Source organism: Hypomesus transpacificus, chromosome 24 (genome assembly GCF_021917145.1).
Source record: "Hypomesus transpacificus isolate Combined female chromosome 24, fHypTra1, whole genome shotgun sequence".
In the NCBI taxonomy this organism is placed as follows: Eukaryota; Metazoa; Chordata; class Actinopteri; order Osmeriformes; family Osmeridae; genus Hypomesus; species Hypomesus transpacificus.
This window is the reverse complement of record NC_061083.1, coordinates 1537856-1682034: the sequence shown is the minus strand read 5'-3', so window position 1 is coordinate 1682034 and position 144179 is coordinate 1537856. Positions and strand designations below refer to the sequence as shown.

At 44.0% G+C, this 144179-nt stretch overlaps 2 protein-coding genes across 6 annotated transcripts; both read right to left on the bottom strand.

Annotated features, from left to right (window-relative positions):
• Positions 1-25839: 25839 nt before the first annotated feature.
• On the bottom strand, positions 25840-31334 carry hdr (hematopoietic death receptor). Of its 5 annotated transcripts, none has more exons than XM_047048604.1 (10): positions 30780-31334; positions 29514-29679; positions 29134-29262; positions 28922-29033; positions 28643-28746; positions 28446-28538; positions 28325-28362; positions 27855-28121; positions 27534-27573; positions 25840-27422 (listed from the first exon to the last, which is right to left on the bottom strand). In XM_047048604.1, exons 1-10 carry the CDS (start codon positions 30798-30800, stop codon positions 27106-27108), a joined length of 1287 nt encoding a protein of 428 aa, XP_046904560.1. In that variant the 5' UTR covers positions 30801-31334; the 3' UTR covers positions 25840-27105. The 5 variants fall into 5 exon arrangements, with proteins under 5 accessions (XP_046904560.1, XP_046904562.1, XP_046904561.1 ...); XM_047048606.1 differs by having other exon boundaries at positions 28023-28121; XM_047048605.1 differs by having other exon boundaries at positions 28655-28746.
• Positions 31335-34136: 2802 nt separating this feature from the next.
• unc5db (unc-5 netrin receptor Db) lies at positions 34137-111953 on the bottom strand. Its single transcript, XM_047048594.1, is given in 18 exon segments — positions 34137-34410; positions 35008-35186; positions 35423-35587; positions 36709-36858; positions 38373-38600; positions 41088-41259; positions 46652-46736; positions 47980-48345; positions 50820-51005; positions 52089-52121; positions 52729-52893; positions 53720-53780; positions 53782-53888; positions 55031-55211; positions 59712-59815; positions 60353-60496; positions 68572-68787; positions 111817-111953. Coding segments are annotated over 18 exon segments (2898 nt in total). The 5' UTR covers positions 111899-111953.
• Between the last annotated feature and the right edge of the window lie 32226 nt (positions 111954-144179).

Sequence of the window (144179 nt, the reverse complement as noted above, 5' to 3'; positions counted from 1 at the left end):
TGAGTCATGTGGGGTCCTGAGGGAATGGCTGGGTTCGGGGAGTGACATTTAGACGGGTCTCTAACAGGTCTACTGCCCCGGAGAGGCTGTGCCTCGTGGGGGAGCTGTGAAGCGTACATGCCGCGTCCACGGAGAGGTGGGGAGATCGAATCGGCCAAATGAGAGTGAGGAGAGGGAGCGATGGAGAGAAGATTGTGCTCTGAGCCTTAACCGACCTGACACCCTCTCATTTACTCAGGTCAGGCACGCGCGCACACACACACACACACACTCACAGGCACACACACGAATACGCACACCTCACTCTCTGGGGTTCTCGATCTAAATCTTTCTCTCTCTCTCTCGCTCTGTCTTGCCATATCTCCTTCTCCACCGAAAGCCCACACCCACACCAGTATCATTATGCACCCAACAGACCACATAGCACATATTCATCACCAGTCTCACACGCACACACACACACACTGTCCCATTGAAAAAACAAGACGTAAGGAATAGCAGTGTGCGTAGCATGCCATAAACCTGAAAACTAATTAGAAAGACATTTGTTGAATTCATTGTGTTTCTTTTGACGATTAAAAAATAACCTCTGCCTGTCTTTTTAGTTTTCTTGAATATAGGCACGAAACATCCCTGATTCAAAGGATGTAATTTGTACAATGAAGTCAAGCCCATGACCTGGTGCATGCAAATGAATGACTCTCAATGCGTCTCTTCCAGAGAAAGACATGAGAGTCCAGACGTTTGCTTTTGAAAACGTGTTCCCCCGTCTCTCCATTCCTCTTTCTCAGTTTCTCCATCCCTCCTCCCCTCTCTTGTTCCCTTGACTCAGTCTTTGCCTCAGTATTGGTGGTACGACAACTCAGGTACGCTCCTTTCTAAATACTCCATTTGACTCGAAACACTGCACTGCGCTGCACCTGTTCAGTCACTAGATGGCAACCTACTCACCACATCCACAGATCCCCTCTCAGAGTCAGCAGAGTCTCACGTTCTCGCCTTCAACGCGGCCTTCGTGTTCTGCAATCCTCCTGAACGACCAGCTCGTCAGCATCACTGACGACCTCAAGTTCCCACAGAGGAAGCTGCCTGAATACGGTACTGCAGCGAAGCCGCTCGAACAGCGAGGACAAGTTCATCGTTCGACAGGAACTGAGTTCGTTCACGCTATGGCCACCAGGGGGCCTCAGTTCAACACTGCTGCAGCCATGGGATTGAGTCGGTTGTCTGTCTGGTAGTTTTCAACAGTCGAAGGAGACAGCAGATGTCCATCTGCAGTTTAATTACCAACGCACACAGAGGACATTAACAAGATGGAGGCAACAAGACCGGGCAGGAGTTTACTATCTTAGTCCAATTTAGTTTGTGAGTGGGAGAGTCTGTGAGGTGGATATTCTGGCAATCATAGTCATTGTTCTTGTGTTGGGATGAGGTGAGAGATGGGGAAGTCACAATAAATGCACCACAAATGTCACACTTTTACTGATATTATTGTCAGGAAAAATCGGCTAAGTGGAAAGTGACATTTTTTTTCTCCAGAAGACGTCGTGGTACAGAATAAAAAACATCAATACACTTGATATCAACAAACATTCATAACGTGATCGAATAAGTCCACCTCTGCAATATCCTTACCATAGTTTGGCGTTTACCTTGTCGTCTGAGACTCTAGATGGGATAGGACTAGTTTCTCTGTGTGTGTGTGTGTGTGTGTGTGAGTGTATGTGTACAGTATCTGTGACGGTGTGCAATGTGATTGGCTGGTTCCTCTATCAGCCAGTTATATCTCTGGCCAGATATTCGCCTCTTTGACATGTCCTATTTGCACGCTGACAGGTGTGAATGCAAACCCCATTTTCATCTGTCACTCACACACAATGACTCTTCTCCTCTCCACTCGAGTCTAATGACTGTTATGGAAATGCGAGGTGTCTCTGTGCGTGTGTGCGCGCGCGCACGTACAAGTCATCACATCTTCTGTACGCTCTGTTTTCAACCGTATGTAAATCTGCAGAGCTGCAGTCTGGCTCGAAAAGATTTTCTGCGACAGGAACTCGGGGAGCACCAGGAAATAAACAGCAGAATCAAACGCAAGCGTCCGCCTGTGAATGAAACCAGATTGAACTAAATTACGAGACCAAGGTTCTCAATTGTGTCGAAGTGTTCTGTTTGAAGACGAGGCGCGAGGGTGTGTACGTCTGTGTGTGTGTCTCTGTGCGTGTGTATGTGTATGTGTGTTTACCTCCATCGTCTCCATTCCTGTGACTGGAATCTGACTGAAGTCATGTAATGACATCCCAATGAATACCCCCCACCACCCTCACCCATGCCCCCCCTCTCCTCTCCCTGAGGCAGGAAGTCCTCTGCTGGGCTGAGCTCTCTCCTGGAGGAGGGAGGGAGGGAGGGAGGAATTAACCCCCAGGACAGTTCCCAGCGGCCACACACACACAAAGAGCATTGGGCCTACCCAACACACCCTGTAGTGTAGTCAAGTCCAACACTGACACAAGTGTTTTCAACCAAAGCAGGGAATTGGCCGGTGGACCGCACGAAAAATGCAAAGCAGGTTGCCACGGCAACACACTCATGTCTTTGCCTTCTATCATTTCATGTTTTTTCCTCCACAAACTTTGCAGACGCAGGGAACTTTGCGCTTGCGTCTGAGCCTGCGTCCAGATCGTTCAGGTGGAATGAAAGGTCTGAGACCCCAGTAGTCATGACACATGTCCAGCTTTACTCTCTGCCCCCTCCTGTCAAGCCTTGATTCTCTCTCTCTCTCTCTCTCTCTCTCTCTCTCTCTCTCTCTCTCTCTCTCTCTCTCTCTCTCTCTCTCTCTCTCTCTCTGTCTCTCTCTCTCTCTCTCTCTCTCTCTCTCTCTCTCTCTCTGTCTCTCTCTCTTTTTCCCACCCCCCTCACCCTCCCTCACCTGTCCTGTCTCCCCTTCCGAGTCCTCCTCCCCCCCCCCTCCGCTCCCCTCCCGTAAGGTACCGGCAGGAATTAAAGCCAAACAAATGCGGTAATACGATCTTCGAGATATCATTTTTCCAAGTAGCCACTTCTAACACACGCTGGCGCCTGTTGTTGTAGCTGAACGTCATCAAAGGGCACCTGGCAAGACTCGGAGGTCATGCCACAAGTACTCGCGTCAGAGAGAACATCAGCGAGATGGGACGCAAACACACATACCCGCAGAGATGCTAGCAAACACACGCGCGCAGAGATGCTAAAGAAACACAAAGGTCAGCTTGGCTGATGTTACGGGAGTTCGAATTCTGTCAAGTCGTAAACAAAAACGTTTTAAGGCCGTCGTCGCGCTCCCTGACTGAGAGGGTTTCAACATCTGACGCACGATAGCTGTTTCTTCCCACCAAATAACTGCTGCCGGGAAAAACTGCATAGGAGCCCAGTAAACATGTCGACATCACCTGGACACAGATGATCATGTAGAGCCATGGGGAAACTTACAGTAAGGTGTTACTGAGGGGGCAATGGCTCCCTACCTGCCAGTGGAGGTTAGCAAAGAGTTCAGGCCGAAGGAACCAATTAAATCTGGGAGTCAGATGGCTGAGCGGTGAGGGAGTCGGACTAGTAATCAGAAGGTTGCCGGATCGATTCCGCGCCAAGCCAAATGACATTGTGTCCTTGGGCAAGGCACTTTACCCTACTTGCCTCGGGGGGAATGTCCCTGTACTTACTGTAAGTCGCTCTGGATAAGAGCGTCTGCTAAATGACTAAATGTAAATGTCTAAATGTAAATCACAGACTGTGTGTGTGAGTGCATGTGTGGGTGGTGTGGGTGTGTGTGTGTCAGTGGACATACAGTAGGCAAGGGGAGGACATAAATGCTGAACAGCATGATGGAATTAGAGAAGCAACGTCCACATAATTGGCTTTGAATAATGCATTAGGCTAGCAATAATGGCCCTCCAAAAAGGAACAATATATTTTACTACAAAGCCCACGTATCCATTTAAACTCACAAAGCGCCTATCAATCTTTCATCGTCCTACGTAAAGTACGTGAACAAACCACAAATGTCGTTGTCTTACGGTAATCGAAATTACTAATTGAAAGTCTGAATAATACAATAATAACCATGGGAGCAACGTTTTGGTTTCGATTGAACTTCTAGAGATTTCCTACAGTCAACTTCTATAGGCATTTAAACACCTCGGTTTCTGGCCTTCAATTCCTGTGAGAGGATTTACACTCCTAATGGAGCAGGGGAAGAAGACAATGGAACACCAACAAACCCTCATCCCTCTCCTCCTACTGAGGCGGTAACAGCAGCCAGGGAGAGAGAGGGAGGGAGAGAGAGAGAGAGAGAGAGAGAGGGAGAGAGAGACAGAGAGAGAGAGACAGAGACAGACAGAGAGAGAGAGAGAGAGGAGAGAGAGAGAGAGAGAGAGGAGAGAGAGACAGAGAGAGAGAGAGAGAGAGAGAGAAAGAGAGAGAGACAGAGAGAGAGACAGAGAGAGAGAAAGAGAGAGAGAAAGAGAGTGAGAGAGAGGAGAAAGAGAGAGAGAGGGACAGCGAAGCAGAAAGAAAGAGTGAGCGAGAAGGAGAGAGAGAGAAGGAGAGAGGGAGTGAGAAGGGGAGAAAGAGATAGAGAGAGAGAGAGAGAGAGAGAGAGACAGTCAGAGCAAGACAGAGGGAGAGTAGAGGTAGAAAAAAAGGGGGAGGGAGGGAAAGGAAAGAGGTAGATGAACAGAAAATCGAAAGCCTCTCCTGTGACAATAAAGACAGTTCAGGCCACCCATCACCGATCCTCCATCTCGCACACGCGAGACTCGCGTGTGACTGGGCGTGCTGCGCTTGGCGCTGAGGTAAGAAACCCAGGCAGGGGCTTCACGCCTCTGTCTGTCCCCCCTTCCTCGCCCCTCACTCTCCCTGGGGGAAGGATCCGGAAAGAACCCATCTGTTCGTGGCAGCTCCACGACTCACCTAATGTAGCCCATAGAAACCAAGACTGGGGATCCATAAATGCCAGATTAGCACGACCGCCATTCGCCTGATCTAATCCCCCCTGAGTCAACAGACCATGGTTGAATATACATCACGGTCACTCGTAATGAAAGTCACTCAGCGCGCATCTCAGAATTCCCATTGCCCAGAGTGCTTCTTTTACGACGAAGAGCTCTGAATTTTAATCTTTTAACTCTCGGTCAGTGCCCAAGCTGGGCGGCTGGCGTGTCTGTGCTTTGTTGCGTACATAACTCGAAGCTCGGCCGTCTCACACACTTAGCCCGCGTACCCTTTTAATACCATGTAATTAAACCGCAATTCCAGCATACCTCCAATTTTGTGACCCTGGGTGACTACACACGCTTTAAAGTACCACTCACTTTTCGTAAAGTGAGTTGGTTCTTTGACACTGTCAATCAGCTTGATGCGTTCATGAAACCCAACTCGCGACAACTTCCTATGAACTCACATGAGGAAGCCCATGTCTAGAGGCCAGGAATTGGCCAGTCGGATAGCAGTCTGGTGAGCCTCTGGCTCGATGGCTACTGCCCTGGATGCAGTCAGACAGTCAGACAGGGGGAGTAGATGATTACCGAGACCAAAAGAGCCCAGGCAGAATTAATGGATCCATCTTCATTTCATCACTCCCACTCAGCCATGAACCTGTTCATCCGTAGTATCGACCCCCAAGCCACACACACAAATGGCCCCGCCGCACAACTCTGGATGAAAAACAAACGGCACATTCGCTTCACATAAATTCCGCGTTCGCTCCCGAGGCCCCCCCCCCCCCAGGGGTTGCCGCGGCAACGGGGCAATTAGCGTCTCCGAGGGCCGACGCCATAAAAGGCGGAGCCGGTGGGGCCGCGGGGCCGAGGTAATGGCCTTTATGATGGCGTTTACTTCCCCCCCGCCACGCTGGGGAACACTCCCGGCTCGCTGGTGACAGACACACGGATACCTGGGGCTGGGGCCCGAGGATGTCAATGAGGACCCCAGTCAGACAGAGAGGGGATTTACTGACCAAGAGGAGGATTTATAAAGGGATAAAGGGATTTATCCCTATATCAATAAAGAGATAAATGGCATAAAGGGATTTAGGTTTTGTATCTTTTGGGGGTTTTTGGCAAGGGGCCCCTTCCGTGACTGGGCTTGGTCGTGATGGTCGATCTGAGCGCTATCATGAAAGGAGACAGCGCCTCGGCTTTAGTTTGGTGAGCTAACTCGTCGTCCGTGTGTCCAGGGTTCAAAACCCAGCCACACAGTGTTCCACACACAGGCAGAGGCATACTACCCACCGATCTCTCACATGACGGCATGAATAAGCGCCAGTCAATCCAAAGTTTCAGAAACAAGTCCCCCCCCCCCCCCGAACTGACAGATCTCAAGTCAAGTGACGGATTCTGCGCGCTAAACTTCCGAATGTGACGCTGAGGTTCTAATGAGAGCAGCTCGGAAGCAGGCATGTCTGAGGACGTGCGCTCGTCTCCTCTCTGTCTCTCCGCAGCTCCAGCTTAATTGACAGAAGGAATTCAGAGAGAGGCTAAGACGAGTTGAAAAAAAACGGCTTTCATCGCGGTCCATGCCGGTCCTGCAGTTATTAATCCAGACACAAGGACGACAACTCCAGTGGGGGAGTTGTTGCCGTTTCCGTTGACTTGGGCGAGCGCGCGTGCGCCGTCTGGCGCGTGCGTTTGAGTGTGTGTGTATGTGTAGCCCCTCACCAATGCTTGTTACCCTGCTCTGTGTTCCCGAGCGCAGTGGCTAGAGGATCCCTGAGGGACGAGGGGCTGTAATCCCAGTCTCCTGCCAAGGTAGGCTTGCAGGTGGAGGGGGATTAGACCCGATCCCCCGCCACTCACACTTAACGACACCCGCGCCGGGAGAGCCGAGAGCCAGAGAACCAACGAGGCCAGTCCGGCTTGAGGGAATAACCGCCGCGGAAAGTCTCGTTTCCCCTTCTACCGAGCAGCCCACACCGGGATCTGACGGAATGGCGTCAATTCTCTGTATGGAATCGCCACTTTCCCAGATCACCTCGGGAAGGGCCTCGTCCGAACGCCCCCGTTTGAGAAGAGATCCGCAGTTTCCGATGATGGCGCTGAGGTAGGGGGGGAAGTGTGTACACCTCCACTTTCTCTCAGAGGGCAGGTTCAGGGCTGGTGTTGACCGTGTGGAAAAGGACTGCGTTTTGCCGATGACCCCCCCCCCAACCCCCCCCCCCCCCCCCTGCCCCCTGGGCCGGCTGTAACGAGGACGTGGCCCCCCCCGTGGTCAAACACCCCACTGGTGTTGGACAGCTTGTTAGGGATAAAGAACCCCCCCCCCCGCCCCCCCCCCCCAGCCCCTGTGGATGTCTGCTGGGTCACGTGCGGTCACCGCCGCCTCGCGGTGCCACTGGAGGGTTGTGCGGTGGTTGCTATGACAACAACGAACGAGGCATGGCCCTGTCAGGAAAATGTCCCCTCTCCTTTCTAGAAAGTTCACAATACTTTACAACCACGGGAACTAAATGCGTCTCAATGGCTGTACCGTCTTACATACAATTTCTCGAGTCTTCCTACGGTGTATCTATGATGCATCTTTGTGTCATGTGGGGATTTTATCGAAAAGTTCCCCATTGGTGAAGAAGAAAGAATCTCTTTGGGAGTCTTTTTGTTTTGATGATAGTGTTTATGTGCCTGAAGGCCCATGAGAGCTGGGATCGGGTATTTACTAAGTCACACTCCATGCGCAGAACAATCTTCTTTTTTTTTACATCAATGCACTCTCCTCAAAAAGCTTATAATCGACGTCCATGTACGCCTCACAGAACACACACACACAGGCACACACACACACACACAGGCACACACACACACAGGCACACACACACACAGGCACACACACACACTGAGTGTTAGAACTAACTCAGCCATGCCTCCTCCCCTAAGACGAGCCGCCTCCTCGGCACGATCTCCCACCATATGACACCTCCCACCGCGCCGCAGAAACAAACGCTCACGGATACATAACTTATTCTGTTTCCAAGTTACTGTTGCCAAGGGTGTACGTGGCCGCCCCCCCCCCCACCTCCACACACAAACACTTCCCTCCCTCTCCCTTCCTCCCTCCCCCCTCCCTCCCTCCCCCCCCTCCCTCCTCTCCTATCTCCACCCCCCCCCCCCCCCCCCCCCCCCCCCGCCAACATCACCACAGCCCGCCTGTTTTACCCGCCGCCCTTCTCTGGGAGTATGAGGGGGGGCCGGGTTGTGGGGGCGTGAGAGAGCAGCGTGGTGTGTCACGCCCTCATGTTTTGGTGTGCCGCGCCGCGCCGCACCACCCCGACCTCCAACTCCACCGTCTCCCTCCGCCGGGAGGTCTCCGTCTCCGAAGAGCGGCGTGTTCACAGACGACGGTGAATGCTCACACTGTCATCCAACCCTAAGCCTTTCGAACACGATCAAGAAAATTGTAGTGTTTACAGTATTATGCGGAATGAAGTGTTTTGATTGTATGTTTTTAGTCTGTTAAGTGATTTCATACTTCTCAAAAGCAAACTTTAAGTGAAAAATGCCCAAATGTCAAGATATTGTTTAGTATCGTATCATAATTTATTGGTTTCCTACAAATTCCATCCCTGTGTAACATATTCTTCTAAAAGAGGATTGAGGATTGCATGTCGATATTTTAGAGCTTGGCAAAAATAAACTGACCAAGCTTCAAATAAGCAAAGAAATGTTCTAATCCAGAGAGATGCTTTTCCCAGTAAACACAGTAAAATAGTCAATGGACCAAACTGCTAAAGATGAACCTGATAGTCTGGAACTGGAAAGAAAAGTCAAACAAATTAAAGTTTAGAAACCTTCTCTGGAAACATTAATACAACCATCGGCCAAAAGCACTACATGAGATCTACAGTTATGGAATAAGATAACTGTTACCATAGAAACAGCAAGAACTCCCTACAACCTTCAAGACACCTTACAAAATCATATCACACTTGGATTCATCATCATGCGATTCAACATATTCCCACACAATCCCCCCACTACGCTCTTTAGAAAACAACAAACATCTGTTAACTCCCCAAATAATCGAAAGCATTTCATTCAAAGGTGTTTCTCAAATCTATTTAATCTTTGGATGACACTTCTATCTCGACACAACCCTCCCACTCCACCCTCAACAACACCCACACTCACTTACACACACCCACGTTTGCCCATGAGGTCCATTGTTTGCATGTGTGTGTGTGTGCGTGTGTGTGTGTGTTGGGGAGGAGGTTAAAATATATGTTTTTCTCCCGGTGTTTGGACTGAGAGGATTCGAGAACTATAAGTGGGCGGTGGGGGTTTGCGATGAAGAGTCGCTTTTGGCACAACAGCAGTGTTTGGCATGGAGGGTTAATGGGGAAACAGGGGTCAGAACGGCAGTGTTGATGGTGAGCTGAAATAGCTTTCATCCACAGCATTATCGCTCCACTGTGACACCTAATGGAGCTCACTACAGTCCAACTCCATCACAGCAGATGTGCCAAAAGGGATGACTGACATGACCATTGATACTGCATGGTTATGTTCATCAGGGGAGATTGCTGACCATGACCAAGACCCTCAACACATACACACACACGCCTGTGTGTGTGTGTGTGGGGGGGGGGGTTATTGAGCACAAATCTTAATGTGTTGATGAATGAGCCGAAGGCAACTTCTATCCCACAGATGGCTTTGTCAACTGCAGGGCATTGTCAATGAGTGAGCTCAAGCACACACCCTCACACACACACACATGCATACACACACACACACACACACAATAACACACATGCACATACACACACACTGAGAAACACACTTACACACACTTGTACACACACACACACACACACACACACACACACACACACTGAGAAACAAACACACACAACTAAAGACACTCATTGTCAAAATGGATGGATTACCCTAATGATGTAAAGACTCCCAGCTGATGCAAAGGCGCTTGGAGAGCAATATTGTCGTTCATATCCAGGCAACAAGACCCGACAGTAAAAACACATTGTTTTCGGAGTTATACTGGTCATATGAGTCTCCAATGCTTAGAGCCTTCATAACAGTTTCACCTCCATACTGCCATCTGTGGTTACTATATATTACTGTGTCGTAGCGTAAATGTAAATAGCAGACGCTCTATCCAGAGCGACTTACAGTAAGTACAGGGACATTCTCCCGAGGCAAGTAGGGGGAAGTGCCTTTCCCAGGCACACAACATCATGTGGCACCGCCGGGAACCGAACCGGCAACCCTCTGATTGGTAGCCCGATTCCCTAACCGCTCAGCCACCTGACCCCACATCCACGACACATACCCCAAACGTCCTCGGAGTCCTGTTAAAAGAACCTCGTCTTAACTCTGAATACTCCAGTTTTCCCTCCGCTCTGTCTCTGGTCATGTTTCTGGGCTTGACAGATGTGTGTGTCGAGCATCCAGCAGTCTGCTCCGGAATCCTGACCTCAATCCAAAACCTCAATGAAGTTCCACATGTCCAAAATAGGAGCCCATTCCAAAGTGTCTAGAGAAGAGCCTAGCTTCTTCAAGACCGACTGTGGAGAATATATACATCAAAAAAATACATTTGTATTTGTATTGCGCTTTTCAAGGTACTAAAAGTCTTCACATGATTACCTTACAGAGTCCAGCATTCATTCAGACACAGTCAAACCAGTGGTACAGAAGCGTGGCTGCCAATCAGCACCTATGGTCCCTTCGACCACCACCAACATTTGTTACTAACATTCATGCGATGCATGTCTTTATGATGCATGTCTTTATGATGCATGTCTTTATGATGGTGGGGGAAACCGGCGTTCCCCATGCAGGCACGGGAAGAACATGTAAACTCCACACAGAAAGGACCTGAATGTGACCGGGGTTTGAACCAGGGACCTTCTTGCTGTGGGGCGACAGTGCTAACCATTGAGCCACCGTGCTGCCCAAGAGAACATCCCCCTAGCGATGGGCACCGGTCCAAACACGGATATGACTTTTAGCATCGCCTCAGAGCAGATACCCCAGCGGTATGTTGAGAAATGACCACTCAAACCACCATTCTCCAACCAACTAACCCTCTTCAGTAGCACTTTGCCTGTACTTCAAGCTATTGTTTCATCGAAATATTTTTGGTGGCTTAACATGTTGGACACCAACCAAATCCAATTTTGCTTCACAAAGTCTTAATTTTGCAACGACCAAATGAATTGGGCAACACTTTCCAAAATCAGGTCGCCAGGATTTTAATCAATTGATGTAAGCAACTTCACAACCTCCTAACTCACCTTCAGCACCAACCAATCAAACAATCAACCAACCAAATCAAACCAATGACCACCAGTCATTTTCCTAATGTCACAACCTCCAAATCTTCTCCTCTGCCTCCCTGCCCACCCCTTCCAGCAGCACTGCCATTGATTGGGCCAGGGAAGGGGGGGGGGGGCTCAGTGTGTCTCCTGGAGGTCTTACCGGTGGCTGCTGGGAGTTGAGGGCCCCCCTCTTGGTGGAACCCCCCCGGGAGCTGATCCTCTTCCACGACTCCGAGAAGCGCCCCCTAGTGGTGGGACGTCCCGGGCCGGCCGACGTCGTGCCCTCCTCCCGGCCCGAGCACGACCGCTCCCTGCGACCCTCTCTCCGGTCGCCCCACTTCTTCTTGGAAGACATTTCCGTCCCCGGGAAAAGGGGGCCAGCGGTCGGGGTGGGATCTGGGGAGACGTTGGGAGACGGCCCGGACTGGGACGGTCGCTCGGCGCAGGCGTCTGGTTCAAACCTGCCGCAGGTGTTTTTCCGTCAGGTCATTTCCTCCCGCCGTCTCGTCCGCTCTCCTTTTTCTTCCTGGCTCTTTTCGACCTCTTCTTTTTTCTCCCTCTCTTTTGGACTGCACAGGGAAGTAATTGTCTTTTTCTCTCTCTCTCTCGCTCTCTTTCAATTGCTGAAGAAGAAGAAGCCCGTGAAAGTCTTCAGTTCTTCTTCTCCTTTCTTCCTGTCCCTTTTTCCAGTCTTTTCTCCTCAGGAACAGGAGGATGAGGAAGAGAGGGAAAGGGCGAAGGGGTTTTCGGTCGGCACCCTGTTGCATGTGCTTCTCTCTCTGATGTTGTTTTTTTAATTGGGAAGTAATAAGGAAATTTTCTGTCACTCCGCCGAGGGAGGCATGCACCCCAGACAGAGACGGAGGGAGGAGGAGAGAGAGAGACACAGAGACACAGAGAGAGAGAGAGAGAGAGAGAGAGAGAGAGAGAGAGAGAGAGAGAGAGAGAGAGAGAGAGAGAGAGAGAGAGTAGCCTGTAACTGAAGCTCCTGTCAGTGAGTACGAGGCTGCTCCTGTTGAATGTAGCTCCGCTCTGGCCATTCACAGCCGAGAGAGACGCCACGTTCAGTAAGTCACTCGCTCGCTCTGAACACGCTCGCAGCCCCCTCCCTCCCCCTTCGCTCCCCGCTCTCCCATTCACACACTCCCCCTCTTCCCTCCATCCCTCCCCCCGCACGCTCCGTGCTCGCTCTCTCTCTCTCTCCTCATTGCTTTGCTTCACAGGTTGTGTTTTTGCAGGGACTGGCGCGTGCTCTCTCTCCTGTGCTCGCTCGAGAAGATTAAAGTGGGATCGAAAAAACAAAACAAAGCCGGCTGCTTTGTGGCATTCTTTTTTCCCTTGTTCCTCCCCCTCTCGTCTCTCCGTTCATCAAAGCATAATCAAAAGGGGAGATGTGGAACCCTGTCCTCTGTAGCAGCTAAGCAGGGTACATCCACATAGGCAGATGGAACCGAGTCCAAACCATGGTAAACCTCCTTTCATGTGCAACTTACCGAGAACTGTGAATGTCCTTGGTGTCCTGTCATTGCATGCTAAACAACATCATTTACGACAGTCTCAATAAATGAGATACCGAGAGAGGGGGGGGGGGGGGGGTGGGGGGGTGAATAACAGATGTCTGTCTGTCCTCCTCCAGGCCTGTCTGTCAGCCCCCGGCACAGCAACAGGTCTTCCAGCGCGCACAGGGAGACAGGGAGAGCCGGGGGCACAAGTCGCTAATGACAACCGCTAACCACACCTGTACCTGGGACTACAGCCAGTCACTAGAGACCCGCAGAGAGGGGAGAGAGAGGATGAGGGAGAAGAAGAAAAAGAAGAAGAAAAGAGAGAGAGAGAGAGACAGAGACAGAGAGAGAGAGAGAGAGAGAGAGAGAGAGAGAGAGAGAGAGAGAGAGAGAGAGAGAGAGAGAGAGAGAGAGAGAGAGAGAGAGAGAGAGAGCAAAATGTCACGGCCTTTCTCTCAAAGTGTGAGGGTAAATGGTGAATACTTGTGTGAAATTACTCAGGTACATTTTGGGACTCTGAGGTTGTCCACTCCCTCTCTCCTCACCTCTCTGGCCTCTGCCCTCTGACTGCGAGGCCCCCTTCTATACCTTATAGATGACCCCCCCCATCCCAGTACACAACAACCCCCCCACACACACACCCACCCCCACCCGACCTCCCGTGAAAACCGCCCACACAGGGCCAAGCAGTTGCCATGGTTCCTGCCAAGAAAACTTTGATCTTGCATCAGTAATGCTTCGTTAAAAATCCTGCGATGCATTATCACACAGTGTGTTGCCTACACTACAGAAAGACACTCACATTATACACACAGACTCACAAACAAACAAATCATGTTACAATTCATAGATACCACTTGTTGTTCCATTAACTAGCACGCTTTCTATCAGAGTTTTTAATTGGCTCTCAGATTAATTTTCTCTCCAAGCTCATGATAGGTTTCCAGAAATTCTAATGAGGGTTCCATCTATTAGTGAGAGAGCCAATTGCTGGGTTGATAACAAAACCCTTCAGAAAATTACTTTTATGCTCTGTGATAAATAAATCAAATACATAAATAAACCCAAACTGAGTTTCCTTTCACTTTTCGCAAACTGAGATCTGTGCATTCATAAGGCTAAATAATACTTCTAACATTAAATAACACAACTACTGAATAATTCATTACAACATCATCTTTTAATTCCAACACCTATTACGTGCTTTTGAGACTCGCACTGAATGATTCTGTATTCATTAAAAACGAATTACAATACTGTGAGTGTGTAATGAAACAGTTGATTATCCATTCGTTGATTTTCCCGACACTAAAATAAACCTGCATATAAAACTTCAACACACGTTCAAAAAATATCTAAATATCATTAAAATATTCAAAGCATCCTCTCCCTGGACTTAACTATGTATGAACCGGTACGGGCCAGTGGGTACTTGACACTCCTCCCATAGGAATCTGCCTTGCAAATGTCGCTAGCAATTTTCTCATTCGTTGGATTGAGGTGCACGGTAGCACAGGTGTTGTTTTTTTGGGAAGACAGGAAGTAGATTGTGAGAAACAAAGCGTGTCTTCCTACCTTCAACTCTGCACACAGTGGAGTCAGAGCTCTCCTGCTGTGGCCTTTTCTCGTCATGGTCTTCTGAGAGGGAGAGAGAAGAGGAGAGGGAGGGAGGGAGGGAGGGAGGGAGGGAGGGAGGGAGGGAGGGAGAGAGGAGAGGGAGAGAGGGAGGGAGGGAGGGAGAAGAGGAGAGGGAGGGAGGGAGGGAGGGAGGGAGAGAGAAGAGGAGAGGGAGGGAGGGAGGGACGGAGGGAGGGAGGGAGGGGGAGAGAGAGAGAGAGAGAGAGAGAGAGAGAGAGAGAGAGAGAGAGAGAGAGAGAGAGAGAGAGGGAGAGAGGGAGAGAGAGGGGGGAGGGAGGAAAAAAAAAAAGAGGAAAAAATCAGTCTGATGTATAGCAGACTCATTTCATTTACAGATAAATCAAGTTGACCCCAATTACAGTAATAGAGGACACAGACATGAACATTTCCAAGTAAACATTTTCAAGCAAGATGATCGGAGCCCTAAAGGAAAGCATCAGGATATAGGAGAAGACTTTTCAGAGATTCTGTCTCTACACCAAAAACGCATTATTTAAGTATTCTTAATTACCGGATGTGACCTTACCGGCGCTGGTGGGAAGAGTACTGAAAATCGTTACTTAAGTATAAGTGGCCAACTGTTATATTGCTTAGATGCGGCCATAGGCACTCATTGGCAGGTATTTTTTTGTCTTTTACAATGAGTTCATGGTGGCTGTCATTAATTTATCATGTGGTTGGTTTGCTTTTCCAAACCTTCAGTTCTGTCCACAAATAAACTGTGCGATTGTTAAGATGAACTCTCTGAAACCGGCTGTAGCAGGGACCTTTTTTGGTCCAGATATCAGGGTTTTAATTAGTTTATTTACGATCGGATATCTTTATTGGCTACTGAAATACTGGTCAAACGTTTGAATATGAATTCAAATTGTAGGCTACTCACTAACGAATTGTGATTTTAAAAGTAGCAAAGTTGATGACTTAGCTTTATTTGTATTTACGTACAACGACAGTACAGACTTAAAAATTTACTCTTAAAGTACAAGTGCCCCAAAAAACTACTTAATTACAGGAACGTGAGTAGTTTTAATTTGTTACTTCCACCCCTGCTTACCGGTACATGACCCCTAACCCATGTGAAAGAAAACACAATTAAACCGCTGTGGAATTTTACACATTTGGCAAGCCAGTACCACACTGATAATCCCTTGACATCCGTGATAAGACCTGGGTAGGTGGAACTGGGGATAAGGTGGAATTCCTATCATGTAAAGCTTAAACCTGTGAGCTACTTCAAAATTGCTCTAAGTTGTGAACAATCTTAAAATGTGCTACATTGTATAAAAGTAGATCAAGTTTCTATAAATGTGGAATCCCATGTTGTTGATAATGCTCGGCTCTGTACGGTGGTGTTTTGATTAACGCCGGTTAACTCTCACCTTAAACAAGATTTCTTCTCATACAAGTGATTCTACATAAAGGCGTACCAGTTTAAATGTATCAACCTGCTGCTTTGATGCGCAAAGAGCGTGCACAACAGCTAGTGGAGCAGGAGGGATCTTAGATATTCTGGATTCTCAAGTGGGGGATTCTCTGGAGTGGTGTCCTTTGGAACAGGCAGGCCATGACACGACCACCGCCCACAACGTTGGCTCCATATCCCTCTGATCCTTTGACCGACGTATTCACTTCCAACACCCACTCGCACGCATGTTCACGCTCCAAAGTGGAAGGAGAGACAGAGCACGGGAACAAGACGAGGGAGAGAAAACCGTGGAGTGTCAGGGAAGTGGAAAAACAAGTAGCGTTTTCACCTGACTTAATGCCGAAGCTGTGTGTTATGAAAATTTCAAAACCAAGCCAAGCATAAGGGGCCAATGCAATTCTCAGCTAAGCAACGCCAATTAGTGGAGAAATGTACTTCAGCAAAGGTTTCTTTCAAATGCTGTTCAAGTGTTTCCAAAACTCTGGATAATAACACGAGAACATTTTCAGCAGTGAGATGTCAGTAGAAGACAGAATTACACATTCTATTCAATGCATTCAGAGTCATGCTCTCTGTAAGAAGCTAAACCCAGACATTAAATGGCCACTCCTATCTTATTCGATTGCCCATCTGCTAGTGCGCCCTTCACTCACTCTCCACCCATTCCCTATTCTCTGCAGTCGTCTTCCGCACGCCTTTTCCCGGACCCTGTCGCCTCCATTGACCTCCTTGTTCCCTCTCTATTCTTCCTCTCTCTCATCCCTCCATCCTGCCACACACGATAAGAGGGAATCCAGATGATCCGTATTGTGATGCTCTCAATCATTTTCTGTCAGAGAAAATAAAGGACAAGAAGGATGAGGGACGGTGTATCATTGCTTTTGGCACTGTGTTTGTGTAGGGAACAGAGAGAAGAGAGAAAGAGAGAGAAAGACAAAATAAGAAACTACAGAGACAGAACCAAATCAATGGAGAAAAAGAGTCTGAGACGCATGTATGCATGTATTAGCAGTATTTATTGGAGGATAATTGCCCTCTGTCTACCTTCATATTCCAGTCGCTAATTGTCACTTCCTCCCTGCACGACAAAAAGGTTGTCGATGCATTTTTAAGCAGGCTGCAACCATCAATAATTCACTCAGAGCATTAACAGGCAGTGTGTGTGTGTGTGTCTGTGTGTGTGTGTGTGTGTGTGCGTCTCTGTGTGTTTGTGGCTAGCGGGGGGGGATGAGGTTGGAGGCTTCATCTCCAACTGGAACGACCCTAATTCCCCCTGTATCATCCTAATTCCAACCCCAAGGTAGTGGCGAGCGGATGAGTGACTAACTGTCACGTGGCTCTGCTGGATCAGCGAGCGCGGGCCCTCGTCTTGAGGTGTCGCCGTCGCCCGAGTTTTTGCATCCAACAAATGACACAGCATCCACTCCCACTCGCCTTCCCATGCGAGAGACACAGTCACCGAAAGCTGTTGAAGGGATCCCAAATGACAGCAAACTGATGGCTCAGTCAATATGCCCTGAGATCTTTGTGTGTATGTGTGCGTGTGGTGTTTGTGTGTGCTTGTGTACACTTGTGGGTATGACTCACTGATGCTGGAACTCCGCCAGGCAGGAGAGTCAGTTAGGGCTGATGGCTTGTGTTTCTGAACGAGGCAGTCGTAGACTGCCTCGGTTACTAATCAGTGAGTCATAAAAAGGACTGAGAAGCCTAATAAAAGTATTACTACCATCCACTGTACTAATAAGCCTTATCTGACACATGAGGATGTAACCGATCAGGAATGGCCTGGAACCTTCCGACAAGCTGGAAAGCTCTCAGGATGCGGCAGAAGCCAGCGATGAACAGCGAGGATGTGACAGCCAGACGGAGAGGCGGGGCGACCTTGAAGGCCGCTTCTCATCAGCGACGAACACAAGCTGAGACGAATCCGCGGCAGAGTCAACGCTTCTGACCGAGGTCACCGACGAGGAGACAACAAAAGATCCAACTGTTGCGACGATGAAACGCGACATTGAAAAAGCCTGTGTGGGCCTGTTGAAAAATATGTGTCAAGTAGCCGGGGTAGAGAGTGAGCAGTGTGAATGATTAATACCGCTGGAGCATATGGCGTTGGTGGCGTCGCTGTCCAACAGACAACAGATGGAGAGAGAGAACGAGAGATGCGGCTATCATTTATTCACCACTAAATGTGGTCCAACCATGGTTCTATTAGTACAGCTATCATTGCCATAACACCATGTGGCGGCAAACCATGTTACCCTACTGTAGTTGTTCAAAACTGCAGAATTGTTTTTCAAACTAGTCCTTCACAGCATATGGTGATGACAGGAAAATAATAGCTAAGCAGTACTGCCAATCAACTTTACTGGTCGGACAGTCTTTTTCTTTGCACCTCACCAAACATCCCACAGGAATGTGCATGTGGCGGTCAGCCAGCCAGCTGGAGGGACGCCAATCGTGGGACTTAACCAAGTCACCTATCTCCTTTGGAGTGCATTGGTTCCACACCTCCTTACACTAACCCTGCAACATTCACAATCCTTTCCACAAATAGGATCAAATACCCAGAATTTTCATGGACAATTGCTAAGAAAACATGTGAATCCCACTTAAGGCCCACAAGGTTCACACCGTATAATTTCATAGATGGCCATTTTGAAAGTCAAGTAGTAGAGTCTTCTTCCAGAGAAAAGCCACTTTTCTGTATCAAAATTTAATTGTGTTAGGTACTGGGTTATTAGTAGTGCTAATACAGATTAAACATTATAAAAGCATGTTGCATCAATCATTTTGCATTCAGCTTGACACACAACTGACACACAAAATGGTGGATCTCTTACCGTTTGGAAGGTCTTCTTGGAGTGACTTTCCGATGTTTCTCTTCTATTCTTCACTTATTCATGTAAAAAGGCACCTTTTGGTCCTGTAGGGAAAAGGATCTGAGCCACTACCACGGTCCACTTTCCAGGTGGTGAAGAGCGTGAATTCAGGGGTGGATGTTGTGACAGAAGATAGCTCCACAAGTGGGTGAGGCTCCCTCGATTTCCTCTCCACTACAGGAGGCAGCCGAAGCACGGGGAATCACACGTGTCTGATTTTGTGTGTGTGGGTGTGTCTGTGTGTGTGAGTGCATGTATCCAATAATGGGACTGTCTCCCTAGATTTGTGCCCACCTCCACGGTTCTAGCATGCCACTAGAACCCAAACTTCATCACCCAATGGTTCTTGCTATCCAGTAGAAGACGGAGCTCCTATAGTTCACCGCACCATGGGGAACCCTGGATGTGAGAAGAGCATGGACGACGGACGACGGACGATGGCTGACTGCGATGAAGACGAGCACCATGTCTTCCCCAGGTCACACCATGAACCTCCTCTCCTCGCCCTCATTGGCTATTCAGTTACCCTGCTTCCTGGAGAGGAAGAAATCCGGGCCTCAATAGGGATAAAAGGCAGAGAAGGAGAGAGAGAGCACCTTTCGTGACAGACTCTCGTCTGTCTGTCCGTTGGACCGGGCTAGCTAGCACACGACAAACGTCATCAGGGGGGATGCACCAGTCACCAACGCTCCTGGGGGGGTGGGGGGGTGAACGCAGGTGGGGAGCTTGGAAAGCAGTGATAGGGGGCCGTCTAAAAGGGGGGGGGGGGCAGCAGGCCCCAGATCTTTTGAGCATCTCCCTGGTGCAGGTTGCTAGGTGAGGGAGTCGTAAAGCTTCCCCCCTGATTTGAGTGCGGGGGGGGGGATGGGGAGGTTATGACAGCAAATAAACTAAAGTCAACAGCGGGAGGCTAACGAGCGCTAATTTAGCCTGCGTTCCGTTATGAATTAATGACGAGAGCCCACCACCACGGCAACGTCGGGGGGGTGCGGGGGTGGGGCTGCTGTGTTGAGATACTGAGGGCTCTCAGGTGATCTCTCTGGGTTAAGCAGTAGAGCTCTGTCGTTTGGCTACAGTGGTATGAGACCACCCACCCATCCCCCCCCGCTCCACCCCCCCCCCCCCCCCCTCCCCGTTCGGCTAACATCCCTCCATCATCTCCCCTCCACATGACCACCTTCGCGTTTTGTTTCTGGTTTCCCCAATTCATAGCAGCGATTTTCTGTCCCCCTCTCTCTGTCCCCCTCAGTCTCTCCCCCTCACAGTTTTCCACCTCTCTCTCTCTCTCTGTCTCTCTCACTCTCTGTCTCTCTCTCTCTCGCTCTCGGATTTTCTCTCTTCCTGCCGTTTGTCCCTTCCTCCGTCACGGGCTGTCCGTTCAGTCACAGAGCCACGGCGCTCTGATTTGGCTCGCCGGCGATCGAGCTGTCACTTTTGGGACAGTCCGGAAGCATGAGGCCCACACGCGGCTCCACGCTACTCGATCACATGCCCACCGCAGCAAAGACCAAACGAACCGGAATATTCCTTAACCTCAAACGAAACCTCTGTCTCGATGATATAAATCAGTGTGCTACACGGTGTCTCTGTGCACACGTGGAGGCGTATTGTCTGCGTTGCGTGTGGGGGTTGGAGGAGTGGCTGCGTGCGCACTATGAAGTAGAGGCGGAAAACACACTATACGAATACACTGTCTGTTTCATTAAGATGTGAACACACTTGAGGTTCATTATCCAGCCCAGCAGCGCCACATACACCAGGAAAGCGAGAGAGCCTCCGACGCACCGGACACAGCAACAATTCCAAATCAATTATCCCCATACGTTGTCGGCGAGGGGGCGTTTTACCAACAGCTCGATTTCAGCTCCCTGAACAACCGCCCCAGAGGACGGAGGCAGGTGTCGACGATGACGACGTCGTCATCTTGCTCGCGGTTACGAGGCTGCTGATTGCTGTCGGCGAGCTGAGCAGAGGTGGAGTGGGCGTGTGTGTGTGTGAAGGAGTTAAATATTCCTGGTGAAGGTTACATATTCCTAGCTTCACAACACCCCACACACGTTAACAATATGGAACATGTGGAGTACAGGCTACGGTACGGTACTCACACGTCAGCATCCGTATGCCCACACACAGTATGTTTTAGAGACAGGAAAGCAAGTATGTACAATTTTTTCAAAAGCCACCAGCCTTTCACAATCAACAGCCACTGTTTCTCACAGTCAACAGCCACTATCCCCCTTCATCAACAACCACTATCTCCCTTAATCAACAGCCGCTATCTGTCACTCTCACCGCTTTCTTTAGGAAGTCTTCTTTCCTGTCACATATTTTAGTCACGTTGAGCTGAGAAGGGAGGACAAAGGTGGAATCTGTTGACAGTCTTTGTGATTGGTGGCGGTTTACCTGCGTGTCGCCAAGCCTGATGATGACGAAAACAATGAGGAAGGTGCAGATGATGAAGAAGATGATGAAATAACGTTGATGAAGTTGCAGATGCTGATGATTGTGGTGGTATGGAGGTAATAGGGAGTTCCACAAGTTTCCATATACCAATGCTGCCCTTGTGCTGGCTCTGTGTCGCTGGGTCCAACCCTGTGTCGTCCTGTTAAAAGGTTTCTGTGTGAGAGAGTGGCCAGACGCTAGTTTGGTCAAAGAATGCTGCTATAATGTTAATGATGATAGCCATAATTGGCTTCCATCAACCACTGTTCTGTACACAGACACTAATGGACTGTGCAGATTTTGATATAGTTTGAACACTGGATATCACATGGGAGATGTTTGCTTGTGGTTTTCATCCATCTAACTTACACTTATTACACGTACAATATTCCCAGTTTGTCAGCCCGATTTGTTTGGGATTGATCGAATGTGTGCCAAAACCAAATCAGCATCTTTGTGCGGGTGTTCCTCTCCCTATCTTGTCCTTCCTTCTAATGACACACAAAAAAGAAATCTATATCTAATCACAGAGGGTTTGATGACAAATCTGGCCAAATGCACAAGGCACCTGCTGGCCGGTGTGCCTGCAAAGCCAAAAAATGCACTGTATCGCTGCAGGGTTACCACGGTAACCGCCTGGCGAGTCATTCAATTGAACAGCCCTGCAAGACATTCAGGAAAGTTGCCATCACAATGACATAGTCTTTTTAGTCATCTTTTGGATACGTTTGAGATGAACGTGTTGCAAATTCAGGCCTCTCGCACAGGCTAACATTGTTTTACATTTACATTTACATTTTAATCATTTAGCAGACGCTCTTATCCAGAGCGACTTACTTATATGGCCCGGGAATCGAACTGGCAACCTTCAGATTACTAGCCCGATTCCCTAACCGCTCTGCCACCTGACTGTTGCCCACGGGGTCACCTTTGCTGATGTATGCACACCGCACGTGTGTGTAAACCCAAAAGGGCTCTTTTTCACATTCAAAACAGTATTCAAACATGTCAATCGGTGTCCTTCAATCTCCATTCAACATTGACCGCCGCGACGGCACATATTGTACAGCAGGGCTGCCAATGAAAGCCTCCAGCCAATGTTCACAAAGTCCTTCGACACATAATTCCCTTTTTATTGCGATTCCCTGAGCTTGATAAACTGGTGTCCTGCTGTGCGTAAACGACAGAGTATATTAAATAGTCACAGGGTGACCCGAGCAGCACCACTGGCTGAGCTGTAAGTAGCACACATACCTCTTCATCAGCAGGTAGATAAGGTTAACACACTGGCTAATGGCTGTTGGAAACGGATGAGGCATTTGATGTTAAAGGGTAATTGACTCGCTGCCCAACTCTCTCTCTCTCTTTCCTTTCTCGAGCTCAGAATGGATTTCGAAAAACGAAAAAGGGGCGAAAAAAACGGTTTCTTTGTGCCTTTGAAGTGTTTCCATGCTCTCTGATGTAGGCCAAATATCAATCGAAAGAAACCGCAGTCACCTTTTTATGAGGGACTTGGGGAGCTGTATTCCTGAGTCCTGTGTCACTGAGCCCGCAAGTGAGGTGCTGAACTTCAACCTTACCGAGTTGTCTAGGTGGCTAGATAGGGGTTCACACACCCGAGTGGCGTGTGTGTATCGGGGTGCTTTTTGTGGTTTTGTGCGACGGATGAAGTAAGGCACTCACGTTCGGTTCGTCTCTGACATTAAGCCAGGTGGAGATTTACAACACCCCACAGTGCGGCTTGTCAACGGGGCGAGGGGGCTGCTATGGAAACGCAGCCCTGTGTGGCTGTCAGAACCTTTTGAATTATTCAGGACCCCCACGCATCATCTGGGAAACAGCTGCTTGATAAACTGCGGAACCGATAGCTGGATAGGCTGATATGAAAGGGCAAGCTGCGAGCCATTACCAAGGTGTGAACACATGGTCGGTGTACCTACTTGGCCTTTTTAGGTCCGAGAACTGACGTAAGCAATCGTGCTATTTTTAAGAGGACACAAAACCCACAGGTCGCCGTGTGTTGGGAGAATCCATTTACACTGTTACCAGACTATTTCAAAACATATGTATTTTTGTATTGAATGCTTAGCTACCAATTTGTCAAGCGACATGGATATATTAAGTACAGTCGGTTCTAACAGGGGAGGTTCTAGACCATTTCAACTGGGGGGGAGGGGGGCTCTTGAGGGGACAGTTACATTATTTGTTTAATGTAACTATGTTTATCATATAGTTTTCTTCACTGCATTGCGGGCATTAACTGGCAAAATACCATATTTACAATTAGTCAGACTCTACATTTGGGGGGGCCACATTGGGGTCCAAGCTGGCTGTCACAGGGGCACTGCCCCCCCCCCCCTGCAACCCCCACCCACCACCCCCACCCCCAAGTGCACGTGGGTTCTAAACAACAAAAGTCATTTGAATGTTGACCTCTACAGGCGAATAATGCCATAAATTTCGCAATCAGTAGATTAGAGCTGTCTAATTGGATACCAACTCTCCAAATGGCATTTAGAAATGGTTTATTATTAAGGAGCCATTGGGTGAGTGTTGGTAATTCCAACAATCCAAATAATCCAATGAATAAATGAATCCATATGTTGTCGCTGGTCGTATAAGTTAAGATCTTTTTTAATACCTGTTTATCATTTTGTGATAAAATGAACACGTAACCGGATTGTATTGTCCTACATTGCCCTCTAGGGTTGTGTTTTGATATTACACCCAAGTGTTCCACAGAAGCTCTATCAGATGGTCTTTCTACTCTTGTCAGTCTGTGTAACTTAGAAAATTACCTTTTACTATAAGCATATTGTAAATTGTAGCCAAGGTTATACTTAGTAGTTTATAACTGGTTTAACTATTCTATGTTTCTTGTTGCAATAATCATTCATTGTTTTCGCTCATGTCCAATCCATTTTCAATATCATAGAATGACACACATTTCATCAGACAACTTTCTGGTCACTGGGTCATCTTTCAGGTGTCGACGTGCTCTCCTTCTCCTCCTCAGCGTCTTTCTGCGTGAATTCTCCGCTGTTCTTTTTTTAAGCTCGGACGTTCCACCTGGTTTTCCATGGGTGACTTTCCTCAGCCTCAGACGGCGCCGAGGGCCACGGCGATTGCCCCGCCTCGTCCTCATGCCACGGCGATGGCCCCGCCTCATTCTCACGCCGCGGCCGGAGCCCTGGCCCTCCAGCAGCTGCCCGCTGGCGGTTAGGACGTTTACCAGAATTACACTTTCACTCCCAGATGCGGCGTCCATGTTGGATTCATGAACCGTGGGGCGCTCTGAGGTCTGAGGCCGGAATTGTTGTTCAACTTCCTGTCCAAATGTTTCCGTAGGAAGTCCTCTTCTTGGCTTTCTGGGCAAAGCCTTCCTCTTAGTCTTCCTCTTAGTCTTCCTCGTCCGGCAGGCCCGTCTTCTTTGTTGGTTTCGGAAGCGTACGAGTCTCCTAGCATTGTCCAAAGAGATCCCAGCCAGCACAATGAGCTGCCTGACTGTGCAGTGATTGAGATCAAATGCCCTAGTACTCTTGACCATTCTCAACACGATCCAGACACGACTGGCTCATTTTATACCCGGATTCTCTGACTGTAACAAACCATTATGACATCACAAAACAATATCTTGTCAAAGACAAAGTTAATGGCAGGGAACTTAATATCTTTATGGCCGCATGCCCAATTTATATGTAGCAGTGATCCATCCCACGTTTAAATGTCCCGCCTTCATTTGAAAAGTCCTGATAGACTAACCCTAACCTATAACCATAACAACCTAATAAATCCAAGACACACCCAATAGGCTATATGCATGCCCACTTCCGCATGTCGACTCAGCAAGTGGTTTACTTCCGGTGCCAGTTACCTGGTAACAGATTTGGCATGGCATTTCTTACCCATACATATGGGGACTTACAGTGAAATTCACCCTCCGCATAGCGATGATCCATTGCTTACCAGTTTCCTAAGCGGACGGAAACGCATGAAAATTAAGTATGTTGTTTTACTTACTAGACGCCTCACACATCGGATCAGTTTGTTGAAATGTAAAAAAAAAGGAAAAATTGGGTGTAAATACCATAAACACCATAGAAAGTGTATACGAAACAGTGACAGTGGAAGTAACTGTGACAATCAGGTCCCCCTGTCTCAGATCAGCGGCACCTGAGGACTCCCTCTTCACACTCAGTCACTCCCTTCACTCTGTGCTGAGTCTTGTTAGACCCTGTGATATACTGACCTTGTTTTTGCCCCCGACCTTGTATCTGTTCCACCTAAACGCCGTGATCCAGACCCTTGCCAGTCCTGTGGAACCTGACAAAGCCTGGCCTTCATTGCCCAGTCTGCCCCTGTTTGACCTGCACCTGCAACCTGACTACCCTTTTGGATTTCTTTTCTGGCTCTGATAACTGTGTATGACCCCTGCTTGTACGACCAGGCCGCAATAAACCTGCACTTGGATCCAGTACCTGTTGTCTTGGGAGTCTGTCCGTTAGTGACACAGTTGCTGAGATTTTACCGGAAGTACGTCAGCACCCCGGTGTGCATATAGCGTATTTGACCTTACATTGACATCTTACATCGGCCATGACTTCCTGCAGCACCTCTTTACTTAAACAATTGCTTGAATGTGATGGGTAAAATGGATATGTCCAGTTAGGTTTATTGCCTTTTTTATTTATCCAAATTGACATTTTTAGCACATTTATACATCACACAAAAAATAAGAAACAATTTCAAATTGTTTTAATATTAATGCAATCTATGGGCCTCTATTCAAAGTCACAATTGATGTTGAGGAATAATGAAGCCAAAAAGAAAAAGGTTGAAAAGAGGAAATATGGAAATAAATGAGGGCCAATGTAGACTGTGGCATGTGGACCAAACTAAATCTTTAACTCAGCCTAAATGTTGGGGCTTATAGAATGGGCTTTGTCCAAAAGAACAATTGGCAACATTAAGTTATAATACATCTACAGTCAGATCGTGGATGGCACTAGTAATAATGACCATGATTTACCAAATAAATACTTAAATATAACATTAACATAACATATTTTAACATAAAATAACATGGAACTAGTGACACTACCATTTCCATCCACTAGGTGGTGGTATGTCTTTTACAATCCATTTGTCATTTACAGTCTCACAAAAATTCCTCAACGACCTCATTACACAAGAGAAGGCTTAATCCCTTGCTTTGGCGGTACCTTTCTCAGTGCTGCAAGAATGTTAGAACTTTATATGACCCAAACACCAATCATACACAGTATAGAAGTGCCGACTCAATGTAAATTCAACATCATTGCTGGAACATTAAGACTGGCATGGTTGTCAGTGTGTGACAGATATCAGTGTACTAACACATATGGCATTGAATCTGAGGACATCACTGCTAAATGACCAATTTTGCACCTTTTTACAAAGTGTTCATTTTAAAGCAAACAACATGGAATATGATATGACACAAATCTATTCATGAAACCAAGAAATGCACAAGAAGCTTGAACGGAAAAAAAAGGTGTCAATCAATTATTGTCTGTATGGACAACAGCAAATTGGATCTGCAGTGCAAGCCTGCAATGTACACAACCTTCTAGAACATGTTAGTACACTTGGTTCTTCCCAACTGCAGCAGTGCCGCATGTGACACAACAGTGTCCATCCAGTGTAGTTTTCCGTGTAATCAAGTTGAGTCTGATAGGAGGTTCACACTATATTGTTGCTGGTTATCCTCAGTCCCAGTTCAAGTGCTAAGAATTCCCTGAGGTGAAGATAAGAGTTTGTTTTTTTCATTTGACATCGACAGACATTCCTAACCCAAGATCACCCCACCCATGGGCTCAGTCTTGACTCACGGTTGTTCATGAATCGCTTCCTGTTGTAGGTGTGCCCATCAAACTAGAACTGTAACTCTTCCCGGGGTTGATTTTCTTCATATTCAAAATGGCCCTCGGAAATAGCTTTGGCAATAATGTTCTCCGCCGATAACCTCTGGTTCAGAAGCAGTAACGCAGCGATGAGGTCATTGATACTGGCCTTCATGCCCACCTTCTCTCTCCACACATTCAGTAGATGATGCACTCGGTCTTCAGGTTGAAGGTTCTCTCTGTTCTTAATGGCATTCTCATTGAGTCCAATATGCCTGAAGAACCTGTTGTGAAGGTGGACGTCCAGTTCTTCAAAGTAGCTAAAGCAATCCGTCAGGGACTTGTCACCTAAAACCAAATAAAGAATAGAATTGCTTTGGATACTGAAAATACAACGCTAACCGGGCTAATGCAAGATGTCAGGCTTCATACAACCACGTGAGATGAAAACACACTTACCATTCAAGGGGACGAGTTTCTTACACGGCAAGTCGTCATCCTACAGGAAAACAAAAAAAACATGACTTCTGTACGTAACGCTCTGTAGTGTATGTTTCCCTGACTTGCCCTGACTATGAAGCGTATTTTAGCTGGGTTCTAAATGATTCCAGTTCCATATCAGGCAGCCTTATGAGACAATGAAGGAAAGACCAGACAGGTCCATGAGGGAATGGTCGACGAAAAGGAGGAAAGAAGTGAAAGGAGGATTTAAGCAGGAAAGGACAGGTTATTAAGGGAAGGTTAGGCTGTGGTGAGCATGCCCAGTGAAGCTGCCCTCACCCTTGTGTTGGGATGACTCAGGGGCACAGGACAGGGGTGGGGGTACGGTGCAGGGAGGGGGGCTGAGGGCAAGGTAGGCAGGCTGGCCGGGGAGGAATGCGCGGTGCTGGTAAAGCTGTTGCCCTGTTTGTTATCCTTCTCCTCATTGGCTAAGGCCTGCTGACCCACCGCTTGGGCCTGCATCAGGAGGGGGTGATGGGGGGAGTCACAAAGCCTGCCGTTCAGCTTGTTCTGCATCTCTTCATATGACAAACTGGACACACTATCCTGGAAGATGAGGTGGAGACAACGGTTCAGCTTAACCCCAAATAATGCCAAGTTAGGATGATGTTAGTTGTTTAACCGTCCTTAACAGGAAATTATTTCCCAGTTGATGTGATTTGTTGGGGTTAGGTTTCGCCGGATTTGTACTGTCCTATTGCGCTTGAGCCGCCGCATGAAATAAATCGGTATAAAAGTGATTGTCTTACCACCGCAACCTTCTCCATCTCACTGGGATTCTGAGAGTCTAAAATAGAAGAGCAGGACGACCGTCAACCAAAGGACATTAGCACACAAAGTCTTCAATCACTTCTGTATCCCTCGACCTACCTTGCCCTGCAATGAAATTCTTTTTCCTCCTGAAAACAGCAACTATGACAATGGGAGCAGCTATCGACACGAGCACACCTGCCACTGCAACGGCTGACACGAGAAGAAGGTGACAAGAGTTACCAACCCCAGTTTCCAATGTTCAAGTCTATAGTGTGGTCTGGAATGCTATGAAGGCAGATTGACGTCTGTTGTACCTGTGATTGTACCTGATTTGTTGCTGGACGTGGACTCTCGTCTCTTGCACTCTGTATTGGATGTGGTGGTGCAGTTTCTCACCTTCACCTCATCATCCTTACATCTTGGTAGAGAAACAAAGGATTTCATGACAGCATGAGTATCATACGATTTAGAAACGATTCATACGAAGAAAAGTCAACTTGGTGCATCATGGGTGAATCCTTTTCTGTTACAATTCAAACAATCCCATGAATTCAAATGACTTTTAGTTGTGAGTCAGTGCGTAAGGTACTTACATTGTGCACTTTTTGCAAATTTCACAAGCCTGGTCGGGGGCACAGAAGCGCCCCGCTTTACACTGGCACTCTGTGTTCTGTGTGTGGGTGCATCTCGCTACAGTCTGCTGGTCTGAAACAGCAGCACAAACAAAAGAGTCCAGATCAAATAGGTTCAAAGTTTTCAGGACTCAAAATCCATGGATTGGGTTACTCAACCTGAGCAGAATTACCTGGGCGGCACTTGGTGCACTTCAAACACTGTGGCAGTCCATTGTCGTGTTCGGTATAGGTGTCAAAGTCACAGTTCTCACACGTGCCTCTCTCGTGGGCGCTTGTACAGGCAGATTTGACATAGGTACCTGCCGGAAATATCCAACATTGGTTCTCTTGAAACAAACAAAACATTTGTTTCTTTTGATAAAATGACTTATTTGCCCTAAGGGGGTCAAACTTTGTAAAACTCTCTCTTGGAAGTCGCTGTGGATAAAAGTGTCTGCTAAATGCATAAATGTAAATCAAAGCTTCACCATCAGCAAAGGGAGAACACGTTTGGCCCGTGGCAAACTCTGGTCTCTGTAGGCTGAATGTAAAAAGTCCATGAGGCTCTCACCAGCTGGGCAGTTCAGGCAGCAGATGTTGTCATGTGGGTACTCTTGGTGATGTCTGCAGGGGACATCCCGCTGTGGCCTGTCCCGGAGCCCACCTCCTCCTCGCGGCGTCTCCAGGCCAGAGTCAGCTGCCACGGCCAGGTTGAAAGCCAGGATTATGAGGACGAGCTGAGGTCATGAAAATGAAGTTTGTTACAAAGGCGGGTTGCTCTTTTTATTTTTTTTTTTATTTTTTTTACAGAGAATCGATGGAATACTCAATCACCGCCAGGTTTAACAAGGAAACTGGATCTCTATTATGTTGGGTCTTGTCAAGAAATCTTGTTTTGGGGCTATGCTGTTAGCACTATGTCATACATTTCAACACACCTTCACTAACATGAGAAAACCAAAGCCATAAGGAAGTGCTGAGGGGATTTCCATCTATTGCCCAATATTTGCCTTGTCACAATTTACAATTACTGTGATCGTATGTAAACTATTTCACACCACAGAAACAACCGGGTGGATTCAAATCACTTTTAAAATGTATTAAGACTAATGTAGCTCAATCTAATGTAGTCGTGTACTTGTATATATTACCCCAAATTTGATGTGGTCTAGATTTGTCTGCCAGAACTACAGAAGGCCACCTATAGACCTGAGGGTAACCTGGCAATTCACGAGACAAGTTTATTTTGTATGAGAAACAGCGCCCCACTTCGGACCCAATTCACTGAACTATCGCTGAAAGTAGTGGGATGCTGGAACCTCACATTCCACTGGCACTGAGCTGTTTATATTGCAAAACAGCTCCTAGAAAGCCTCATTAGCTTAAACAACATGATGATGAGGAACAAAAACTTTTTTGTACTGAAAAAATCGTAACTACTATACTTTTAAATAGAACGAAAGACACTTGTGGACAGAAGTAGGCCTGCTATAAAGTCACACGCACCGAGTTCTCCTGATCTAGGAAATACCTAGGGACTCATTAGGTTTCCCTTTTACTGAACCACCAGAAACCATAAAGAATTTCGCACTTCCACAAGAAACGTCAACAGAAAGACCTTGTGTATTCACATATCTGTGCTACATTCTGAATTCGCGAACGCGTCGCCTAGTCTACTGTTGTTACATGAGTCTACAATGGTAAATGAGGGCTGAATTAAAGAAGAACATTAAGAAAACCTGTGCTACGCGTTTCGAAGTTGACAAAACACTTCCCCGATATGAAACACTTTCAAATTTGCCAAAGTTTACGAGAATATGAAAGGAAAACAACTTACCATCAAATGTTTGTTGCACATACTTTCATAGAATGTGTAAACATTGGGGAAAAATTACATTATTCCATTTGTCTTCTTTCAACAATTTATGAAGTTCAAACTCATTTTATAAACGATGAGTTGTAGGTTACACGCAGAGAACTCCGTCGAACAACCAGTTCATTCAAAGACTGTTCCAGACTAGCCGGGACGTGAAACTTATGTGACACGCCCCTTCAAGGTGCAAAGCAGAAAACGTGGAGGCAAGACTAATTGTTTGAAGGTGGACAGAAGTCAATGCAAAAATATTGCAAAGACAAATGTATTTGTCAATAGGTCTTTGATTTAATTGGATTATCATATACACAAATTCAATAAATAAAAAATGTTGGCTTCTAAGCCTACCTCACAAGAAATGTTTGCAAAGATTCCACAGTTACTCCCCAGACATGCAAAATATTTTGCCCTAACTGAAAAATGTATAGTTTTAAATTGGCACTAGACACACAAAAGGTCATTGGGCATCTTAAACAACTCAACACTTCCACTTCATATACTTTTGACTGTAGTAGAGTCTGTGTGCCAGTTTCAACATTATCTTTGGACCGGTTGTCTGTGGGACTGAGATATCAAGTCACTCATATTGAGACTGTCACAAACAGGAAGAGAGGGCTAGACTCATCTGCCATTGGAATAGGACATGGAACAATTTTAGACTCCGATATAAATTGGTTTACAGGAGTTTGACCTTGTAAAATGTTTTATGAACACTACATCGTCGAAATGAATCAGGCAGGAAACTAAACACATTCTTCACCCTCTCCATTAAATACTTATTCTAATTTCTATCTGGACTTTAGACCACAAGGCAGACAACTGCTTATCCTGTAGAGTGTCTGCTTTAGCTGCCTGTATGGTAGAAAGCCAGAAGGGAACTTGTGAGTCACTTGATAAGGAGTTGAACTGTAAGGAGTGGCAGAGAGACACACACAGGTCACTTAGAGATAAGAGTTTTAAGTTGGAGGACACTGCACTGCTGCCTTGATATAAGTTTGATGGTTAGAACCTATAATATGATCCAAAATAACAATATGACATGGGTAGGTACAGTTTAAGAAGATCTACATTTGTAAACACATTTGATGAGGCAGGACAAGATACTTTAAGCACTCATACTCAAACTGGGCCATGTTTTAACTGTACATTTATTTCCAAAAGGCTGCATATACATTTTGCAAATTCTACTGTACAGAAAACATCCAAAATGTCCATAATTATAGATACAATATACCACAAAGCTGCCCTTGCATTACCAAACGTATGTTTAGCACTAGAAAAGCTCTGCAGCCTATTCAGTATTATAATCTTAAATATTTCTTGAACTAATACTTTTTTTAATGCATGTTTGTATGATTTCGTTTGTTTCTCTTATTTTTTTTCTCCAGCCCCATCTGTACTTCACAACATTCATCAATTACAGTAGTTAAACAAGGCACAAGAATAGTGATATGAAGCAGAAGGCCATGCGCGACACTAAAATGAGCCAGACTGATAGTCGTCAGGGTAGACCTTTTAGCACCGTACAGCCCAGCTCGGTGGTCAAGTGACCCGGGGTCTGTCGGGAATCAGCCTGTGATTCGACATCAGTCTAACGCCAAAGCATAAGAGATGTGTGTAAGTGTCAGTGGGTTTTGAGGTTTTGAAACCTGGTAGTCCACATCACATATGTTAATTGAACATTCACGTTTACTAGCTCGATCATTAATAGACATGGCAGTTTTTACACCGAAAATGATTTTGGAGTGCTGTTTTTAGAAGATGGCGTTCCACATACAAATGTTTACGATGAAACATCAGCCACTGATTAGTATAACATTAGCACACGTTTCCATCTTGCTCATAATACAGGGAATGAGAATTCGGTTTAAAGGGAAACAATCATATTTAAGATAATCAGGGTCATTCTTCTGTGTCTTCTAGAATCAGTTTGATTATCATGATGGGAATGAATTAATCCTCAGATCCCAGATAACACATAATGACGTCAGAATCAAATGAAAGTGGGACAACACAACGTAACATTGTCTTGGATCTTTGTCTGACGACAGCAGCACTTTGATCAAATCCAGAAATTGGTCTGGAACTATAATTGTTGATTGCATAAGGATTCGAATCAATACAGAAAGCACTGCAAATGGGTGAGCAAGTACAAAGATTTGGTCAAATGAGACTATTCTAAACAGACAAATATTTAAGGGCCTTTAATGATCTGCACTCAGAGATGAAAAAAAATGTCAATACATAATTCAGGAGTGGATATTTGAAAACTTTTTTTGTTGTAGCAGTGTGCTACTTCAGTATCTTGTTAGCATTAAGAACACATCCTCATCCAGGATATTTCATGGGCCTGCTTGCCAGTGAAGTCTCTGTACTGTGACTAAATCCATCCCCTCTCATGTCCTGTGCAGCTGTGAAGTGCCATGGCTCCGTTGGGATTCGGCGTGTGGCAGGGAGATATGCAGCCTTTTGACAGGTGTTAATGGTTGGAATAGGGTGATAAGATGCCGTTATACATGTGGAGCAGTGCCGGCGAGTGATGTTTTACAGCTCCTCCAGCGTCCCCCTCTCTCAGAGAGCAACCCAAACCTGTCACGCTGTGGGCAGCGGTTTGACACCGAGAGCTATCCATCACCAGCCAGGCTTTTCCTCACAGATAGAGGAGGGAGTCTCCATTGGACGACGCTGTGCGAGCCCACTCCTACAACGTGCCGCCAACACAGACCACGAAAAGAACGTTGGATGTCGATAAACTGTGATCGACTGCAAAGCTTCCTTTGAGAAATGCGTCTCCCATTTAGAGACTCGTCTCCCATTTAGGGATCCAAAACTCTTGACCTACTGTGGAAGTAGGGACTTGTACCATATGGGTAGTGTGAGGTGGGGGGGTGAGTGGGGGGTAGGAGGACAGCAGAGGGAAGTGACTACCCCTGGGGGGGAGGGGGGGGAGCGATGGCAGTACTTTCTGTTGCAAGCATTCTTCAGAGTGGGCTCAACAGTGCACGAGGGATTTGTACTGATCCTCAGAGCAGGAAGTGATGTGCGACAGACAACTCGATGTGAAGGGTAGCCGGAACAGATGAAAGCCAAATAGATTTGCAGTCCGTCCCCAGGACCGATTCTTCCAATGGAGGGCGGTCAGTTCCAGGGCACCACCCCATTTCGGACCTCTCTCGATTTTGGAGCCGTTTCCATTCCGTGGAGCCTCTGCTGCACTCACAGGTGCCGTCAGGCCACACATGCACACGTCGATGGGGTTCACGTGTCGCCTGTTGGGTGTCAGTTGTGACCAGGGATTACACTCTCTTTTCCTCCTGTCCTTCAGCCGGTACATTCCGGGACAGGGTTAATAGTCGTCTCTGGGTCGTTAAACTCCGCCACGCCACAAACGCTGGCGGGGCTTTCCGGTCCGAGGGGATTGAAGTGTGATCGGTGCTGCTCCTCGACTTTGGCGGGGCCTCTGGAGTGGGTCTTCCCGATCTCCTCCAATGCACTCGCCAGAGAGTCCAGGTCCCCAGAGTCTTGGTGCTGGGCCTCCCACATGCTCAGGATCACAGCGGAGGGACTACGTTGTTTAGCAAAGTACGGAAGGTTTCTGGAAGGTGAGGGGGGAGAAAACGTCATTTTCCAGGATTTCCTCTGACTTTGCAATGCACGGCAAAACGGAAAAGTCAAAGGTATGTTTTTATGTGGCATAAGATTAACTGTTTTAGGTTGTTTATTTGTTTATCATATCCATTTCTAAATCAAAAATAAATGAGGTAAGAGTTGATCAGCATTCATAGGCATACAGTATTTGTCAGCTGGGCGTGATATAATGTTAGATCCAGCAGAGGGCAGAATTTCTCCACTAATCAATGACTTGGCCATGTGCTATAACATCTCTCTCGCTCTGTCTGTAGATGTACAGTAGATTCAGATACTACAGGAGACTTCAGAAAAACGACTGACGTTACGTTGCTACACTGAGTCGATAACAATTATGTCGAAGAACAGATCAATCACAGAGTGGCCTTAACCACACATTTCTCCGTTTTCGTCTCGGCGCTGTTGAAATATACTTAGTACCATGTCAATGCTTCAGGACCGACATCAGCAGGATACTGCAAATGTTGACATTCCTGGCAATCAGGGATCAACTCCTTCGTCCAACTTGTGCTAGTCTGACATATAGGATGGAATATGCACTCACCGGTCTAAATGCAGTTTCTGGGCTAAGAGTTGCCAATCCTTGCCCTTAGCGTTGGCAGTATCAAAGGTGGCACAGATCCTCTGGCGGATGGACGGGGGGATTTTGAAGGCCTTATGCCCAGTCTGGGAGGTGATGGTGCAGTCTGTCTGCATAAACAACGGAATGGACTCCTTTTCATTCTGGCAGGACAAAACAGAAAAGTGTTGCCAAAGAGTCAAGAGGGATTAAAGATAATACAATGACATGTTTTTTTTTAAATACAAACACAATCACTGAAGCCTATAAAAATCGCTATCTCGAAGAGCAAACACAAGCCCCCGGAGAGCAGACTGTTCTGTCAGTGGAGCCACATCCTCTAGAGGTTAGATAAAGGTTGTATGAAAGTAAATGTCCTCCACCGGGAACCCCTCCTCACCTCGGCCACGGCCGTGTAGACCTGCAGAATCTGCTCGTGACCCTTGACCTGTCGCACGCTGATCTTGCAGGACAGCTGGGTGGTGGTGGGGCTGTATCTCTCCAGGGAGAAGGCACAGTGCAGGGGCTTCTGGTTGCTGTGCCACACTTCGGGGAAGGAGAATTCCTAGCCCAGGAGAGGAGAGGGAGAGGGCGTTAGGTCAAACCCAGCGAGAGAGAGAGAGATAGAGAGAGAGGGAGAGACAGAGAGAGAGAGAGAGAGAGAGAGAGAGAGAGAGAGAGAGAGACTATCGGGCTTCTAATATCTCCCCACGTGAAATGACTCAGCATCTGTCCTTCACGTGGGTCACATCCCCGGCAGTCAAATTTGTGCAAGGAGGTGCGGTCTTCCAAGTCCCGCTAAGCTATGCAGAGACAGCATTATGTATGGTAATAAGTATTTGAGAGGCGCAGGGTATTAAAAAAAAGAGATCATTGCAAATATAGCCTAAATCCCACTTAATTCTCGTAATGGAAGCCGCTCGCAGGCTAAGTATTACACGTGATATCCGGGAGCAGGGGAATGGGAAAATGATTGCCTTTGATCTATAATTAATTTCTGCGGCAGCGGGAACCACAGAGGGAGGGCGTCCTTGACCTCCGATGCCCCCCCCTCACTCCATCGTTGCATATTAAAGTGACCTGCACACCATTCCCAGCGGAGGTAACAGGTCACCCCTTCATAATAGCACTGCGCCTGGCTACGTCGACAACAACAAAAAAACTTCACCTCCCCGCCCCCTCCGCCTCTGAATATCCGGCGCGATGCGGGGACGCAGTGGATAATGGAGAGGTGCGGACCCCGATGGACGTGGAAAGGCTGCTTCTCTTTAGCGCTAAAAGCCGACTTGACGCACGGCGTGGGCGGCGGCCCTTACTCTCCACCGGCTCTCTGAAAGAGGGCAGGTTCACTGGGTCTGTCTCCTTCCAAAGAGCCTCATAAATTAGGGAGGATAGGTGCGCGAGGCTGGCGTTCCGGCACCACACACACACACACACACCCCTCCGAGTGCATGTGTAATAACTGGTTGTATTGTCAGGACAAGATTGGCTGTTTGAGAGGACTACATGGACAGAGGTGTATTATCACTGCTGTGCACTCACAAGTTGGCAGTAAATGTTTAACTATCAATAAAACGTCCTTCTGTGAGATTGGTATTTGGTAACCGCAAAGTCAACAGTCTCCGGCTCTCGAGTTGCCGCGTCTCAAATGAATCCGTTTCCCCCGAGGCGAAAGATCGGAGGTACCTGGCAGGTGGTGAAGGGTTTAATGCTCCACAGGAACTGAGGGACATCCTGGATGGACACCTGCAGGCTGAAGGTGTTCCCTCTGAAAGGCAGCATCTTGGGCTCCTCGAGGAGCTGACCACCTCTGCTCGTCTCCGTGGAGACCACTCCCTAGGAAGGAAGAGATGGGGGGGGGGAGAACTCAAGAGAACTGCACTTCCCGACTCCTCGAGAAAGATATGTGCCAACCCTGAGCGTAGAATGAAAGCTTTCTTTGAAAGAAAAGAAAAAAAGAAGAAGAAAAAAACTCCATAGGACTCGGCTTCTCATTAGTGTTAAATTCGAAAGCCACATGGCGACAGATTGAAGTTTCAATTTAATGCAGTGGATGAGCATGGATCAGCTAATGTCCGTCTCCCAAATTGAATTTACTATGATGAAAGAGCTCTTTGATTCAGGCTCTGAGGTATTCATCTGTCATCATTGTTCTCTGCTCCGGTGGGACGTTTCAATGCCTGGCCTGTCTTTTCCCTGTCACCTAAATCACAAAGGAAAAGACAGGGAACAGAGCAGTGACTAATGCCTGACCAGACTGATTGATTCTGACTAAGCATGTTTGTGTGAGGGGGGTTGTATTGACTTGACGTTGTAAGTGCTCTAACAAAATCCCTTTGGCAAAAACAGGATCGAGAAATGCTTGGCAAAAACAGGGAGCGAGGATAAAATACAACCCTGTACCTGGGTCCTTCTGTGAATTCGGTACAGATACAAGCCTGAATTCAGTCAGACAGATCACAGCACATCCCTCTTTTAAATTACGCTCAAAATTCTTCTCATCCAGACCAGGCCTTATCATAGCCTCCATATTTGACCTCGAGAGAGAATTCCTTCCTGCTCCCGTGAAATTCGGTTGCGAGTGCCAATACTAATGTTTTCATCGTTAAAACCCCGTCACATCCCTTTTTGGACATGAAGCAACACTCTACGCCCCACGAATGAGCCCTCAATTTCATCACACGCACTGTATTGATCCAACACGGTGACGGCGATCGGTGGAGAAAACGGGGCACGGGAGAACACAAACGGGAGCGGGAAGGTGATTGTGCCCGTGTGCAGAGGGCCCTGGCATCTGCTCGACAGGCTCGGAATTTACAAACCGAATCCAAAAGGCGTTTTAAAGCCAGCTGCTGGTGACGGCTGTTGCTGTTCTATCACGGCAGAACAAACAGGACATTCTCGGGGTTGGGTTATGTTCTCTTGCGTCTCCGAGGTGGTGGGTTCCTTTCATCCTGGCTGATGAAATATTGTTGCATAATTAACTCGCGTTTACTGACGTTCATGTTCAAACACAATAGAACGACGGAACGGTATACAGCTAGCACTAAGATGGCAGGGAATGTCCTGTCTCGAGTACCTTTACTCCTCTCCCCATCATCCTCTGGCTCAGAACATTCAGTGAAGATGTTTAAAATCACTTGCATCACCACTGTGCCAAAGAACCGCAATCGATACAAGGCTGACTTTACTCACTTGACCGACTACTGTCCTGACATACCCACACGGACACGCCCTTCTCTGCAGCCACCCCCAAAGGTTACACTTTAAGGTCAAACGGGGTCGTCCCCTGGACGTCTGCCGCGAGAAGACCACAAACGTCCCTGCCTGCTTCCACCCTCCCGTCGTACCTGAAAAGCGTGCGGCGTGTCGTCCACACAGTAGACCCTAAGGCTATAGTCCATGGAGCTGGCCCCCGCGCCACCAAACACGGCCAACTTCAGCCTCTTCACGGCTGCCTCCGTGAGAGGCTCCCCAACCAAGGCATAGGAGCCAGGCTGCCCCAGCAGCAGGTGACAGCTGGTGGAGTCCAATAGGCAGTAACAAGATGTTGACTCGTCCTCGACTGACATCACTTCCTGAAACGCACAAAATAAATACCAGTTGGCACGGAGACGAGATAGCTGGGCGATTTATTTAATGATTAAAAAAATGGGGTCAACCTTGAGAAGAGAAGTGAATAGGTAAGCAAATATGGATGGTCTTTTCCTTTCGTTTTTTTTTCTTGCCCAAATTCGAAGCTAAAGGCACTTGGATATGAGTTGCATAGTTAGGATGAATAACGCAGAAAGGCTTTTTGTATAGGCGTGCTGAGTGTTTGTCCTTGAGGGTTTAGGTTGGTTGAGGGGCAGTTCTATGGGCGCATGTGAAGCCCTCTGTGACATGCTTGCGTGTAAAAAGGGCTATACAAATACATTTGATTTGATTTGTTTGTCAGAGTCAGATCACTTTAGAACAAGATGACATTATACGCATGATTTTATTTCTGGAGTTAGACACTGCAGGGGGTGGTCAATACTACATGGAAAGTACCATGTTCCAAACTCCACTTTCACTCAAAGAAAATAAAATGTAAAGGAAAAAGACATTAGTAATGATTATTTGTAACCAGTTGGAGCTCTAGTCTGGTTTCAAATAGACCGCATTGCATGGATAAGGACTAAAGAATCCCTAAATAACCCAATGGCTGTAAGGAGTTAATAAGATACAGAGCTAAGAGGTGTAGCATTCTCCGGGTCGACAGTCCGCCATGACCCTTGTGACTGTTGTAGAATACCGATTCAAATACTAAAACAGTGTGGCATTAAATATGTAATAAAAGGGTAGGCTGTATTTTAATAGCCCCATGCCCTTGTTGGTTACGATGTTCAGAAGTCTCGCTCCGTGATGAATATGCTAATCTTTTCCAGAAACCTCAGAGGTGTCTGTGTCTATTCATATGTGAGTGACGCTCACAAGAAACATACATCTTGTATTCATTTAGGTTCCCCTCGGGTCTGTTTTCTTGCAGAACTTCTTCGTTAAACTACAAGTGGCATGATTCTGATTCAATCTGTCTATTATTTCAGAGACAAAATAGCAAACCAAAAGGTTAGATAAACATCAAGCCAAGCATAACTAAACAGAACAATGAACTGACAGCAAAATATGATCTTTCTTCTTGGAATGACCTCCAGCAAGATAGCAGTTTAGAATTTGTTGTGGTGCATGTCTACATTTCAAAGATTTTTTTTTTTTTTTTAGGGTAACAAAGGAGATAAATAGTTCTTATATAAACCAAAGGGTCAAAAGACAGTATTTAATTGAAATGAAGCTCCATGCCAGAAAGGCATGGAGTCTTGCCTGAGGTAAAGCAGGGATGCACGCAATGGCTTGTTTAATTACCTTACCTTGGGCACACATCCCACATTCATTGGATGTAACAACATTATTGAGGGCAGAGAGGATTCAGGGGCAGAGGCAAAATCAGTTGCTACTCTTTCTAAAATAACAAGCACTTCTAAGCACGAACACCACACAACAGCCAGGGGCAATACTGCAATATTCATTCATCTGACCCCTGTTAGGCTTGACAGAATTTAGCCATTGTAATTCTTGCCAAGGATCCCTCTTAATTATTTCCTCTTTTCACTTGTGTTGTTCGAAAACACATTTTTATGAACAAATAATGTAAATTGAGGACTCTGATGGTGCTTGTGGAGCCCCTGGGTTGTGGATTAAGTACTGTACTTGGGTGAAAATGGGCTAGTAGACTGGTCTTTCTCACACTAAAGAACAATGAAAAAAATACATTCAACACTCAAGGCAAAAAATGTCTTCTAAATACCTTTACGATGTTCTTTTCTTTACCATCCAACTACACAATGTGCCTTACTTTCACGAAACACTGTAATCCGACAGGTCCAGGCTAACAGTGAATGTTCATCTTAAAGTGAACGACAGTCTGATTCAGCAGGCTGTGAGTCAGACGGGGCCTGTGTGACTCAGGGTCAGCCGTAAGACCAGTTCCATGCCTCTCCCCCTGATTGCCTCACGTCCATATCCATTGTGGCGTATCCATCCACATCCCACAATCGATCCCGGCGCTGTCTAACAGGCCCTCGTGACCCGTCGTTACCCCCTCGGACTGACACAGACTGTGCATCTTCTCTGCTATCACATTGCTGTAATTGTTTCTTTTTCCTCCAGCAGTCCTAGCTTTATTCCCTTCAGGCGCACCACCTGCCCCCGCTGTGGCTTTAAACCTGGATCAATCCCAAGACTCACCGCTGCCCCCCTCGATAGCCTTTTACGCGTCGCATGCTCCCAAGTCATCTGACATCACAAAGGGACTCACAGAAAACAATTGTCGCATGAAACGGTCCCCTTCTGTCCCGAGGTCAGACAATGAAAGAAAACGTCAAACAAACCCTGTCGTCGGACGTCAAGAACCGGTGTAAGCTCTCTCTTGCTAAGGATGACAGACCGTGAACTTAAGCTGCTCAGAATTGACATCTACCGAGTCAGACGGACTCAATTGTTTCCATTATCGCCGAAGAGAGGGAAGAAGTCGGGGCTTGTCTCACCTCCCACTTGTTTTCCGCTGTTTTCCTCCTCAGCTGGATGTTCCAGTGATCCGGGTTCACTTCGCAGCAGTGAGCTATCGTCATGGCCAGCGGACTGTCAAGGTCCAGTCCCGGAGGTCCGTACGTCACCTCAGGCCCCAGCAGAACCTCGCAGCCTTCCTCTGAATTGACACTGCAAAAAAAAACACAACGCACAAAAACACAGAGAGCCTATGATGTCAAAAAGCTATTTAGATATTCATTTGCTTTTTGGGGTACGTAAAAATATAGCCACTGAAGTTCCTGTTGTTTCTGTGTATTGGAGTACAATCCATAGTCTCTAATATGAAATATGTTCGCTCTAAACGGATTAAAATAGACCACCCTTGTTATTTCAATCTATATAAGACTGTCCTTTATGATGGCATTGTTCTAAAAAGTGTTAAAAACTCTCTTGGGTGCTGATCGCTCCATGACTCTGAATATTCATCAGCCTGTGTTTATCATCTTGAAGTCCTTATCTGCTCTTTCGATCTCTCCTCGTGGTGGTGCTGCATGAAATGAAAGCAATTAATGAGGAAAATCTAATGAGAGCGCTCGACTGTCATGCAAATTCAACGCAGCACACACATACTAAGCCTGCAGGTGTTTTGCTTCTCCGGAATCACAGCTGAGTCGTAAAGTCAGAATACGATTTACCTTCAAATTGGATCGTGTTCATTAAAGAGGGACGACAATAAATAGCTTCTGCCGCACTGCCTGAGGAGTTGCACGGCGCGTTTGAAAAGGGCAGCTGAGATCAAGGTGGTGCCGCGAAACGCCTGAGCAAAGCCCTCTAAGCACATATCCATCATCACACATAGTAGATCTGAGAGCTGTGATTTGTCAAAATGTCCTACACTGAATAAAAAGTGGTTTCCACCCACCTCCAGGAGCAAAGTGTGATTGTACTCAGCTCACGGTTCACAGACACGAAATACGTCGAAAAACCTCGAAAGCTGAACTGCTCCACCGGCGGCTTGGATTTACACATCTGGAGGTGTTGCACATGCCTGAACATGTCTCAACTGAGAAAGACGTCCAAACTGAACTGTTTTAAGTTTTGAAGATTCAACTTGTCTAAACCTTCTGGATAGAAAACTAGCATTGTGTTGTGCGTGAAGCTGAAGTGTTCATTTCCAAAGACCTATGAACAGCATTGGTGCTCTGCCTACCCGGTTACAAATGCCATTCCAACAGGCCAATCATTGTGCTTCCCACTGATCATCAACATTAAGGTTTCTTCTCTTCAGATATTTGATGCAAGACTCCCACCTTCCATCAATGTGCTTACCAGTTTTAAGGGTGCTTCAGTGACAGCCTGACTCCTACAACTCAGCAGTCGAGAACATCTAAATGATAAGTGCGCACTTGACGTGTGACACACACGCACAAGAATCCCCAGCTAGTCTGAATATTTCGAGGGACAGCTAACGCCATGTCATTTACATTTAGCAGACGCTCTTATCCAGAGTGACAAAGTACAGGGACATTCCCCCCGAGGCAAGTAGGGTGAAGTGCCTTGCCCAAGGACACAACGTAATTTTGCACGGCGGGGAATCGATCCGGCAACCTTCTGATTACTAGCCCGACTCCTTCACCGCTAAGCCATCTGACACCCCCCTTATGTCATGCCATAGCTTTCTCTCAACAGCGCCACGGCGTTCCTTTCACTCCGTCGAGTAGCCGTAGCTCGCCGCCAATCGTCTTCGGCTCCCGAGGCAGGAGAGCCTTTGGAGACTCAGGAAGGAGTTCTGTTGATCCCTCAGCCAACGAAGAAGAACTCGATCACACATATAATAGGGAGAGTCGGTAAAGAGCAGATTAACTGGGCTTTTCAGTAGCGTGGCACTTTCGACCGTCGTCCAAAAGGAAAAAGAAAAAAAGAAAAAAAAAGAAAAATGAAGTGCCTCAGGCTTTAAACTGTCCTTCTCAATGCCGATTGTCTCCCTGTGAAGCACCTCCTTGGCCCTAGAGGAGGCGGCATTATTCAAAGTGAGTGATGACTCACTCCTGTGGGAGTTAGGATCCGTGCATAGTGGCATATTGGCTCGGGAGAGGAGCAGCCGGCTTAATAAATGCACACATTAACTCGGTCCATTAGCCTCACCTTTATTTGCGTGTACTCTCCACCACCTGCCTGTCCCACTGGGTTTTTGTCAATGTTTAAGAAGGTGCAGTCGTGCTGAAGAGGATATTAGGATGCTAATCAGACAGGCAGTTCTATACGGTCTTATATCTGGTGACCTGGATAGTATACATCCTGTAACATTTTATGTCTGAAGATTTGTCTCTTCTCCTAATAGGTGCAAGCTCAAATGTCAATAGAATACAACAATTCAAAACATTCTAATAGGAAATGTATGAAAGGAAAACAACTCAAATATGTTCTTAGCGATGTGTTAACCTGCTACAAGTCTGCACCTGTGGTATTATGGAAGGCCACACTGAGACTACTACTAAGCACTCAGACTTCAATCAGATAGGGACTTCAGTATGGCCAGTCCCTTGGGGAGGTGATTACAGTAGGATTGTCCAGATGATTATGGTCAGTCTACAAGGTAGACAGAGTTCCCAAATCTAAAGCAACCAGACCCCCCTGTCTTGAGGGGAATACCGGCTGTGGCCTGCCATATTTCAGTACTTTCTCTAAAGCACACTTATGACTCTCAAAATTAACTTCTTAAGTCTGATTAAAACCAGGTTGTTTGTGCTGGAGTCTAGACACAACGTGCAGTCCATTTTGTCTGAGACCTTCTCAGTACCTCTCATGTGTGCAGTAGGTTGTCAGTTAAAACTTCAAAGCCAGATAATCTGAGATAAAATAGCTTTGCAGGTTAAAAGGTTTATCTTTCGTACAAGCTTTCATCAAACCTTCTGGCAGGGGAAAATATTTCAGACCTATATGTATCAAAAGATGTTCTTGGACCTTGAAATATCCTGAAAAATAAGCTTATTAAGTGCCCAAAAGCTGAGCAGTCAAAGGGAAATTCACATGATAAATTAGTTTAAGTACTATCTTAATCAACTTAATCACCCACTAACATGGAAACAGATTAAAATCCAGTTCCTTGCTGATCTTGTGTCTCTTCAAACTGTTACGCTGAAGCCCACACAGTTGATATGCAGTTTTAATCATGAATATTCATGCCTGCCTCATGTCTTTGTCTATCTCACATGGCTACAGTATGTTTCCAAACTGGCCAGGAGAATTGCCCAGGTGCACCCATATGAGCCTCCTGTGATGGGACTTTTGTCTGAGGTCAGAAGAACTCGACTTTCTCTGTTTATTCTTGCAGCAAAAAGGAGCCGTTCTAAAACAGCACTACTGTATGCTGTGTTAGGATGAGAAGGGCTCTGAACTCTTAACATTATCTGAGCACTCTTTTAACGAGTAGTTCCAGACAGTTACGTGATCAGTTCAATAGTTCATGCCCAACAAAAAGAGGACCTCCAAAATGTGCAAGGAGCAAAAGGAAGCCAAAAGGAAACAGGTTGTTGAACTAAATATAGATGTTCAACACTAGAGAGAGAACTTAAAATAGGAAAGAGGAACTTGTGTTGGACAATACCTCCTATTTGGGCAAAACCACCAGGGTCAAACAGTCAAGTGGTTAAACTAAACCAAAGAACATTCTAGCTTAACGGAAGTTAAAACTTAAGCGATAACTGTTCTAGGCCAAAGAATAATACAGACATCTTAAAGAAAGTAATTTTTTATCACACTATACCTGCAGGTGTCAAGGAATGAATGACCGAAGGATATGGAAACAAAAGAAATGGAATCTGCCCTGCACGTGCCACAATAATGAGTCTCACCCCACGATCTTAGGCTACCACCAAAGCTATCAGTCTTCGACGGATTTCCTCGAACCTTTGACAGACTTCAGAAAACATCCTCAAAACGAGCTTTAATGGAATTCTATGATGGTGTGGAAAAGTCGGTGGGATGAGGATTGTTAGGGCTCAGTCAAATAAAAGATCCAATTCTCTGCAGGGCCCTCTGGCTGGGAAGGATAGACAGTGATTGACAGCTTCTCAGGAGGACGAGCCCACAGACTGAGTGAAGAGAGGTCCGCGGTAAACACATTCCCTCATATGGAGCAGAAAAATAAGCAGTTCGGCAGGATTGTAGTGGCTCGACTGGGCACTGGACCAACATTCCAGGCCTGAAATGGCAGTATTCGATGTCTGTCCAAGGTATTTGAAATAAAAGTCTCCCAAATAAAACAAGCAAACAGAAACATTTCAATGCGAGAGCATACAATGAACGCGCCAAATGAAATCGCTGCCAATTCCTGCGTTTGGCAAATGCCGAATTTCATTTTGATAGCAAGGAGTTATGTCAGGTCACGTTTTGACCAAGACTCGGGGCTTTACTTCCCTTCTATCACGCTGTTCCCTGTCTTTGTTCTCACGGTGAGGTGTGAATGAGCCGAGACAGTTCACTAGGGGGTAGAGAAAACTGGCAGAGACTCCCTGGAGGCCTCCTGTCCATCATGGGGTCATTACCGGACCATGATGAAAATTCACAATCAAGATGAAAGACCTCCAGATCTCCAACCCATGTATCCGTTCAAGCTATACTGTGTGTGTTTCTCTGTGTGTGGACGATCAGCGTCCATCACTGACAAAAAGCTACGGGGAGCGGCATTCTTCGAATGTGTCGACGTGAACGTTGTTGACAAGTTCAGCAACGGTGTGCACACGGTGCCTGGTGGCGGCAAGAAATCTGGACTTGCGTTGGTCTCGTTAAAGTCAGTCTGTTAAATGAAAGACGACGACGAAAACAAAAAAGCCTCGGCCACATGAGCAAAACTTTCACAGTTTCACCGGAGAGATCAAAGACCTAGAGTACCACCTGCGAGGCTAGAGTGCAACATGATCCCCCCCCTCATTCTGACACCTAAGGGACCCCCTGTGGAGACTGCAGGATGGACGACACGGCTCTCGCTGGCTCCATCTGTCAGGGAGCCCGGTGTAAACAGAGAGAGAGGCCGGGAAAGACAGGAGCGATAGGGGGGAGAGGGGTGGGGTAGGGGGGGGGGGGGGATACAGGGTGCCGAGGGGGAGGGTCATGGAGAGGGTTAGTGAGTTGTTCTCCGACCACGACAAAGTTAATTTGTCCGGTTCTTGTTTTAAGGCTGACTGACTGTATGCCGAAAAACACAAAATAATAAAACAGGCATACGATATCGTAGTTGGGAGGCTACACACCCAAGCATGTTCACGTAAATAATTGACTTTAATCCGATGTGTTCAAAGATATTTTTGCTATGTCATAAAGCCCATAGAATTCCTTTTTTTATAATGTTTAATGTTTGTTTGTTTTAGGGCAGCCATATGACACGCCAAAACCATGTGCATCAAATCCGTAAGGGTAGAAACGGCAGCTCAAAGTCGCGTAGAGGGATTGAACGGGGAGCCAGGGTGCCCTGTCGAGACAGACGAGGAAGACGAGGAGGTCTGAGAAGGACTGGCAGACAAGCAGACCAGCCAGATGGTCTGGTCGACCTGTTTCATGAAGAAAGGGGGAGGAATCTCACCTGGCTTCGCCCTCATTTATCACCATGTACATCTCCCAAGAGGTCTCCTTCGCAATGGCTCCATGGGGCACCAGCAGGCTGACTCCTGACAAAACACACAATCACATACACACACACACAATCACATACACACACACATAGGACCCATAAGGAAGACATGTTCGTGCCACAGAGAAACTGGTCTTCTGTCAGCGGCTTTAGTCTAAGTGGGCAGTTACATTTAACTTTTTCGTTCTATATTTTGGCTTCCAATAGTGTTTATTGTTGCGTTCTCAACAGACAACAGCACAGGACTGACCACAGAGCGTCCTGGCCATTCAGCTCTTTAGCTCTTTCACCAATTAGTTTGAACTAACAAATGTTTTCATTGTTGATAAAGTATAGGTAGTGTAATACCTGGACATGCTCACTCGACATATCCCAGTGTTTGCATACACAATGTGGTGCTGTACAGTTTACAATAGGAGCTATAAAACAAACAATGCAACAAAGAACACATAGAAAGTCCCAAATGTATTATTATTTACTGTCATAAGATAGCAGCAATTTCCCAAACAAAGAAATACGGTTGGCAGATGAACAATAATGTTCCAACAATGAAACTAGGTCTGGCCATGAGCACCTTGCTATGATAACACGTAACAAAACAGGCATGACAAGTGATTGGACCCTTCTGTGAAGAGCCTCGTACGGTTGCCCGTGGAGGGCTTTGGTAATGACAAGAGGGGGGGGCGGGGAGGGGGGGAGGGGTGGGGGTCCACTTGACCGAGGTGACACTCCCACTCAAACACGGGATAAAACGCGTCCCCAGTGTCACCGGAGAGGCAGAGGGCCCTACACAAACGAGGGCCCCCCAGGAGAGGGATGTCAGTGCTTGGGCTCTGGCGGACTGGTGACCCCCCCCCCCCCCCCCCCCCCCCCCCCCCCTCCCGTGGCAGTCCTTGAAAACTCATCCAGTCCCTCCACTAAGAGTCCCAGCTTTGATAAGAGCCTGACCCGTGTTGGCCGGGGGAGCACGTTGAGAGAAATAACAACAAAGCAAGCTCGCTTTACACTTCCCTTCCTTAGCAACGGCAGTGCCGAAGCCTAGCAACGTATTCAAAAATGGTATGGATGCACAAGCATCCATTTGTACAGTACATTCGTTGACACTAAAAGGAATCATAATTACAGTAATATATAGCACCCACAGAAGCAATTTAGTAAAAGCTCTCGAGTCTCACGCATAACCTTGTATTTCTCACGACCCCTCCCCCTCATTGTTATCCAATCGCTTCCTCGCTTGGGTAACGACTCTGCTGCGTTCACATGCAGTGGATAAAGCCTACCTGTGTTTGGCACCACCAGCCGACCGCCCAGGTGTCCGAACACGCCCGTCGTCTTCATCTGGTCTTTGGCGGGGGTGAAGGGCCCGTTGGGGGCTAGCACACCCTTCTTGGTGCTCCTCCTCTCCACGGTGCCCTGGTCTCGGCTGAGGCCCCTGGGGAAGGTCTCCGGAGGGCCTTTGCCATGGATTTCGGCGCGCTCGTCCACACCTAGTGAAACCATAAAGGAGCTCTGAACGTTGACCTTGATGTCGGGCAGGGGGTCAAAGAGCTCTTTGTCTATGGAGTCCTGGAAGCAGATGGGACTGCTGTATGTCCGGCCCACTGTTAAGTCGGGCTGCATCGCCGGGTTGAGAAGCAACGGGTTGCCTACGGAGATGGGAGAGATACACGGCCACACAGTCATCCCACAATCCGGCGACGTCGTTCATTCGATTTGACATTCGGCGGTGTAGATTTGGGAGGCCTCAAACACAAAGTCACGCGAAAAACATGTCGGACCAGTTGGCGGACCGACCATAGCGTGGAGACCAGAAATGACTCGGAGCCAGAGCTGTAGTTTTAATTACCAAGCGCGCACGCAGCATGATTTTTTAAAATCCATCTGTCTCATTCCTTCACATCCAAGTCGCTCTTTTGGAGGAGACTAGGGTGGCCAGAGGGACTGAAGGGGTGGAGGTGAACTTCCTGGATGTAAGGGGTCTTTCAGCACCCGGCAGTGGGTCCGGACAGTCACAAAGGGGGGGGGGGGGGTCTTTGGACACAGCCATCAGTCTAGCGGGCCCAGCCGTACAGGACGGGAGACGCGAGCCGCATCTATCTGGCACGTCCAGGCATCCGGGAGCCCCCAGGCCTCCCTTTGCCAAGATAACGGAGAAGAAGTCACACAGTCCTTGCTGCCCAGCTGTTGCCTGGCGAGGGGGCACAAGGCGGGAGGCTAATGTTGTTTTATTTTTAGGGAAATCGTTAATTACGAGGTCTTGATCTGTGTCGGGGAATTCGAGGCGTGCATATTCGAGTTAAGAGGGGGTGCTTCTTTCAGGCTATGCTTGTCCCTCTGGACTAAATCGATAAGAAAATAGCATGTCAAATATAGCATGTAACACTACATGTAATGTTTTTCAACCAGTTAAGCAAATTGTATGTAACTTGGAAGATACTTTGAAGGTATGCAGTGTACAGTGAAATAATGTCTCACCAATTATAAACAATTTGCCACTGATGCTAAAGAGCTCTGGTTAATGGCAACCCTACAGTATATGCTTAACGAGTATAAATTGCACCCCGCTGGACATTGTTCAATCCTCCAACCTGACATCTGATCAGCAATTTTTTCAGTCTCCTTCGTTTTCCTCTTTGAGTCCAGTGGAGAATAATCTGATTATCGCTTGAGTGTGCATCTTAAAATGGAATTGCAGGAGTGGGTATGAGAGAAGTTAATGAAATGGACCCCAGGTTGAATACCTTGAGGGATAGGTTTGGAATTGGACCTCTGATTAAAAATCACTGAGAGGCAAGTGTAATGCAGAGAGGCAGGGTCAGGTCGAAACATTCATTCACCAGTCGGCATAACAACGTCTGAGGCAGAGCTAGCTGGAGCGTTTAAGGGCTTTTTCAAGCAATTATAAGGCATGAAAAGGTACTGATTCCCTATTATGTATGGGGTGAAATCGTTTTTTTCTTTCTTTGCCTAGTCTGTGATAGCACATGATACTATTGGCTAATGTTAAAGGTCTTGGAAGGAGGCAAAAAACATAGACAACACTTTTTTCTTCGTAAAATAAAAATAAATAAGCAGGTTTTAAATTGAGGGACGGGAGAATATTCCAGAGGCTCCTGGATGGCACTGATGGAGAGGGGGAATGCGATGTGGCCGGTGGAGGGCACAGCAGGCGGCTGGCGGTAGGGGAAAGCTGGCCTATTTAAATAGGATTGATGACCTGCCGGATGTAACCCGGCATGCTGTCGAACGCACACACACACCAAACCAACCCACCCCCATCCCACTCTCTCAGCACACACACCTCGCATCCCCTCACATGCACACACCACATCTCCCATCCACCCACGCACCCACAAACACACACACACTTCCCCACACCCCTCCTGCCCTCCCCCTAGCCAGCCACACTGGTGAGTACTGGGCATGAGTGACTTGGCAGGCCTTGGGTTGGGGGGGCAAGGGGGGCATGGCTCCTGCTTCCCCCCCCCCCCCCCTCCACCTCACGGCGCTGTCACGGGGAGCTGGGATGGATCGCCCTCCACCGTCGTGGCTATCACTTGCGCTAACCCAAAAGTGTCAGTGACAGTAATATGAACGCCCGTAGCTAGGCTGGCCGGCTCGCACCGCCCCAGCCACTGTTACGAGCACAAGTTATTGCTGTGCACAACAGAAATGGAATGGATGCTCACTGTTCCATGCTTTTCGCATTTCTCCGTCAGTGCCTCGGCCCGGTGATATCTGACGGGGGGGGGGGGGGAAGGGTGAGGGAGGGAGGGCTGGGGATGTTTGCTCGACAGTCAAATGTTCGGCCCGTCGTGGGACGGGACGATATTGTCCGTCAAGCAGAGATGTTTTCATCGCTCCCCCGCGATAACGAAGGGAGCCGCCGCGTCTCCGCGAGGAGGACCGATCCACTCGGCGATCACAACCCCATAAATCCTCGCGCCGACGTGGACGGCGTGAGCTGTGTCGGTAACAAAGACCATCAGTCAGCCGAGGGGGGGGGGGCGCTGTCTTGACAGGGCTGGGGGGGGGTGGGGTTGGGGGGGGTCCTTGACAATATGCGCCTCCTTGGCCTTGTGTGCCACGGGCCATGTCTCCATAAAGCAGCGGCGCTCACCTTGTCGGGTGGTCTTGAAGTTGAACGACTGGAACCCTCCGGAAAGCGCGGAGGAGTCGATGACGTCCACGCCGTACTCCCTCTGGCTCTTCCTGTACAGCATGAAGGCCACCGCCAACGCTGCCACGGCGATAGCTCCCGCCCCGAGACCCGAGTACAACGCCACCTCATTGAAGCCCTCCATGCCTGTCGCACAAACACAGCGCTTTCATTGATTCGGTGGGCTGAACGAGAACTGATGTATGTTTCCCCCAACTCAAAAACTGCAGATGGTAAATTGGAAATGATGGGATGGCAATGACAACGAGAGTGTAGTGGGATATGTGATGATAGGGTTTATCTAGGGCCGTGCCTTGTTATATTTTGAGAGAACCCTTGCACTGAGGCCCATGCGTCACTATTTAGCCGAGGCATGAAGGAATGAACACGAGTCTTGCTCCTTCTATTATCCGTACTTAACACACTATAGCACACCTGAGGCAGTGACTGCTGTACCTACATTCAGACCCGCTAGTATATACAAAACACACCCAAAGGTCACAACTGGTGTTCGTCGCAAAGAAGAAGCAAACAATTTCAAAGTATCCCCCCGTTGGCCCGACTTGAAAAGCAGATGTTCCGTTCCTTCGAGCACTCCTAATGGAATGGTAGGCGCCTGGTGGCGTGCGGCAGGAACCAGGGCGGCAGACTGGCGTCGAGTCTCGGGGAAAGCGTCAGCCGGATGGATTCTCGTTTAAGCAAACTAGCGGAGCTAGTCGAGGTAGCACCTGACAATCATTTCCGAGATGTGGGGGCGGACGTGTGCCGGAGAGCCCCTCGAGATCCGCCGGGGGAACAGGAAGACATGCTCCCAATGGGTCAAATGAGCTCATTTGCAATGATTACGCTCCATTAATTAACACCGGCAACGTAGCACATGTTCACTTGTCACTACCGATCCATCTCCTGGCCTCATTTCAAAGTGAAGACGTGTCACAGCGTCAATCAAGAATCGTGCGCAAGGCTGAATAATGGGGCGTGTGAGCGTTTCAATTATTCAGGAAGAACCATGGGAGGTTAGGTACTACAGTAGGTCCATCAGAGAGAAATAAGCGTGTTGCTACAGTAATGGACCTAGAACCTGGAGACGTTCTAGGCTGTGTCAATTCGGTTCCGACGTCTTTCACCGTGGCGTCTCTCCCTGTCTTTCCTGTCTTCTACCTCGGGCAGCTTCAGGTGGCTAGGGGTTGCGCTGTGCATACACAGAGATCAACAAGAAGCACAACTCACTTTGAGGTTTAACGTCATGCAGCAGCTTTCGATCTGCAAAGACAGAGAGACAGATGGAGAGAAAGAAAGAGAAAGAGAGAGGTGATTACAAATTCAAGGCCCCGAGCGAGATAGCCAGAGAACTTTCTGAGGCCGCTAATGTGGCGATGCCTGCTGAGCATGGCAACAGACTGGCCCGGTAACGATGGGAGACACCGAAAGGACTGGCAAAGGGGCGGAATGGCAAATGGGGCAGCAAAACATTGTGGATGATTACTCCTTACGTGTTCACAAAGTGGACAGAAAATTGGAAAATGATTCTTCAAAAACAGCTACCTGACAACAATCTAGACGTTCCCGAATTACAATTTGAGACACAGTAGGCCTACCTGGATAATAATTTCTCAGTAAACAATTTTCTCATTCATATGTTTCTCAGTGGAAGCTCCTATTGAACAGTACCTGATTGTAATACATCATTGACTCCCTTCTAAGTAGCAGTGATTGTGTGGCAAGGTTTCGATTTCAAAACTGAAAATCAAATCGACCGTGACAATTAATGTGATGCCTCTGAGAATGAGGGAGAGGGAGTTGATGAAAGAATAATGAACGAACGCAAAAGGAACCCCCCCCACTCCAACCGACCGAAAGGGGGCCTTACTCTGTGTACACATTCCTCCGGTGCAGTTTTCGGTGGTTTCGCTGTCGCCTTCGCACATCTTGCCCCTGTTCCTGGGCGCTGGAGCGTCACACTCTCTCCTCCGTTGCCTGTCACACTGGCTACTGCACCCCGTCCACTCGCTCCACTCCTCCCAGCCTCCGTCAACTGCACACACACACACACGTACACACGCAGCACAGCACAGCAGGTGAGGCGTCGACCCATCTTGGAGAGTGTTGGCTGCACATTAACCCACAGGCCCGTTCACATAATAGGATCTGAGAATGGGATCTGGAAGGTTCCACGTTGTTCAGGGTCCCTTCTGTCATGTGTGTCATTTGATCTAAAGGGGAACTCATCATGCTTAGCTTAACAAATATTGGAAGGGCCATATGGTGCCAGAACATTTCTTGGCAGCTCTTTACGACGGACCATAATCCGTTTCGGCAAGCTCAGAGAAGGCAAATTCTTTTGTGATGTTTTGCGAGTTCCATGAGCAGTCATTCACAGCTTCTTCGCAGCTAATTTAAATGCAAATTATGTGTTTATACTGTGGCGGAGAATATAGAGTGTTAGAGGTTGACCATGTTAGAGCATACATATTGTGCTACGCACAAGATAGCTTCGACACTGCAATGTGATGTTCTTCCTATTGTGATTGGCTTCGGAACAGAAGCTATTCAGACTGACTGACTGAACTCTCGCTGAAAGAAATGAGGAATACAGCCACAGAAAAATACATTCTGGCGAAAAAGGAGTGAAGCACCTCAAGTCTGAGGACTAAAGCAAGCATGCAGCCAGCATTCACCACATAAAACACGATACAATACGGAATGTATGTAACAATGTAATGCAAATACAAAAAAAGTCTGATTGCTCGATTTTGGGGGGCGATTCATCCTGGAAAGCATTGTGTTCAACAGCTGTGTCTGCATGTGTGTGTGCATGCGTGTGTGCGTGTGTGTGCGTGTGTGCATGTGAGTGTTCTGACCTGGGCAGGGGGCATTGCAGGTGATCTTCTGTACGGACATGCCCTCGCAGAACGCCCCCCCCGTTGAGAGGGGCGGGATTGGTGCAGGTGCGGGAGCGCTTCTGCACGCCCCTCCCACATGCCGCGTTGCAGGAGGACCACTCGGTCCACAGAGACCATCCTCCATTCACTGGGGGGGAGGGACACAGAGACAGACAGAGAGAGAGACAAATAAATATAGACAGATACATATAGAGAGAGAGAGAGAGAGAGAGAGAGAGAGAGAGAGAGAGAGAGAGAGAGAGAGGGAGAGAGAGAGAGAGAGAGAGAGAGAGAGAGAGAGAGAGAGAGAGAGAGGGGAGAGGGAGAGGGAGAGGGAGAGAGAGAGAGAGAGAGAGGAGAGAGAGAGAGAGGGAGAGAGAGAGAGAGGGAGGGAGGGAGGGAGGGAGGGAGGGAGGGAGGGAGGGAGAGGAGAGGAGAGAGAGAGAGAGAGAGAGAGAGACGGAAAAAGAGAGAGAGACAGAGACGGAAAAAGATAGAGAGAGAGAGAGAGAGAGAGAGAGAGAGAGAGAGAGAGAGAGAGAGAGAGAGAGAGAGAGAGAGAGAGATGCAGATGAGAACAGATTAGGCCCTTCAGAGCTCCAGCAGAGTTAACTACACAGGCAACAATCGCGAGTTATTAATGATTAAGCATGCTCAAGAGAGCCACCACAGTCCGCAATGGCTTTAACGCATTGAGTGCAGTGTATTAAATAGAATACATGTCCACGACTCTTTCACTAATTGCTGGTTCAATATTCGAGGCACTCGAGACAGACACAGAAAAACAGTCACTGAGACTGAATAGTAGGGCCAGGTCATGTGGGAGAACGTGCTGCAAGACAGGCTGGAGAAATACAGGTGTTAAACCTATTGAGAAGTAAACAACCTGACTGTCTTGACTTGTTTTTCAGCTCGCTCAATGATTTGTCTGCAAGTGTACGGAGGCTAAATGTTTGTGAATGCTACCCGCGCTTGCGAGACGCATAGCTCCAAGGCCTTTCTAGCAAATGAATATTTGATGAGCAACACTCCCTTAAATTAGATTAAGACACAGTAGCTTATTCCCTTTCATAAAGTACACATTGATTTTAAATGTGAGCCAGTCAATTGACCGTTTTAAATAATGCATTCTTCTAAACAAAGGGGAACATCATTCAGCACAAATAGAAAAGCTCAATGAAAGGTCTCTTAATCACTGGCGCTGGGGCACGGGACACAAAACAAGCATAAATGGTATTATGGATGAAAGGAGGCATTCCATGGGTTGGGGGGGGGGGGGGGCGCTCTCACCAAACACCACCACAGTAGCGGTGGCGCTTCGGCGCTTCGCCACGATGTTACTGGCGAAGCAGGTGTAGTTCCCCGAGTCGGACAGGCGCGCCTCGTTGACGATGAGGTTGTGGTCGGCTCGGGTGTCGATGTTGTCGTCGGTCAGGGAGCTCAACAGCTCCTCGTTCTTCAACCACTGCACCTGAACCAGACAGAGACAGAGAGAAAGAGAGAGAGAGAGAGAGAGAGAGAGAGAGAGAGAGAGAGAGGAGAGAGAGAGAGAGAGAGAGAGAGAGAGAGAGAGAGAGAGAGAGAAAGAGAGGCTATAAAACACTAGCAACCACAGTGACTCCCATCCGACCACAGCCACGTGTAAAACATGCCAGATCGGCAGCGTGGGACACCCCTGCGTCACTCCAGCCTCTCAACCACTGACCACGGTCACCTCAGACGTCAACATGGTTACATGACACACAACCACAAGCATCAAGCAGTCAGGAGAGCGCCCGGAAGCAATTACCAGTAACAGACATAGGGAGGCAAGCAAATTATGAATTACAAACTTAGCGATGCTTTACTGCTCCTACCCGGGTACACGGAGCTGCCTCACTGCTTTTGCAAATTGGAGTCACTCGGTGGCAGAATGGGCTGGGCTGACAGATTTACAAGGGGGTTTTGTAGACACCCCTTGCAAAGTAAACGCATGCATTGTGTTCTGAGTACTGAAATCATTAAGGAGAGCACATGAACACACACAAGTATATACTCACACACGCCCAACAGGATGAATTTTAGGTTCATCGGTCACAAAAAAAAAGGTTCATCAAAACATTGTGAGGATCTTTGTCCGGTCGCCATTTTTCTCATTGAGAAAGGATTTTTTTTAATACAATAGCCTGACCCATCTCATTTACAGTTGACTGTAGTCTAGGTGTATCCTTCTGACTTACAGAGAGACAACAAGAATCTGGAGGTGGTACGTTTGACTGTTTTCTTTTCCAATTTCCTGTCGACTTCAAATGGTCGCCCTAGGAGTCCTCCGCACAATTAAAGACACCCTTTAGTGGGGGCAGGCATCAGAGACCATGCATTAAACCAGTGTTGAACGATAAGAGAGGACGGACTGGGGACTGACTAATTTCTCATGATTAAACCAATCTGTCACTGGATGGGAGCCGACAGGGTGACGCGACTGGCATGAGAGTGTTTTCCCTCTTTATGTATTTATTTCAATTTCATCTGGGGAAATTTGCTAGTTGAAAGAGGCAATTAACACGTGGCACAAAAGACGGGGGCCTCTTTTTTGTGTGGATGGACCTGCTCTACATTCTGGGGCTGTCGCCGCTAACAGCCTTAGGGTAATGATGAAAAGATTCACAGAGCAGAAAGGGATGGATGGAGAGAGGGACAGGGAAAGAGAGAGAGAGAGGAAGAAGAAGAAAAAGAAAAAAAACGCAGGGACAAATACAAATTAGCCCAGCGAATGTGTGGCGGAGGATGTGAGAAATGAATCGCCTAATTGGCACATTTGTTTCAATTAGGAGACGGTCATCAGTGTCAGACTTGACGGAGGGGTTTCCGAGCCCGAGTGGGAGGGGGGGGGGGAGGGGCGTGATTTCATGATGAGCGACGCCGAAGTGCCCTGAAGGTCACCTCCTCAGGCCCAGTCTACAGGCGAGGTCCTCTGATCTTCTGGCCGGGTCAGACAGGAGCTGACGTCCCAGGCTGCTGGGTCTGATGAGATGTTGATGAGAAACGTGTTGGGGCCGAGGGCCAATTAGAGGAAGGAGAAGCAAGCCATCCAGTTACACCAGATGCCATTATAAAGACTTACGAGGTGTAGAGAGATGAAGATCAATCACCCCCCCCCCCCCTCAAAAAAAAAAAAAATTCAACAACCTTGCTAGCTTCTGCTCATGTCTCTATCCCTTCCCTCCACCCCTGCTCTCCTGGGCAATGTAGTTTCAAGGTGATGTTCTCACACAGTTCACTACAGAGCTATACTGGGAAAGCCAAAGAAATGCTGAGTCAAGCCGATTTAGTCATTTTTGTCTCAGCCTATGTCTCTGAAGGATTGCAGTGTGTGTGTTAGAAGTGAACCCCCTTTAGCCAGCGGAGCAGAGGAAACACAAAGGACACACATTCAGGTGGCCAGTGGCACCGTTGGTGTGCGGGAAGGGAATCTTTTTTTAATTGCTCTACACCTCATCAGGGCCTCCATTTGTTCTTATCAGACCACGGTGACTCTACTATCTCCTGGGACTGGAGAAAGGCGAAAATGCTACCAGAAGACCAGTTGAGTTTCACAAACTAATAGCCAAGGGTTCCTCCAACAAGCACATGCCCTACCCCCTAACCCCCCCCCCTCCCCACACACACACACACACACACACACACACACACACACACACACACACACACACACACGCAAACAGTTAAGTCAAGAGGCTTTGAAGTCAGCATGCCTCGGTGCGTTGATATCAGTAGGAGACCCTGAGGCGCAGGGCTGTGACAGGGCTACTCCCAACCTCCCTTTGCATTACCCCACTCGGGAGGTTAATAAAAAAAGATACGGGGACACAAAGCGGGTTCGTGTTGCCCAGGCCGCCTCCCTGTAGCTTTCCAAATGCCACCTCTTCCACCCCGCACCCCCCCTGAGCTATTTGTCAGCGCATTACTATTCCACCCAGATCTGTCTTATCTTAGGGAAATAAATAGGGGGAGCTCCTTGCTCCTAGCCAGGTTGGCGAGTGTAATTGCTTGGCTTGATGATGAAGCTCATCATCTGCTCTCTGGGAGATTTGCTCTGACCTGGGAGAAAATCATAGACGGCAGGGCGGGCGATGGAGTTGCACAGGAGGAGTGTGGAAGGGTGGAACTGTGTTAACGGCTGTACGCTTAAGTGTTATCCAAGTGTGAGATGGCTTTATGGCCGCACCTCGACACAGACGAAAACAATGGGGCATTTTTTTTTTTATATAGCACGGTTTCCATTTCAAACACACTTCAAGGAAATAAGATGTAATATGCTGACACATGCTAAATGTCCATCGTTTTTTTTTTTTTTTTTGCATGTCAAGGCCTAGGATTCCTCTGGAGGAAAATCCACCAAATATTTAACACTTTGGGGTATCACTTCTGTGAGCTTTCAGTTCCTGGCTGTTCAATTCACACTTTCAGAGAAACCTACAATGCAGCTCAACGTTCCCTCAAACTCCTAACCTACATTCACACGTTCAGAGAAACCTACAATGCAGCTCATTATGCAAGGTTCCCTCAAACTCCTAACCTACATTCACACTTCCTAAAATCTGTGAAATAGCGTCCAGAAAGAGCTGTAAATGGCCCTTAATCACACATTGAATGTGACATCCTGCTAATAGCTTACATATCACCATGTGTTAATTGTAATTATGTGTAAACAAAACACTATACAAGTAGTCTACAGTACCTAGTATGAAAACAGAACACATACAGATCAGTTAAAGTATACGTTTGTGTGTAGTTTACCATGACGGATGGATCAAATGATCTCACTTCCTTCTCACTTTTCCTTTCTTTAGAATTGGGTATGCCGCAGTTAATCAAATAAAAAAAATCTTATTAAGACAAATTCGGGTTTGCTCTTTGCTACAGCACATTGAACGCACCAGCATTTCAATAAAACATTTGCAGATATGTATTTTCCACAAGAACCAAATAAAAGGTAACGGCAAAGTGATTTCAAAACTGAATATCAGCATTTCTCCCACAGCCATACTTTCAGCGTGCAACCTGTCTCCAAAAGACGAGAGGAGAACCACTCCCGGTGAGTCACACTGAGGCTTATAGAACGCATCTCAGGCGCTGCGACGCCAAATTGATCCAATTCGGAGCGATTCAAGTCTCGTTAGCTTGCCACAACATCATTGCTGACGGGGGGGAGAATTTCAGAATGCATTCCCTCTGAGAAATGTTTACCGCGCATCAAAACCACCAACTCCACAACCACCAACTATTAGCAATGAGAGTTAGCATCCATCCTGCTCATCCGACTGGAACCAGGCTTGGAAGAAGAAAAACACATACCGCCTCCACCATCATCATCATCATCATCACCACCACCACCTCAACTCGCAGCTACAATTTCAATATTTCATGGAGGAGGTGCTTTGGAATTGACTGGGTAGCAGATGCCTCCCTGGCGCCTTACATTATTCACTACATCTCTGCTGGCTGGGCTCATTTGTGTTGACAAAAGACTAGACTGAAAGTTATGGTGTTTTCCTGTATTTCACGCCCTGTTCTGTTTCCACTGTGAATTCAAGAGACCCCCAATGGACGCAGCTCCATCTTCAAGCGAAAATAATTGACAACAACACAGGGGTCATCCACAAAATCAGCTTAAAACACACACTACCACAGTAAGAAGTTATCCGCACTGATTATCAACATACAAGAAGGAGCTCCTTATTGATTTCAGTAGCGTGCAAGCTTAATTATTAATGTGGAGCCAAACACAGCTAAGGTCAAATTGTTAAGGGTGCAAAGTAAATATACAGTACAAAGTTTTTGGTCAAAGCACTTGAGTGGGAAACTCAATAGAATAGTATATCAGTTCAGAATCCTCCAAGGAAAGCTCTCTCACTCTCACCCATAGCTGAATCTCTCTATGTGTTGGAGGCCTGTTAGGGGCTAGGGGGGGAAGGGGAGGGGGGTTTACCTCTGCCGCAGGCACTCCCTCTGGGGGTCGGCAGTGAAGAACGATCATCCCTTTGATTGGCACTTCCTTCCCCTGGGGGTCCTGCTCAAAGCTCTTCCTGAGGTCTGTTTTGGGAGACAAGAGCCAGAAGTCAGTCCCCGGGGGCCCCAGTCGGCCGGACCTGACTCCTGCTGTGGTCAGCCCCCCTCTCCGAGTTCACCGCTCCCCCTCCAGCTAGCCCAGCCACACCCGGGTTAGCAGCAGGATTCATGACACGGCACAGCTGATAATGGTCTCTGTCGCACCTCCTTCTTCAAATGGGAGAATTTGGAGTGAGTTTACTAGTTTGTTTACAGCTAGACTGTTTGGATTAGGGGAGTCAGGTGGCCGAGCGGTTAGGGAATCGGGCTAGTAATCAGACGGTTGCCAGTTCGATTCCAGGCTGTGCCAGATGACGTTGTGTCCTTGGACAAGGCACTTCACCCTACTTGCCTCGGGGGAATGTGGGGGGTAATGTAATGTGGATTAGCGTAGAGTGCATGCTGGGAAATGATGACATCCGACGAGGCAGCTCTTTCCCGTGCTTCTCTGGTGCTGCGATGGCCGCCGGCGTGACGGTGTGTGTTGCCCTCCGCTAACAGCGGTCGGCTGGTCGTACTCACAGGCGATGCGCACGGTGGCCTTGCGGCTCTTGGAGGTCCCCAGGTGGCTCCACGCCACGCACAGACACCAGTAGTCTTCCGGGCCGTGGAAGTCCTCCACCTGCTGCCTGGACACGTTGATCATCGCCTCCCGGACCTTCAACCCTGGAGGGAGGGGAAACAGAGAATTGGGTCCAAGTCGGGACAAACCCCAGATTAAACGACACCACCTTTTGAGGCGTTGCATGTTGTTATGACTCAAAGGTCTCAGGTATTAACTGTGGTGTAATGCGACGTGTGCAGTCCTTTGTTAGGGAACAATTGATTTTTCAAGGGTGTTGACATCTTGTTGTAATCAGGTAGAGCCTGGAGTCATTCTAGACTTCCCATACTCTCTGCTGGATGTCGACAGTGTATCAGTAATGAAATGGCCTCCCTCTCTCTGAAGGAATAACACTGTGTGTGTGTTTCTGTGCTCAGTGCAGCTAACAAGATAAACAACGCCGTCGCCTCCAACTGTATCTCCCTAATAATCTGGGCTCAGCCTGTGACGAGGCATCACGGCGGACCCGTTTCTATGGCACGTGTCGAATCAACAGCATTGCAGCCCTGTCATATTACGCAACAATGAAACAGCACACTTGCTAGCAGCGCATTTTTAGAAGAAGCTCATTAAAGCGTGTCTGTACAAAATGGACTTCCTTCAAAATCCTCAGAGTGCCCACACAGTGTAACCCCACCCCCACACACACACACACACACACACACACACACACACACACACACACACACACTACATTTCTGCAGACCTGTCACATAGTTTGGGATTGGGCTAAGGCTTCTTTTTTAATCTGAGTCATCGGCTTAGGACCTGTCATGTGTGTATTCTTGTGGCTTTGTGGTGCCTTTTTAGCCTGTAGGCTTCCCGTAGCTGGATTAAAGGAAAGATGCGATGTGCTTGGGACAGAAAAAAGGAGCGATCTGGTCCCTTTCATCACCCCACACTGTTCTGGCTCTCCTGCACACATGGATAAATAACACTCTAATCTGACATGCTCTCTGCAAGCCAGAAAGCACACACTGGTCGCACAGTTTGTCGAAGCCTTGCAGAGTTCTGAATGAATACCAATAGCAGTACAGGCTCAGCTGAAGCGGTGTAAAGGCTGTAGGTTCACACTGTTGATCCTGGTGTAGTGGGGAAGAAGAAAGCACTCGTAACCAGCAGTAAATAACAAAGTCTATTCAAGCATGTTGGGGTGCTATTGCCATACAACTGTAACCATATCAAATAATGTGAAAAAGATACATAAACGCAGCTAGTTCAGGCAGGGCAATCGGGCAGCGCGTCATTCATTTATCGGGGACGTAAGGCGTCTTACTCCACCTTCCTTAACTCCACCCACTACCACACCCATGTTAGCAGCGCATATCCATTGGGCCACGTCCGATAAGGCGTCTTTAAAAGACGCGCGGATAGGCACACACGCACACACTCACACATTTGTTGCATGATCAGTGCTGCTGCCACCCTCCACCATCCCCTTCTCCCCCATGCTGTCTGTATGTTCTGTCCACCAGGGGGATTATATCTCTATTGCTCCCTGCCTCATATGTCATGTATGTATGTGTTGCATCAAGGAGGCAGGGAGTGCTTCCCTTAGATCATCCACTCCGCCAAAGTTAATCTACATGTCCATGTCATGTTACAATAAATGCTCAAATCTAGTACGGGATTGTCTTGACTGAAATACTGTATATTTATACATAATTATCTGTGAGGTCAAAAAAGGAAATGTTTTTATTTTCATTTTCGACCTAACTGTAATCAAGTAATTCAAAAACAAACAGGTAATGTTGACAGGATTGGATGAGCATAATTTACCAAGCCCGGCTAAGGTGTTACATAAAAAATAAAATCGGCCTACAGACCAGACTTCACAATTTATAAAATGGCGAGTGACACAAACATAATTCATTATGTCCTTGTATATAAATGGCATCTGACAAGGTTTGTGTGTATGCGTGTGTGTATCTAGTGGGGAGACAGCAAAGAAAATCATGACTAATGACTGCATATAATCTGCCCCCAAAAAAGTGTGTGACTGATATGCTAATGCAGGACGGTCCTGTTGACATCTCCCAGCAGAATGGCCCATTTCCTTGACTACTAACCACCCATGACAGGTGGTGTGCCTGGGAGACAGGACGAGACTGCCACTTCATCATCTGCCAGCCCTATTTGTTCATAGGAAGAACATTGTTGACAGGGCATATTAAACAAATCCTCCTGATTCCTCTTGTCTCAACTCAACCTTTACTTCTCTGTGAGGCTTTCCAAGACGTGACAAAGGAGTCCGAGTCACGTGACGAGGCCCTCGTGAAGACAGAATTATGAGGAGAGAAGGTTACAGTCTGGAAGGGCCGGTGGCAAAAGACAACAACGATGAATTAAAGGATTGTGGTGCTGGGAGCTTCATCGGAGGTGCCAAAGCTAGGCTAATCTGGCCTCCCCAACGGCTCTGATCTGTTGCCTTACCACAGCAAAGCTTATCGAGTTGGACAGGAGTGGGACCATAAGAGGGGGGCGCAAGGGGCGTTTGATCCGTTAACCGACAAATGTTCCTGGCCTGCTCCACTTCCTGCCAGGGAGGATCAGATTCATCCCAATCTTGGTCGACGCCTCTGGCTCCAATACAACCATCTGCATTGTTATGTTGGATATTTATTAGGTCATTATTTGAGAGCGAAGAATCCCGCCGCACGAGGAATATAAGCTTAAATAATGAATAAGATCCAGTATGATAAGTACATTGTCCCAATTGTATCGCTGCCTGTATCTTTTAATGTTTCAAAGCACTCCCATCAACTACCGATGACTAGTAGTAACACTTGTCTCGGCTTTCTCCCTGACGAGAAGCACTTTCTTTCTCCCGATAAGGCTCTCCATTGGTGCGCAGTGGCCTAGTGGGCCACTCATGGGGTGAGCCCTCTGAAGAGCATGGCTGTAGGCGTCTGCAGTGCACACTTGCATGCTGATAACTCCATGGCGCTTTCTCGTTTGCTGTTAACACGTTCACGATTCTGAGAAAGGCTCCTCACAGGCCCTGTCAACACCTCAACAGGAAGCCGTGTCTTCGCTTCCTGCTACACGCTTCAGCACAAAGGGGGTCCACAGGGGGCCTGGCCCCTGATCTGACAGGAAAAAAAGGAGGACATCTACAAAAGTAATCTCAGCCACGTAGAAATTTGGAGGTCCATAATGAGATACTTGACCTTGATGTTTCTAACAGTGCAATTCTTTTATTCATTTTATCAAGGGTACTGTTGCTCCTTTAGGAGTTGAGCCATTGAGGTCAGTGAGTGTATGTGCGTGTGTGCGGGTGAGTGAGCGTGAGAGAGTCTGTGTGTGTGTGTGTGTGTGTTAGTGTGTATGTGAGAGAGTCTGTGTGTGTGTGCGCGTGTGCGTGTGTTTCAGCCATCACACCACACAAAGTGACAGCCATGGTAAATGCAAACACTTTAAGTGTCATAGCCGACACGACACTTAGCTCTCAGCTTAAGACGGAAACAGCCTTACTGTAACACATTAATGTCATACTTCATCAAACTCTCATGTCCTCCACACCCGTCTACCTGTGGCACAGCTCTCAGGACCACCAGGAGCAAGAATGATCATGCCTATTGCTTTGAATAGGCCCCATCCACCTCAATGACAGCCACACTTTAGCACTTCATTTTAAAAGTATATCCAAATCAAATATTGTTATTGCCTACCCACAAACTACAGGAACACACGAGAACACACACACACACGTAGGCTGTACAAAATATTCCATTACACGATTTTATTATGTGCTATAGGGGAATAAGTGTTATGCTGCTGCGTTTTTCATTCCCCTCGATATCAGACACATCAGAATGAGGCTTTTATCTGCAGCCTACATTAGGCCTGATGTAGACTTCTTAACACTGCCATCAGAGACCAGCCACCTTTGGAGTCCCGTCTTTTCTTTCAAATAGAATACAATCCAGTTTAATGTTGATGAAAAGGAAATAGACTTTTTTGATGTGAGGGAAGTACTCTTTGTTTTAAAGTCCTCAGAGGCGGAAAACAACTTGTTTGTAATAAATAAATGCATCCCTGTCATTTCAGAAAAGGTAGTCATCACTTTAGGGTTTAGACTTTTTTAGTTTTTGGCCTTGCTTTTCAGATAGTTTTACTTAGAGACGATAAATCAAAGTGAATCTTTATTTGCACTAGCAGAGCTGGCACTGAATTTAACCGTAGATTTTAAGCACACTTCTCGTGTTAATGTACAGCGCCTTGTAGCATAGCCTAGAGTAGTTCATGCACGCCATTCATCAGAGACTTAAGAGACTGTCAATGTTTTAGTCCATTAGACAAAAAACCCTGCAGAATTCCAGTCGAGGCCGATACAATAAGTTCTCCCAATGCAGTCGGTCAATGTCCACAACAGACTGGGAGGCTTTGAATCGGCTCCAGACTGAGATTTTAGCTTCTTTTGTCTTCCAAGAACAGCACTGTACTGCAGATACAAGAGACGTGATAGTCTGGTCACATAACCCGCCATGAAAAAAGAAGAAAGATAAAGCACAAACCTTGTCTGAGCAGTGTGGCATAAAATCCAAACCAAAAAGTCATCAAAAACCCTGGAAGCTCCTTCCACAATAATAAAAGCAGGGGCACATGCCACAAGCACAGCCCAGTAAATCCCAATAAAATCCATCTCCGGAGACACAGTCATATCTCGCCCCTGGAGCCCACAGAGTAGTAGATTCAGGCTGAGGTGTATTGTCTGACCACGTTCAGTTAACAACCCCATTAACGGACTCACAAAGCAACCTGAGGGCAAAGATAACATCAATTCTTACTTTAGTGCCCCATTACAGAATGGCAAAAGCATAGCGACAGAGAAAATATATATGGGAGTGGATTGAGAGGGAGGATAGGTTGTGGCCTGTCTGGGAAGGGTGGTGTCGGGGCTGGGGTGTCACTGGCCTGTTTGTCATGTGCAGGCATTCCCTCGGCTAGCCCTCCTGGCAGGTAAGAGAGGCAGGACTGTTTATCTGCTCCACTCAGGCCTCCCTGCCTCCCTCCCCCCCCTCCATAGTTGCTGCTCTGGTGTGCCTAGATCCACCAGTCTCCATTTTAGCTTCCATGTCAGAGCACTGTCAGCTTACTGCTAGCCAACGATAACATTCGCAGAGCACAGACACAACAAAAAAGGTCAATGATGTTTCCTGCTCTCCATGTGAATTGGGTCTTAACGGAATTTGTGGGCTTATAAGGGACCTTTGTTTGTTTGTGATTCCGGGGGCAAAATATCCGAATTCCGTTTAAAAACAAGGATATTCATCTTTAGTGGCTTAATTAAAAACACCTAAAAGGAGGCTGGGAGCAACAGATTGCTACCAACTACAGTGAAGGACTTCCTAAAACCATGTTCTCAGAGCAAACCAAGAGTAGCAGTTTCTCCTCGAGGAAAAGTTCTTCAAGCCAGATGCCTTCAGATTTCTTCTCACATAAACAAGTTGCTCTCGGTAAACCCATGAGGGAATAGTCTCTGATCCCCAGAGATCTAGTCCACAGTCATCTCTGTAAACCAGAGAGATGACTGACGGTTCACCGCTATCAGACATATGGGGGGGAGTTGACCAGTTTTTTCACCAAAAACCCATGGGATCAATCTGTTCCTGAGACGAATCGTGCAGAGCATTTACTGAGGCGGTACAGTCCTGACTAGGAGCTTGGTGGTGGTGTGCCTTTAGAGCTTGTCAAATATGAATGAGGATACAAGGACATCAATAAGCATATATCTCACTGCAAATTGAGTTCAACCTATGCCAAGCCTTTTGTACACGTTCCTGCAGAGTGGCAGTGGAAGCCAACTATTGACACTGCTATAAGCCAGTCATCTCTCAGCTGTTCAATTATGTATGCATATTGACCCCATACGAAAATCTATCCCTGACAGGTAGACAAGATCCTTCCTGATCCCAGAGGCATCGGCACATCTGGCTGCCGTTCTTCCTAATGAGCTTGCTGCATGTGCTAAAACACCAACAAGGTCTGCATTCTCAATGAGGCATCTCCTTAATTCCTGACGTATCGATACAGACAGCTAAAATAATATAGCAAAATGGATTTGTTTCATAAAAAACAAAACAATAATGCTTTCACGGTATGTTCTCTAGATATGTATGTCAAAGTGACATTTTTTTCCAAAATAATATTAAGGCGACCTTCGCAGCAAATAGAAATGCCCCCAAAACCATACTTCTGATAGAGGTGTCTGCCCTCTTAACCATTAGCCTTATTCATTCTACAGTAAGTTGTACGCAAAACACAGTCTGGCATCCATTTTTTTGTGAAACTCAAGGGCATTGTAGAGCTTATCTGTGCTTGTGATTCATCTGCCAAATAAGGCAAATAAGAGATGTTATCGTGACTCTTTCTGGCATTGAGGGCCCATGTCCTAATCAATAACATCCAATTCTTCACTGATCTGTTGCAGCGATTAGCCTAATCTAATACACGATGCTGCCGTCCATTACCGGGCTGGGGGACAAAGGCAGGTTAAGCACGCCGTTATCAGCGGTTATGAGTTTAAAGGCTGATGCAATGCAGGCTCTTCAGCAGGGCTCAGGTGAGGACAGGTTCAGGCTCTTTTCATTGTAAACCCACTGGGACTCTCAGATAGAGAAGTGATTTCACAGCCACAGGAAGCAGTACCACAGGCGGTAAGTGTGGCGATGGCAGAAAAGGTCATTGTTATGTCTCAAAGTTTTAGTTATTGGAAAAGTAAAGTAACAAAAGTTCCCTCCCGTTTCCCCCAGCAGTTACAATGCATGCCATTGCAGAGAGTGGGGATAATGTGTCAGGTTAAGTGCTGCATTGGGGGTGAAAGACCCATCTGGAGTGAGCTTGCTCCATGAGCAGCCTGTTACTCACTTGAGAATGCTGATTAGCTGAAGATGTCTACTAAACCGTCAAATGAATACAAACTACACCTCAGATCATTAAGTCAACAAGATCTACACAACACTCTTCCTTTACAACGATCCCATCCACGGATAATGTAGAAATGCTACAGTGACTTTTCTGGAGAGAAAAAAATGACTGCTGGAAAATGACTTGGGTTATGATTATAGTTGTGGCCAATGCCCCATCTCAACATGTTTACAGATTGGTATCTAGACTTCCTGGTTAAACAGCACCATTACTATACATTTCCCCAAAGCATTACCACGGAGTGTGATTGTAGAGATGAATCCAACAGGCTCTCACCACACAAACAGGTGAAGGAAACGGAATTAGAACAGCCTGGGAGCCTTTCACGCTAAATACAAAGTCACAGCGTTGCAAATACGCAGTATCATTTTTCGACTTTGTATATTCTTCAACAATCTTCTTGGAAAAGCAGTTCCAACATGATCATGCTTCTATGCCAGTAGGGTACGTTAGCCCCTTCATTATTGTTGCTGCAAGACAAATGGACGATAGTCTTATGTGAAATCAATTGATTGGCTTCTCTCTTGCTACATGCAGGACGTTGATGTGGCATAAAGAAAGTTCACCAAAGAAAATCATGAACTTTCCCTCATACTTTACCACTCACAAAGAGCAGAAATAATCAAAGTTTCTGACTTCCATTTCCCCATTATCAACCTCACAACAATTTCACAGCACAGCAATCACACAATAATGAACTTCCAGAAGCAATTAAACAGCCTTTCCTGCAGAGGGCCCTTCATGAATACAAGAAAGACTTCTCTTTTGCAACCACTAATCAGTGCCCATTTCAGGCGAGGTGTCACATCAGCTTTGTTTTTTTTCTCTCTCCCGGAAACCCCTTCAGGAAGTGCAACTCTAATCAACACAACCTGTCAGCACCTACCTCCGATAACACCTGATGGAGCTTAATTGGGATGAACACACCATCTCTTTTGCATCATTCGAAATGACACAGGCACCAGTCCAAGCCTTGAACAAACTGCTTGGTTACAAGTGGTTGTGGTATGGATAATCCAAGTGTGGATTAAAAGACACGTTGCCACAAATAAACACAATCTACATGTTTTTAATCACACTATTACCCTAACTTTAATGAGCTTAACCATGTTTTGTGAAACCACTTGAAATAAAACTATTACAAAAAAGGAACCAGCGCCATTGTTTTCATGGGGTTGGACCAGAGAGAAGGGAGGTTTCATTCTACCAGTGTTCTGATCCATGTGCTCCTGAGACGTGTGCTCATTCTGATGGACCCATTCCCCGTTGCACTTGAAGAAGATCTGCAAGGCCGGTACGGCCCGACAGCGCAGCTTGATGGGGTTGCTCTTCACGATGTAGGCATCCTCTGGTTCCTGAAGGAAGTGGGGGAGGGTGCCTGGGACAGACGGCAAGTTCTCTGGCACAACATCTCCAGTGGATCCTGAAAGACAGACGTCTGGTTAGAGTCGTACGAAGCAAATCACTTGTGGTGAGAATGTTTTGTACATGGATATTATTAGCATGTACAGGAGGAGACAACCCAAACATTTATTTACATAGGGATGCATTTTGTTTCCTGGCAGCAAGTTAGAAATTCTATTCACGGCCACATTTGAAATATGTTATTTCCTCATAGACAATGTTTGCGTTTCTCATTCATCATATGTTAACATGGTAGAGGGGAGAATCTCTGGAAAACCATTTCAGCAATTATTATCCACTCGAGTCAAAATCAGTCTCTTCAGAGCAATTTGAAGAGAAATGAAATCAAAGCAGACCAAGCATGGCAGTGGTGGCAGAGGACTGATTACAAGAATTGAATACGTTGAATACATCTTATCTCTGCCTCAAGCGGCATCTTCATTCACACGAAATAACGGACTTTGTGCTCCCGCCAACTCTCCTCGTGTCGAAGCCGGTGCATGATTCAAGCCAGGGTTATTTCTTTCATTCGGTTTGGCAAACACCTGGCAAGGTTTGCTACCCTTGTTTATAGCACTGCCTGATCGATCGAACAGAGGTGGGGAAAACATTGATCTGACAGGCGCCTATTGTAGACGGGAATTGCGTTCAAGATAAATCTGGACTCATTTGTTTGATGTTTCCGAATCCCCACCCTCCCTCCCTCCCACCCACCCACCCCCTCAATATGCTCTCCGGGTCATGAAAGGGTCTTTAGATCCCACCCGAGGCAAGAACAATAAGGAACAGGACGTTTGGGATCACACCAACCCCTGGGATTCATCCCAAAATTAGACCTCAATCCCATCAGAGCTGCTCCAGCTTAGCCATTCAGAGCTGTAAAAGCCCATGAAAGCTATTATGTCCCTCCATCAAATCCAATTTTGCTCCCCCTGAAATCGAATCGCCCAGCTCCACTCCCCAGCAGCCACAACTCTTGTTGTTAAATAGATAAATGAAAGGTACGAACACCCAGAGTGCTCTCACATATAAGGCAAACCAAACGTTGCTTACAGTAACTCCACATCTAGAAACTATTGACTTTACTAGATACGTGACCACACGTTTTCTCTTCCAAGGAAAATGGAAGCTTAAAATAATTACGCGTACAAAGACTTGATAACAATACAAATATGACAGGAAGATACTTGTGTCTATGTACTATTTTCTAGATCGATGAAGATGTAAAAAAAAAAAAAATAAAAAAAAAAATGGGAGATTCAATTATTCTAATTCCACTACAGGAGGAAGCTGGAGCTAGGACGAGGGGGAACAACCTGCTGAATTTATTCATGACTCGCAACCTTGCTGAAGGAGATGGGGCAACCGCTATATCAGTGGTAGAATGATTCCTGACCGATTTTTAATTTCCATGTAAGTTTGATCGTCCTCTGAATAATGGAGACAGCAGACATTTTGTTCCATGACCCTAATTGACAAAGGTGATGCATGCTGGAAAAAGCATAAGTGATTTCATGTGTGAGTAGAAAATCATTGACTTCACCGAAATGTGTGCCTTGTTTACCCTCACAGCAAGAACGCTTTATGATATCAGTCCATATATCACCACATGTGGTGAAGAACTGATATGTTGTGACATTGGATACCACAAGCTGTTTGCTCACAGAGGGAAGTCTTCCTCATCTGTATAAATTATACATTCTCTCATCTTGCCTTCGTGACAAACAATGTCTAATGGTTTTCCCAAACACTTTGGAACAGACATATTAGAAAGAAATGTCACATTAAAACCCAAGTAATAAACCTTTACTTTTATGTCGCTTGTCTTACTGTAACTCACTACAATCTATAAACAGTAGGGTTCCAAACCCATTTGATACCCCGTCCCAAATGTACGCAAGAAGAATGTCATTATCACTCCAAATACACAGGAAATACGAAGAGATAAAATGGAAAACAAACCAATGCATTAAACGAACGATTAAAGTGTAATTACTGCGGCACCTATTTTCTCCCACCTCGTTGAATGTTGTCACGCAAGCGGGGAGTGAAACCTCCTCGAGTCGAGAGGAGGCGCAAGGCTTCTAAGCCACAAGGTGCCATTGATTTAAGTGGAGTACACATTCGTTCCCCGCTGCAAACAGTCAATTACAAACTCCTTTCCTACGTGCTTCGACACTTGGTGCCGTAAAAAGGCAATAGATAATTGGAAAGTGACAATCCATGCTTCATAAACTCCAAGCAGACACACTGTTGGCGGTTCCTCTAATGATAGATGCTCGTAAATATGAGCCCTAATGAAGGCAATGAGCGTGTCACCAGTAAGTCACTTATTTCCTCATTACAGCAGTTCATTTCTACACTGTCTCTTCGATGCTCCACCCTCTTTCGGCTGCCAGTCACTGATTTCTCCCTGACTGAGCAAGCCAGTGCAGGGCACACAAACACCATTGTTGTCCCTTTTTCAAGAGGTGGCCCTGACATTCTGTTCACGTGAGAAGTAGATGTGAATGAGGCCCTGTCAAGCAGAAACCGACTTGATTCAACCATCCTGAAGACAGTCCATGGCAACCATGAATCTAAATATCTGACAAGAAGCCTGTTATGTTCCATGGTATTCTTCTTTGCAGAGGCCAAATTAGGATTACAGAGAGTCAAGGAATAAGGGAAAAGGGACGCAAGATTGGAAGTAAAAGTAATAGAATAAGGCTGTGTCTCGATAAGACTACTTTCACTGCTAGTCACTGGCTGACGGCTCACCTTCCTCTCATCAGCAGTACTGCCTCTCTCACAAGCTTCTTTCAATGAAAAGAAATGGACAGCAGCCGAAAAGGGTTACTTTAAAATCCACTTCGCAGGACCGTTCTCATTCACCCCCTGACTTAGAGACTTACTCATTTCACAACCGCTCCAGAACTCAGAGTCCTTTAAACTACACACTCAAACCTAGCAGATCACTAGGGATTTATAGTGTCCCCCCCCCCCCCTTTGTACAGGGGCTGAGATAGGTGGAGGAGCGAGGCAGAACAGTGTTCATAGTGCTAGCATTGGCTCTACATCGTGAGAAATCTTATAGGTTTCAGCGGGATTCTCTTTTCATTTGACAGCAGGAGTGTCAGAGGGTGTCAGGCTAATCCCCATCTCTAGAGTTGAGTTAAGTGGCCAGGCTCAGAAGACGACCAGTGATTTCCACCGCTTTCGTCGAAAACCCATTGCGATTTCTTGGGTTGTCAAAAAAAAGACGAAAAAAACAAAAAACTAGAAGCTGCCTATGTGAAAACACAAACACATGAGCACAAAGAAAACCTGTGAGACCCACCACCCTAAAACATTCCCTTTCTTGAAAGATATGACCTAGGTTATGAGCGTTGGATGTGCCCGGTTTTACCCGTGACCGAGTAGGAAGGAAATTGTTGTCTGCTGACAGAAATTGCACCATACATCGTCATGGAATATAACATGGCCATAACAAAGCTTCGGGAAGCTTTTACATAGACTGTAATCAATTTCGAGAGAAACAGCTGTAAAAGTACCCTGCATCCATTTCGCGCTATGAAAAGCAATTACATGGCGGAAGTGTCTTCACGCGCACTGCTCCTAAACGTTCAGTTTGAGAGGTTGGGCTCCTGGTAATTATAGAGCCGTCCTGTCAGTTAGAGGTGTACGCTGTTGAGTCCTCCTTTTCCTCAGGAGGCCGTGAGAGCCTCTCGTTGCTGATTGACCGAAAAAGGCTGTCAGTTATTGACACACTGCCTTTGAGGACGTCCCACAGGAGCCGCAGATGGATAGGAAATCCTCGACATGAGGCTGAACGAACAACTGTCGGCATCAAGCTTTCCAGTCCAGGTCTGCGGGATTCGGTTGTAAAGCCTGCCTCGAACCTACCCATGTTTAACTCACTTGTCGTTCCCTTGCGAACAGGGCCGTACGCAGGCCCCAAAAAATACTGAGGTCATGAGTCAGAACTTCTAGGCGGGTTCGGGGGCATGCTCCCCCGGATTTTTTTTAAATTACATTATTTAAATATGGCCATTTTCTCTTATTGAGTCTTAAGGAGCAAAAACATCATCATTATGACATTTGAATATGGGGCGGTGTGGAGCTTTTGAAATTTTGAGGTAAACATGGGGCATTCTGAGGCTTTTTGAAGGACCTTTATGGGACTCATGAAGTAAGGGCAAGTTACCACAATTTTTTTTAAATTATTATTATATGGCAACGACGGTACGAGCGTTTTGATTGGATAACGGGTAGTCACCCCAGCGTGTTGCCCTCCTCGCCGGTCAATACGGATCCGTATTGCCCTCTGACGTCAGCTTCAAAATGAGCGATATCGACGAGTCAGCTGCTGAGTTTTACTATCCAGATGATGCTGAAAAGCTTTGTCATCGAAAGTGAGGATGAAGACCAGACTCTTTGAATCACTTGTGTCGTTATTTTGTGATGAAATTAAAGCCATTTTAGCAGAACCATGTTGTCCGCTTTCTATCAAAAGTAATGAGTTGCTTGGCAACACATGAAACACACCGTGAGAAGACTTAAGAGCTAGCTACAATTAGCCTAAAGGTACCATTTATTTTCGTTTACAAAATGAAAAGAATCTAAAATTGCCATATAATAAACTACTTACTAACCTCGACCGTTCGGTCATGCCGGGAAATATCAAACTGAGGCTGGAACGTATCGACCGAGCGATAGCGAGTCAGTTTGATATTTCCCAATTGCCACTGAATTTCATTTTCAATCAATCACATCAATGACATATCATATCAATCGCAAAATGAATGTTGATTCATGTATAAAATCACGTTACGGTTTGTGGGAGACCAAGATCATCGTCCTGCAGTCAGTTTCACGTGTACTTTATTTTGAGTTTATATACCACGATTTAAGCAAAAAAAAAACAGAAATACGAAAAAAAATACCGAGGACACGACCTCGGTGTCCTCAATGGTAGTTACGGCCCTGCTTGCGAACCATGTTGGAGACTGCGGTGGGAGCGGTTAAACTGCTCAAACCCATACAGGGACCATCATTGCTGCAGGTTGTCAGTCAATGTAAAATAGTAGGCCTACGTTGGCCCCATGGAAATGAATCTTAATAAATTACTACACCATCCATAAAGCCTTCACTTTACTAGAAATCTGAAACATTGACGAGGGATCATGTGACACTTGGATGGGACACTTGTGATTGACAGTGACAACTTTAAGCTATGTTTAGTGTTGATTAGCTCAAAGACACTAATAGCATTAATACAGGAAATAAACAGATGGGTGGTGGGATTAGGCTGTTTTGATATGTCAGGGGGTAATTACTAATATACTGCAGAGAATACAGATATGTTTGCCTTATAAGTCTGTTGTCAGTTTTATAAATAAATGTTGCTATGCAGCACTGTCACATATGGTGTCAATTCAAGTAACAAGAACTGTAGCCTCAATGACAAATTAATTCTGTCAGCAATGAAAGATTACACACTTTCAAATGAAACTAATTGCAATCTCCAATTCATTAGTAACTTTTACAAGTCTGATGCTGTGGCACCACAGTCAGACAAAAGCAAAGAAGAGAGAGAACCTTTAATTAAGGCCAATCTTTGCTCATTTGAGTTACATTTCTGTCTCATGTATAAACATGAGGTATCTGCAGCCCTAATCCTCACAATACTGCTGAATCAATCATTGCTTATTAGACTTGCGCCCAGTGAATAGATTTTGTTGCTGGCAATGCTGATGAGACTGCTTTGCATATTTACTGTGCTAACTTAAATCTCTTGCCAGTACTATGGAATGTCTGGTTGCATGGTGCGTGTGTATTAAGCACAGACCAGCATGAGTGCAGAGGAGGTACTGCAGATCCATAAAACTCATCACATTTAAGTCCAGCAGATCTAACCATGAGTGATGTATACAGTTGGTAAGTTGTCTAACATACAATGCCCAGCCCAGTATGGTACTGTACATGCAACATGCCGTGCACTACTGTGAGTCATTAAAGAGATGCCAGAGACAGTAAGGGATTCACTGTCTGATGGTGTCAACGAAAACGAATTTCTTCTGAATAGCAGGATGTTGGTGTCTGGATAGGTTTGATCACACCTTGCACATTGGCAAAGGCCAGATAGGTACAGTGAATTGAACAACCAAAAACGAATTATCGACTCCCGCTACCTGACAAAGCTGTCTATCCAATTCATTTTGGATGTCAAACAAAGAGAGAACTTCACAGACTCTCTCTCTCTCTCTCTCTCTCTCTCTCTCTCTCTCTCTCTCTCTCTCTCTCTCTCTCTCTCTCTCTCTCTCTCTCTCTCTCTCTCTCTCTCTCTCTCTCTCTCTCTCTCTCTCTCTCTCTCTCTCTCTCTCTCTCTCTCTCTCTCTCTCTCTCTCTCTCTCTCTCTCTCTCTCTCTCTCTCTCTCTCTCTCTCTCTCTCTCTCTCTCTCAACCGTATAACACACGTTCACTCACAATTTCTCTCACGCTGTCTGCCTTACTCTCCTGATGTGAAAATATCCCACACCGGCTCAGTGGTCGTGAGCTAAATTGAATCTCCACAGACGAGAGTCTTGTTGTTATAGCTGATTTATTTACTAGAGTGTGGATACTTTGGACCAGGAGTAGGATCCTGGGGACAAGGCCTCTGAACCTAAGTTGATCCCAGCTCTCATAAATCTTATTTACTAACAGACATTAAATTAGATCGCACCTAATGGGCTGGACTTCCACATAAATCAATGTGTGTTGCTAACCCAAAATGTTTGATTTATATAATGCAAGAGGATTAACGATACTGATTCCAACAAAATGATTTTGGTAGAATGCCATTAATAACATTTGGACTATTTGTTCAGAAAAACGATCTAACACTATTGCAGAGGTTTATCTGAAAGAATCATGCTACAAAAACTGGATGAGCTAAAAGAAACTCCAGCAGCCTTCAGATGAATGGCAGTTCCGTTGCAAAGCTACCTTACTGCTGTCAGACACCTAACATTGATTTATTAATATATAATTCCGTAATTGATAGGGTGGCGTTCTGTAATCCCTTGTTAATATTACATTTGACCTCTCCCCAAACAGGAGTTTATCATTTCTGACAGATCGCTTCACGTGGGGAGCCATGGGCTATGGGGACTGAGTGCTGTTGCAGCTCACACATGGCTTCATTAGAAATGCAACTCAGTCCATACCTGAGGCTAGGTGTAATGGGAACATAAAGGAGAACTGGTAACCTGTCCCTTTTCCATTGGATTAGGTTTAGCAAACACTGCTGTATTTATATGATCTCTATCTGTATCTCATTAATGCTTCATGTCTGCTCTAGATCATTTCCATTTTTTTAATGTAACATTTCCTCATGTCAACCATTTAACCAAGCACACCTGCAATTGCATGCAATACGCTTTCAAAATAACTCCATGCTCATGTGAACAACACCTTCTGTGTTATCTCAGTAAATAGTATATCTCACAATGTTTATTTCCATGACATTAAGTAATGGATGTTTAGATTTGTTTTAATATAATCCTGAAAGTGTTACTGTTTGAATATGTATTTTTTCCCACCCTGATTACATACATTAGCTATAGTTTATACTGTGTATAACCTGTATGAATACCTTTTGAATAAATTAATTTCGAATGAAATTATCTGGGAGAGAGGTGTAAATAACTACAGGTGATGAAACAGCACTTTAGGATTAAACAGAAAACCTCAGAGAGCAAGGATGGGGATTGTTACAATAATAGAAGTACCAGCTTACAACACTCATATTGTGTGTGTGTGTGTGAGTGTTAATAGAATGTGTGTATGTGTGTGCTTTAGTGTTTCTGTATTTTCTAAGTCAAAGTGTAGTCAGAGTAGTAGACTTTCTACCTTAAAGCACATGGTTGGAAGTGTTGTTGGAATTGATTCACTGAACAAGCCCGATCTTTCGACACTTTGCTCCTATTGATTACAACTTCACATCAGAAATCCAAATAGAACTCGTTCTGGGATTTAATTAAAACTCAAAAGAGAGAGTGACTGACGTTGCGGACAGGGTGGTACCAGAAATCAATTGTGCAATGCAAATGAGTTTCAAATCCTTCCCAATCCCTTTGGACCTTGGAGTTCTTCAGTGCATTCTTAAGAATACGCTGAACACAATTTTATTCAGCAGTTAGGAAGAGAAGGAAATGGTCTTTAAACCCATATTAAAATAGGGGCCATTACGCTGAGACTTCTGTCCTACTGTACATTGACAGCATCAAGAACATTATGTCATACTCAATTTAATGCTAATGTGAGAAATATTTCCACAACACTCATGTTCAAACATCATCCGAGTGTTAGAGAATGATTGTAGAGATGGATTAGGATAAACTCTGGTATTGGTGAGTATTACAAGATGTTCTTCCAGAGCAGGTTGAATGTTGCTTTGCAATGGGACAGTTATGTATAACAACAGCATACATGGTAAGTGGTTCAATTTTATCATTGAAATAAATTCAATGTTCTGTCTTCATCACAGGAAAAGGGTTGAATGAAGTATGCTGTTTTCTAAATGGGTGGCACCATCCAATCAAATTATTTTTTGTAATAAAATTGGACTGTTATTATCATGAATATGGTACATTGGTGCCCTTTAAAAAAAATTGTGTTTTAGGAGCCGATGTATTTATGACCATTGTACAACAGATTTTTGGAATGTAAATGTCCAGTAAAAACGGTACAGCCTTGAACTCTCTAACCTCACCCCGGCTAATGGGGCATAATCATTGATAATTGGCAGCCGGCAGCATTTACAAGAAGAGAAGTGATTAATGCTAATTAAGGCTGGATGGAGTGTGTGCGCGCTCATGCGTCTGACCTTGCCTGGTCCGATCTCCTGCCTGACCCATCCACAGGCACTGTGCATGATATCACCCCGCCAACAGCCAGATTTACTGATGCAATCATAAATGCTCTTTCAAGGGAAGCCTGCTGCAGACTCCCTACTAAACACTGGTCAAAATGAACGAAAGGAAGGAAGAAAGAATCGCTGACATGGAGGGTGAACCAGAGAGGTGCACTCTCCCAGCGCCCTGATCTCTTCACATGTATCTGTTGATATCTCTGCTGGCGGTGGAGACCTGTGGAGTCAGCGTAGACACGAGACATCATAAAGTCAGGCTAGGGTTGAAGAGCTGGCGAGGAATATCAACACCACCAAGACTACTGTAGAAGCAGTGGTTAAAGCAGCAGTGTTCTCTTGCAATCTATGCAACTTTTTCTATAAGCTGAAATGACCATCACAAAACGTGTAGAAGTTGAATATTGCTTGAATCAAATGTGTACAGATGTTTAAAGCCTAAATACTCGTAATGTTTAAATGCAGCCGACATTACAATTTTCTTGTGGGAGAAAACCACAACTTACCAAAATCCATCTTTCAACCGAAAGTATTTATTTGACACTTTGAACTAAATGCTGCTATTTTTGAACTATTTTCAGCTTACTACTACATGTCACAGCAACTGGCAGACCCGCTATGAAGAAGTGTCCCTCTAAAACTTATAGCGGTTTTAAGCAAGGAACTCTGGAATAGGATTGCTCTGCCATGACAGACAAAGATGTTCTTAGAGACAGAATTTAAAGAGCCTTGGTAATCATGTGTCTCCTTGCCTCATGTTGGCATTGACAGCCCTGCCAAAAGACTACTTCTTTTTTTCTGACCCTGACATTTAACAAGAGCCAACTGAGAGTCGGACTCACTTACTTTCACCACAACCATTGTGTGATTCATGAAAATATCCAGGTGTACTGCGGCGGGCAGAGTGAGGGAAACTAGCAATAGAAGGCATTGTGGCAGGACACATTTTACAGTAAGTGAGCCAGAGTGCTTAGCACCTGAAGGAATTGACATTAGCTGAGAAGAGAGGCTGAGGGAAAATTGAGCATGTCATGCCGTGCCTCAGTATTGTCGGGCCCTGTTTGAAGTGGATACTGATTTGCTATTTGTATTCCCAGCAATAACACACACAGACACATACACACACACACACACACAGAAGACTGTGTCTCAAACATTTGTAGATTTAATAGCACAGCTCATTACCAAGGTTTTGTAGACAATGACAGTGCGGTGGATGTCAGCTTTGTTCACTTTCCATTTCATAGCACTGACTGTGAGTCCGAGTGTTGCAGCTCCATAGCCGATAAAAACAATGATACTTTTGACTCACATAAGTCTTCTTATGGCAGTTTGGGAAACATGAAGAAGCAGCATTTCAATACTACTATATGCAACAAATAACTGTAATAAACTTCCAGAAGATTTGAGAGCTGCTCTTACAATGATTTCTTTTAAATCCAGATTCCCACTATTCTGCTAGACTGCAAAACTTTGACTTTTACTAAGCTATAAACCTTTCACTGAATTTTCTTTTCATCTTTAATAGAAATTATCAAATATGTCTTGACTTTCTTTTTTAATCTTTAATTCAAATGTATTTGTATGCATTTTCTATAATCTTGTTATATCTTATAAAAAAAATTACTTGCTTGTGTATGAATAATACTACAGAAATAAAATACAGTATCATTAGTATCACACTTAGGATCACCTATCTTGTCTTGGAAGCTTTTCCATGGGTACATTCTGTGCCCAGAAGTTATGTCCAACACAGCAAGTAAAAAAAGAAAATCTTGTTCTCCATGTCTGTACCGTATCTCCATGTCTGTACTCCATTTCCATGTCTTTGTCTCTGTTTCAGTCTCTCCTTCTCCATGACTTAACTTCACTGACAGTCTAAAGGGAAATAATTACACAAGTTTTCCAGCTCTCACTGTAAACACAATGAAGTCAACACAAACAAACTGGTCAGCACACACACACACACACACACACAGATGAACACAACACCACTCCATGACCTCCCAGCTCTCATCTCAGCATTGTCTGTGTTGCTCCACTTTGCAAAGAATGTGCTGACTGCTTTCATTGCAGTGCTCGATATCAAGAGGCACTGGCTTTCTCTGACAATGAACCTCCAACCGCAATACTCTCCACACCATTTGCTCCCTCGCTCTCTAATGAATCAACACAGGACAAATAATCTTGATACAGAGCATTGGCTTTTGAATAGCACTGAATCACAAAAATTGCCCTGTTACTGTACTGCATGGCGATGTTGGTAGAAATGCAGTCAGTCATTCCCCTGTCATTATTTATTGACAGAAAGGTTTTTTTTCGACAAACATAAATAGCTGTGAGGGTAATGATAAAAGCCGTTCTGTGGTACAATCACAACAAAGACTTATTAATTATGTGAGATAAAAACACATTTACAGAACCACAGTCATTAAAAGTCCCAAAGGGAGAAACATGGATTTCGTCTTTCATCAAAAACATCAACCCTCATTATGGAAATGTGAAATTAAGTTCATTATGGCAATCTTTTGTCTAATTCTGCTATCTCTGTAACAGTTTGATTTCATGGGAGAAGACAAACAAATATTTTATGCAGTGCCAATGTGCTACAAGAAGGGTTAGCACATTCATGTAACTGAAAGTGTGTGTGAGGATATTTTGGAAGAACATTTGCACATCCATTGAAAATAAATGAGCAAGGCTATATAGCATGGGCAGACGTGGAGGGGTTTTGAGTTGGCGCACAGGAAGCTCGCTTAAGCAAGGAAGGAAAAGCCCCCTCAAAACAAAGGTCCTTCCAACCATTATACAGGAAACTGTGGCAGGGGCAGAACAGGAGATGGCTCTGTCTTTTCACGAGTGCAGGTCTCTGATCCTTGAGCTGAAGAAGCTTTGCTCTCCCTGGACACACTTCCTGCCTACGCAGCACTACGAGGGAACTCAAGTCTGATTGGAGAAGACAGGCTGCCAGGTGCGAGCCAGGAGAGCGCTCAGGACAACGTGTACACTGGTATCCTGGCAGGGACACCAATCCGCCGGGCCCTGATTGGCAGCCAAGACAGCACGCCTCACGAGCAGCGGTTCCTGAGGAGCCACAAAGTTCAGCCAGATAAGCGCGCTCCGCCTTGCCCACCCGACAGCCAGTGAGAATCCAACATCTTCGGAATATGTTCCCGCGTTCCGGCGGGTTCTCCCCGTGCCCTGGATACATCTTTATGTCTTTGGGAAAATAGCATTCATCAGCCGAACACAGGTCTCCCCTGCGAGGGAGAGTGACAGACAGCCAAGCAGGAAGGAGGAGAGTGTTCAATAGATAACCCCACTCACTACCCAGTCTGTCTTTCAGTGTAGAGGACACAGTCAAAGAGGGCCTTGACACAGCGCCTTTGAAGCCTAATGGTTTTAGGGGTCGGAGCAGGCAGGCCGGTAAGACAGTGTGGCGTGGAGTCAGAAGAGCATTATTAAGTTTAATGAATGTCAGCGCGTACCCGGTCGTCTGACACATCAGGTGCCAATTATATTGGCAGGCCCAGTTTTCCCCCGACTGCACCCAGTGCACTGAGGAGTGGCTCCACTGGCCTACCTGACATCTGCCTCATTAGCCGGGAAAGACGAGAGGAGTAGGCTCGCCGCCATGGCTGCCCCCAGGCCCTCGCTGAGCCTTTAGAGGGGCGGACGGGACAGCTCTCCATCCTACCGCACCTCCACTCACATTCAGCTTCTGCCCATTATTGATGAGGGAGAAGGTGAATGGAATGTGAAATCTTAAACGTGAACAGAGTGACATTTAGAGGTAATTATATACACTCTTGTAGCACACTGCCGAGATGTGATATCACTAACCCAGCGGGCCATTCATTACTCAATGTGACCAAGAGCTTCCAGCAAATCTTTATGCATGAAGTGGTAAATAAAGCACTCATTGGTATCATCGCCCGAGGCAGCGAGAGCAAACATTATTGATTTTCTGGAGCTTTTCAAAATAATCGTCACAGATGTGTCAAAGCATTCATCAATAAGACCAATCCCATATTGAGTGAAGTATCGTGAATCAGGTCATTTTAATGTCTGACCATAAACTTGATTCTGTTTCATGTGTAAGCCAGCATTGACTGTGAGAATGTATAGGTTTTGGCCCAACATACCCCTGAAAACCGGTACAACTATTTGAATTTATACTGTGGACTGCATGGCCTTCACAAACTGTGGCAATGCAATTTATAAGAATGTTCCTCTAGGAGTGCTGTAGAGTCGGGTGAGGATTTGTAAATATCGCCCACATATCATCCTCTAAAACATCACGCTCATAAAAGCTTCATCCACAAATGAAGAATCATCTGCACAGAGACAACACCACATTGAAATTTATAGTCTCTCCAAGTATTTTCTAAAACCAAACAGTCTTGTGCAGTGCTTTCACCCAAGCACCAGGTTGTCTACTCTCCTGATAATGCTTCATGTACTCTATGCCATAAAAGGCACATCCCAGGAACCAAGACCGTAGTATATTCTTGGTTCACGAGGTGACATTCAATATTGGGTCAATACATCACAGCTAAGGACAACCCCAGAGACGACAGGAGGGGCCTTTTAGATCTTCCCTTTGTGACTTTATTAAGAGAGATAAAACAGGTCAGATCCAACACCAGCAGAGGATTTGATGCCGTGGGACAACAAGGAAGACAGTCTGTGGGTCGGTTTGGGGCTCCGATTCACATGAAGCATTTTCATGGAGTGAGTCTTGAATGTGTTTCCCATTTGATTCGCTCAAAATAGTACAATACATCCGTTTACTGTTGCTAGAACTACAATTGAGAGTGTCACTTCTGAGAATCTGAATTTGATCTGCCTTTTGACACATGGCATGACCTGGAGAATAGTTTTTTTGCGTTTATAATTCTTCTATATCTTACTGACCTTTATAAATGAATGAGATATCCAGTGCACAGTGCTACAAAACCAAAAGAACATCATTAGTTTGACAACATCCTCATACTGCCAGTCATACCACCAGATTGCAACAGAACAAGTAAGGTTGCATCATGGCACCAATTGAGAATCCACAGGTGACAGAATGCTGAGGCCAGTTCTCTGAGGTAGCTGCTTTATAACAAACCAACAAAAAAAACATCCTTCGACAAGCTCTTGTTACTGCTTGCCCTGGCCATGCAACACCTGTGGTCTACGGGTCACCTCTCTCATCTATTATAACAAGGGCTCTGGAGGCCCATCTCCCCATGTTTACCACTGCTTCACTGGTGGGTTCCAATTACACAGTTCCACCTGGCCACTGGGGGCCTGACTACAACACCTCCATCTGTCAGACCAAGGGTCCGCCACTGTCATATTAGTCCCCACAAATGGCCAGAGGGGCGACCTCTGTCACTCCCTATAAGCTCCATGTTTCAGAATCAGAATCAGAATCAGAATGGGATTTATTCGCCATCAAAGTTTGCATACAGTAAACATATAGGAATCTTAAATTTAAATATGTGGTCTAACTATACTAAGGATACATAAACTAGCAATACTAAGTGGAATACAATTAAAATAAAATATACAATAAGTAAAATATAAGTTGCCAATTTACAATATAAAATACAATATAAAATACAAATATTACAGGAATTTCAATGAGCATCACAATGTTCACATTGTCACTCATCACAGACAGGGCTTTCTAGGAAGATATATCTCCCTTACTCTTCACATGTTTGAAAACAGACACACGCTACATCCTCAGGAGATCTTCAGAAGCTCAATAGAGGCAAGAGAGAGAATAACAAATTAGACTGATGGATGGAACCAAAGGTGAGGAATTTCAAACAATGCAAAAAATGTTGCCAGCTCAAGCAAAGCGCTCGACACAGGCATGTCATTCTGCGGTATATGATTTCCGAACAACTTTGACCTGATGTGGAAGTATGGAATTTTGGCAGATATACGCTGGCACCGGTAACACCAACCGGAGTAGCTTTGCACCCGAGTTGCTCGTGTCCGTATGGTGGCAAACAATGCCACGGTTGTTTGCCATCCACCATCATCTGTCTCTCTATCCCTTTGCCTACAGCCTTGCACTGTTTCCTTTGTCATATCCAAGTGGAATTAATTACGCAGTAGTCTTTTATGGTTAGCCACCGGTTGTTATTTGCGTGCGTGTTTGTACATTTTATAAAAAATCATGCATCGATTTCTGATCCCCAAACGTCTACTATTGCCCTTGCGACAAGGGATATTGGACAAAAAACTCCTACTCTAAAGCAGGCAGAGCGTGCTGGTCCTAGAGGGTGTGGGTGAAGGCGAGCATGGTTTGAATGACAGGACTCCAATGCAGCCTGTTCTGTTCTGTCATCTTGCGCATTTTCAGCCAAGGTCCTCGGGCATTCAACCCAAGTTGGTATCGCTCTCGAACTTGTTTAGAGGACTCTATAGATGCATGTTTCTGCTTCCCCTGTTGACAATTTGGAGCCAGAAATGATAAGGACATTACCTTCACTAGACAAGGTATTACCAATTGGAAAACTGCCATTTTCTTTACATAAAGTGAGAGAGAAAAACAATTTTGCGCTCAATTTATGCCTTTTTTTTTTGCTCGTGCGCAGACTACGTCCAAGGTTTGGGCTAAACCCCGAATCTTTACATGTCTGGCCCGCGCCTGATTATCACTCGGATCATTATAAGCAGTCTCAAAAATTGTATTAATATATATTTTTTTATGATACTTATGATACCATGATACCCCCCCAGAAATGTTTACTGCACCCCCAGTCAAAGCAGGCTGCATCTGGCCCTGACTCATATGTTTTCTATTCCAACTCAGGGACGTAGACAGCATTGATTGAATGCGAATGAATTGTCTCAGTGAGATGGGGATTATGTACATCATGGTGAAGCGCCATGGTACCTGCAGGTATTTATTAGATTATCACTGTCTCCTGTCAGCCACATGTCTAAAGCTTCGTTATGGAAGACAGGAAGATAATCATTTTGTCATATCAAATAATCATGTGCTGGGCACATTTATGCTATGGAAACCTCCAATTGATGGCATAGGGTCTTAAAAAATGGTTTCATTGAATGATGTACAGTCTTTATTTTGAATCATCTCCACCAGACATACTCACAACGTCTGATACAGAATGTCAGCACACACACCGGAGAAGCATGATAAAAAACTAAAAGCTTTCGAGAATTCGACGGCTGCCCTTCACGCGTAAAAAGAAACTTAACCATACACCACACAAGATATGGCATCCTGTTAAACAAAGTAGTTGTGGGGGAAGTTTGCTGGAATGCCTTGGCTTGAAGCCAACATGATCCAAAAGTGAGGTGGGCCTTTGGTCGTGACCTAGCATTGGGAGCTCTTTCTCCCTAGGGGCGGCTGGACAATCCTGGCTGCTGACACATTGATGTATGAGTTCCAGTTTTACTCCCTCTTCCCCTCAGCTCTGAGGACCAGGTGTGCTGATCAGTGCCACTTGATCTGTCAGTTGGATGGATAAAAATAGCCTTGGAGATTGAACCGGGAGGGGTGGACTCACCCAAGTCTTCTGTGGAACTCAATTGACATTGAAAGGCTTTGCAATGCTCTTGACTGCAGTCAATGAGGCAAAGTCTTTCCAAGGTCAATTGTCCAAAGATTGGTTATCAATTTGCCATAGCCAAGGACAGAAACTGGATAAATCGACATCGGTTGGTATATCAAGCGAGTAAAAGAAAAAGGCATTCGTTGACAACATGAGACAGCAATCATTTTTCATGAAGTGAGATAAAGAAATCAACTCCATTCCAAATACTGGTCTTTCTTTTCCCCTGTGTCTTTTGCTGTCATCAAACGTAGTGCACAGTATCATATTAAGCTGAAGGCCCTTCAAAAATGCATCCTGCATATTTTTTTTTCCACCCGAAGTTCATGATCAAGAAGGGTGGAGGGCAGGGAGAATAACGTGGATGGTGAGCAGTGCAGTGTCAGCACGTTGCATTGTTGTGAAGCCAGGGAACTCTGCCAGTCTTCTGAATAGAGGCCATTACACCACATGGTTGCCTGAAATAATTAACTTAACCTGTTCTATGTCTCTTTCTTCTGTACCCCTTCAGAGAAACACTTACTCAAACTAGGGCTTTGCTTATTTTTGTGCTGTTTGTTTAAAATGATGTGCAGTTGTATAGCATTTCAATTTTCCGTGACCTGCTTAGTTAAAAAAAATGTCTCAATCCATAGTGTGCAATATTAAGGGGTTCAGGATAGCATGCCCAATTAAACTCAGACAAATGCCTTACATCCTACGACTTCCTTGAACAGAGTTCATTTTTAATGAGCAATCCTCCTATTTCGTTTTCACTTGACTTGCTCTGTATCTAACTTGGTCACGGGTGCAAAATGAAGTGCTAAAAGGAAGCCCTGTCTCATTATAGCAGGACTGCTGTTGGTCCCACAGCTACAATTTTGAAAACTGAAGCTATTATTATGATCACCTCCACCATTAACATTACAGCAGAGGCAATTTGTCCCCTCACACAAACACTTGGGGATAAGGACTAAACGGCAAGAGAGGAGTGCCATTTCATACAGTCTCTGGATTACCGAATCTACAGTTAAAATTCAGAACCCCATCAGTCCTCATGGCAAGAGTGCTCTGTCTCAATTCATCTCAAAATAAATGCTAAAATTGCAGTTCTCCTCATTTGAGCTGAATTGGCTGTGCCATGATGGAACAGGATGATGTCTAGGTCCTTTCTTGAAGGTCTACTTTCAGAGAATCCGAAAGGCAGTTTAGCTGCCTCGTTACCAAATGCACACCAAAACACTTGAGGTGCTGTCTCAATGTGAAAGGGATTTCTTTGGGGGGGGGGAGAAATAGAATAACATCGCATCTCCAGAGTGAAATGTCAAGGATTAAGAAAATATGTACTGTACTTGTACCTTGAGCAATAAGCCCCATTGGGACAGGAATGAGGTATAATTATGTGCCTAGGCAAAATAATTGAAGCTTATTTAGAAATAGAGAGAGGTCTACTTGTCAAGAGGTTTCTTTTCAATTGGCTGACAGAGACGTATATTCCACTCCCACTCAGGCTATTCAATTTGCTCATGAAATATTTATACAAAGTCTTAGTCCTCTGGACAGTTAAAATGTTGTCTACATTACATTTACATTGCATTTATGCATTTAGCAGACACTTTTATCCAAAGAGACTTCCAAGAGAGAGCTTTACAAAAGAGCATAGGTCACTGATCACAACAACGAGGTAGTCCCAAACATTGCAAGCAGACCAAACATGAAGCATACATTGTGAAAAAACTAAACAAGTGCCAAAGGGAAGACCCATAAGAGCATGCAGTTATACAAGTTACAAATTAAAACAACATGAACCTCAAAAAGTGCAAGACTGTACCTGTAGACTGTACCTGTGTAAGATTTTACCTGTAGACTGTACCTGTGCAAGACTGTACCTGTACTTGTAGAGTCGATAGTAAAATATTTCACAGCGAGTACAAGATTTAACTTCGTTATAACTAACCTACAAGAGCAACAAGTCTCTCAATAAGAGTAATTGTGATCATGGAGGAAACTAACATCAGGTCTAGTCTAACGCGAAACACGTAAAACTGTCAATGGTTTCGAAGGCAGAGAGGGCAGCAATGCATGTTTACATACATATATATTACATATTACACTCATGCCTCATTTTGGCACTTTTACATTTTCACAATCAAAGTCTCACATGCAATGGCTGTGTCAACATCAACACCATACCCAGAATGTTGGCAATGAAACTAGTATTTTCAAAAACGGAGGACATTAGGTTGTGTTACACAGTGGGATAGCTTAAAATACCACATAGCAAGCTTGAGGAAGCTTGATAAAGGGAACTGGCAGAAGCATTCAACAATACCCCAGTACTGTACAGCAAACAGGGAATTGAGATTGCTCTTAAAATGAGAGCATATAATCTCAAGAGTGTTTTAAATGAAGCCAAGCTTTTGTCATAGGCTTCTTGGCAACAAGTGGCCTAAATCATGTCCAATGGCTCCCTTGTCTTTCAAAGAGCCCCTCGACAGTTGCACTGACTATGCAGAATAAGTCAGCATGTTACTCCTGCTTGGATGGTCCTGCTTGAGGGGAATTTTTTACACGCATCATCTAAATTACTGTCAGGGGGGAGCCAGCACGAAGAAAATAGTCTAAAGGATGGTTGCTGTAATCTCTACAGAAAAAATAAATAAACCAAGCATGGACATTTAATTGGTCCTCTCTTACTTGGCCTGTCCCTGGTCCCCTGGGTGAAGAGCAACCACTGAACTAGATGGTCATCAGAGAGAGTGCAAGAGGGATGAAAAGAGAATCAAAGAGAGAGAGAGAGACAGGCAGGGAGAGGGAATTTTGGGATTAGCCCGGATGGGTGAGCTCTCCCGGACACGACTTCATGTGTGATTCATAACTTTGATCTCTCGCTCCATAATGGCCACAGAGGGGCTTTTGGTGACCTTGTCAGATTACTGTCAACAACTGGGCTTTACAGCAAGGTTCCATCAAGCTGACACTGAGCTGATATGATGACTGAGAGCCAGGTGAAACCTACATGGCTTCCATCTGATTCCCATTCCTCCTCTATTCAAATCCCAGAGCACCACTAAGATTGTGTATGTATAGAGGACATGTAAAGGCACAATACCAAGCTTCTCATCCTTCATTTCACATCCCTGGGGCTTGGCTTGATGAACAAACAGACCCACTCCCTGAAGCGAGTGATCACTCACCACACTACTTATCACTTGGAAGCACAGGTCATGCCTAAGTCTGGACGTGTAGACAACTGACTCAGACCTGCATGTCTACTCATCTTGATGACGGACTGCTGTGGAAATGGTACTGCATTTACCGTATTCAAGTTATTATTCTCAGAAAGATTTTCAAAGGCAATTCCCAGCTTTGATGCACACTGTGATGAATGCGCCGAATACTGACTAGTTGATATTTACACAACTGTGTAACACTTCATTGTGTTACTGTACATGACCCCATTCTGGGCATATCAGGCACTCTCTGCTAGAACGTGTTTATCAATAGGCCTACCGTATAGATTTGAGCAAAGATGTCAGAATACTGTAAACCAAGTTATTGATTTTCAGGGATAAAAAGGATCAACTTGAACACAATAGTTACAAGGAGATTTCTTTTTTCATTTGCACTTCTCTGATAATGAGGGAGAGACAATTCTTCTCCCTCATTAGTTATTCATTGCTTCTGACGTCCAAACATCTGGCCAGTGACTACGAATCCTCCATGGATCACTGAACTCGCCTGTAACACTCTCAACGCTGAAATAGGCCCAGGAGTCTCCAGGAAATCACATCCACACAGCCGCCCGGAATCCAATGCCGTTGATCCAAAGCCAAGACATGTTCCTGTGGTTTCCTTGCTACAGCTTTGCACTGAATATGGCAAGAACCCTCCACTGTACATTTATATAGTCTGTTTTATACAGTATTGTCTTCATGAATTCATAAGCGAACATCAATCTTGGAAGGAAATGGTCCAGCTATACTGGATTAGAGGGCTAAGGTTGTATATTCAGTAATATGTACAACAAACGCAGAATCCAATCTAAATAGCTCATGATACGTCACTTGAATGCAGTTGATTTCTTCTGACATTTGAATCTGACAGCAATTCTGCAAAGACAGTTATCAGATGATGAATACTGGGACTGTGAATATGAATTATATTCAGAATGACTCAATCACAAAATAAGAATAGTTTTTACAATATTAGAATACAATTATGAATGCGAGTTTGCATGAAAATTTAAGACAAAAGATATGTTTAATTATTCATTTTTTATGAAAGATTTGGGGGACTAGAAAATAAAAGCCTATTAGGACAATCTAAGAGCTTTTCTCTCTGGGGACTTCTCAAAACCCTCTTGGTGAAAAAGCTGGATGTTGGCGAGGGATGAAACTTTAATTATGTTGCTGCTTCTAGCCCACATCTCTCTGTTCTTGCAGTCGGCATGCTTCACGGGTCTGTGGGGATTGTTACAGGAAGGTAGGTTAATAGGGGTGCATGTTTGACTGCCAACTAACTCAGGTATGGTCCTGTGGTCGAGAAAATCGAAATGCTTGTCAAAAAAATGGAGACTGCAAAGAAATGTAGGCCAGACTAATCAAAACACAATGTTTGGAGCAATTCCCCAAAAGTGAATCATGATTAATCATGATTTGTTTATTAGTCATTTTAAGAAACAAATTCCCAAACGGACACTACACAAACCAGTCGGGGCAACACCTCATGGGTACGGAAGGGTCAGCAACTTCAGATTAATAAAATGCTCTTTGAAAATCTGATTTCAATCTAATCATTACCCAAGCATTGAGAATGAGCTTACACACAGTAGACAATCTTTAATACTGCAGCTTATTCTGATTCTGAGGCTGCATGAGATCAATAACTTTGATATGTTGCTCGGAACGAGCCATATGGCATGCATTCTCTTTCTATTTGCCATCTAACACAGCGAGTATAGATTTTGTTCATGACTTTCATTACAAGATGCACAAGCACCAGCTTCGTCTGTGTTCAAATAGTTGTGCTATGAATTACCGTCCTGATCTTTCTGTCACAATCGCACTATGCAAGACCAGTGAACCCCCCCCCCACCCCCCTCCCTCCCCAATTATATTGCATAATGTTAACTCTATTGTGTCTGGCAAGCTGCACAATGCAAACCTAATAAATGCCAGACAATTATATTCACAGGAGATCTTGGCAACTTATTAAGTAAAACAATTATCTGAAATGAATATGATCTATGTCATTGTCTTCTTTGTCCAGTCAGACCTTGGAAAACCTGCAGGTTATTACTGAACGCATCCAGAGTATATCCGTTTGAGTAATGAAGCCCTCCATGTAACTGTTTCAGGAAAGAGAATGTGATTATTCAATCGAGGTGCAATCTTCCAAGGTAAATACACTGGCTACAGCTGGGCCAAGGTTGACGACTTTGCTGTATGGCTCCGCACAGCAGGTGTCCTGGGAAACAGGAAGCGGGATGGAAAACATAAAGGGGTCCGTAACAATGTTCTAATTGTGGTGTGCCGCTTGATTTTCTTGAATTAATGAGTGATTTAAAATTAAACTGGTGGTTACCATGACAAAGTGCGCTTACTTCTCATGCACCTACTGGAGGATATTGCTTTTTCGTCTCGATGGGAAAACTGACATACAGTGTTAATTGGTTGAGACAATCTTTATTGCCCTCAATAGACATCAAATAGACATCAAATCCCTTAAAACAGTTGATTCATAGTTAGATGCTCCAAATGTTCTCCGGTGCTCTCAGCTTTGACATCTGTTACACCACAAGCATCTCCCCTAATCTTCAGTTTGCTTCATAATAATGTAATCGCAAAAAGCCTTCCTTGAGGCCATAAAAAAGACATGGAAAGAGAGATATTATTGTTGCTGCTGCTTGGCCGGTCCCATTATGAGTGCTGTCAGATAGCTGCAGAAATGAACTTTGTGCCCTCATCTGTGGCAGGTCACAATGGAGCCACTATCAATAATTCATTCGGTAGCTCAACTCCCTTCCCTGTTATGAAACCAATCTTGTTAGCAAGTTCTGCCAACACGGCCTCACTACCCAATTTTATTTTGTATCAATGTCAGCTTGCAGTGTAGGATTTGGAGAGATTATCAAAGTCAATTTAAATAGACCATCTTGTGAATAGAAGAAGAAGGAATTAACAGGGTTAGAGACTGGATCTTTGAAACCAGTTAACACACCTTGAACAGCATTTCAACATTTGAGAAACATCATCCCATCGCACTGTATGAGGGACAGAAGATAGACCATGCCGGCTGCTCTTGTTCTAGCAGTGTGCCTTTTCAATATTTCTTCAGCTCGTTCTGTAACACCGCCTGGAGCTGTCAAAGGTACTGCTTCAGCCCAGGAAAGGGAATGAAGGGAGTGGGGGGGGGGGGGGGGAGTCAGGGAAGCGGAACGCAATTCTGGATGGGCTGCTCTGAAACAACCCATAGAGACCTCCTTGCTGCACACTTCTCAGTTAGATGAGGGGGCCAGTCACCTTTCCTGTCAATGACAGCAGCCAAAAACAGCGAGGGAATTGGACGACATGATGTGCAACTACTTTCAAATGAGTATCATTCTCTGTCGTCTGTCCCAAGGTCTCGTTTGATCAAGTTTTTTTGGCGATCATTTCACTCTTAGTGAGTCAATTAGCTGCAACATCGCCCAGGCTATCACAAAGCCTGCTGTGTAAACATGTCATACTTAGGCTGGAATCACTCTGGGACAAGAAAAAGTGAGCTGCACAATGACAGGCAGTTAACAACGCATTAAATGGGATGAATACTTTACAACGACATCCACAAAAAACAAGAGCGAGACGACATTAACACCATGCTAAAGTTATTCATCAACACAAACATCCACCACCTCAACTATTTGTGACAACTTACTCTATCAGACTGGTATGTCAGACCATAATAACCTTGTTTCGGTTTAAATGAAATCCACAAGGGTAAAGCAGGTCTTACATTTCCTCCTATATTAGCTTGTTAATGAGATCCCAGTGTGATACTTTTTAATGAAACCAACCATGAGGCCAATTGCCCATAACTAATTATCATATGCTAATTGACAAACCAAAGTGGAGGAAAAGGACAGGTCTTCTCTCTATGCATTTTTCATTTCTTCTTTCCGTCTGTGTGCATTTTTATTTATAAAGTGATGGATGATTGCGATTAGGGCTAAAATACAATTCAAATCCGTCTCTTCAATGTGATGCCCGTCAAACTATCCATTTGAAACAAGGCTGTGACGGCCTGAAAGCTTGTAGTGATACAAAGTGCAACATGCTAACCCCTCCTTATCCAAACCTGCAGGAGGACTGAAAAATAAAACATTTCATCATACTGCCTGGGGAGAGACCCAGTCCAATCAATATGATGTGTGATTATTATTTTGATCGATGATTCTCGCTCTGTCGGAGGTCCTGATATGCCGGGTGTAACAAATGCCTCATAAAAAACCTTCCATTACCCCAATACACCCTCATCAAATCTGATGAAAGACAGAATCTGGGAGAGAACTTTTCATTGGAACCTGCTGCTCATGAAAGAATGAACCCTCGTGAAAAGCACTGTAACTAAATGTTTTTAAGTAATAAGCAAACACTGGGTAGCTGCTGGGGATGTTCTGCATTGGTGAAGTTCAGTTTCAATGTTCTAAAATGGAACCGCAACCACAAAAGAATGCACTAGTTTGACATTGTTCAAGAGATTCTACCTGCCCTACAGTACAACACAAACCTAACCATATAAACCATCTAACTATGGTTTAGTCTAATGGTTGATACACAGGTACTGGAATTGTGGAAAGGCTCTACTCCAGCAAATAATTCAACACCAAAATTGGCCTCATCACAGCATTGATGTAGAACTGGTCAGATTGGAATTCAAACTGGGCCATGGGAGTGCGGACTGACCGAGCCAAACAGAAGGGTCCAATTCACAACAAAACAAGTCTTTCCATGCGTTGCTATATTCCATGGCCATTGAATACCATTCACATAACTTGCATTTCAAGTAAGCATAAACAAGAGTCCATATTCTATTTGCTTCATTTATACAGTCATTATGCTAGTGACAATCAGCTATGGACAATCAACCTTGGAAGTAGGAGAAAGGTACAATGCTGCACCCCCCATTAGCTCATTTGTGTAGGACCATTAGACAGAGCTAGCTGGGGCTGTACAGTTGTTTGTAGCTTTGCTGTCAGGCTCCACAGCTCACAACAGGGGTGGGCTGTCAGTCCTGGTGCCAGATTGGCTGTTCATACTTAAGGATGGGAATATTTCAATGTTAATGATCATGATGCGTACAGCAAACCCTGGAACAACCCATTAGAGGAACCAGACTACTCTTGTGGACTAATTCCCCCAGTCTGGATCCCAGTGATCACTGCCATCAACGATTTTGATGATTCCACCCGGGGTTGTTGCTTTTTATTCAATCTTGCAGATAACTTAAGTATGCAACAAGATCTGTTATTGAGTACAGTACTACATCTAATGCAGAACACCAACATAGACCCGAATCTAGAAACATGGTCTCAGTAACTTTGGGGGATATGTAGTAGAAATTATTAACGTATTTTCCTTCATGAGATGCCCAATGACCATTCATTTAAACTTTGGGAAGTATGTGTTTTTCAGCCCAAAGCAACAAACTATTGTATTGGGCAGATGGTTGGTGAACTAACATTGACCAATAATAATTGCATATCCATACATTTGGGACAGAATGTATGTTTTCCAGTTGCAACGAGCTGTGTCCCAAAAATGCTGAAATTGAGGACATCCTGCAGCTTAAACAACTTGGTGATGAAACAATAATGCGATAGCCCATGCTGCAACCCAGGCTTGTATGGCCAATAGCCTGATTAAAGGACCTCCCTTGGTTCCTGGCCCAGAATTGGGAAAATTGCATTCCTCCTTGGCCCACCCAATCCACATGCTCAGCCTGACCAAGACCCCCTGACGTGGAGCCGTGGGATGTGGGAGTATATTGACTTATCAATCTGAGCTAGAGAGCATTTCAAGCAGGTTCTTGGAAACCGAGGGCTAGTATCATCCATTACCCTGGGCTGCTTCAAATGCACACATCAAAAAAGTAACCATTTGGATTGATCTAAGTGATCATGGATTTCTCTATGGTGAGTCGGACAGTTGTAATGGGTACCTAGACACTCTACCCATCAGAATCGTTCACATCACAGGCTCTAGGTGGATTGATGCACCGGTTTGCCGAAGGCTCCTGTCGTGGTAGTTTTTGCAGACAATCGATCATTCAAGCTGAAGTCTGGTGAAGTATAGAGTTAATGTTTATTTGACGTAGGTTTAATCATAATAACGTTGCCAACATAACATCATCAGCACACAAACATAAGACAATAACACAAAGACAATTCCATACAGCTCCATCTAGCATTCTAGAATGGAACCGGGAGAATCCAGCCCACCGGCACTACTCAGCTGATGGCCCTGAACCCCCCAGAACATTCTTCAACAGACCATTTTATAGATACGACAGTTCTCAAAAGTCATTGGTCCATCCTACACACCTGAAGCTATACCAATTCTCTTCTGTCATTGGTTAAATCCTTAGAACAATACAGTTGAATCCACATTTTCTTCAGACCAACTGTCTCTTCCCCCCCAGGTGACAAGAACCCTATCAGGTCACCCAGACTTCATGTCTCTTAGACTTCATGTCTCCTAGTTAGGTGTTATAAAACTACAGGTGGCATCTCTACCAAATGGAGTTGAATTAACATACATTGTATCAAGCTTCTTCCTGAAACACATTCATTGTACATATAGGCCCAAAACTTCTTTCACACTCCTTAAACTGGTTCTTCAAAGATCACCTCTACCTAACTCAAAGCAATCTTACTGAAAAAGGAAAATGAAAAAAAAAAGCCTTACCAAGTGTTGTCTTGGCAACATTGTTGTCTGTAATTCCCCCCAACAATACATTGAATGTAACATTTGGTGTATAAATCTTGCATATTCTAAGACAAGCTATATACAATTCAAGTCAAATTTGTTAGTAATTAGAAGATTGATTGTTGTGTCTCAATATTGATTTGTGCCAGGTATATCAAAAAACGCCAAATGGTACACATGACAGGATTATGTTAATAGTTTCTTGAAATGGAACAATTTTCTTCCCTATTGGACACATTTTCCGGTTTACTGGGTGACTAGTGTTGTCCTGTTTCTGGATGGTAACCATTCATTCACAGCACTTAATCTAGCAGAGGGGCAGACTCAGATTTCAATTAACATGTCAAATCGGCCGAATGACATGTCCATCATGTCCTCATATTCTGGCAGTTCTGGCTGTCAGGCCAAAAATTATGTTTCCTCCTCTGTTAAGATGAGAATAGTCTTGAAAATGTCTTGTAAATTATACTATTTCTATTTCTGTTCTATTCACTTAAATTCATATTTTGCATGCAAATTTCTGTATAACCCACCCTTATCCTTAACGCATATAGTATGTACTAAGGCGTACAGGCCTAGTATGGACTGCCACGGAGTTGGAACTGGTAACTAATAACCAAATATTGTACGAGGAATGGCCTTTGGCTACTTCTCAATTACAGTCAGGATGAAATGGCAATTAGATATAAGAAGTGATCTAAAGTTTTCACCTCCAGGGCCTTTCAGGTCAACTATTGTCACTCTGTTCACTTTCAGATTGACAAAACGACCCTTTCTCCCAACATTGTTAATGACAATTTATTGAAATACCAGTGCTCAAGGCCACGGTGTGACAGGGCTGACATAAACCCCACTGCTAGCTAGCCACATCTCTTGCTAGGGGTTGAAGATTGAGGTGCAATAAAGACTCAACCAAAATAATATATTTCATAAGCTAAATAAATAAAGAGAGATAGTGGAATATTATGTCTGGAGGAGCTGAAGTAGCACTGTTGGCTTAGATCCTCACTGGCTTGAACCATCTTTATAGAGTTCAAAGCAACAACAACAAAAAATAAGCACCAAATGGGAGGAATTGTGAAACAGCAATCAAAGTTTCAGATTTTTTTTTTAACTTTTGATTTGAGAAACTGCTTAAGTCAACTATCTGGCGCAGGTGAGAGAGGTTGTGTCACATGAACCAGATTTTATTTGCTGTCAGAGGTGTGATGTGTACTGCACTTTCTATCACTTATATGGTGCAAACAGTGAGCACTTTATAAAATCTACACATTTGGAATTTCCAATAAACTGACAAATGTTACTGTCACAGACCTCCCCAAGAGAATGTATGGAAAGCATTCAAATGAAATGAAAAGAAATGAGAGCAGCCCTTCAGAACATTCTCCTTGGCGGATTCATTGGCAGCCTGACTCGTCCATCTGGATTTTGAACAAAATTAGAACATGCAACTCCACCGTCACATGGGACTTAGAATTAGCATAAAAAGGATCAATTTCCAAATATGCAGACAAATGTAAGGATCAAAAGGAAAAGAGGACAGAGAACATCAACACAGATCTGAATCATTACATATATCACAAAATGATTTCCACAGTCAGTGCTTGGGATATTAAAAAGCATGTGTCCATGCTAAGACACCAAAACAAGATGTTGCTTTTTAAGCCCTTCTTAAACAATCATGAGGTCTCTGTTAAGTGGAAGCATCAGTCATGGATTACGATGACACAGTACTACTGCAGTTGGTGTCTCACCATGGAAGACCTTCATCCTCTACCAGGGCAAACATGGTCAGACCCACTACACCTTCATGGCCATCTCCTCTTCCTTCCTACTGCATCCCCTTTTACTACAAATCCATGGTGGTGGTCTATAGGGTCCATGTCGTTCATCCTAAATTGGGAGGCTGGGGATGTCTCCAAGCCAAACCATCTTTGATGTTCTATTTAAAAGGAACCAAAGAGGAAATGACACTCCAGTGGAGAATATTATGCTAATCTGGAAAATGCTAATTAAGCCCAAAGGGTTAATTTCTGTTCCTTTATCAATTTTGGACTTTAATCGGTCTCTGGTTGAAAATAGTGGACTTATCAGCTGAGAGGCAGACCTTTAGAATGCTTAGAAATAATCAGTGTTGTGCATTTGGAAACATTGAAAAGTATTTGTCTTTTTCTTCCTTGTCATTAAAAGTTGCATTAATCCTCCTACTTTAAAATGTAATTGGTAGCAGTTCCATAGCAAAGGAAAGCTCTTCAGAGCTGAGAGAAATTGTCAATTAACTAAAGTCATAGCACAATCTGTGTACATTTTTGAAGGAGACCAACAAACATGGAAAAATGTGACCTGAACAACACTCACATAAGTATTTGCTGTACAAATGTGAGTGTGTCTGCTTATCCCTTTTTAAGTGTCTAGAAAGGAAACCAATCAAATGAATCTGTGCGTGTTTTCACTATTTTCGATCTCTGATGAGATGAAAGGTTACAGTGAGTGAATACATTTTTTAAAGCATTTGTTTCAACTTGCAGTATGGATAATGACAAAATGATATAGTTGGCATGACGGCACAATGCTTTGCATTGCCGCCTCACAGCAAGAAGGTCCCGGGTTTGATTCCCACATGGGCCATGGTCCCTTGGGTTTCCTCCTAAAAAGTACCCCAATACAAAAACCATGCAGAACAAGAACAAAATGCTCCCTTTCATTGTCCCTGACCAAGACATGGGCCTGATAACTTAGAAGTGGTTTCCGGGTGCAGCTGATATGGCTTTCCACTGCTCCTGGCTGTCCATGGAGGAGGAATGGTATGAATAGCAAAAATACAGAGGACAGGTTTCTCTACTGGACACTTCAGTGTGTCTGTGTGTGTGTGTTCTCAGTGTTGCTGCTCCTTGTGTGTGTGTGCGTGTGTTTGTGTGTCACAAAGTCATAGTGAATGAATGTTCATCACTCAGGCTGGGCCACTGTCCTGACATCATTGCGGTTATGTATCGCTTGTCATTCAATAGGCGACGCATCGAAATGGTAAGCATTAAAGGAATGTGATGAATTGTGCAGAGGCATAGTATTGGTCAGCTTTATTGAAATGCTAAAAGATGAGATTGAAAAGATTCCAATATCCACATTGTTCACTGGCCATTGTTGGGAAAAGGCTGTGTGGTTCTGTTTAAATTGATGACCCAAGGTTTCATGACTGTTTTTCATACAAAAGTCAACTTTCAACTTCTACATCATCTCACAAAAAAATGATGTAGACCATATGACACAGATTGTCAACAACTTGAAATTAAGACACTTGAAATTGGTTAAGTAGTAGTTCAGACGGGAAGACTCAGGTAGTATGGTTTAGCATAAATATGTATTTACCTATCACAGACCATTCTTCTTTTTAAATGGTTCTGCTCATAATGGCTCTCTGCGCAATAAACCAAAGTTGAGACAGAGAGCTGCAACATCCATCACTCCCTGACAGACAGAGCAGACTGGACCAACAGTGGAAGCTAAAGTGGTGGAGGCAAAAATGAACGCGAGTCCCTGGTTTCGAACAGACCACCCTGTTAATGTTGGTGATGTTGATTGGATGTACGTAATATGACAATGGTGTGGCTGACCAACGCAATGCGACCCTAAGGGTCTTCCACCTCAAACGGCTTGACCGATTTATGGTTATATATATATATTCATTTACTTCTCTTTGGATGAAGGTGTGTGCTATGTACAAGAAATGCAATTAACTACTACCGCATTAATTCCATGATACCCGTCTAACATCTTTTATTATCAGTAGGATCTCGGAGAGATGTCGAGAATAACAAGGGAATCCAACGGATTTGTGCCGCAATTAAAGAGAAGGTCAACCGCTTTATCACATTAACAGCTCTGTTTGTGCCTATGAAAACAAAACTCCCATTGCACTCAGAAGGATTCACACACAGATGCTAAGCTGTTCACCAATGGACTGACTGTGACTGACTGACTGACTGAGCAAGTGAATGAACTACTGCCTGACTGCCTGACTGTAAGCAGGCATTGACAGGGAACATTTTACTGTCAAACACAGCCATCAATTATTTTTCTATCTGGTTTTACAAATCAATTTCAAGCTGTATATAATGGAAATGGAGCAGGGAGAGAAGGGTTCAAGGTTCGAAAACCCTTTCTAAACATGGGAGTGACAGAAATCGCTCGACTGCCAAACCACATTACACGGGAACCCAACAGTGCAATGAAAGCATACACCGTCCCTGACAGATGAAACGCATTAATCAATTTCTAAACGGGGAGACGCCGCATCCTTTTCATCTCTTAACAACGCTGCTCCAAATATGATGCGTGTTTGAGACGAGCGACACGCGTCCCCCCTGCCTCCAATGCCCGCCCCTGTAATGCGGTTAAGTAGTTATGATTTGCACCTGTCTCCTCTTCTAAGTTCCCTCCGGCTCCACTCGGAACACAATCACAGACAAGAACAGTAGGAGGCATCAAGGCCTCCAGCACATTTCGGTACAATCCACTGCTGAATCTTCTCCATCTCAGTGTCTCCATTATTAATGGAGCACTGCGTGTGCACAGAGGCCTCACTGACACCTGATTCCTGAGGATTTAACAAGTGTAAGTGCAGGAGACCCCCATTTGAAACGTCCACTGAGCAGCAAAGTCAGTCTTATTAAAGGAAGCATCTGAGCATATTGTGTTTGATTGACATGCTCCAATCCTTTCGAGGACATGGCAGGGTAGGCAAGAACAGTGGTGTACTGACGTACAGTATCTCCAGTAGCAATATTTATACTGGCTCACCGGGTTGTTGCGGTCTAATGCATCTTTTGGTAAATGATTTCTATGGATTGAGATAGTCTATGCATGGAAAAACACTATGCCATGCATAGGTAATTGTTACAATACATAATTCTATGGACATTCCCTGACCATTTCCAAGGATAATATTATTCAGCCGCATATAACCAATGAGTATAATTGATTGAAATCCACTGGAAGACATGAGGGCTAAGATTGCATATGGTTTTGCATTGGTTCATGTACATTACTGTGTCACAAATCTAGCCTGCTAGACAAGTTTAAACACTGCAGTTTTACAGTAAAAAAATGGGCTCAAAACCCACATGATAGAGGAGGAAAATCAAACATAAAGCAACACAGTGAAAGCTCTTGGATTTAACACCACAAACACCATTAGAAATGAAATAACTCATTCATCATGACCCTCCACACTGCTCAGCAATACAATACGGAGATTCTAACAAAATGACTGATCCTTAATTGGCAACAACCTGATCAGAGGATTACTTAGCTGCCTACTAGCTACACTGGTTTTCCCCTTTTTCATAGATTCAAAAAGACAACCGCTTAAATGGGAAGACAACCGCAAAAAGAGTCGTCCTCCAGAGCAAAGGGTTTAATTAAGCCTATTCAAATGCCATCTATTCCCTTTGAACGACACACAGCTGAAAGACCGGACATACGTAATGCATTTAGGACACTTATCTCGGCTCTGGGCATATTTTCTAAGCATTTTGTAGCTGAGGTCAAAGAGGTTTTTCCCTCTCTCCCTCTCTATTTCTCTCTCTCTCGTTTCTAGACTTGAGGAAACAGCTGATGATAGAGCAAGGAATGCTCCAGAGGAATATTAGACTAATGAAAAGCTCTCTCTCCTCGGCGGTTGGCCTAACATCACTGCTTTTAACATTTCTCACCAAAAAACTACGAAAGGGAACTCCACCGGCCAACAATAAAGCAGCCACCCATGATTGTGATTGGCACTTTCCAGCTTTGTGGTATAAAAGCAAAGGCAAACAATAATGGCTCAAGTGATGCTCTCACTACACCGGCTTCAGCGAAATCTGGAATGTTCCGGTTAACTCCGTCAGAGGGAGCCCATCTTTGTGCAGTACAGACCTCTATACTTTGCTGCTGAAAGGGGGGGTGACAGCCAGCCCCCTGATAGTGGCTGTATACTCACACAGCATCTTGACTCTTTCTGGTGGCATGAAAGAGGATAAGCAACCGGTAGTGTTTTGATAGAGGAGACATGCCATTGAGGGCTATGGCAGGAGAGAATGGAGCCAGCAACAGACACTGGAAGAGAAACACCCAAGGGACAAAAACAGATCCACTATTTACTCATCACGTGACCTTTTGGACTGTTCATTATTCACAATAAAGAGTATAAAGCACAACAGGCCCCAGGTGATTGGCATACAAAAGACACTCCAGCACCAGCGATGTCTCCATTTGTGAGGTTATTATAGCTGAGTGAGAATAAGAGGGAAAAACCTTTTCAGATATGCCATTTTAACTGTATTGGTGGGCATTAAGTAACACCAGAGCAAGGAAATGTACTACCTTGGAGTGAGATTTTTTGGTGGGGCCAACCAAAATGTTGCTGCGTACAAAGCACCCCCCCCCCCCCCCCCTCCCCGAGACGACATTTCACGTGTGTATGCACTCCCTCACCCCCCGTGACAAGCTTTCACGGGTGTTCGAGCATCTATGTTGCTTCACTCCATGTGGATCTGCGCCTTATCCATTACTGTTTACAATGTTAGCAGGACTACTTAGTTGGCGTTGGCTTCTCAGCGTGAGAAATACAATGTGTGGCGTGAGAGCGTGTGAACTGGTTGAAATGTGTGTGTCTCACGGCCAATGCGTGAGAGTTGGCAGCCCTGCTACTGTTCATCAAACTAACCAAGGAACACATCTACAGATTCCACAAAACAACCTTCCATCACTCAGATTTGCAGCTTCAGTATTAAAAAAGCCCAGGCTTGCAGTATTTACGTTAATAATAGTATCCAGTCAGGGAAAGAAGGTTGACATGGTAATGCATCATGTCACACAGGGAGGGTGCCATTCCCGAAGATGTCTGTAGTGCAGGGCTGGCTGCTGACTGTTTTATTGGGAATTATCTGCAGTCGATTAATAAATGTCGCCGGCTCTGTGTCCCACAGGACGAAGGGCAGAGAAGCAGGTCCTGATAATGGAGGGGTATCCATCATTAATGCCTGTCAGGCATTCACCACCCACGCTCATGAGGCCCAGTTTGACTCAACTAAGAAAAGCCGAAGTGCAAAGATGTTATTTACACAAAGTTCAAGGATTTTTTTCCGCTGAATTGTTGCGATTTGCCACGTTGAATGATTCACTGTGATGAACATATATGGCAAGAATGGGATGATGAACTCACACAAGTAGTGAAAAACTCTGCTGTGAAACTGCGCAACTGCAATGAGCCAGGAGCCTTCTGATATTAACATCAGGATGTGTGAAATCAGTCACACGCGAGTAGAGTGTAATTTGAACTAATATTAGGGTTTTCTCACAAAACTTTCTGCTTGGAGCTACAGCACTTTGAGAAACCATGCTGAGATTCAGACGGAAATGATTTAGTGTGAAACCTGTTCAATTACGGCTCAAAGCTGTCAACCATGATGAACATTATTGCTGTCCCTCAAATACATCTGTAAGATGAAGTGTTACTAACTTTACATTTTCATAAGCGTATGGGCTATCTGCAAATGACAATGGCAGGGGTCAAACTCATAAGAATGAAATAGATCCCCACAAATGAATTCAGCTTAAATTATCCTAGAACCCTCACAGGATATTGGAAAAGCGAGTTGTTTTTCTGACATGTCATGAATAAAAGGCCTGTAGGTGCCTTAACAGCCAGTGGCCTGCTGCAAAAACAAAAAGCTCAGCTTGGGTTTCCCCCCAGTGCTCTAGTAATAGGCCAGTGGAAATAAATGTAATCACCGCACTTTGTTCTCCCTTTTGATATCAATTCTTCTTATTACTTTTCACCCCTTCGCCTCTACGTCCACCATCTGAATCTCATTTGACTGTATTTACATTTGCTTTGCCTTTCAACCCTTGCAATGCTAAAAAGGCTTTGCCGCATTAAGTTGCTTTCTACCAAAAAGAGAAACACAAGCTCTGTTTTCAGAGCTGTGGAGGATAGATCCAGCTCTTTGGCTGACATTTAAGTTTCTGTCTCCTTCTGTAGGTATAGTTCAGTACATTCAATGAAAAAGGATGGATTTTGACAAGCATGGCCTTTAAGGGAAGTGTTTGAACAGAAAGAAAGTAACATTTATCAAACTCTATTATAAGAGCTATTAAATAAGAAAAGGCCATTTATTAGATAGTTATTGTTAAACTTGAAAAAGGAAAAACAGAAATGCTCATATTACCACACTGAGCAATATATACAATACAATATCTGCTACTGTAGCTTGCTTTCAGTGTAGAAATATTCACTGATAAATTGTAAATGAATGTACCGTAGTTCAGTTCAACTTCATTGTCAGACTCAGAGTCCTTTAGAAAACTCGAAAACTCTAAAAACATACAGACAAAAGTGATGGTGATACAGTTACATTTAATTTGGTTAAAAACTCAAATCATACATCTAAAGGATAACGTTTTATTATAGGTGTAGATTTGGACCAAGTATAACATTATTTAGTACAGCCACTAACTTGTTTACCTCTTGATATTTAATCTTAAAATAGATTTTCTTATGTCATTTCATTTGCAGTTTAAAATGTTGAGACAAAACTAAAAAGAAGTGATAGGGAACATTGAGAATTACCGTGGATAATCTTATACCAGGCTGATTTAAGAGGGATGTCTAAGTACAGTATTAGTGTACAGTCTAAACCATGGAATTACAACTGCAGTTGACCACAGATTTTTGTAGCAGACACTTTAACATCATTATAATCCTCGACAATGCAAAGATGCTCACAACTAGGCAAACTCAAGGCCAGCGTCCAATTGATTGTGTTGGATTGCAAATGGGGATTCAATTACGCCATTCTTCCAAGCGAGTGAGGAAGTAATGTTGTAGAGCCATAAATAGTGTCCTGCTTGGGGACAGATGCACCGGTGAAAGAGAGAGATACCCAGGCCTCCTCTGCAGAGCACTCTTTGTTAAATTACCACAGGTTAGTACAGCATGCTAAAGACTTAGTTGCCAAACGGTAAGGGTCCGTGCATAGAATGCATGGTGTGTTTGGGGCACGCTTGAATGCTAATCCAATTTCTATGAGTTACAAGTTTTCCTTGTGGCTCTCGCAGGCCTCTTTTAGTAATCAGATTGTAGATTACTAATCTCTACCGTATAAAATACACTTTTTGTGACATGGAACAATACTGTCTGGACTGTAACCTTTAACAGCAGAAACCCAAAACAAATCCAACTGATTACCTAACATGGTACTATGAACATAATAGCATAATAGCTTTAATGAAAGTAATATGTTATTCCAGTTGGAGTTTGTAGGAGGCAAAAGTGGAGTGATTCGATGTTAACGTTTACGTAATGAGAAAGGTGACAGTATTCCCAATTCCAAAATATGGAATTGTTGTTATGCATAAGAATAACAGAACATAAAAGCTATTGTTTGTCGAATTAGTTACATTTATTTTGAAGACCATGTTAAAATATGGATTGTAATTGTCTTTCCCTGCAGCCTGTATGTATATGTCTATTGTTATGGTGAAAGGAGCAGGTATGATACAATTTTGGCTTTGATTTCGTTCACTTTTAAACTTCCAGCCTCTTCTATGAATTCTCCTTTTTAATATTTAATGACTGGTTCAGGTTCATATTTATGCAGTGAAGTGTGCACTTTGTCAATAACCTGTTAATTATGTGTGGCATGCATATTTCAAAGAGGCCTATTCATCAGACTAATCAGTCTGAAAGCACAATCAATGATCTTCCATTTATTATGTTTAATCCTAATTACTAATATTTGCATTGGACATTATTGATGACCCCAAATAGCATTGCCTATTCATCACAACTACATTATTTAGGTTGATGTTTTCATTACATTACATATCTGCACCACCCACCCCATGTCTACCCTGTTCTTTCCGGTTTTTCTCTCTAAGCTCAGAAGAAGCCCAGGGTACATTCCAACCTAGCTAAGGGCGACATTCAAAGCTTTTTGCAGTTGATTTTGGGACCGCCATGAGGGACAGTTCAGGGGAAGTGGGGTTTACTTGCCCCGGGAAATAACTCGACAGCCAAGTAGCTCCATAAAACAGAAGATGGCTCTTATCTCTGTATGTGTCTTGATAAAAACATGACATTTACATTTACATTAAGTCATTTAGCAGACGCTCTTATCCAGAGCGACTTGCAGTAAGTACAGGGACATTCCCCCGAGGCAAGTAGGGTGAAGTGCCTTGCCCAAGGACACAACGTCATTTGGCACAGCCGGGAATGGAACTGGCAACCTTCAGATTACTAGCCCGATTCCCTAACCGCTCAACCACCTGACTCCCTAAAAACATGACAATAAATCACTATGGATGGAGGTGTATTTCATTCAGGTAGTCACTACACAACTGCCCTACTCCATAGCCCGCAGAATACAGCAACCAAGCAGAAGAAGATGAATACAGTTCTGTTTTAAGGTGGTTTGATGCAGACAGGCCTGCATGCAGTGTGCTTCAAACAACACTCTCTGTTAAACTAAATCAGCACTGTGCATTGTGGCTGAGAACAGGCTGAGATGAGTGCCTTATGATTTACATACTGACTTTGTATAATCCACAACGGCGTTGACCCCAAGGAACTCCAACATTGCATCAAAACTGACTTGATTTTTAAGCGATAAACTGTAACGTCGAAAGAATGTAGGTGGGAGGAATGCCTTGATGATATCTGAAAGGATCATTCCTTGGCACAAACCACCATGATAACACAGTAGGGCACAATCCAATATTCATAAATGCTGTATCTGGTCACAGGCCAGGATGGTTGGATCACCTGAATCAGAGCAAATCGATACGCCACCACAGATCAAAGTCCACTGTTATCCACCACCTCCATGTTCTTGTAGAAACACATGCCAAACTCAGACCGTCGGGATACAAAAGTCTGTATTAACTCGTTGAGTTTGCTAGATGATTAATGCACTGGACACGAGAGAGCTCAACTTTGATGCTGTAAGGACAAAAAGCCATGGCAAGCTGCCGTTGCAATAGAAGAGGACACTGTTCAGGTGTTGCATCACCAACTCTTCTAAGGAAATAACAACAGCTGTCTTAGGGGTTGTAACGATGTGTCTGCCTTGTTTCCTTGTCCAAAAACCCTGGCACTAAATATGGTGAAACCGTCTGTGCACCTTGTAAACGGTTGCAGGATGGGTCCGCCACGGTGATGGGTTTTAATGTGTTTTCATATGACTCTGTTTCACTGTAGCCAACACCATTGAGGGGTAGTCTGTTCCTTCATCAGTTCAGTTCAAACGCCCAGTGTTTGATTTGATATGAAGAACCTGGGTTAATATTGCCACGAGGGAACCCACAACCACATGCAGATACACTGCAGGCGGGAATTTGCAAGTCGGGAAAAATCCGACCAGGGATATTTTAAATGCAGACTTGTAATACTGAAATGAAACTAGGTGGATTCAGATTAAAGAAAGTAAGAAAAACGACAAATACGGTATTGTATTGTATGGGCTGCATCAAAAATGGAAGGTTTACACACGTACATATTCCTCCTCCCTAATGATCAATTGATGTAAATGGTGTCAATCAAATGGCATGCAATGGCTACTCCCGCTATAAGTTCAAGTGTCCCTGCTTCCAAACATTTTTTCCTAGCGTTTTCCATAAGACCAAGAGTCCCAGTGTCTCACTAGGGATCCAGCAGAGACCATATAGGGTGCTCCAGACCCGCAGGGTGGGACGTTGTGTGACTGGGACTGCAGTCAATTCATCACAGCTTGTTCCTCTGAGAATTTCTTTCCCACACAGCCAATTCGATGATAAACAAACTATGTGTTTGAACAGTTCAACTGACCCAAGGCCATGGAACATGGTAAATGATGTAATAAAGTGACCCAGCATCTAAAGTAGCTGAGACTGGTGTGAATTAAAAGCACGCTGAATGTCGAGTACAGTAAATTAGATGGTGTGAACATACTCGAGGTTGCCAACTAGGTATACTTGACTGGGCAGTACTTACTTGATGATGTGTTGGTCAGTCTCACTCTAGAATTTCAATCAGCACAAATCGGAATCTTTTTTATGTGCACGTCTTCTGTTTTTATTTGATGGCATTCACATGCTGCTCTGTGTCCTCTACTAGTTTCGTCCCGTTTCAGGGCACTGAGATTCTGTGGTCCACATGACATACTGTATGTCAATACAGCAGAAATAACAATGCTGGTTGAAGGGGAGTTTCATGAGGTGGCCTATAACAGAGATATACTGAGAAACCTCACTCAATCAAAAGGCCATTTGTTTGAGATAGTTAACTATAGATTTTAGCCATGCATCATTCATCAATATGACACGGTTTTCAATAGTGATATTGGATTCTCTCCGACTGGATGAAAGATGAGGACTTACTTTTCAACTGGCATAACTGTAACTATGCGTAGGCCCATGGCCGGATTCAATCAAATACGTTTAACATATGTGTACACAGTAGCTTGCTTGTTTATACTTCTACTGAAACTACTGCCCACCCACACACACAGTTTCTGTAAATTGTATTCCATCATAGTAAAACATTCAAGTTCAAGTGGGACTTAATGATTGAGGGAACCTTTAACAAAATGGTCTCTATGTACAAGTGTGTGAAAAGGTTTTTCATTATGAACTAAAATGTGTACTGAATGTCTCCTTCTCTTCCTGTTTGTGTGCTCATGTGTGTGTGTGTGTGTGTGTGTGTGTGAGTGTGTGTGTGTTTGTGTAAAACCAGTGGGTCCAATGGCTGCTTGTTGCCCTGCTAAAGAGGAGGCCATCGTAAAGCGAGCTTGTAAAAACCTCATCTGGTAGCCACCATCTGTGAGCACAGATAGTGGAGAAAGTTTGCAGAGCTTGTTTACACAACGGGGCATCTCCGTATTTGGAGAACATGATCAGATCAATGTCTAAGAGACTTAACTGCCCATCACACAACCAACAAGAGGGAAACACAAACACATTTTCCATTAAATGAGAAAGAGATGTGTTTACAGAAAAAGCACTACAAAATGTAATACAAATGTAAATAAGATCATTATTTGTAGATTTACTAACAGAATAAATCATCTGCTTATGGTTTATAATGAAAATAACTGACCACCAGAAACTGAAAAATAAATTATATTTTCCAGCATCAGTAATTAGCTACATTAGGAAATGCACAGAACTTGAATTTGACAGTGTCTAGGAACCCATATTAGACACAGGAAATAGATGGAATGTCGTTTTGAGATGACTTATTTAATGCTTGAAAGGATAATAAGCTGATATGGATGCAGATTAATAAGCACTAACATACAGTAGTTGTATGTCCCTTTGTCTCTGAGCTGCGGGATGTAAAGTGAGAGTCAGGCAAGCACAAGGTTACACAATACAAGCCCTTCAGACCTTGATTTAATGAGTCCCTAGAGGGCCAAGACTCTCCGGCAGAAGCTTCTCTCTATCTCCAGTGTCACAGCCTTTCTCTTTTTTTCCACTTTCTTTTTCACCAAAGACTAATGGTGAGGTTTCTGAATTGGACTAGTTGCACTGTTCCTCTGCAAGGGACTGACCCAGATGTTCCTTCAAGGTTCAAGTGTTTGGGCCGACAGGTGCTATGTACTTGTCCGGTATAGACAAGAAGACACAGTAACCTCATCTCACAGATTGTCAATAGGGTTGTCTTTGTGTTCCACACTGAGATCTGGCATTGTGCTGTAAGCAAAGCTGTGGAATGAAGACCCCGGGGGTCCAAGACCACCACTGATTGAATCTGCCGACGGAGATGGATGGACATACACTTGGTGCTTTGTACATGATTTAGCACTGTGAGTGAGATGGGCTCCTCTCCTTGCCCTGATTGCTCTCCCCTCAGATAAAGTGGATGAAAGCCAACCTGGAGCGTTCACACTGGATGGATCAGCACATCAGGAATAGCAAAGGAGAATGCAATTCAACAACAACGCTTTTGTTTTCGCCCTCAAGCATTGCCTACTGCACATCGATTTTTTTTCTGATTGTCTGAGTAGAGAATTAAATGTTTGACATTTTCATGGAAGTGTAATGGAGAGGGATTGCATTGAGAGGGATTGCATTTGATGTCAATGTTCCAATCAACCACGGTTCTCCTTTAACAGAACTGCATCATGGTTTGTTGTTGGTTTAGAATTAGTGTTGATTTTCAGGCACCGGTACAATACCTTAAACTGAAATCATGCCAGGTAAAGGTAATAATTGCAAAACACAAAAATACAAGACGGATCAAATATATCTAATGTAGAATGTCAACAACTCCAGAATGAACTGGGTCCAACATGGAAAAGGAACTTTGCTTTTATTACCATCATCATTACTGTATATCATTTTTGAATGTACAGCCATTTGGTTTCATTTAAATGTAAATCGGGGCACTGAACTGCTCGCGCTGACACCCACGGCAGCCTGAATGTGATGATTCATTCCAGGATTTCAGTGAAAATATCAACGACCACTCTCTCCAAGTGAAAATAACAGATTTGACCTTCGACTGTTTTCATGGAAGGCCCATAGCTAGCAAACTGGAAACCTTAAAAGAAGAAACAAAATGTTTGGTGGTCACAGTTTCAGCCATCTGAGTTTTTTCCTGTAGTTTTATAACTATAAGGGCTATAGACAAACTGATACATAGATTAGCTTAATGAGTCTATATTACATGTCAAATGTGTCTAGAACAAATAGGGAAGCAAAAATGGGGCGACATTTAGGTTAGTTTGTGTGCTGGTCATCCTCAGACACATGTTTTGAAAGTATTACATCTTTTTGACAAAAATCTGCACATTGAGAAAGACAATTTAAAACATAATAAACGTTTTTATATACATCTATATCTGGCAGACCATACACAAAAATATATTTTGTGCAGGTAAGAAATTGCTGGAATCTGTAATAAAGCAAATGCAGACTGCATTTTCTTGCGCTTTATCACCCTCTCAATTAACTTTTTTTTAAAAAGGCTAATGATCCTCCCTCTGGAAGCATAGACCAGCCTTGGAAGGCAGGCCACTATGAACCAAAGCTACATACTGTATAGCTATCTCTCAAATATGAAAAATGAAAAATTATCAATACCTAAAACGGTGTCAATATTTTACAATATCACACTGTTAAATTCCCCAGCTGGACAATAATGAGGCTATGGGTTTGGAAATAGTCTGCACTATTAGTCCTTCTTTATCCTTGAGCTTCCCATCCTTGCGTGCAATGATACGGCAAGAGTCAAACTGCAAAGCGCACAGGATAAAGCTTTTTAAAGTTTCCCCTGGGTCACAGTGAGCATGCTCAGTACAATGATGCACAGGAAAAACCTCAGTTCATGACCCCTCGCGTGATTCTCTTTGCCGGCGATAGGGCTGCGCACGTCTCCATTGATCCTTAAGAGCTTAAATCTGTTCAGTGGTGACTGGGTAGAGTCCCAGTGCATCAAAGGCTCCAGTGTTTGTGCTGTTTGGTTAATAGAGTCAACCTTGTGATCAAATGTTCGTGCCACACCTGTCTTTATGTTTACACCCTCACAGATGAATGTGTCACACGTAAAGGGCATTGAAAAAAGTCTTCCATTACCCAAGACTACACCAAAGTCATCATTTTCTATGGAAAAGGCATTCTCATCCTCATGTCCAATTTCAGGCCAACTCCATTGGTCCTGATGACAAGGGTAAATAGCAAAATATTTCAAATCATGAGCTGACAAACCAAAGTACGCAGCATTGCAGTGTCTACAGTACAGTATATAGTACATGAAGCAGATGCACAAGACAGTACCACACCCTTTGAGAGTGCTACAATTTGTTATGTCAATTAGGTTCTCTGAACTCAAGCCTATAGGAGCAGAATCAATTATTGGTTTAATAATGTTAAGAAATTAAGGATGGCTTTTTGGGCAAAACCTATGAGCGTTGTGACAAAGGTATGTGCTGAGATTTTTTGGCTCAAGGAAAATTATTTTTGAAATATGTGATGATTCAGCCACGATTAAATTAACGCTACATATTATGCAACCTAATTAATCATTTACATTGCGGTCCTCTAAATATGATATTTAGTGATTTTCGACACTATTTCAGTTGTTCTTAAGCAGCTGATTCATTCTGCGATTAATCTTTTGAGAAAAGAGCTGTGCCTGTTGCATTACATAGACGACGCTCAGTGGATTGCTGGCTACAGTTGACAAGAAAGGTTCTGAGAAGAATTACGTGTTCTATGATACAAATAGAACGTGGTAGACTAGTATACAATGTTTTATTATTCAAAGTAAAATAATTTTTGTAATAGAGGCAAGCCATAAGAATTTTGAACATGAGGTCTCAAATTGGAGCGAGCAGATATGATCACTTAAAAGATGTCCTTACTGAACTTCATAGTCAAAAATAGTCGTATAGCGAGTTGATAAACATTCTCTAGCATTTTTCTACAACAGGTGCAAAAACTGGATGCAAATTTACAAAAACACAGAAAATGAGGATAACCAATACGCATCGGTATTGATTGTCCAATTCCAATAAAAACATTTGCTGCAATCATTGTTTGAAACAGATAACGTTTACATTGGCTTAGGTAGTTATTTAGGAACGTTTTCAGGACCTTTATCTTACCTTTAGATGTTGTGCTTGTAGTGCAATATACGAGGAACACGAAGCCCATTGAAAGGTATCGTCCTTTCGTCAAAGCACCCATACCGTAGCTGCTTCACTTTCCAAGAGAGACACAAACTATGGGGTGAATTTGCCCGTTTTCACCCTCTTGCGAGTCCTGAAGGAGTGGCAGTAACAGGTTCATGGGTAGTTAGGAACGGCCACTGGACAGGCTGTTTTGCTGATTGATGTAAGCCTTGCACTGGAACAAAGATAGAAGGCATCATCTCCTCACTTTTTTACGGTATGCGGTCCTCGCAGGGAAGACGCTCGTACTTTTTTAACACCTCGTGTTGTTCCGTGTAACGGACCCAGGTTAGCCAATAGCACACCGCAATGGGAAAGCAGGGAGGAGACACCAAGCTAGAAGTAACCTATCAATTTACGCAGTACATACATTCAGGCAATTCATTTATAAAACCACTTATGTTGATATCATACCAAGCAGTACAGGTTTTGTTGTTGATTAGTTGAATTGGGCATCATACACTACCATCACAGTAAGGTCTTACAAACAAGATTTGTTTCATGCATCTGAAATTGTACCAGAGTACCAAAATATCCTTCAAATAAGTAAATGCGTTCATAATAATATTTGCTTCAGAGTGGTTTACACTTCACTCAAAATGAAGCCCTTATACATATTTTAAGACAACGATGACCTAAAACTGAAGATCGATCTTGTAGCTAGGCCTACTTGAATTGAAGCTAACCCTCAAGAATAACACGCTGTTTTGTAATGTGTCGTTCCAATGGCGTTGACGAAATTCAAGCTACCATGAATGTTACTAGGGGAGAACAGTTTCACACAATTCCCAAAACGTTGCATGTTATCGCCAGTTTTGTGTTAAAGAAAACTATGAGACAGTTAATCAAACTCACACCCAGAGTGCTCCAGTAAGTAGCCTGAGTATACCTACTTAAATGGGAGTGTCAAGTCAAAGCTACATGTATTCAGTGGCTTGTTATGCGGAGCATCCTGCAGGCATACGCTTTAATGTATTAAAGTCAAACATGCAATAACATCCATAAACACATCAGCAGTAAGTGTTTGATAGTTGGGCAGCCTGGGGCTTTGTGTACTTGAAGATTACTGTAGGTACGCAGGGGGTGCTTGAATAAGTGAACAGAATAAGTGTAAATAAAGTTGAAATGTTATGCAAGACACAGCTCTTTTATCAACGAATGTACAAAAAACAAACTGGACATGTTGGCTTTTCATGTACTTACGTGTGGCGTATACAGTGGAATTCAGGTCACTTTAACAATACATTCATCAGTTTACAATATTTTAAAGGAACTTTTAGACATACTTTGCCCCTGTTTTCTTGACCAACCACTGCATATTTTCAGTTGTTTAGAAGAACCAAACCCCATACTGCTTTTTCTCAGTCACAAAACTGAATTTGCTCAGAGCCCAAAATGCCATCTTGTCACATAAAAATACATTCCTGGATTTTTCGATGTTGTTAATGATTCTCCTTTGTCTTCATGTCCAACTAGTTTTCAATTGCAGGAAGCACTAGTAAGATCCTCCACTGTCATCACTGGGGCATGACACCAGACAGACATGGAACCAAACGCCGTTCAGCTCCAGAGAGTCTTGTCTAGCAAGTGAGAGGAGCTATCATAGATTCTTGTCATGTTGGCCTAAGTCAGGGTGAATTCTCTTAAACAATTTGGCCTTGTCATGTGCTCTTTGTGGCCTTTGAACTACAGGTGCTCACTCTCAAGGTCTGCTAGATGTATCAACACATTAGTCTTCCTTACAATATGACACTCTGTTCTTGGTGGAAAAAATGAGAACAAGAGAGAAGGTCATTTATCATGATCAGGACTTGAGCTTTGACTACATCCAAGCAGCCGCTTAAAGTGGAACACAGTGCTTTGGTGAAAAGGAAACACTACATTGTTTGAGGCCACCAAGAACAGAAACAATTAAAACCAGATCATTAAAGATGTCTTTCATTATCTCTAAAAGGTCCCATGTTGATTTAGTTGATGTAAAAGTCAGGTAGGCTATACAAGCCATCCACAGTGCCCCACATGATGATGTCAAAACTGTTAGGGGGAGCTGTCCATGGTCCTGAATGAATTGATTTTTTAAGGGCAAAGGTTGTAGGGTCTAGAGTCTAGAACAGGGGTGCCCAAACTACGGCCCGATGGCCGAATACGGCCTGCCAACACATTTGGACCAGCCCTCTGAACAATGCCAGATACTTTTATTTTATTATAAAATCTTTAAAAAGTTTACACTGAATAATATGCTTAAGTAAGTAAATGTTTTGATTTCAATCGCAATGTTTATGAAAAAAGGTCATTAAGATATTCATAATGCTCTTTTTATAAGCTATATATCCCTTGATATGTATGGTGCAAAACAAAAGAAAAAACTTATCTGGCATGATAAATGCATAAAAAATCATAACATCTCCACAATAATACTGGTAGTCACTCCGGCCCATGTAATTTTCTGTTACAGACCAACCCAACCCCACGTTAAGGAAAGGATAGATTATCTGGCCCTTGCATACATTTTTGGGGGACCCCTGGTCTTGAAGATATAGTAGGTTATCGAGACATGACATGTTTCACTGCACCGCAGTGCTATAGTCTACTTGTTGAAACATGATCATCATATTTTTTTTCTATAAATCCTGATGCCTATTATCCTTGGCAGATGAAGTGTTCCCTACTTAGAAACATTTAGTAAGAATGTGAGCCTCTTTTATCATATACTTAATAACTAGATGTCAGATGAAAGTATAGATCTGTTCACGCATCAGATAAAAGTGGAAATCTTAGTGATGGATCCAATGCTTTCCGGCACTTTCTTTGCTATTGGTCTACTAACAAATGACACCACCTTTTATTCCCGTTTCTCCTTCTGCGAGCTGAGATGGACTGAGTTGACAGGCTTTAACAGAATTAGCAATGACACCACTCAGCCACTTCGGTCTACTTCCAGAAATCAGAATCATTATATAGTTGGCCATCTGAGAGGGTTTTGTCCACAAGCTAAAAATAACAAATAACAAACAAAATGACCTCCAGACGTAGCAAACTAACTATTATTAACTATTATTTCAACATTTATCCCATTAGAAAATAGTGCGGTGTCTACTGTGTGTATAAACACATTTTGTCTCAGAATGTATACAAACAACGACTTTGTTGGTGTTCATCTGGAATTTGTAGAAATTAGCTTTCAAGGATGTATAGGAACATTGTTTTTTAAAACACAGATAATAAAAATAACTTTGCAAGTGAAGAATTTTGGTTCGGACGTCTGTGGAGAGAAGCTGGACACTGACTGTGCACCACAAGGATGATAAACCTGTCAACCTCCCCTGTGTCAAGTGGTGATTGGTGAAGGATTATTGGTTACAATCTAAAACACCAATTCAACAGAAAAGTTCAAATCATTCCCGTTGTGCTGCCGTACACATTTCTTGTTAGCGAATCCAACCATGACATCAATTCAGTACAATACCGACCACTAAAGCGTGTGACTAATGGAACACAGAGATGTGACTTTTATTTGTAATGTTCTCATCAATCTCAAAGAGTTTTAGGTATTTGTCCAAGGTTTATGGCAGACACATGCCATTCCATTGCCAAAGCAATGTCCTTGGTATAAATTCCAGTTTTGTGTCATGATGAGTCATTTTTTGAGGAACTAAATGATCCTTAGCGTCATGTACCAAGGTTACTGTGAACTCTCCTGATACTATGATGACTTTCATCTCAACTTTAGCAGGTTGAACATGTCTAGAAGAAAAGGCTCATAATGTTTCCTTCATTACTGTAATAATGCAAGGGCAACATACCTAGTTGTCAACAGGCACCCATAAGTACTCACACGACATTGTTTTGTTTCCTCTTTCACTTGCCCACTGTGTTGATCCTTTGAATCAACTTTCTCCTGTGTTTGAGTCCTCTATCTTGTTTTGGTATTTACTTTTAGAACAAGCTTGTGCATAGAAGACTGGGGCTATGCAGGGATGAAGCGTATTTATGCTCCCAGATGTTTGTCTGGCAATGTGAGTAATCACCAGCCAGGGTGCCCCAGATGCCCATCCTGGGGGGAGGTAAACCCAAGAGGTGGGTGGATCTTTGTTTTCAGAAAAACAAAACAAAAAGTAGGGAGCCTTTGATGGGATTAGAGTAGAGAGAAGGAGAAGGAGAGGGAGGGAGAGAAACGTTGAGAGAGAAACGGTGAGAGAGAGAGAGAGAGAGAGAGAGAGAGAGAGAGACAGAGAGAGAGAGAAAAGGAGGGAGAAAGAGAGAGAGAGAGAGAAGGAGGGAGAAAGAGAGACAGAGAGAGACAGAGAGAGAGAGAGAGAGAGAGAGAGAGAGAGAGAGAGAGAGAGAGAGAGAGAGAGAAAGAGAGAAAGAGAGAAAGAGAGAGAAGGAGGGAGAAAGAGAGAGAGAGAGAGAGACAGAGAACGAGAGAGAGAGAGCTTGCTGGCTTCATCTTCCCTGTGTCTCACTGACTACTGCATGTTGCACCTGGTTACTAGTCGACACAAAACAACATTTGGAAGTAATTAGCTTTCCATCACTGTCTCTCTTAGCTTAAAAGCTCTTAAGGGGATTTCTGTCAGGGTTATTTCATAGTTACATTGAAAGTGCAAAGTCTGTGTGTATGAAAGCACATGGATTACTATCTTGAGAGAAAATGAAAAACAAGCACTTTTACAAAGCACTTTTCCACGAAAGGAGACATGAGCTCAACCATTCTTATTCCGCCTGCTTCAGCGTCTGCATCGCCCTCATCTGCTTAACCACTCTGTCAGTTGCTCCAACCTTGGCCTTTAAACAAACAGCCAGTCGTTTGAAAGAGACTGGGGGTGGGAGGGTGGGGTACAGTGTTCACGTTGAGGAGTGGGGGAGGGTGGGAGGGACTCAGCGTGGCCCCCAGCTGTCTGCCAGGCCTGATCTAAGCCCCCCAACTGGGGTGACTACTGGGCTGCTGTTATCAAGAGTGTCTGATGTCCCTTTCTGTTAGGACTACAGAGAGCTAACATTTCCTCTTGTGGATATCCACCTCAGTCATTTTTAAATGAGCGATATGTGTTATACATGATAATTACTATAGCTTCTGGACCTATCAGTTGGCTGACCACACATAAGTTGTGATTGACAGGGAAATACGTTATACTTGCTAGAAGAGTATTTAGGCCAACCTATAAGACAAACGTTTCATTGTATCCCTTTGTTCCTACAGAGTGGCTGTCTGCTGCTGCTGTCCATGGTGCTGAACCCATTGTTGCAAAGCCCAGTCTGTTGACTGTAGATCAGTGTGAGTTTGTGAAGCGGTGGGGAAACAGAGCTTGTGCTGGTTCACTGAACTGTGCAAAGCAAAGATTTTAAACCTAAACCCCAGTATCTTTACCCCAAGAGCTTTCTATTTGCATTCAGAAAATATAAAGGTAATATACTGTGTCACCATTTGTAGTTTTTCTAGATTTGCCAATGATGTGTCATTGTATTTGTTTACTAATTGAATCAAGCACTTGTTGTGAAAACTGAAGTTACTCTCCCTCCATCTGGAGATGGAATGAGAAAGACCATATCGGTATACACCTGCACAACAGGGTGTCCTGGGGAATAAGCTCCTAAGTTAATTTGAAGGGCTCAATCCGCACAACTAGCCAGGTGGACAAAACCACGGGGCTATCATCATCACAAGGTCCATTGCATGCTCTCAACAGCTGGTCAACGGATGGTGAAGCTACCAAATACTCCAGAGGTGGTTCAGTACATGCTGGGCCGAAGCAAATAGCCCCTGACTTGCAGTAGCTGGCTGTATGGAGGGGGAAGGGGAGGACATATTGAGTAAAACCCTTCATTTTCAATTACCAGTGAGAAATCGCTCTTCTTCCCAAAAGAACATTGATAAGAATATATTTAAAAACACTAACTTGGCATTTCTTACCAAATGTTCAAGAATACAAAAGGTACATCTAGCTAAATGTTATGGGAATGTTAAGGGTTTCTTCCAGCAGGAGGATTGTATTAAATTGCTGACCTTTGGAGCTGAAAAAGAGTGGGACAAACTATCCTACCATTTAAATGAGCTAGTAATGGATAGTCATGCATAAATGATAAAAGAGATCATATGAGAACAACCCTAAAGCAACACAGTCCTGCGGTGCACGCGTCTGTTTGTCGTACCATTTGAGCCTGGCGGTTTTGCTCTGTCTTTGGACCACTGGTGCAAGCCTATCTGTGGAAATAAGGAAATGATAGAGTTATAGATTTTCTGACTTGATTTCACAGCTAGTCTACAATTTGCTTGCTATTACAAATGCACAGCTGCTCTCACAGTATTATGCATGCACTTTTGGAGCTTTCCATATGGTTGACATGGTAAATCTGCAACAAGTAAAATATAACAAATTATAAGAATATTAAAGAAATAAATTATGTTGAGGCAGTAATACAATGTTTCAGTCTATAGGTAAACTGAATGAGGTTGTGTAATTAGGTGAAATCTGCTTGCTGGAAAGATAAAACAACTCTGCAAGATGCAGTCTCCATCCGTTGAGCTGTGAGACAAAGGTTTGGCATCGGACCCGCACAGCTAATTAAAGTAGTCATGCTTAATGTTTAATACATGACCTTTTTGTTGGTAATAGACCACAAAGGTGAATAACAGGGCAATAACTCAGTGAACAAGGTCAATCTTCTCAACATGATCTCTCTCCATTATGCCAGACTGGACAGAGGGATAATCTCATGCATCTTTAATCCTGTTGTACTGACCTGATGCTAAGGAAGTGGACTGGATGTAGAGCATGGTGGAAGAAAGAACACAGGGGAAAACAAAGAGTAATCGGGTGGAAAGGATTTAATGGAACGAATAAGAATCTTTTTTTATTTTTTTCTCGCAGTTAAAACATTCCCATTTCCATTACTTCCCATTTTTCCATTCACTGCAAAATGGTCTTAAAATGTGCCAGGATCATGAACTACTATTCTGCTTCAATTCCGAATTTACCTGCCCCATCATACCAAACTGAGATTTCAGGGTAAGAAACATTTTTACTTGAAAACTAGAGCTGTGAAACACATTCACTGCACATGCGCTGCAGATGCTGAACTTGATCAAAGCCACTGTTCATTAATTTGCAAAGCTACCACTCTCTCCTGATAACACTTCCCAATTTAGCGCTCAATGAATGAGCGACCAAAACTAGAGAAGGTACCATTTCTGGGGAAATTGTGGGGTGTGCTTGCATTGGTTGCAGATGGGTATGTTTCCAGGCTGTGAATATCAACACCCTGTATTTTTGTACGCCCATTGACTGGTTAGCTCCTGCGTTTCCCACACAGCAGAAGTCTAGTAGTTAGCTAGCTCTACAATTTACCGGGGCTAGGTCTGAATCTAGGAGAAAACGGAGCACAGCTTCCAGCTGTAGCTATATGCAGATAGCAATGCTAGTGCCAAATAACTATTTCGCTGGTCGGCTCCATGATGCCGGGTAACCAAAAGAACAAAGGGGAACCCACTTGTCTAGCAGATTAAGACTGGGTCGTAGGTACCTAGCGAAAAGTAGCCTCAACTTTCCTAGACTTTTAGCTATGGTACTGATGCTGAGGGCTCGCTGATATAGCTGTCTGTCTTACTAGACCTGCCTTGTTGCTAAGGTGTGCTGACGTAGTGAAGTGTGCTGAAGTTGTGACATTAAGCTAGCACTGAGGTCCCTTTGTGCACACAATGCACTTTTTGTCACAAAAATGTTGTAAGCGCCTAAACCGTGCAACGGAACGTAAATAAAAATACAAGCAACGTAATCGCTAACAAGGCAAACCTTATTACACCAACGTTGTGTATGTAGTCCAAATATTGAGGGATCCTTAGGGGTGGGAAAATAAATAATAATGAAGAATAAATATATATGAGAGAGAACAAAGGTTGTGCTCGCCGAAGGCTTGAGCACACCCAATGAAGCACAAGCCACTTAAAATGTGTGGAAACATGCAATTGACATTTCAATTCCAATCTTATCATCAGTTTTGCAATAATTGCTTACGTTTTTTTTTGTTTACGACAAATATTTCCCTATGTAATTTTTTTGAGTTACATGAGTGACAGATTTGATTTCTGGAGTTTATTAAGTTTAAAGAAAAACAAATACCTTTTTTTTGATAAACTGCTGTGGTTATTTATAAAGCATGGCTAATCTCATTTATCCTGGTCATGATACCGACAAATCTAAAAAAATTACGATTATGCTGTGCTAAATCAGCTAATTTTGCCCATTGTGGTTAAACTTTGTAGAAATGTGTGACATACAGCATGAGAGCATTTTTAAGGTACTCAAAGGTACTTTTTTGCGGTACTTTGAGGTACAGTATTGCAAAAAGATGTTAAATTTGAGAATTGGCCTTGTATCAAGCTTTTAAAGAAGCCCCTAAATTAATGTTCATAAAAGAAATCCCCACATCTGCTGATGCTGAGGCTGAAATTGGGGTGTGTAATTATTCTCCAAGAACTCATCCTCGGGGGTATAAAAGTTTGCTGAGATTTGTGCAATAATAATACCTGTTTGGAGCGTTTTTCTTCGGCTAAATTGACTTATTATCACTATCTCTAATTAAACTAACGTAAAATATCAAGTACAGTATTCGGAATATTTGGAAAGTCTTTCTTTGCAAAACATAAATGAAGATGCAGTTCAATTGGAATCAATCAATTCATTGAATTGAATGAAGCTTTCATACAACTCGTAGGTAATAATATATAACTGGAGGCCTCCAGTAACTGTGTTCCATGATGCCTTTGTTCAGTGACTGTGGTGTAGGTCCCCACTAAGGTTTATTCTGAGAAAAGACTGTCAATCAATCAAAGTAAGTCATTTTACTGTTGAATATGGTTCGCGTGACAGTGACATTCTCCAACAGTTCATTTTTCGTTTACTCTCAGAAAGAGTTACTTTGACTCAGGGCCAGAGTTAATTTGAAGGTATATAAAAAAAAAATTACTAGTGAGTTGATTCCAAAGATCAGAATTTGCTTTTTATAGTATTATTTTGTAGCAATAAGATTCACTTGTAGATTTTAGGTCTATGGTATTTATGGCAGAGTATATCATCTTATTGCTATGTACTTTCTGTAATATTAATATCTGTAAAATTAATTTTTAAAAACTATGAACCTTACAAAATCTAATATTGCTCATACAGAAAAGAGAAGTAAGTGTTTAATTCTGCATAGTGTTTTCTCAGTGACTTTCTTGACAGTGCCAGCATTGAATCTTTCCTACTTAAATATACTTCAATGATGCCTGGAATACAGCACTCCCCAGAGCTCATTTTATTAACTTGACAAATCTCCCACCATCTCTCCACATGATCACCCCTGATAATCTCTCACTGTGAGGGAGCCTGGCTGGGAATGATATTTCCATGTGAGGCAGAAAGTGAAATCTAATGGTATTAAATGATTCGGAACTTGGTTATCAATAGTTATGTCCCTTATGAAGAGAGTTCATTCCCTTCACTTGCTGACAGGTGCCATCGCAAGTTAGATGACTGTAAATAACGCACTGTGAAACGACATGCAGAAAAGAGGGTTGAGTTGCAGTATCTGAAATGACAAACTTTCTGAACAAGTCTGTAGATAGGCAACACATAAGGTAGTCATGGAATCTGTAGACATGTCGTACACATGATTTGCTGTTGATTGTACGATGCAACTTTATATAAAAGCAAACTTTTTATAAATAATCTGAGTGGCTTTAGCAACATGCTAGATACTCTTTTTCCAGGCATAAAGAAGAAACATGTTTAAATAGTTTATTTTCTGTGTGCTAAGGAGTTCAAATCCATGCCAGTTTTTCTGAAATCATGCATTGAGTGCTATAAGTAATCATGCAATCCATTTATCTCCCTTTAAGTGTGTGCTATTCACACATAAATACATTAGTTTGCAAGATTACAATACTTTACCCAAAGCTTTTTGCATTGAATATGTATGGACATAAATGCAAACTCTCAGCATAATTGCACAACTCCAGAAATATATTTGATGGAAGGCTGGATTCACCAGAAAGGAGACAAGTGATTGATGTAAAAAACTTGGAATTTGGTTTGCTGAAGTTGACTGTTGCTCATGAGCAAACAAATTATTTCTATCCTCAAGCCGTAAATGCCACGGTCTGGTGTACAGCATAATATTATGATTACTTTCTCATCACAATCATTAATTTTATTTTGGTATCTAGACTGAGAAATCTGACCGACTTTTATTTTGGAGATGAACAACAACTCTAAAACAACCGTGGTACTCTTTATTTTGGAGATGAACTATGACTTTAAAACAACCCTGGTACTCAATTGGGAGGAAAAGCAATGCTGTTGTACATCTTTTTTTTTCCCTCAAGGAGTAATTTCTCCTCAGTTTGTACTCATTCTCATGTTGATAGCTACAGAGAGGGAAAGTTATGCGAAAAACACAAATACCCCTTGGACCCAGATTTAATTTATAACTTTGTTTAAAAAGAAATGTTATGAATGTGCAAAGGTAATGCAATTTCTTCCAGCACATTTCTAGCAGTATAAAATCTAATTTCAGAAGGTAGTTCTGTGCAGCTTTATTTCGAGAAGATCAATAAAGGTGGTAGTGTAGCTCCTACTGATGCAGGGACGGCCACTGTTTACTGGAACAAGATGGGAACTATTCACAAATATTAGGTATGAGCTGCATTTATGTTATGAATATAAAGCAGGCCTTGAGGCCTGGCATTTAATAACGGAGAAAGCAGAAATAGGAGACCTTCAGAAAACAGTTTAGCGGCAGTTGAGATGCAAGCAGTGTTGTGCCTCCTTTGTGTCCGGTGAGGTGACCCTTTCAATCTCACGGTACTGTAGTATGCAATAGGATGGTGGTACTGTGTGCACATTTACCATGGGTGATAAAACAGTAGGGTGATTAATTAAAATGGAATAAGAGACAGTTACGCAATCATTTATTGATAAGGCCCTAAATGCTTCCTTCTTCCAAAACCTATTATTGAAAGGCATTAATGTGCAGATATGACTGACTTCCAGGGTAAATATCCTTTGGTTATGTAACACAATTAGTAGGCAGCTGCTGGGCCTCTAAAAAAGCATATTCATTTTTAAACAAAAAAGTAATAAATGTAGCATTCTTCTCATGAATAATGGAACAATGTGAATAATATTTCCTTCCATCTTGGCAAGTTCAATGCAATACTTACTTTCTAGTGTGTTTGCCAGCTGTAAGCACAATAATACCTTTTTTTTGTTTTTTAGGAAAACACACCTAAAGACAAAATATGGAGAGCATTTAAGTCAGAAAAACCAAACAAAACAGTTGTTAATTGAACAGGGATATCTACTATAACTCATACTTCATATCACTCAAGATACTGTACCTCCGCTCTTTCTCTCAGATTGAAAATGGTGGTAAGTTAAACCAAGTCGTAGAGCGAATCCTCACCCTGATGACCACTAGTGTCATGTACTCCTGATGCACTGGGGACAAAAGCACTGGGGAAGCAATGTCTTCACTTTCCCTTCCAGAGTCCATACAAATGATATGCTAATGTGTTCTTCACATGTCCGTCAACCTCTGCAGGAGTGTACCTCGCTGAGAAACTAATCTGGGGTTTATTGGCCTGCCAGAAGGAATTTAAACATTAGGTCTAGATTACAGTGTCTGACAGCGGTACAGTGCGTAGGCCTAATGTAGTCTGTCAGATTTGTCTGTGTAATGAATTTGGTAGGAGAGGAGCCAGAGAAAGTACGGAGAAACGTGTGCAGTGAAAGCACTGTTGGCAAACCGGAGAGAACACGTCCCAGGCAACGGCCGTGTTAACAACGTCTGCCTCGACTGCTCTGGGTGAAGTTGCAACCCATACAAAAACAGCAACAACAGTGCAATTGGACAGTGACTCTCATTCAAACCTGTTTGATACGCAGCACACCAGACGTACAGTGGGTGTGAAGAACAAACCGGATTGTCTTTCAGCTGTACCAATCATAGAGCGGCAGGGCAGAGGCTGTAGTTAAACTGAGCTCTTTGAGGGGCTCTCTAAGGGGCTCTCTGAGTTCCTCATTACACCTCAGCAGCAGCTACAACTTTTTTTTTCAAGCCTCACATCAAATCTTTGGACGTCCCTACAGTGACCATGATATGGCAGCATCCTGTAGACACAAAGCAGAACAAACGCACCCCAACAGGCACAGGCCAACGGGAGAAGGAGGAGGAATTAAACCAACACGGAGAGAAGGACGGGGAAAGAAAAGCTAATTGAATATACAGTTTGTTTCTTTAGCAGGGGCATTGGGGGAAAAGAGTAGGGAGCATGATAACAGGAGACAGAAGCGTGGGCAGAAGGCCAGAGATGCAGTCAGCATGTTGTATCAGCAGGACTGCTCAATGAATCACGCATTGTGGAGCCGCTTAGGTGATAAATACACAAGCGTGAGGTCTAACATACAAGATAGGACTCATTGTTGGTCAGACCTAGCCTGTATTTCATGGGCCGGGCAGGCTTGATGATGGATGGGGGTGGCGCAGTGTAATATTTCTTCCACAATCTCGCTCCAGACATCATGTTGAGAGTGTAGTGTAGAGTACTCCACCCTGGAGGTAAAATCAAGGTGAGCAGAAACCTCTAGGAAGGGGAATGTCTGCGAGATAGTTCTGCTTTAGAATCAAGTGACCACCATTATATGCATGATAACTTTGTATATTTTATTCATGAACCACAACAGTCAAATTTGAGACACAGCACAGTTTCCGGCTGAATCGTAGGGCTAAAACCTGTCTGTTCAGGACACTCCAAAGAATTTCAATAACAGCATTCTTTACACTTTTCTTACCTGAATCCCTCACCTCTCACCTTCACTCCACCTCTAACCAAAAAGGCTTCATACTCCAACAGGCATAAACGTAACCCTGTACATTCTCTAAACATCCTCAAGTATGTTGCAGACGAGTCAAGATTATTTTTCCTATTTGTCTGGCTTGAGTCCTAGTTTTCAGAGACCCCACAAAACAATTGGACCCCCGACACGAAAGTGACTCACTCCTGTCTCATGCAAGCAAAGCTAAAAAAAAAAGAACTGAGAGCATCTTGTCCAATTACCATCTCCACAACCATACTGGTGGCAGATGAGCCACTGAGCTAATCACTTCACAAAGCCCACCATGCAATCCTACGGCACTGAAGAGGGTGTTACCTCCAATGCAGGTGACATGACAAGTCCCCCTGCCCCCGCCCCCATGCATTTATAAACTGTTAATGAAGTGTGCCTTCATACCCAGGATTAAATACGCCAGCTACTAGCATGTTATCAGTCAAGGGGAGTCAGATGAGCAATTAAGACATATCAGCTTTTACAGCAGACATCACAAGTCGATCCATGGCATTGTTCTGTGTTGTTGTGTGGGTGCAACACATTCCGTTCAACTGTGATTCGACTGACGGCAGATGAACTCATCAAAGGACGTCGGGAGAGTAGAGGAATTCCCAAATGTTGATGTGAACGTCTTCCGATGGCGCTTTCATTGAAACTCTATATCCCTGTTTGGCCAACCTCCAAATGAAGAGACGTGTTATCATTCTCTTTAAGCGGCCGATCAACATTGTACTCCCCCAAGACCTGTGGAGTTTGTGAAGCACACTACCTCCTGATGAGTACTAGGAGGCAGCCTCACTGCTCTCCCGCAGAAACCCCCGGAAAGCTTTCTTGCCACTTTGCCGACACACTCTCTCTCCCTCTGTGTGACCACTCAGGCTTTAAAAGAAGCAATTAAAACAAGACGTCCTCTTGGAACTCCACAAGCCTTGTCTCCTCGTGTGCTGCGGGAGATAAGCTGCTCAAAGGAAGGCCTGTTCTACTACGTCTATGGGGTTGAGGAAGGAGATAGAGAGCCAGAGAGAGAGAGAAAAAAGAAATATAACATCTCGTCCTATGTGGCACACTATGCAATACTTTGAATGAATAGCCTAAGCAAATCAGGGATGGAAATAACCTCAATTTAACAGAAGGGAAACTGGGACAGTATCTTGACTAAGCCAAAAAGGACTCCTGCTGTATGGATATTGTATTATCAATGCAAAGGGCAGTAAGGGGTAGAACAGGTGAACATTTTTATTAAGTTGAGACCCTCCCTTTTTTTATAATGTAATTAGATTATGTATTAGATTTAGATTTAGATGAATATTCCTAATTACTGTCTGCCCAAGGAGGGGCTTTAATGTTGACTTTGGCACAAATGTAACAACTTCTTGGTTTATAAATTCTAAAGAAAAATTGTGTGTGGCCATAGTGTCCAATGGAGGTCATTACCACAGGTATCACAGCTGGTAGAGGGAACTGAGAAATGGCTCTGGGACCTAACCATCTATCACAATCTGGCCATTTTCTTCATGGAAGAATCCATCACCTGAGATGTGGCCTGGAGTCTCTTCCTTACCGAGGTCATTTCAGTGGCTGAGGATTCTGAGCTGGGTCAGGATGTGAGTTTTTTTTCACAAAAGTGACCTCGATGGAGAAACAAGAAGGGCTGTACCGACCCATGGAGCAAATACTGTCGAATTGGCTTGACTCTGTATTGGAATTTGGGTCAAGTAAATGTATCTTGGTTTTTCAGAAAGGCGTTGCCATTAACGTGCATAGTAGTGCATTGCTTTGGATGACAGCTTCATCTCTGTCTTCACTTCTCCATTCAGAAGGCCTGGTCTTTTTCTCTCTCTCTCGATCTTTCTCTGTCTCTTTCTATCTCTCTGTCTCTCTCTTTGTCTTGTGGAATAAATGCAAGCCATTCACCTTGAGTTTGGCCAGTCATGTAAAAGAAAATGGCCCTCAACAAATACTTAAGTTTGTCTCCTTACAAAGTTTGCAACAACTTCCAAAAGGCTGCATGTTTCTGTGGCTCATGTCACTGGCCTCCAACTGTACTTTCAAGACAAACTCAACACATAAAAGTAAATTGAAAAAGCAATGTTTGACAGAAGCATTGGTCCTTGGGACTCAGAGATCCACTCCACCTTCCCCACAACTGCACAGTGTACCAATAACAAAGTTAAGATGAAGACCTTTCTACCAGATGTAACATGGAATGGGACACAGTTCAAAATAACAAGAACAGAGTTTCCAAGACAATAACAGCTTCAACACAGATACATACCCACAGGTGCATTTGTGGATCCAGACAGAGTCCACTTATAAACCACGCTAGCCTCGGGCCGAACAGATCAATGCTCTGAAAATGAGAACACACACCGCACCTATAATAAAACGAGTGTGTCTCTGTCCGTTGCTTCTCTTTCCTGTGATTCCTATGACATATTCGCACTCGAGTAAACAAAACGGCAAAATGTCTACCAAAATGTTCACTCCACACAGACGTTGAGTCTCCATGACATTTAACTCTTCCTGTCGTGATCCTCGCGGATTCCTATCGGGATTATGTTGAGCATTTATTACATGGATTTACAATCCTGCCGTAGGCACATACAATCAAACACAGAAATAGGCAGAGACATTTGGATACATTTCAAAATACTATAAATGACAAATCAGCCTGTCGAGGTCTTCATACTAATCTCCATTCCTCTATAAGCGCTGCTGCACTTGACACGTTCTACAGAAAGATAATGAATTACATGTCAACATTTGCAAATTGAGATATGATCTGAATAGTATGACAAAACAGTTTGTTTATTCCTCAGGCACCATGCACACTGAAAAGCTTATTGCAATAAGTGTTCATCTCAAAGCAACATCAGGCCAAACCCACCATGCACTTTATTTAGTAAAAGTCTGAATCCATTGTAAAATAAATGCATGAAATGCAAGAAAGATTCCCGTGCAACCCTTGTTCTAGAACTGCTGTCTTAATTGTTCTGTGTGACTCAATCTGTGATCAACTGTACCGCCAGTGTTTTGGTGACTCATGTTTGCTTCAGGGACAAAATCACAATTAATTTGGAATCTGCTGATGTCTTGTTTATAGGGCTTACTGTGTGCCCTTGTTATTGGGTTGTGCAACTGACAGTGTGCGGTCACACATGACCAAGCTGCATAATCCTTGTTTAAATACATATCCGGCAATTGTCTTTCTGGCAATTTTCATAAATGCATTTTTAGCTCTGTTTTGAGAAATCTGGGGAGATAGAAATCATGATAATGATAAAAACTGCATGAAACAATGCTCTTTTAAAGTTCAGCTCTTCGGGTTCTAGAAAATAATTTGGTAAAAAAAAAAAGAATAGCAGAAGTGAACAGTATTCTAAGATGTGACAATGAGATCCCATCCTGGTTAAGAGAGCCTACTCTTCTGATCGATAAGACGAGGTAATGACTTGGAGAGAAAAAGATCTTGAAGGGAATAGCTTTCCATAGAATTGAGTTGAGTGCACTGGTTGGCAACACATTACTGTACATTAAGGTTACATTAACTATCATGTCTTGTAGTGACATTGAAACTGTTGGGTAATTACCCTGCATTACGGTTTAGAGGTACAAGTGAAACTTGGGCTTGCCTGGAGTAGGTGAATGTTAACATTGATCTTGTTTTGGAAACATACAGTTACCCTTTACAACATTTAAAATACATTTACTTACTTACTTCTCACACCACACTCCCACTATGTGCCTTCTTACACTGTTGTAATATACAATAATACTTGATATTGTTTTATTTAATTGCAGTTCCTATGTACCTACAGCCTTTTTACTGTAGGCAAAGCTACGTAGTTACGTGGTAGTAACCTTAATGTAAAGTGTTGCCCATTGGTTTGTGTTCAAACCAGGATATGTCATGTACAGTCATTTGAGTTTAGGTTAGATTAGGGCTGAGAGAGAGAATTAAACCCACAGATGAAATATTTCGCACACACAACCAAAGCAGCAATGAAAACCAAATGAATAATCCCAAAAGCGTTATCATACTATGTGTAGTGGGTTAGTAGTAGTAGTAGTTAGTTCCCAAACACTCAGCAGTATGAAAATAACTTGAAGTAGACACACATCTTCCCTGGATATGATCTTCCTCTGCCCTATAACACAACTTCTCTGACTTTTCCAGATATATATATTTCATAGAGTGTCTGAAGGAAGCAACATGAGGAATATGACTGGCATGACCTACGCCAGTCTGCAGATTGCATTGCAAGAAGTTACATTTTCAGAGGCTGGGCGAAGTGGGAGTCTCCAGCGGTCCTTTATTAGGAATGATGTATATCCCTCTGATGGACTGAGTCTCCGTCTCTGGTCTGATTTAGCCGATGCCTGTCAACTCCCCTGCATCCGCTATGTGCTCAGGTGGTTTATGAGCTAACGTGAAATGAACAATCAAGAAAAGATCAAAGCAGGTGAAATTCTTTTGCTTATGGCTTTCTCTTCGAACGTCAGACGAGCAAGTCCTTTGCATATATCAAGCTCTATGCCCAATGTAAGTGTCTATCATTTCCCAGGCCTTATTTTGGGCAATACATCATCTCTGGCACATGCAATACTGTCTACAGTATGTAGCCTTTGTGAGGAGTGTGAGTGAGAGATGAATGGAAGAACATCTAGACAGATTGTCATTCACATAGATTCCATTAGAGGAGACGCCACAGAGGGAAGATTGAAATGAATACATGTTGATATTGTTGGCAAGGCAAATAAAGAATAATAAAAAGTTCCATCCAACCGACTGCATTTGCTTCTTTCGCCTACCAGATGGGATCTCCAACGGAGGGCTAAAGTGACAGGGAGTCAAATAAGTCACCGGAAAAAGCTTGACGGATCTTCAAATATCAAAGCACGTAAATTGTACAGTAATTAACAGCCAAGTGCCAATGTTCCTTTCCTTCTTCACGGCTGAGCAGTGGGTCATCAACACCTTAAAAGTGAAACTTGGTACAGATGATGAATTTTACTAATTAAACGAGCTGTTTACACACTTAAATGTACAAAGTCGTAGCCCTTGATTTGTTAGAGTGTCAAATGATCAAGACTATGAGCTCAATATTATCGGGAAACTCATTGTTCCTTTCCCCGCATTTAGCCATTGTCGGGTTTTAACCGACTATAATTTATCGAACAATGTTTTGGCACAGTTTCTTGAGTCAAGTCAAAATTCTGATACAGTAGAAGTGGAACCAATGGATCGGCACCATGGTATGACTATGTTAGCAGTGTGAAGGTGGTGTCAGGTGGATGGATGACAGGCAGGTTAAAGTCCACCATGGATTTCACCCACTCCACCTGTGGCCCAGGTTTCATCCAGGAAAACATCAGTCATCCTGTGCCTCGTGGTTGACAGAGGGGAGAGCTTATGAGGAACACGGCTGATTGATGTTCCCTCAGTCATACTTCAGCTTCTCAAGGTCACCTGAGTCTGCGTGAAGGACAAAACGTACATTTGGTTCATGACGGAGCATAATGGAGGTAGAGTGATTCAGAGGACATTTTAGTCTAACACTATTGGCAACACTGGACCTGTTGATGCGGAATGGATATTGATTATTATTCAAGACCCCTCAACATTATACAACATCCCTAAGGCAGTTATGGAAAGTTTAAATGTTGATATTCTGGTTGCTTCCCAATTGCTTGAATACAATCCACAAGTTTCCCTCTCATGTGAGACTGGCAACCAATCCTTCCTCTATGGGATGAGTCATTTAAGCATGGCTTATGTGCATTCCTTTAACACTGGGACTGATTAAAAAGAGTACATGTATAACTACTCGCCACATTGAGATGATTTGACCCATGACACTAAAAAGACATTTTGCTACCACACTTGTCCATCTTTCATCTCATGTTTCATTCATTCCCACAGCAAGATGATTCCTAAGAAAGCACGACAAGAAACCAAAATCATGGTAATTATTTTTGTGTGAAGAAACATCTACTTTAGATCAAGCAAACATTTTCTGAAAAGCACTGCATGAGCCAAACATTTATGAAGAAAAAATACTCAAGGAATGAAAGGCAATCAACTACCATGGTAGAATGCAACCTTTTCTGTGTTGTTGTGTTTTGCTTGTTGGTAAGTTGAATTGTGAGGTATTGTAGAAAGCTCATTAAGGCTATAAAACCTGCTTGAACACAAAGTCAATTGCAGTGACATCTATTCCTGTGGCCTGCAAAGCTAAATCAGTCTGAATGGTGAACTGAACTGGTTGTATTCTGAGGACACATATCCTTGGGGACAAAGAGTATGGAAAATAAACTGTGGAGAGACTGATTGTTTTCAAAATAAATCTAATATCACTTGTGGGAGAATAAGGAATAAAAATCACAGTCTATTTTTATAGGTATTGAGGAAAATAAATGAAATTGACTTAATCTCGCCCCTTAATGTTCAAGTAGAATAGTCTGAAAAATTCGCAAATCAAATCCAGCACTTCTGTTTGGATTGTAAATCTGCCAAGAGTTCAGAATGCAAAGGCAACTACCAAGTATGCCATAGAGTGGAGGAATAGCCAATCCACAGACCAAGAGAAAAGAAGAGTTTTTTCCGGCTTCCATTCCTGGATCTATAATGCCAAAGCTGAACAATGCAAAAAGGAGGATGCTTAGAGTCACATTAACAAGTTTCATGGTGTTAGGCCTGAGATAAACTATTTCACTTTATGTAGTGCCTTGGCCATAAATCTTGGCGGATTGCACGGACACTGCCTTCCTCTTCCATTTTATTTATCAGGGCTCCATACAGAAGCACAGTTTTTTCATATGTGTTAACCTTAAGCAAAGTGTGGGGAGAATGCAGAGATCTATCCATGTGTTACCCCTGCTTTATCTTCTGAAGGCAGCAAGTGTTTCGTTTTTTAGTGGCTGTGCGTCATGTTCAACACTGAAATTTCCATCATGTTTTTCTACAAATTAAATAAGCAGCTACATAGTATATAGGGAACTTGATAATCCACCATTATAATCCAGATATGCGTTTTTAGTATTCAAAGATGTAACTACTACAAGATCACTATGTAAATCCATGGATCATTTGAGGTGATGTGATTTTTGACTCGCCTTCGCCATACAGGGAAATATGTTTTAGTTCTCCTTAATCAAATTCCTGCTGCATAGTTATGGCAAAAGAATGAGGTGGAAAATCATAATAAGCTCTGATAAATAAAAAAATTCTTGTTTGAAATAAGGGTTGCAAAACTACGCAAGCAACAACCCTCACCTATTCACTGGAGGCATATTTCTGAATCACAATGGCTTCACAACAACTCACACCCACCACAGTTATTTTTTAGGTTGAAGTTCAAGGCAAGGCAAAGCATAGACATGTTGAGGATAGAGGAGTGTTCAAGTGTTCACCAGAGATTTCTGAGAGCACTACTGCTTCCACTCTCTACCTTGTTCCAAATGAATACTGATAAAGCATTCAATATTTCAACCGTTTCTCAGAGGAAGATTATCAGTTGTGGAACTCAGTAGTACATCCAGTTTCTTGTAAGGGTGTTTCTGGTGGTCCTGATTCTTGGATTGGAACATCTGTGTGGCTTTTCTGTGTATGATTTGACCTGTTTAGCCGATGTGCCTTGGATGAGCAGAGGCAGCTGCCACGGACAAATCGCCGTCACAATCACAATCATCTGCATCAATAGGATGCCTTGTCAGCTAAAAGCCAATGCTCACCTAAGTGGAGGAAGTGAAAGCTGCCTGATTTACAAAACCTTTGGCCAAGGTCACAACAGGGGAGGGGAGGCCAAGCAAGTGAGTAATCACCTCTGGCCACTTTCTCCATCTAGCTCGTGAGCCCATGCCTGGGATGCTGAGGTGAGGCTGGATTCAGCACAGCAGGGTTGAAACTGACCAGGATGGGCCTGACACCTCTGTGAAGACCACTGCAGGGGTTCAGATGCTCATGCAAAATAAGCAGAGGTGAGAGTGAAGCACTACTGTGTTTTATGTTAAATTGGATCCTTATTTCAAGCATAGTTTTTTTTGATCATATCATAATAATGAGATGGAAATACATATTCATATACTATATGCCAACTTCATCAGATTCCTTGTGTCATTTCTGTCAATGATAGAAGTAGCATGTATGCTGGAACCACATGCCTGCACACACACACACACACACGCACCCCATGCAAAACAGCTCATCAAAAGCATTAACAGTGATTCATGTCACTGTGCCCAGGTGCTCCTTCCACACACCATTTGTTTCTTGGCCAAAGGAAACAATCAATTTTACTTCCCCGCATGGTTTATAAGCTTAATAAAACCCTGGCCTGTCAACAAGATGTGGGATATTTAAGACTTTCATCCATGTGGCTGGTGCTCTAAGTGTTGAAGCCCAGGAGGGTGAACCAGTGGAAAGGTCATTTATATCAGACACCCTGGCCACGTGAAATGTCAGCAAGACAATCTTATAATTTGGTACCTAGAGGTTGGGGGGGAAATCAAAAGAGGCTAGACGAGGGCATGTTAAAGATCCAGTGCAAATGTCAGACAAATATACTCTATGGGAGAGTAAGAGATATCCGTCCAGGTTTGATGACAGTGTTCAAATTGCAAACACAAGCTGCGCTGAGGACAGCTTTTAAAGAAAATATGGACAAAGCTAGGAAAGTAATACTCCCAATAGGGTGTCGACACTTCTGTTCTCAGCCCCCGTTCATGACCTAATTTCTGTACACAAAATACTTTTTCCATAACAGTGAGCCTAAATAAAATCCAGGCCTGATCCCAATTGCATTCTGTTGGTGTACTGTGTTTCGGAATTGTGGCATAAGCTTATGCAATGGCTTTTCATCACTTCCCAGCTCAATATGAGTTTACAGTATAGGGACAGCTTAAACCACAAATACACTACTGCATGCACAATACATCATCTTATCAGGCGTTGCAGTTTGAAGTTGCTTAGATATTTGAAAACAACCCTCCTTCTTCTATGAATTTGGGGAATTTAATGGAAATGGTATTACTGTTTCCCCAGTCCCATGTGTTAAGCGCAATGTGCATAGAAAATACATTTAGATGCGTAGACGTTAGAGCATGTCAGTATGTTTTAACCAATTTCTACAGCCAAGTCTGTACAGGACTTTAAGAGGTCTATAGAAGTTGACACAGTTGAACAGTCCACTCAGGACATAACAAAATCATAACAGAATGGCCTTCACTCTCCCAAGTTTAAACAGTAGAAAAAAGTAGTTTCGACGGTTCTACTAAACTTCACCCAGGGTGTGACGACATACTGAGTCATTATTACAATATTTATAGAAAGCAATTAAAAGCTAAGCTGACAGAAATCTGAAGAAAATAAATCATTTAAAAATCCCATTAGAAAAGACACAGTAGACCCAACTGTGGTCCTACAGCCACAAGGATCAAAGTGAAGAATGACTGAGTTCCATAGGCAGAGGGAAATAGACTGGGGAAAGGCCCCACTGATGGAAAATTAGTTTTACGAAAAAAGCTGAGCACGTTCTCCACAGTGGGTGAGACGTTTCCACGAAATATGCCGACATTGCTCTCACATTTGCCTTGTGGGCACCAAACCTCAGTGAAATAATCAGCTCAGAGGCAAAGCGTTGGAGCAAGCCAACTGGTCTGTGGATGTGGCTCCCCTTGGCCTTGGGTCAGACTATCCAATCTCAAAACATGAATAACACCGCTGGAGAAAAGCAATTATCCAAGGGTATAGACAAAAGGTTTCCTGGCTGTAGACATCGTACAGGGCAAGAGTGGCTGTGGCTTTGGCAACGTTGTCTGCCATCTGATATAGTCTTTAACGTCCTCTGTGTACGTGTACAAAATACCTGTATTTCTTTGTAATTGAAGACTCATTTTAGGAGACTCGTGTAGCAGATGTCTGTGAAGCTCCACATTATCCGCCACTGTAGTTTGTGACAAGGGATGGAAAAGGAAATGGAGAAAAAAACTGCCGCACCATGATTGTTTATAACAACAGGTGTTTATACACCAAATACAGAAGACCGTCCATTTGAATGAAGTATTCTTCAGAAATACTACTGATTAAATGTGCCAGGCTGCTTGACCATAAAGGAAAAGAGGAGTTAATTTACGTCCTCTGTTGTAGAAAGGGCAGTAAATTTTTCACTTAATTAAAAGGACCTCAATTTACTGCTCTTATCTTAGGTAATCATGTTAACCAATAGGGGTGCTAAAAACTCATTAAGGTTATGGATTTTAATTAGTAGCCTTGTAGAACAAAAAAGATCACCTCTTTAAGCATGGTTATTTAGAAAGGGGGATATACATCACTGTTATCCATGTGGTTGATTTTGAAAGGTAATTGTTTGCCATTAATCTGGAACCACATATCTATTCTCTCCACCTTTAATTCCTCCCACAACATCTCCCTATATTCATCTCCCTTTGTTTTGACCATTATTAATGTAACCTTCATTTAGACAGGGAGTTTACAATCTCTTTCAAGACGAGCGTCTCTTTTGAAGAGAATCCCTGACAAAATCCTTACAAAGGAATATTATATTCAGTAGAGTATACCCTGAAACCATATGAAGTGAAGTGATGAAATTTGACATGGTGCATTTTGAAAGAGCAATTAAAAGTGGCTGCAACTCAGGATTCTGTCCAGGAGTTTGGAATGGTTCATGGCAACAGATGCATTAGCTCTGAATATCAATTAATTTGAGATCTGCATAGGTCTTGAACAGGTTGGGATGGTAATTAGCTAACACCTGTTTTCTGTTTGATTTTGCGTCATAAATTGTGTTTTCCGACATTCTGTTCCTCTTAGCCATAGAATATCTATCCTGCACATCAGGATGTTAAGATAGAGATTTAGCATTTCCCTAATGCCTGATCTGATCAGAACCAATACATGGGCTACATAAAAAATGAAGTAATTGAATTGTAGTCAAATAAAAGAGTACAACTTGAGGATATTCAAACACTATTCTCAACCTCCCACCACAAGATAACACAGCAGAGAGCAAGTCCACCTGGAAATAATGATGAGAGCATTTTTTTTTTGTCCCCTATAGAAGGTCAAAATGTAAGGTGATAACGAACGGTCAGAGAGTCATCTAAACCCAGGGAAAGCATCTGATGCAGGTAAGGCAGAGAGGAAGCAGCCAAGATGAGCCATGAAGTTTCCCCAAATAATACCCGGAGAATGGTCTGAGTTGACTCCCAGCAGAAAGTGTAGTCTATCCATTATTTTGTCCTGAGAACCTGTAGGGCGATATACAGCAACAATCAATTCTTCGACCAAGGATGTGCTGCAGAAAGCATAACATTCTGCTGCCCTGAGGAGACTGGGAAAACCATGGAAAAAATGTGATAAGTAAGAGGCCACTGGCAGACATTTGTTGGTAACGTTTGGCAGAATATGAAAACATCATCTACATGTGATTTGTCAACTTCTTATGGTGGTGATAGATGGAAGTCCATGCACAACAGTGTAGGATGTAAAGCATTACTGCAGATTTTTTTCCACACAGTGCGGAAATATTTTATTGAAACCCATTATTTCAAATTCTGACCTTTAACATTTGCTTGGGAATTAAAGTGGTAAAAATGAATCGGATTGGCTCTGGAACATTGAACGGCACACATAATCAAGGGCATCATCTACTTGCCTGTCTGCAGAATCCGCTTGGTAGGAGAAGACGGTGTATGATTCTATATTGCTGTTCTGACAGAACTAGCTGTCTACTAGGATGACAGGCACTTGCCACAGATTGTCACGTTCAGATATAGGTGCTGTTTGATTGATAAGGGCTTGAGACATGTGTGAAGGATGTTGGTGTAACATGAAGGGTATAACAACCTCTTAGGGGACAATTGGAGACTTGGAGTCAAGTGATGCCACCACGTAATAAACAAGTAGGCCTACATGCCACTGTAGGTCAAGTGAAGAAGAAGTAAAGTCAAATATTGTAATATATAGAAAACCGTACATGTGTAAAAACCTTTAATAAATAATTGACCTGATAATTCGCACGTCATCAAAAATGGAAGTACGGATTTGTTCCTGACAAACACAGTTTACGACACATTAGTATTCAAAGCCAATATCACACTATTTGAATTTGATTGTGTTCTCCTTACCTTCACTATTTTAATCTATTCATTTTATAAGGTTATGAAGTTGAAGATGTGTAACTATGTTGTGTGGTCTCTTCATCGCTGAGGTTGACCAGAATCATGTCAAAAGAAGACCACTCTTTTAAGTGTGGTTCTTCACAAAACTAGGTAGCAGAAGGTGTTATCCCAAGTGTAATGCAGCATTGTGAGATCTAATAAAATTCATATTTCCCACCAGATAATAAAATGTTCAAAGATTAATTGAATGCGCAAACATCTGGACAGGGGCGGTTCTACACGGGGGCCTACAGGGGCCAGTGCCCCTTTGAAAATGTCCCTGGCCCCCCCTGTGGCCCCCCTGAGCTGATTGGATATTATTATGAAAAAAAAACGTTGTTTTTCTTCTACTAGTAGTCATCATGAAACGAGGAAGGGACATTGCAGCCTTTTTTGCCCCAGTAAATAAACACTGCAGCAGTTTGTTGGATGGTTGATAGCCTGTTGAAGGCCAGCAACTACACTCTCCAATTAACAAATATCACGCAACCCTCTTGATATGTAACATTAGGATTAGGATGAATTTCAAAAAACACTTCTTAATTAATTCAGTGTTTGTTTACGAGTAAACAAGGGGAAATGACATAAAAAAACTAAAAAGTTTATTCTGAATTTTTTTATTGGTAAAAAGAAATTATTGAAAATGACAGTCTAGCAGATTCATGCAAGTTACCTTCAAGTCTGTCCCACTGAACAGAGAAGTAGAGGAGCAAGCTGTTCTGCCCCATCAAGTTTAGAGGCACATTACCTAGGCACAGACATCGAGGCAAACAGCTGTTGCAGCAATCCTTGGTGGAGTTGCAGAGCAGGAGGAGACTTCTTCAAAAAGCGCCCATGTGGCCCCTGTGACACATCATGCAAATCCAAATAGATGGCCACAACTTTATATGGGAAAATTAATGTGAATTTGTTGCATTTTGAGCAGACTACTCAACAACACCACATGGCACCATATGCTGGTCTGTGCAGAGCCAAAAATATGTTTTAGGAAATGTTAACACAGTTATACTTACATGGACACGTTTCATTAAAGACCTACAAAAGACTTTGAGACAACCATCAGTGAATGCTCAAAAGCTTTAGATTCTGTAAAAAGGAAACATTCCATCTGGTGTTTGTCACAAATATTGCAGTTCCCGTCAACAAATTCATTTCACTAGTAAATCAGTGACAGTTAAAACATTTATATTACTCCTGTAAACACAGACACATAGATGGGACATGTGTCTAGCTCAAAAACAAAAAAGTCATCAAAATAGTTATGATGGTATCCTTTTTATTCCAAATGTCAAATATTTAGAATTATCATTGAAAACACCCAAAGTGAGTGAAACATTTATTTGTGTCACACACAATTTAACTTGTGCAGGATCAGTTTAAATCCACAAGATGGTCAGGTAGGAGTATCAAGCTCTGGGTGGCACATCTGAGGGCATTAGTGAAGGATGTCCACATGATAGTCTCGTTCCAAAAGTCAGCAAACTGGCAACCTGGTAGACGTTGACAGCTCAGCCCCCTCATGTAGAGTTTTGGGGAGGAGGGATAAGGTTAGAGACTGCTGAGGAACAAATAGCAGTTACAGTCAGTGTTAGTAGGGGTGAGAAACCCTCTGGTTGTTGTGCAGCAGTTTAGCTGTAGGACTGACAAAGAGCAAGTAGACCAAGCCTGCACCCCTGATTGAAACAGGGAGTCTGTTTGGAGAGCAACTTTATATGAGAAAGCCATTTACCCCACTGTTATCTTCTTGATTTTGGGAACCACCAAATATACAGCTTCTTGCGATGGTAGTGTCTTTAAGGGGTGATTGAGTGTAGGAAGATCCAAAAGATATGGTGGAGCTAGCCTGTGGTGTGATTTGTAAGTTTAAAGGAAGACTTTGAAGTCCGCTCGGGCTTTGATGGCATTCCAGTGTAGAGAATAGATGTAACATGATCATATTTTGTAGTTATAGTCAATAATCTAGCAGCAACCTTTTTGCACCAATTGCACATTAGCAACACAAGTACTTGGAAGGTCAGAAAAGAGTACATAACAATAGTCCAATTGGGACATAACACATGCATTTATTGCCAAAAGGTTTGTGGGATGTCCATTGTGGGATGAATAAAGGTGTATCTTATCTTAGGCTAACACTATTGTCTGTCGCTTACAAAATGTAAAGAATTTGGTTTCTTGCTCATATAATTATTGCAGAAGTTGGGTAGACCAGCCTCACTGTGTGGGTGGGATCAATTGCATGACTTAGTAATTTGTATGGTCTCTTTAAGGCAACTAATGGGATCCCATCATCTTGAAGAATCCCTTATAAAGATGGGGTTGAAGAAGATGAGAACTTCAATGGCGCTATTTTTGTCTCTTTTTACAGTTTTACCTGTTGTATACACAACCTTTCACAACTTTAACCATTTGAAAATGTAGACAAATGTTGTTTTGTCAAACGGTCGCAGCTTGCCAGAATATACCCCAAAATTAGGGAGGAGTTATGTTTACAAAAAAAGCAATCTATTTGATTAGCACTTCAGAATTAATTTCAAGCAACAAGGGTCAGAGCCACCTCACATGATTTCACAATGGAGGGCAGCATGCAGTTCCCCAGCTGAATGGTGGAGGCTTGATGCATGCAATTACCCAGTGTGAAGCACTTCTGACTCTCTTCTAATTACAAACCCCTGTGAATAATCACAGCCCCATGCAATAACAGTTTTTTTCTGATGGCTTAAGCACATTTTTTTAACTATTGGCTATTTTTGAAAAACTACACACAAATAGGAAAACCCTTCACCAAATCAGCAAAACATTGTAATTATCTTGAAAAGGCTAATAAACCTTGCTTAACTCTTCAAACCTTTGTGGACATTGTATTTTTGTATCATACAGTTAACACAAGCCTTTCTCTGTGCACAAGGTCGGCTATGTCAGTTTGAGGTCATACTGTTGTCATAGTTCTGGAGACATACAGGGATCCAAACTTCAAGTACTGCTGTTTATTTACACACATCAAAACAAACACAAGTGTGCTTTTTCCAAGTCAAAACACAAAATAGTAATTTCACTGAAAAAAAAGACAAAACAAAATCAATCCACATCGCGTCGTCTCTCTGGGTCTGGCCACAACATTTCGTCTGTACATCACATGCAATATCCTGTAGTCCAAGGCACTGGGGAACACTTCTCCTGGAATGCCGTATCCAGGCCTGACATGATGCCTGGTCAATATCCCCACATGACTCCTCCTTTGCCTGTAAAAGGGCTAAGCATTGATGGGGATGACGGTCATAGACCTTCCAGCGCCAGGCAGAGAAGAACTCTTCAATTGGATTCAAGAACGGAAAGTATGGGGGAGGTTGAATACAGTGAAGAGTGGGTGATCTGTAAACCAGTTGCGGACCAAAGCAGTCCTGTGGAAACTAACATTGTCCCATATGATGACGTATCTGGTCTGCTCTGGTCTCTGAACATTAGTGAGCATGTCATGTAAGTTGTCCAGGAATGTAATCATTTGTGCAGTGTTATATGGGCCTAGGGTTGCATGATGGTGAACAACACCATTTTGACTTACTGTATAGCTGCACACGCAGTTACGTTACCACCACGTTGTCCTGGGACATTGATTATGGCACAGTGTCCAATAATGTTCCTGCCACGTCTCCTTGTTTTAGTGAGGTTAAAACTTGCGTCATCCACAAAAAGCTACTCATGACCCATAGCATCTGCCTCTAGCTCCATCACTCTCTGGACAAGACAAAACAAATGCAGCACATCAGGCCCATGCACAGCACTATGCACTTCCAGATTCAGTACCAATGATACTATAGCATACCTACACATAGTCATATCGCAGTTGTTTTACACGTTCACTGTTTCTTTCAAAAGGGACTCTGTAGATTTGTTTCATTCGGATTCTGTTGCGGGCAAGTACACGACATCCGTTATACAGAAATGCTCACATTGTGTATGTTATGGAAAGTGGTGTCGTCCTCAATTATGCACTGCTGTATTTCTCATAGCCTTATGAAATTATTTGCAATCACCATATTGACTATATGGGTCTCTTGTTCAGCAGTGAACATTCTTCCTCTGCCCCCAGCATCTGGACGTCTAGCAATTCTGTCAAGTAACAATTTCTGTATTTTTACATGTATGGTATTGTTTTGTTTCTCATGGCATTGCTACAAAACTTGGTGCAAAGTGACTGCACTAACCGATTCTCATTTGAAATATTCTTATGATGGCCAGCTTCCCTCAGGGTCATTCCATGGTTGATCACATGGTCCACTATTGTAGCTCTGATGTCATCAGTAATTATATTTCTTACTCTTCTTACCCTTCCTCTTCCCCCTCCTCGTCCTCCTCTTGCACCTCTAACTACACCTCCTTGTCCTTGTCGTCCTCTCCCTCTCGCTTCTTCACCTCCTTGTCCTCTTCCTCTAACTTCACCTCCTTGTCCTTGTCGTCCTCTCCCTCTCACTTCTTCACCTCCTTGTCCTCTTCCTCTAACACCACCTCCTTGTCCTTCTCGTCCTCTCCCTCTCGCTTCTTCACCTCCGCGTCCTCTTCCTCTGCCTCTAATTCTCACTCTTCCTGCTCTCTCCATTGTACTCCACACGGCCAGCTTACCTGTGGCTTATTTATAGGCTGATTGCAAAGTGAACTAATTATCTTAAACAGTTTTCACGTGACAGTGTGCCAGACAGTTGGCAAAATAGTGTAAATGATAGCCATACATGTGTATAGTTTTTCTAGGAGTGTGTTGATCATTTGGAAATTGGGTGTAAAGCAGTGAGTTGTGTTTACAGTTCCGCAAAAAGAGTGCTGTGCAGTGTACCTACAGTTTTGTGTGTGTGCTGCAAACTGAGTGCAAAGCAGTGTTTTAGTGTTTTATTGTGCTATAAGAATCACGGTTAGGGTTTAAGCATTCAGAAGAAACTGTAGGCTAATTGTGCAACTCATCGATTAAAAACGTATGAGAGCTGTAGCTTGCTCTGCCGGTTTCGTCTCATCCGCGTTTGCAAGTTTCCATTCTGTGAGAATTTATTTAAAAAACACTTATGTGAAACGTAGGCGGCCTTCGTATACCGTGCCGCTGAGAGGCATGCTTTGAGAGTAGTTCTTCAACGAGTGTGTGTGTTTTCTGTTTCATTCTGAAGACTAATTCGTACACTATTTCTTTAGATTCACTACTTTCTTCTGAACGGATTTGCGCACATTCTCAAAGCCAAGAAGCATTGGCTGAAGGGAGGGAGGTGGTGAAGCAAAACCTCATCACAGAGTCTCTTCACATAAAGCCACTGAACTCATACTCTTGGCGATACGGTCAATGCCATGCAAATGTTTCACTGTACCTGTTATATTACATTGCACCCTTGTGTCCTTTCACTGCATAGTGCTGTGGCTCCTTTCTTATTGGTGAGACCACTGGGTGCTCAGAGCTACCAGGATAAGTGTGACATCTTTAACCTCAAAGATTGCAGACGGAGGGGATATGGACTTTTTTTCAACAACAGTTGTTGCTTTCCAACATAGCAATCTTCCCATTGCAGTCTGTAGTACCACTGTTTGCCTTTCAAAATCCTCTGAATCTAAGTCTGCAAGTTGTCTTTGGACTTTGCTATGGCAACTGACGCTTGTGCTCAGTAATGGTCTACCACCTGCCATGGCATTTATCTAAATTACAATCAGAACCGTGATACATTTGTCAAACGTAAACAATGTGATTTTCGTCTCCCATGGTGCATCCTCTTTTGGATGCACCATTGTTATGAGCAACAGCTTTGGTCTCTTTTGAGATTTTGAAGCATCAATATGACACATCATGGACTATCAGAGAGCAGGGCCAGCGGGCCTGATTCTCTTAGCCTCTGATCACTTCAAGGAGTTGGAAGAAAGCCTGACAGGTGATCACAGTGCAACCTTCATGCTTGTAAAGGGTGGGTTGATCCTACATATCACACACTCACATTTAAGCTGCTGCTTCAAACAAAAACAGCACGCCACAGCCATGGGGTAAACGCTGGAAATCTTAAACACGCGACACAGAACTATCACTTGCCTCGTATCTTTGGGGGAAATGAGACACCTCCGTCAATGCGATTGGATCGTAGTCGTCTCGAACAACAGGAAGTTGCAGAAGGTTGAAATGATCACACATTCATTCCAAATTGTCTATGCATTCTTGTACAGTTGCAAAGTTTGATAGGCATTCAAATTGGGGCTCTGTATTATCTAATCTACTCCCATTTCTTGATTATTTCAACAGAAGCAACAGGAAGTAACAATAAAGAACACTGTGACTTGTGATTTATATATTATTATACAATATCTATACATATACATATATACACAATATTTATATACATTTTAAAGGTCTATATATATACCTTTAATTTAATGGTAGTTAGCAATAGGTTGCTTTTCTTTTAAAAACTTTCACTTTACAGTGACGACTTGTCATGGCTTGTCATAGACTGCTTTGTACAACATGGAGCAGAGAGAGATGTTGTCCCTTTACCCTGTAGTTAACAGTGTGAATCCTCCACTAAGAGTTTCATGTCTAGACTGCCTCTTCTTGTTTCTGCTTGTCACATCACACCCACCCAGTGCCCAGCCTAACCCTTCTCTGATGAATTAAACATTAACAAAGCTGCAAAAAACTGCCCAGGGGTTTTCTCTCAATGAACTGAATGGAATAAACCCTGTTTGTGTGTGTGTGTGTGTGTGTGTGTGTGTGTGTGTGTGTGTGTGTGTGCGTGTGTGTGTGTGTGTGTGTGTGTGCGTGTGTGTGTGTGCACAATACACATTATGCCACATCCCTAAGATGTAGACCTGTTCTCCACTGAGAGTAAAAGCATGACTCTTATTTTGCTACAATGCACTTATTATACAGTGGAATAATACAACTATCCATCTTAACAATAGAATAGGACTTTCTCAAAGGTACCTTATTTACACCAAGCCCAAACAGTCGTTTCAGGGAGAGACCGAAGAAAACAAGATGCCATGCTCATCAAATTACACCAATCCCTTCTTGGAAGAAATACATATCTGAGATAGATTTCGCAAAAGGAGAATTTCTCTCTAAAACCATGATGTACACATCTAAAGGAATAAGCTTGGCATAGAAGGAGCAATAACGCCTGCTTTTTGTTCCAATCTCCTTGGCTTGCAAGGGAATACCAAATGTCAGGCAGCATTCTACTTAAGCAGCCAAATAATTACAGCTGTGCTGGGAGCAGCAGGGGGCTGTGA

Coding starts and splice junctions, on each gene's coding strand:
- hdr (XM_047048604.1), bottom strand. CDS start 30,800: ATGTGCAACAAACATTTGATG. Junction 29,034..29,133: donor GTGCACCAAGTGCCGCCCAG/GTAATTCTGCTC, acceptor CTGCTGTTTCAG/ACCAGCAGACTGTAGCGAGA. Junction 27,423..27,533: donor GAAACTCGTCCCCTTGAATG/GTAAGTGTGTTT, acceptor ATTTGGTTTTAG/GTGACAAGTCCCTGACGGAT.